A 144,179-nucleotide genomic window follows, 5' to 3' on the forward strand; every position below is an offset into this window, starting at 1 on the left:
AGAGGTCACTTTTCAGCAGCGAATCAGGGTAGGGCGTTGGCAAGGCTGTTGTGTTCCGCACTGCAGAGCAAGGCTCATGACCCATTAGCTGACCTGGCTTCCCTCGCATCCTCGCGCCTTTTTGCAGATGGCCATGGAGGCTGAGAACTTGCCTGAGGGTGTTTGCCCGCCCATCTGACCAATTCTTCTCCTTTTCGCTCAGCAAATGCATGCTTTGCCACCTAAGCATGGCTGCCTCTTGCCTGCCCCAGTGTGATTGGCCTGAGGATGTTAGACGATTGTGCTGTCTAATCTGTTTGCAAGGAACATTTAAGACATCCAAATCGAGATTATGTTGATTTGTGTTGGAGGTCTTTGAGACTTTTGTGAGTGTTTCAGTAGGTTATTATTTGTTCATGACTATGTATATTATGTTCCCTAAATATGATTTTTTAAATGGACTTAATGGTTATTGAAGTGGTGTTAAGGTTGGGGTCGTACGAAATTGGTTTGAGTGTCATGGGTGGTTGCCTTCGTCGATTCTGATTGCTAGATGTAAGCTTACTTGTATAGGTTTGTTTAATCAAGAGAAACAATTGATACTGCAAATAAACTTTGACTTGCTAAGGGTGTATATTAGAATTTTTCGAGAACGGAAGTAGCCTTCAATTTTCTTTCTACGTTCAGAATTTACTTCATGTTTGAGAGAGCAGGTTAGCACACTGTATCGCCAATTTTCCAAATCCATAATGTGGATTTGTTTTCTCCTTTGCCCATTGAGTAAATCGTCCTTGAGTTGCTCCCTCACTTTCTCTCCCCTAATTCTACCCATCCCTCCACTCGCAGTAACCTGGTGGCTCACTCTTACGGGGCATGCGTCACTCTTCATGTTATTGGATCTGGTGGCTCACTCTTACGGGGCATGCGTCACTCTTCATGTTATTGGATCGAGTGTATTACTTAATCCTGCTTGCAACATCTCCAAGGCTTCCAGTGTTCGACTTCATTCCGAGGGAGGCTTGCTGAAGCCTACATTGACGTTTTATAGATGGTTTGTCCAGTACTCTTTTGTTTGCTTGCTTGCTTTATAATTTCCCTTGTGGAGCCAGGGTATGTAAGATCCGTTTGAATATGTTACCTTGAAGCTTCTCTTATGTTTTGACTTTAGGGTTTACGGTTTGTGTATTTTGTGAGTATTGCTTTATTGGCTGGCCTTAGCATATGGTCTTGGTAGGTAACTTGAACTGAGGTTGCCAAGGCCTTGTGAATTCTTATAATGTTCCTCTCTGCAAAGTTCAGTCTTATCTTTTTGGCTACTTGGTGATACTTGTAATAGTCTTCATGATGACATGAAGTGTTCACTTGCACTTTATCTTAATTTCTTAATTTAAAACTTACACTTTATCTTAATTTAAAATTTTATATATCTTTAATTTCTGTGGGGTTTGCTTCAAATGAAAGTATTCCACCATTCCATGCTTTCACCCAAAAAAAGTGGATACTTGTTATTAATCTCTTGATCTTGAATATTGCTTTAGAGATAGAGGGCATCCTTTATTATCTGATCCTATTGAAGGTCATGGATGTAATCCTTGGTTAAGGCATACAAATACCCTTGGGAGTTGATGACTAAACTTTATTGGGAACTAGCAATGTTTGTTTTCATCAGGTCTAGTTGTAAGCATTCTTGAGTAGTAAGAATATTTAACAACTATTGTCGTTTGAACCATGGGGAGGTTTTAATGACCCCGTGTGTACTTAAAACTTGGAACTAAAAGGCAGTAGTAAATTTACGGTTTACTCTCTTGTACTAGAAAAGTTATTGTATTGGTGAATTGAACTTGTATAATCATAAAGTATCATCCAATACTATAAGATGGTGACATCCAGAATATGTGTGGGTGGATTATGACCTACCTTCCAACTTTAATAAAATATGATGGCGGTAATAACAATTCTCCACACTTCTTCTAGCTCAGTGGTGTTTGGCGTGCTGCTCTACAGGCCCTTTGGTTTCAAGCTCCTCTATTCCTTTTGAATTGCTCATTGTTTTAGACTCTTATGCTGCTTAGATCATGAAAAAATAATAATGGTACCCAAGGATCGTGAAACATCGTACCTCTAGAGCTAATTTGACACTTACCTAATTTAAACTTTTTATGTATGATTGTCAAACGGATCATCTTGTAGGCACATGCAATCTTTGGCAATCAATGGTCTAAGATTGCCTCTTCTCTTTGGGAAGTCCCATCATTGGAATTGCCAAAAGTGTGCTACAGAGAACCTTTATTCAAGTTATCCTTGCTAGTATCGAGCTCCCTGCTTTCCATAAAACCATTATTGATCATGATTTTCTCACCATGACAAAAAATGAATCTAGTATCTTCTTCAAGGCTTCTTTCATTGATTGGATACTTCTTCTTCATATTTTTCGGTCTAACCATAATGATTGTTTGGACATGCTTCAAGATTTGTTAGGTTGTTCCCCATGCCTTGGAGAATCTTGATCATCAAGACTTGTGGATCATGAAAGAAGCATTCCTTTGATTGTCCAAAACCTTGAATGAGTTATCTCTTGCTTTGGTGCAAGTCCGAGATTTCCTTCATCAGAGCAATCCCATCCAATTTTTTTATTTGCCCACCCTTGTTATATGATGATCATAAAGCTAGAATAACCATCTTCTTTTTAGTAATTCTCAAAGAATCTACTACCTCTCGCTCTTGCAAGGTTTCCAACCATTTTATGCGGCCGTAGCAACATCCAAGGGAATCATGCCTACCTCTTGTGCAAAGGTCTCTTTCTCTTGTGCACAACCCTTTGCCACAAAATCCTGATTCCATACCAATTGATGCAGACAACATCAACAAGACATAGAATGTTGGCTTGACAATAATCGTCTCCGACGGCATGCTACTACAATTCTCCAAGGAATGTAGCAATGCACAGAGAACCTTGGTGGAACTACCCTTAATGCCGAATGGGATGGTAGAGCTGCCAAGGCAAAGAGGTGAGGAAGATATGCCAGAAGGTGGGTCTCCAAGGGTACTTTGACCTATCGCAAAGCCTATGAATTGGTTTCAACCATCCAGATGATAGCAGGGCCGCCTTGATAGATGCAAACTCCAAAGATATAGAATAGGATCACTGAGGAGATGGCAGTGGAAGCCTTGAAGTTGCTAGCAATGGGAGAGGCAATACAATTTATAGAAAGAACACACACGATAACTTTCACTAAATTTGGGCCCTCATTAACTTTTTCAGACCTTATAAGGCTAGAGCTAGAAGTGCCATTGAGGATCTACCAACAACACTTTTAACTTCTCAAAACTCGCTCCACATAGTATACAAATCTCAATCATGCAATAGCAAAACTGATTGCCCACCACCTCAAAATAGGAACAAAGCACACTATGCACTTAGTATGTCCATGGAAGTTTGGTCAAGTTGCCAACCAAGTAGATGGACACGATAAAGTACACAAGAGGAGGAGCTCTTCATTTTATACAAGTTGTGGAGCTTAGAGATAGAATATCTATGAAATTTATGTTGGAATCAAACAAAGAGCAAAGGATCAAATATGAGGAGGGCTTGGCGCCATTAGTGAAAAGACTTGAGTTCAAAGCTCTATCACATTACCTAGCACCCTGACGGTCATGTCCAGGGACGACACGAGCTAGGAGGGGGGGAATGTTAGCTACCACTCTAACAAAAGCAATTGTTTTCCATTTCTATATGATATCGACCACTTAATTTTGTTGTCTCGACTTGAAATTGTTTATTTTTAGTACACAAGAGCTTTATTTGACTAGTCAGGGCCGAAGCTTCCAGTTTGTAATTGTATCATTTCTTGGCACTTAGATTGCCCAGTTATTGACCCGAGATGACCTAGGAACAAATCCCTGTTAGGAAATAGGGTGTAGCTAAATAGATATTAGAGTAGTTTACTTAATGGAGAGAGATAATTTTCACAAACGAGAGATTATAGAGTAGAAGAGAGAGAGAGAGAGAGAGAGAGAGAGAGAGAGAGAGAGAGAGAGAGCAATATATATGGTTCACCCAATGTGGCTATGTCCACGGGAAAGCAGCCACTCAATGGTTTTAGTACTTCAAACTAGAAGTAGGTTACAAAGGGATTATAACTTTAATGGAACTCCTGCCTTGCTTCACTCTCACCACCTCACACACACCTTGTTTCATCAACTTCACAACGTATTTTGTGTGTAAAAGAGGCCTCCCTTTATAGGCCAAAAGGGTTGTCCTCTCTCATGAGAGATAACTGGGTGTAGCCACCCTTGTGTAGACAAGTCCAGGTTGAACTCTCCCATGCGCCCATGTGTGGCCGCCCTTAAGAAGACAAATCCACCAAGAAATCATCCATTCGCCCATGTGCAACCGTAGACAAGTCCTCCTGCTGGGCATTGAATTCGGCCACCGGCCATAATATTCCGATGGAAAGGGAATATTTCGGCAAGCCATTTTTGGTTTTTCGACGAGTGATTTTTCTTATGCACTATGGCTTCTCCTCATAACGGGGACCTTATGAATGTACAGTTTTGAGACGAAAAGTTACAAGAGGTGAATCAGGCTCCATACTTAACAATCCCCAAACTTTGACCAAAGTATAAAGGTCACTTTTGTAACATATTTTCACAAGTTTTGAAGAGATAAGTCTCTGCTGAAGAAAATGACAGCGAGTTGTGTGTATTTGTGGGCATTATCTACTCTTTTCTCCTGCATAAGTTGGCACATTTTGATTTCAATTGCTTCTACACATTGCCAAGTGAAGACTCTTCATATTGATGTAAGTCTCTTGAGTTTTTTCTCAAGTTGATTTTTGGATGTCTACAATTTGTTTGATGCCTTATCTCAAGATTTAGAGAATAACAAATTATTAGGTGCACATGACAACTCTTTTCATTCCTAGGCCATAAGATACATTAAACGCTAATTTTGGCTTATTAACACTAGTCCTTTAATTGGACACTCAAATGTCCTGAGACACTAAAGTGTCATGTTTTCCTACCAAGTTTTGGCAATTTATTTGTCAAGCTAGAAAGAATTTTTTGACAACTTGCTTCTACCCTAAGTTGGTTATGGTGAAAAGAAAACATTGGATTTTTGTCCATGTCAAAATACAAGCCCTATGGAGAGAATTATGGTAAGTTTTAAGTCATAAATTTTAGTAAAATTTCAAGCTATTTTGCAAAAAAAAAATCATAAATTTCTTATATCTTTTTGTAGAGATGACCCTTTTCATGTTTGTAAAAGCCAAGTGTTAGCACTTAGTGCTAGAAAATAACGGAATTCCCTGCAAGGACCACCTTCCAAGTCACTCACAAGCTATGGACATAATTTCATACTTGAGCACGTGCTGACTAAGAGCATAATTTTGGCCTTCCAAAGGTCCTCTCATGGAATTGGGACTATTTTAGTGTAGTTTGACAGCTACAAATGAATTTTTATGTTGAAACCAAGAAACTACGTGTTTTCTTAGCTCCCTAACTCAATTAAATTGTGTTGCTTGAACTCTATCTTGAATTTATTATTATGCAAAAACTCTTGAAAATCTTGAGTCCTCCACAATAACATCAAATCCAAGGTTTTAGGTGCCCTCTATACTACGTACTTTGATACATTTAGTTGATCTAGGTGGAAATTTTGAAGTTATTTGAGGTTCTAAATACTTATGTCTCAAGAATTAAAATATCAATTTTTTTACATGCGTAGTTTTGAATATTTGACATGATCCAATAATTGTTGCTTACCAAAGCACTCCTACTTGCCACCTTGAATTCTCAATGGAGAGGGTAAGCAATGTATCAATCTCTAAAACTCACAAATACATCAAAAACATATTTTTCTTTGTATACAACGATATGCTTGAAATGGCCATATCAAACACATAGAACTTCCCATTATTTGATATACTCTCAAGTAATTCTTTTGCACATGAAACTTGTAATTATCTATAGCACAATTGTGAAAAAGTCACGATTTTTGACAAGGTCTCTTCAAATTTTCTTGAGCTTATGAAGTTGATTTCTTCGAAGCATCGAATCTCAATCTTACGGGGGTCCACTTGATGAGTATAGTTCTTGATCATGATAGATTCTAAAATGCAAGGTTATATTTTTAAATGACCCTTTAGCTAACATATTTAAGCATATCAAGAAGGTTTTCTTAAATACAACGTTTGATGCAACTAGCAATTAATTTAAATTTGTAAAGAAAGGACACTTAAGTGTTCTTTCTTGGTACCAAACTAGCATAAAAATAGGGATAAGTCCATTATTGGCTTTGTAAGCCATATGTTTTTTATTGATTGTAAAACCCTAGGATTGGTCATCCTAGTCCTAAATATCATCCCTACAAGTTTGGTTACATCTGGATATTGGTCGGGCAATGAAATGGTAGAGATTGACTCGTAGTCCTAGTTTAGACTTTGGTGACTTTGGGGTCATTTGAGAGTCAAGTATTGATTGTTACTTGCATTGATATTGTTTTCCAAGGGCTTGACAAGTTCTTGTTGCATACATGCCCTAGCTAAGTCTACTATGTGCCTTGTATTGACATATTGTGAGGTTCTTGCTATATTTGGAATCACATTACAGCAAAGAGTGGAAACTCGTTTAACAATATGCCCTTGTCCTTATTGGTCTTTTCTTAGTAGACAATCTTCTTCATCGTCTTGATCTTAGCAAGAGAGAAAAGTAAGTATGGCAAGCCTTGGAAATTACTTTCAGAGATAATATCAATAACATCAAGTTTAGTCTCAAGATGCAATTATACGCCATTCATTTAATTTCAATCAAGTGAAACTTTCAAGGAGCATTTAGAAATTATAAGTCTGTTAGTCCAATAGTTAGCCACTCTTAAAGCTTCCCCTAATGACGATGATAAGAAGTCTGTGCTTTTGAACAATCTTGTCAAAAAGAGGAAAAGTTTATATGTCTGTAAGAGAGTTTGGAGGAGATTCTTGGTTGTGCAATCACCTTCTCAACTCTTCAAAATTTTAATTTACAAAAATCTCAATCTCACGATTAGTTAACCACCAATTAAAACAAGACAATAGCAAAGTAATTAACCATTACAAGGCCTAACTACTATGAGACAAGGGGAGCTAGTGCCTTGGAGTCTACCTCCCAACCTCCCACTAAATAGCATGGCTCCTAGCCCTTTGCCCTAGTTGGACTCCCTTTCCACACTACCTAGCCCGGCCTTGCCCTTGTCTAGTCCGGCCTTACCCTTGTCCTGACATTACTTCCCCCTTAAAGAAGAGTTTTCTTCCTCGAAACAAAAGTGGGAAACTTCTTCTTAAGAACACTAATGTTTTCCCAAGTGGCGCCTTCCTCGGGTCGATCTTTCCACTTGATTAAGGCTTGTTGACGTACATGATGACGCGTACGTAAATCATGATAGTCGAGAATGCGTTCAAGTTCATGCGGTAAGGTAGGAGGTTCAACGAAATCAACCAAAATCTGTTGGTCAATGACATTGTCGTCCCCATGTAACTGCTTACATAAACGGCTTACATAAAACATCGGATGAATACGAGAATGTGTAGGTAGCAATAATTTGTAGGCACGATCACCTACTCGCTTGAGTATTTTGAATTAGGTGTTGGCCCAGTTTTCAGACTTTCTGAATGTTCTTGCACATGTAAAAATACTTCCTCCCCTTCCTCAAAGGTAACTTGCCGACGTTTCTCATCAGCGTACTTCTTATAGCGATCCTGCGCTTGTCGGACATTCTGACGAGTGAGTTTCAGCATATCCATGTGGTCTTGGAGAAAATCCTTAACCTGTTGGAGATTTTCGGTTACCAACCCCACCGTAACAGGTGACCTAGGTTGAAAACCATACATGAGCATGAAAGGACTAAATTCAGTTGTGACATGCTTAGCACTATTGTAGGCAAACTCAATAGGTAAATATTCTTCCCAGTATGACTGTTTCTTGCTAACGTATGCTCTTAGCATATCCTCTAGCACTTAGTTAACTCGTTCAGTCTGACCATCTGTTTCTGGATGATCGGTTGTACTAAGTTTTAGTTGTGTACCCAATCGTTTGAACACAACCCTTCAAAAATGATTGTTAAACTTAAGATCACGGTCACTGACAATGTTATTTGGCAAACCATACAACTTATATAGGTTGTCCACAAATAACTTGGTTAGTTCTGGAGTCTTAATCATTGATTTGGTTGGAATAAACTTACATAGTTTAGTCAACCGGTCTAGGACCACCCATACCGAGTCATGACCTCGTACAGTGGTTGGTAAACCTACAATAAAATCCATAGAGATACTTTCCCATTTACCATTAGGAATCTCCAAAGGATATAAGAGTCCTGCTGCTTTCAGGCGCTCTGCTTTGTTAACTTGACATTTTTGGCAATGCAAGACATAAGCTTGACCAAATCCATGTAAACCTGGCCAGTAAAACTCAGTAAAATTATCGTCGTACAAGAGCATAAGTCTATCTAATACCCGGGTGCCTTACACTTGGACTATCATGACATTCATAAAGAATTTGGCGTCGAATGTCTGTGTCCGTCGGTACAAAATCTCCCCTTATGAAATAGGTACCCATTGTCGATGGTGAAATGCTTCCATTGTTGTAGTTCATCACTCGATAGAGGAGAACTATGTGTGGAGGTTAACACTACACTACCATCATTGGAGTGAGAAGGATCCCTCATTTGTACATGGCTTCACACTTTGGAATATGCGTCATCATGCTCATATTTGCCCTTTAGAGAATCCAAAAACTCACTACGAAGTTCCGTGAACAAGAGAGAATTGATGTCTGGCATACGACTTAGAGCGTCAGCCACCACATTGTATCGCCCTATACAATACCGGAGCTTGGCGTCATATTCCTGAAGGATCTCAATCCACCTGGCTTTGTGACCCTTCAAATCCGTTTGTTGTGTAAACCATTTGATGCTTTCATGGTCAAACACAATCTCAAACTGAGCACCATACTAATAATGTCGCCATGTTTTTAAGGCAGACACTATTGCATAGAGTTCGCGTTCATAAGTAGAGTAGTTCTGCTGAGCTGCATCAAGCTTCTTGCTTTCAAATGCAATTGGTCGCTCGTCTTGTAACAGGACTGCTCCAATAGCACGGTCACTAGCATCCGTTTCCCAAACGAATGGTTTCAAAGGATCTACAATAGCTAGTATTGGAGTTATAGCTAATGCATCCTTGAGCATATCAAAACTATGATGTTGAGCGGATCCCCACTGAAAAGCTTTGCCTTTGCCTTTCAGTTGGTCCGTCATGGGAACAACAATATTAGCATAGTTTTTAACGAACCTTCGGTAAAAACCTGCAAATCCTAATTATGTAACTCTTTCAGATTTTTAGGAGAAGACCACTGTCGGATTGTATCCACTTTGGATTGATCCATATGTAGCCCATTAGCTGAAATAAAATGCCCAAGATAGTGAATTTCTTCTTTCAGAAAATCACACTTAGATTCCTTGGCATATAATTGATTTGTTCGTAACAATTCAAACACCTGCCTCAGATGTTGTAAGGTTTTTCTTCAGAAGCACTGTAGATTAGAATGTCATCGAGAAAAACGATGACAAATTTGCCCAAATACGGCTTCAAGACACTATCCATAAGTGTCATGAATTTTGCGGGCGCATTGGTTAAACCAAAAGGCATAACCAAAAACTCGTAGTGTCCAAACCTTGTTCGGAATGCTGTTTTGGGTATATCAGCAAGTCGAATATGGACATGGTGATAACCTAACCGCAAGTCTATTTTCATAAAAATACGAGCATGAGTTTGTCGAATAACTCATCCACGTGTGGCAAAGGGTACTTGTTCTTAACAGTAACCGTATTTAAGCCACGGTAGTCTACGCACATGCGCATAGTGCCGTCTTTTTTCTTCACTAATAGGATAGGAGAAGCCCATGGTGAAGAACTGGGTTGTATGACCCCTTTGCTAAGGTAGTCAGCAAGTTGACATTCCACCTCAGCAGCTTTAGATTAATTCATACGGTAGGGCGGTTTACTGACAGGTTTAATGCCCAACCACATAGATGCTATGTTGCACCGATCGTGTCGGCGGTAATCCTGGTGGCAAATCATTTGGAAAAACATCGTGAAACTCCTTTAATAAATTTTTTAACTCACTAGCAACTTTTGCTTGTTGGGAAGTAGCCATTGGTGGAAAGAGATAAGAGAGAAGCGTGTGGCTTTGAGGAATGTTCAACATATTCAATGTTATGGAGAAAATGAGACAATGAGTAACACAATAAAACTTGATCTATTTCATTATAAAAAACGAGTTGCATAAGCTCAGCTGTACATATCAATGGTGAAGAGAGAAATCCCAAATCCCGAGCAGGTTTTTTCGAGCGATAACTAAACCGAGCAAAAATTAGCAATGTACTATTTCAAAAAGTCCAAACTAGTCAAGGCACTTCTACATATTTCAATATTCATTCACATATGTATTTTTATTTAGTTCTTACACTCTATCCAAGCTTAGATAGAGGTGGTGGATATTAAGTGGACATTAAGTTGAAATAGGCAATGGTAACACGTTGCAAAGGAAACAAAGGATTCATATAATGAACAATTAGGAACTTCTCCTTAGTATTAATGTGGCTGATATTTCTTGTGTCAGAATGTAGTGACAAAGGGATGAGTGTGTATAATGCAGCTCATAGAAGCAAGACCTGTTTCGAACACAAGGGACAAGCCTACTAGAGTGAGGGTCCTCATAAACTAATTTCAAACCCAAGAAGTCACAAGGTACGGAACTAGGAATTGTCACCATGGGCTTGTTCAAAAAAGCATTATGAGGGTATCCTACATGTTTTCATTGCAATTTCTACCCACTATGCCCCTTGCAAGTTTTTGAGTGATGTCATTTGATTATATTCAGTATTTTTTTTCACATGTTTATCCGGTTGATATAGCAAAGACAACAGCTCTTGCCAAGTAGGTGGTAGATCTATTTCAATAAGGGCTGGCAACAAACCCTCCTCCTGGTGTGTCCAAATCCCTACCAAAAGGAGTAGGTAGCTAGGGAGGAACCCACATGCATTCTAAGCTAGGATCCATTGTCATGAATCGTCATGCCACATTGGGTTTACTTGAAAAAATCCTGGGGATGGAGTCGAACCATCATTCTAGGACTGTGAGTCTAACGCATTAGCATTATGTTACCTAGGTGGGGGGGGGGGGGGGGGGGGGGGGGGGGGGGGGGGGACCAAAGCATAGGCCACCCTGAAGTAATGTTAGTTATCTATATTTATCAAAAGTGGATTTCCTTCAGATACGAATAATATCTAAAAGGCCATCATCAAAGCAAACAGGGCAATAGCTTTTGTTAAGGCAAAGCCTGGAGTAACAAAACCGAACAATCGTTTGGCTAATGATAGATTTCACGCCACAGGGATTGTCAAAGGACTAAATACGTTTCGAATACCCACCGTTGCTCCTTTTTTCATTCTCGGGTTCATCCTTGCTATTCTCTTTTTTGAGAAGCAAGAAGGGGCAAAGCCATGAAATTCCCCCCAGTGCTTCCTATTCTCTGGGGTCATTATCGCTCGGCCCAGTATCTTGACCGTTCCCTTCATTTTTGGAACTACTGTCTTCCCCCATATTTGGTCCACTATAGAAGGGGTGGCAACATGTAGTTGAATCTTAATTCATGTACGACTTCGTCCCCTTCTGGAGTGGAGGTTGTCATTCTTGATTTCATGAGTATCCCCTCCTAACTCCTCTTCCCATAATGGCGCCCCTGAAGATGATGGAGGAGGAGGAAAAGATAAATCTTCTGTCGACGTGGAGCCTTTACTGGCGTTTTGCCAGCCCTAAAGACAGGAGGACTCCACTTTTGTCTTGTCTTCCAAATTGTAGGAATTGGAAGAGGAGAAGTAATAAGGGAAACCCATGTACTTTGTGAATACCCCAAACCCATTTCTTATCCCCTGGGAAGGAATCCCTCGCAATAGATACAGGATTCAATATGAACTTTGTGAATACCCCAAACCCATTTCTTATCCCCTGGGAAGGAATCCCTCGCAATAGATACAGGATTCAATATGAACTTTCAAGTCACTATAAAGTAACATTGTACAAGTAAACCTCGAAACAATAAGGGTGCCTAATTTAGGTAGCCGAGTTCACTGGAAACCCGACGGCCAATCATGGAAAGGGTTAGGCTTTTTAAAGCTTCAATTGTTGTCAACGTCCTCTTCTTCTCTCAAGACTCACTCCTCTTGTGAGCCATTCAAATTTCAATAGTCCATATATAGCCCCATAGTGCACACTTTAAGCAAGGCACTATCCATAATACGATCATGTAAGCAAGGGCACTATCCATAATAAGATCAGGGTTAGAAAAATACATTTTTCCTAACCTAAGAAAATGAGGGCAAACTTGAAGTTCTCTAGGGTTTTTAAGTCAAAATTTGAAGCTTTTGCTATTTACAGTAAAACTTGTGTAAATTTCTCCGTTTTTTGCTCAAAATCTAATCGCGAAGTCAGCATTGGACTCTGGTTTTTTTCTAGGGAAAATTACCAAAATACCCTTGTATCTAATTTTGTTGGATTGTTCAAGATTTTCTAATCTTTATTTCTTTTCGACAATTGAGATTCGTTTTTGAGTCCTTATTATGTAATTTGTCATCGCAAAGAAGGTAATTATGTCTAAAAATAATAAAGCAATTCATCTCCAAAGCCTAGAAAACCAACTCAAATTCTAGTCTTAGCATCTTGTACGATATAAGACAATCAGTCTTCTTATAAAAGGCTACAAAAAAATTTATTTTTGGAGAAAATTACTCTCACAACCAGAGGTATTTTGGGAATTTTGAAAAATCTGAAGAGCATTTTGGGAATTTATGACAAAATATTGGGCATATCTTAGGAATTTTTGAAATTTGAGGGGTATTTTGGTAATTTTTACTTTTTTCTAACATTAAAATTTCCAAATCGCTCTCTCTAGCAGTCCACGCCGGCATGGGCAGCTAGACAGAGGTTTGCTTCTAATTTTTTTTGAAAAGCGGCAGTGTAGACGTCTCTTTCACACACTAGCTTGTAGCCTTGCAGCATCACTATGAGAGATGTTGGCATTCATGCGCTTGTCGCTAAATACAAGCTAGTTCCTGGTATCGCTGCTTTCCCCACCACACGTGCGGACAATAGCTGATGTTTAAGGTCTAGCATTGGTCGCATGTGCTCGCAAGTCGCGACCGGGTCCTCTCTCTCTCTCTCTCTCTCTCTCTCTCTCTCTCTCTCTCTCTCTCTCTCTCTCTCTCTCTCTCTCTCTCTCTCTCTCTCTCTCTCTCTCTCTCTCTCTCTCTCTCAAGTCGTACATGATTTGCCTTTGAAAGTTTGAAGTCAAAACACAACGCACAGAGCGTGAAACTACCGAACTGTCCAGATGTCTCTCTTTCTCCCTCCCTCCCTCTCTCTCTCTCTCTCTCTCTCTCTCTCTCTCTCTCTCTCTCTCTCTCTCTCTCTCTCTCTCTAGCAGTCCACGCCGTTGTGGAGTGCTAGAGAGAGTTTTGATTCAGAAGCTTGCTTGAAAGCTGAGGAGGTTACGCTGTGCAGATCGTAAGGTCGTAGATCGATCGATCGATCTCTCTCTCTCTCTCTCTCTCTCTCTCTCTCTCTCTCTCTCTCTCTCTCTCTCTCTCTCTCTCTCTCTCTCTCTCTCTCTCTCTAAGCTATTGGCATTCCCTCTAGTGGCTGCTACATACGTACCAAACTTGTGCTACCAACTTGACAAATAATGGGAATCGTTCATGGATCACCAAAATCTGGAACCAGCGGAAGGCTCGACGGACAAGAGAGCAGAAGCTGTTCCATTAAAGATCATTTGCGGCTATGGACCGACACTGGCAGTAGCCATCTCCGCTTCTGAACGTCCTACTAAGTGACTGGGTCACATTCACATACAGTCCCAAACATGCCCTCCTGGTGGCTCTTATCACATCTACGCTAGCTGACAATCAATAAGTATGTGTGCTCTCTAATATATCTCTCATTTATCATTCTCCCTCTAGGAGTCCACGCTGCCGTGGACAGCTAGGGACAGATTCGATTTAGAAAAAAAGTGTGAATTTGTGAAAGGAGACGATCTCTCTCTTGGGATAGTTTCCTACGACGTTAAAACTCTTTTCTTCTTCTTCTTCTTCTTCTTCTTCTTCTTCTTCTCTCTCTCTCTCTTTCTCTCTCTCTCTCTCTCTCTCTCTCTCTCTCTCTCTCTCTCTCTCTCTCTCTAGGAGTCCACACTGCTGTGAATAGTTAGAGAGTGTTTCGATTTAGAAAAGTGTGAAAGGAGATTAGCAAATCTCTCCATGTCTAAAAATACATTTTTAATTTTTCTCTAACTGGTGAAAAAAAAGGAAAACTTGAAAGTTCTTTTCTAACATTGGATCTCTCTCTCTCTCTCTCTCTCTCTCTCTCTCTCTCTCTCTCTCTCTCTCTCTCTCTCTCTCTCTCTCTCTCTCTCTCTCTATACTAGTCCACGTCGGCGTGGACTGCTAGAGAGAGATTTGACTTAGATTTTTTTTTTGAAAGGGGACTAGCAGATCTCTCTCTCTCTCTACCTACTACCAGTCCACGCCGGCATGGATAGATAGAAAGAGATTTGATTTAGGATTTGCCTTGAAAGGAGTCTAGGATGTCTTTCTCTCTCTTTCTAGAAGCCCATGCCAATGTGGATTGCTAGAGAGAGATTTGATTTAGAAAAAAATATTGTGAATGGCCAATTGGCAACAGTCCTTTGTTTTAGAGTTTTTTCTTCAAGAGACCGAACACTTCCTGAGTATGCCTTTTTAAGGTTGGGTTAAGAACACCTAGCAGTAGAGAGCAAGGGTCCAGGCTGGAGCAAAATGTTTGGTCGACAAAGAAAAACACCTCTGTTGGATCCACAAGAACTTGGGTGGCACCCTCCCCCTCAGAAATGAGAACCTATCAAGTACTTTGTAGCGGAAAAAGTGGAGAATGTAGTTCAAATCTCTCGCTTGCAATAGAACGTGCTTGCAACTTTACACTATGCTAATTTTATTGACTAATTCATTTGCTTCTATTCTTAATAGACTTGCTGCCTCCATCGCTTGTGAACAAGAAGCCTACTCCTCTATAAAAGACCTTATCTATGAATGTTTTACTAATAAAATACACCCTTTTTCAACTCGATTTATATATTTTTTTCCTAAAACCATCTTATAGTTCCTTCTAGAGTTAGATGAAAGCTCTCAATTTTCTATCAGGCTCATCTTAACTCAGCCAAAGGCTTGGTTTGACAATGGGATGGCGGAAAGGATGTGTTGTTTGCAATCCTTTCACAAAAGAAAAAACTTGTCCCCTTTTCGGCCGAACAATTTTTGGTCAATATCCCCCCCCTCCCCGACCCTCACAAAGCAAGAAGATAGTAACCATGTAGTGTGCCAAATGGGCTCCAAAGGCATTCTTGTTTTCACCATAGACCATTGCATTTTTTTGAGATTTTTTCGTCTAGGATAGTTGCCACTTCCGCCTTAACTTGACATTGCAAGGGAGAGATGGAGAGCCAAACACCTCTCTCTTCCATCACAATGTCTAAATCAACTTTAATTCCCAAATCTTCCAGTTTTAATGACAAAGCTGGCAAACTCTCTCTTCCTTCCTAATCCTCTCAAAACTTGGATTGATTGTCGATGTAGAGCCCTTGTCGCAGCAATAGACACGTTGCTATTGTGTAGCAAGATTTTATCCTCTCTCATGTGAAACCTACCTTTCTCTTGAAGTGATGAAGCCTTATGGTCTTTCTTGTGTCTCCTCCATTCGTCTCATTCTCTCCCTACTCCCCTATCTCCAGTAGTGTATACCAATGCCAAAGAATGTGTATTACTTGGGTAATTGCCCTAGGTATTGATCTCGCTCGCTTTTTGGTTTGCTCGGAAGTTTTTGCTCGGTGTTTGGTAAGACTCTGGTGAAGAAGGTACATCCTTCTCTCCTAACAACAACCCATGTGTGCCATGAGATTCAAACATCAAGCTGTTGTACTCATAGCTACGCTTCAGTGATGGTCCTAGGCTATGCAACCATTCCCTACCAAGGACCGTGTCTCCATGTTCATAACCTGAAAATCCAAGGATGTGGAGTAGCCTTGTACTTCCAATGGAACAACTCGGACTTGAGTATCCCAGATTTTGGTATCATGTCCATTCATCATTGCTACCTTGTAACGGTGGGTACTCGGAGTTTGAGGCAATTTGAGTTTTTTCACCAATCCATAATTGATAAAATTGTGAGTAGCACCATCATCTACCAAGATGCACACCTTGTGCCCTTGTAGAGATCCGTGCATACGTACTAACTCATGTGGTTCGAAGGTCTGTTGCCACATGGAAGCTTTGAGACAGCATTCATGCACCACCTCAATGTGTGTTACTTCCACTATAGAGAATCGTGAGGAAGACTCAAGTAAGAGGCATCAGTTGCACTGTGTGCACTGCTTTCTCCTTGCCATGAGCAGCAGATTTTCCTTTAGGACAATCCTTTTTGCCATGACCGCTTCCTAAACATTGAAAACATAATTTCTCTTTCTTAGCTTTATCAAAGTCCTCAGGAGAGAGAGGACCTCTAGAACCCCTGGGTTTTTTAGATGCTTCTGAATTGACTGCTATAAATTTCCTTTTATTGTTCCCGTACTGTGTGCGTGTATTACCATGTGTATTAGTAGGCACGTGATTATGATGTGATTTCTTTTCATTTGGATCATCGTGAGTATGTGCTTTCACTATAGCTTCCTCAAGTGTTTTAGGGTCTTGAGTCTTGACGTGCTTCTTAAGCTCTGGTGTCAGACCACGGATAAACCCACGTACTTGCTGAAAGGTCTCTAGGCCTTCCAACTTGAGGATAACATCCCGATAGTGAGATATATATTCAAGTAATGATGGGTATTGGCGCATGGAACACATGTCCCAAGCCGTCCAATTCCGATTTGCCTCATTTGTAGGCAAGAATTCTTTACGAAACATAGTTTCAAAAGCTGCGCAACTCTATGATATGATATTCTTCTCCTTGAGAGACATCCACCACTTGTAGGCCTTGCCTTCCAGAGTTAAACTTATTTGCAGTTCTCTGACTGCATCTGGAGTACGCCGTAAGGCGTGAATTCCATCCCACTTGCTGAGAAAGATATTCACTGCATCCTTATTGCGATCTCGATCTTCTCCCTTAAAAGTCGGTGGTTTGGTGTTTTTCAACAACTCATCCACCTCTTTTGCAGTCAGAGTGTGCAAAGCATCGGCAGATGGACCTTGTCCATGATCAGAAAGGCCTTGCCCCTGTGTAGCAACTGCTCATGCATGTGCGTGTCAGCAGGACCCTTGGACTGCTGTTGCATTAATTGGATCACTAACGTGGATAATTTAGTGACATTTTTACTCATAGATTAAAAATTTCCTTTCATGACTGATATGCGTGTTTGAAGTGCACGAAATTCTTGAATATCAAGCGGTTCATAAGTGTCATCACCTGCCGTAGTGTCACAGGCACTCTCCATGAGAGCATCCGGCCACGAGCCATCATGGGCAGGATCAATCGTATTTTGCTCGAAATCAAAAGTCATATTGATATCTGAATCCATGGCAACACAGTGCAGTGGAAGGAATAACAAGAAAAATACATGAGGCCCATAAGATGTTCCATAGATGTAGGATGCACCACAACCGGTAAATATCGATAAAGAATCCCGTTGACACAGATAATTAGCCTTGCTAATTTCGTTCGTGCTCCAATTGCTACCGAGGATGTAATCTTGCTCTGGATTCCAAGAAAACAATCCGTTAGTGTAGGTGTGGTTGCCTTGAGCACCACTACTGCACTGGTCTTTGTATCTTGGATAAATTGAAGACGACTTGAATTAATTTATGAAAAGACCGTGTGTAGTATACGCAACAGAATTTTTAGGTTTTTCTTGTTATTTCCCGGCCTGCCTGCGAGCCACGGACTGCCTTTGCCTCACTTGGTATGCCGAGCTTCGCCCGAAGCTTCCCGAAGCTTCACAAGAGGGAGGGGGGGTGCCCTGCTGTGGGTACCGACCCCTAAATTTTCAAGAAATCGAGGTTGGCCACCCACTCTAAGGGTTGGGCGCCCACTGTGTGAAAAAAAAACGCATGCACAATCGATGGCGTCTTCGGAGGCAGCGCGAGGGGCAAGTACTCTCAGCACGCCTTGGTTGTGGCTTGAAAACACTCACCACAGAGACGTAAAGTCTTCAGCAAGCCCGCACGATTCTGTCAAGCCCAAGGAGGGGGGGGGGGGTGGTGGCACAGGTTCAGGTCTCAGCCCTTCTCCCCGCAAGCGATGTTGCCCACCAAACAAGGTCTCGTCGAGGACAGTCAAGGAGAGAGCTCCACGGCCTTTCCCTCATGCACATGCAAAAAGTGCTCCACGCCTTCCCAAAATTAGCTGGCTCTTGATACCAATGTGAGACAAGGGGAACTAGTGCCTTGGAGTCCACCTCCCAACCTCCCACTATATAGCATGGCTCCTAACCCTTTGCCCTAGTTGGACTCCCTTTCCACACTGTCTAGCCCGGCCTTGCCCTTGTCTTGACAACTACCCCATACACACATTGATGCTTACTAATAAGGTGAAACCAACCCTTATGGGTTCAAGAAAACTTTATGGAGAAAGAGGGACCTCAGTTTTTGGCACTAGTATTACTTTTTCGTAAATATTAAATACCCAATATGTAAAGTACGCCATGCACTTTGGGACTAAATTTAAGCCATTAGTTGTGTGATTCTCCTATCTCCTTCTCTAACTTTTTCTATGTGTGCAAAATTTGGTCGCCATCTTCATATCTCCATGTCTTACACCTTTATGTCCACATCTATGTGTTTGTTTGTGAGTGTGAAGCAAGGAGGTATCATATTTTTTACATTGAGAGAGAGAGAGAGAGAGAGAGAGTGGAGAGAAATTGTCTTTAATAAGAGTTTCAAGGAGGTTCTTGGTTTCCCTTATGTCAACAAGTAAATGGGCTTTCAAAGTGGAAGATTTTTTCAGGGGTCAATTGTTGAAAGATACGAGGCAATAGAGGTTTTGTTTTCCATACACGTTTGACTATTTATGAATATGAAACTGGCATGGTGGTCTCGTCTTTCTCAAATTTGGAAAATTTATTTTGTTTTCTTTACTTTTTAGATAGGCCATTGTATAGGACCCTTTGGTGATGGTGTAGGATTTTCTTCGTGTCCTTTGTTTAAATTTTGACTCAGCTTATAGAAAGATTTGAGAACCCATATCCATGTGTTACCTTAGTAGAACCTTGTGCTTCAAGTAGCTTGACTGGAACAAATGTTGTTGATGTTTAGCGTAAGATCCCACTAAGCGAATGTGAATGGATTCTTCGATTCTTTTGCTCCAACATGAGACTTTGGACCCACTTCCGTTCCCTGTGAAAAATTCTTGGGAAGTAAAATTCTTTGACTTTTTGCCTTGTCTTCTTTTATCTCTACATGTCTTCCCCTTCCTTGGTTGATGATTTGTTGACGCCGTTATTGTCCTTGACTTCTCTACATAGACTATGATTTGTGGCTTTGGTACCCATAATTGTCTTTGACCTTCAAAGTAGGTTTGCATCTCCAAGCGGTAGTAGGGAGCTATCCAACCCATGGGCTTGTTTTTCCTTACTACTTGTGAATCTTCAATCCATACCGGATCATCGACTTGAATTGTGTCATCTTGTTGATGTCATTGGTTGTAGGTTCTTTCTTCTTGGGGTAACCACTTCAATCCCTTTGATTGTGGGGAATTGAATAGGATCATCTTTATTAAGCCTTCATAAGTGATTTGCTCATCCAATTGAGCTGTACCTATAGCCTCTAGATTTAAAACCATTCTTGATGATTTATCTATGTTCTTTTGCTCTACAATAGCCTATCTAACTATATTTTGTTGAAGGATAGCAGATGTGATTCCCCCTCTCCCAAAGGGTTCTCCAAGTGAAAAAAAATTATTCACCTCCATTCGAACTATTTTCTATGCTTCCCATTGTTCATGTTGCAAGTCTCCCCTTCCTAGCGGGTTGCCTAAGAAAAAAATCTATGCATCCCTCTTCGGCATTGGTTAAGCAAATTTCCATTGTAACCAATGTGCACAACCAAAGTCACATTTTAGCCATTGCAATACTAGACAAATGTGCAAATCTTTTACATTTTTATTTCTATTCCTTACTCTATATTCAGATAGTAATTTTGAGATTCTATTCACCATAAATCATATGCAAACGTTCTGATAGTGATTTTGAGACTCTGTTCATTATACATCATATGCAAACTCTTAGATTACTCTTCAAAGCCACAATCTTCAATAAAATTTTGACCTACATTAGATGCAAATTTTGAACCGATTTGTGGGCTTGTTCATGCCCTTAGTGATGTATCTACTTACCCTACTCCTATGAAAACTGAAAAATATACAAGTTGTTCAAAACATCAAATCAAACCAATTTCCCTCATCAAATATCCATTTCCTCACCCAAGAGCCTAAGAGTCTATTCCACCAATCCAAATCCTAATCTAAAGGTCTTTGGCCGATAGCCGAATATCTTTAAATCCCCAAACATAGATAAGCAAACCAATGGTCACCTATGTGCAAAAAGGAAGGTTACTCTAGAATAAACTAGAGGAAGTTTTAATAGATAATGCCTATGAGTGAAATTTCTCACTAACTTAAGCGCTACGTCCCCATCAACATCAGCAAATGTAAAATGGGTTTCCACTCTTTGCTCGATCTTATCGCATATATAGCAAGAACCTCACAATAATGTCAATAAGGGAGGTAGTAGATCTATCTAGGGCATGGAGGCAACAAAAACTTGTCAGGTACTTTGAGAACGATATCAATGCAAGAAACAATCAATACCCAATGTTCAAATGGCCCCAGTATCAAAGGATAAACTATGACCATGAGTCAATCTCTACCATTTCATTGACCAAAAAATACCCAAATGCAATCAAATTTGTAGAGATGATATATAAAACTAGGATGGCCAATCCTATGGTCTCAAAATCACGAACAACATGTGATTACAAAAATGAAATTGGACTTTACCCCTATTTTTAGCAGGTCAAAAGCAACATTTAAGGAACCCTACATCTAAGGAATGAAGAGAATTTCCCTACGCAACAAACAATTTGTCATTCCAATAAATATTGAGATAAGGCATCAAACAACTTGTAGGTAGCCACAAACCACCTTAAGAAATAGCGCAAGAGACTTTCATCAATGTGAAGAGCCTTCACCTGGCAATGCATAGAAGCAATCGGAATCAAAATGCGACAAGTATGCAAAAGAAATGAGTAGAGATACGCACAACTCGCTATTGTTCACTTCAACAGAAACTTATCTCATTAAAACTTGTTAAATTAGGCTACAAAGTTGGCATTTATACTTTGATCAAAGTTTGGGGATTTGGTCCTAAGTCATCTCGGCTCAATAATTGGGCAATCTAAGCACCAACAAAGATATGATTATAGGCTAGAAGCTCGTAGCCTTGAGTAATCAAGTAAAACTCATATGCACATCCATAAAAATTTAACATTTACAAGTCAAAACAAAAAAATAAGTGCCCGTATTATGTAGAAATGAAAATTGGCTGCTTTTGTTAGCCTAATAGCTAACATTGACTCATTGTCAATCCATTGAGAGTGTTGATGTGGATCACCTTGGATAAGCTATGGTTCATCATGTGTGATCTTTTCCATACTCCTTCCCACATCATTTAAAGTTGAATTTGGTTCTTGAAAGAAAAAACATGTCGAAGGATTTCTCAGTTTTGTAAGGATAGTCCAAAATTGAGGATGACCTCTTGAAGGTTTTTTCCATAAGGAAATATTTGGACCTTGTAAGGGACTTTTAAATAAAGGAAGGAAAAAAATTGATCAATGAGAGAAGAGTGGCAGCATCACCTATTAGTTAGAAAATGGTACTGGACCTCTATTTTGATGGGGGGGGGGGGGACTACCATGATTGAAAGAGGCCCTTTGAGAGAAAAGGACCCATCCACCCTTATTTACAAAAGCAAATCCATGTACAAAAAAAAAACCAAAGAATTTAAAAAAAAAAAACTTCTCAAAAGTGACATTTTCCCCTCTCAAACTCCACCCCAAACTATCAAAAACAAATTTTCCCTCTAGAAATCCCGTTCCTCTCTCCTTTACACTACTCAATCCTCTCTCTCTCTCTCTCTCTCTCTCTCTCTCTCTCTCTCTCTCTCTCTCTCGCATGCGCACGCGCCAGGTCGAACCCTAAATTTCTCTCTTCCAGTGTCTCCCCCTGGATGAGGGTGTCCCTGCGGGGGAGGGGCGTTAAGGTACAATCCCACCCTACAACAAGCTCTACTCCTCATTGCCCAACTCTTCAGCGCTTCACTGTCCTGCTGACCTTGTGCTCTTCACTGCACTGTTGTGGAATCAACTAGGTCAAATACCCTCAGCTTCACTATCCTGTTGACCTTGTGCTCTTCACTGCACTATTGTGGAATCAACTAGGTCGAATACCCTCAGCTCTGTAGCAACACCGAGTGGAGCACCCTCTGTGGCCCTACTAGGTCAAACACCCTCCAAAGTAATATCATCTCTTCAACAACACTCAATCGAGCACCCTCTATGATCTCGCTAGGTTGAACACCCTCCACCAAGTCGAGCACCGCCAGGTCACAATTCTAAGCCAAAAATAAAAAAATAAGGGTGCTATCTTACCCTTGCAATAGGATGACATCAACGTCGATATCCTGCACCCGCAAGACCTTTCTTGCAATGGTAGCTACTCCAAAGAAGGACCCTATGGACCATCAAGATGCAAGGATTGCATCCCTTGAGGGACCTCATCAAGGAGAATAATCAACTCAAGCAACACTTATGCAAGCTTGAGGAAGCAAAAGAAGTGGAGAGCTAGGCTCTACTTGCGAAAGCACACGAGGTCGAAACCTCGCTCATTGAATATGTCAAAACAACCCAAAAAGAAGTCTAGGTGGAAACACATAAAAAGAGTGACGAAAAAAATTGAGTAGCATTATAAGAAAATCGGCTACAAGAATCCGTAGGCCTCAAGGTCAGAAATGGGGGGTTCCACTCACTATGGTTCACAGATGAGGACACTCTTGAAGAAGCAATCTCCAAGCTCAACGATATTCTCCAACCAATAAATATCAAGCCAGAGACTGTCTCTTGGATCAATGACATGCATAGAAATGTACCACCCGAGCATTGTATCCTCACTTTCAAGGACAAGGAAGAGTGGTGGAAGTTACTACTCCAGTTTCATCTCCTCAAGGGAAAAAAGTTTTGGATTGCTAAAAAATTGACCCCGAATCAACTCAAGGCCAAAGCAAGTGAGCTCAAGAAGGTGCACAAAGCCTGCAAACAAGGTAAATGGGTAGTCTATCGAGGTGGTAAAGTCGTCATCCAAGAGTTAAACTCCCACTTCCCCCCCCCCCCCCCCCCTTCAGATTTTATCCCTTTTCTCTTCCATCACCCTCTCGATGGACCCTGAGGTCCTTACTGATATGTACTTATACTTCATCTCAAAAGCAATCATTGTAATGTTCATGTCTTCGGTCTCATGGGTCATATATAACCTTCATGGATGATAATTCAATCTATCTATCGCTACAAACCCAAGGTATTCATTGTTATGGAGCAAAGATGGCTAGTTTCACCACTCATTGAAAACCCAAACAAGAGATAAAATAGCTTCTACTTCACAAAACCAAGGATCCCAAAGGTTTTTGGGTATTGATGGTTAAGAAGGGCACTTGGGTGTTTATGCATCCCTCTACATTGGGATGAGTGTGTGTGTGACCATAGAGTCTGTAACCTACCTCACCTTCCACCCTCTTGCCCCTCTTATAGACAAACCCCCGAGCTCAATTCAGAGAGTGGCGCCTGGCCTCTAGACACTACATTACTCCCCCCTTGGAAATTTCTTTTGTCCTCAAAAACAAAAGTGGGAATTTTTTTTTTAAGAACACTAATGTTTTTCCAAGTGGAACCTTTCTTATGTCTATCTTTCCACTGGACTAATGCTTGTCGATGCACATGATCACACATACAAAGATTGTGATAGTCAAGAATGTACTCAGGTTCATGCAGCTAGGTTAGAGGTTCAATGAAATCAACCAAAATCTACTGGTCAATGACATTGTTTTCCCTATGCAAGCATTTACGTAGATGACTTACATGAAAACCGGATGAATACGAGAGTGCACAAGTAAAGAGAGTTTGTAAGCCATATCCCCAACTTGCTTGAGTATCCTAAAAGGCCCACAATATCTCGGAGATAATTTAGGTGTTGGACCAATTTTCAGACTTTCTGAATGTTCTGGCACACATAAAAATACATCTTCCCCTTCCACGAAGGTTACTTGCCAACGTTTCTCATCAACATACTTTTTGTATCTATCTTGTGGTTGTTCAACATTTGATAAGCAAGTTTTAGCATATCCATTTGGTCTTAGAGAAAATACTCACCCTAATAAAGTTTCTCAATTGACAACCCCACCATAATTGGTGATCTATGTTGAAAACCAAACAAAAGGATGAAAGAACTAAAACCACTCGTGACATGCTTTGCACTATTATAAGCAAACTGGAGAATAGGGGAGATAATCTTCCCAATCTGACTGTTTGTTCCTAACGTATGCTCTTAGCATATCCTCTACCATTTGATTAATACAATCAGCCTGACCATCCATTTCAAGATGATTTGTAGTACTGATGTTGAGTTGTATACCCAACTGTTTAAACATATCCCTCTAGAAATTATTGTTAAAATTGGGATCACCATCACTCACAATATTGTTGGGCAACCCGTACAACCTATACAGATTGTCAACAATTAACTTAGCTAACTATGAAGTTTCACTTGGATTTGATTGGAATAAATTTGCAAAGTTTAGTCAACCGTTCTACTACTACCCATCCCAAGTCATGATCTTGTATAGTGGTTGGTAAACCCACAATGAAATCCATAGAGATACTTTCCTATTTACCATTGGTAATCTCCAAAGGATGCAAGAGACCTCATGCTTTCGGGTGCTCCACTTTATTAACTTAACTTTTTTGGCAATGCAAGACATAGCCTTGAACATACCTGTATAAACCTGGCAAGTAAAATTATTGTCGTACGAGTGCATAAATTTTCTTTATGCATGGGTGCCCTGTACTGGGAGTGCCATGACATTGAAAAAGAATTTGGCGCCAAATCACGTGCGTTTGTTGGTACACAAACTCTCCCCTTGTGGAGTAGGTACCCATCATCTATGGAAAAATTCTTTCATCTATGCAGCTCATCACTCAAAAGAGGAGAAGTGGGCGTGGAGGAAAAAGGCACAAAGCCAACAGTGGAGTGAGAACGATCCCTCTTTTGCACATGGCTCCACACTTTGGAGTATGTTTTGTCATGCTCGTATTTGCCCTTAAGAGATTCCAAAAACTCACTTCGAAGCTCTATAAAAAGAAGAGAGTTGATCTCATACATATGATTAGGAGCATCAGCTACCACATTGTATCATTCTTTACAATTACCATAGCTTTGCATCATAATCATGAAGAATCTCAGTCCACCTGGCCTTTCAATCCTTCAAATCTATTTTTTGTGTAAACCATTTCATACTTTCATGGTCAAACACGATCTCAAATTGAGCCCCATACAAATACTTTCACCATGTTTTCAAAGCAGACACTGTTGCATAGAGTCCTCTTTCATAAGAAAGATAATTATATGGTGGAGAATCAAGTTTATTGCTTTCAAATGCACTTGGATGTCCCTCCTGCAGAAGGATTGCTCCAATAGCACAATTACTAGCATCCATTTCTAGCACAAATGGTTTTATAGGGTCCACAATAGCTAAAATAGGAGTTGTAGCCAATGCGAACTTGAGAGCGTCGAAACTTTGTTGTTGAGATTCTCCCCACTGAAAGGTTTTCCCCTTGGCTTTTAGTTGGTCCGTCATCTGAAAAGAAATACAAGCCTAGTTTGTAACGTGCCGTCACTGAAAACCTGCAAATCCCAAGAAAATCTGAAGCTCTTTTAGATTTTTGGGAGAAGAACAATATCCTAATGGCATCCACTTTGGATTTATCCATATGGAAGTCGATAGCTAAAATTACATCCCCCAAATAGTGAATTTTCTCCTTGAGAAAATCACACTTGGATTCCTTGGCATATATTTTGCTTTGCTATAACAACTAAAACACCTCCTTTTGATGTTGTAAGTGCTCTTTCTCAGAGGCACTATACACGAGAATGTCATCAAGAAAAGTGATAACAATTGTGCCCAGATATGGTTTCAAGACACTGTCCATAAGTGTAATGAAAGTAGATAGCACATTTGTCAACCCACAAGCATAACCAAAAACTCATAGTGTATTTACCTTGTTTGAAAAGCAAGTTTGGGTATGTGAGCAAGCTTGATGCATACTTGATGATGCCTTGACTGAAAATTTATCTTCACAAAGATACGAGCATGGGTGAGTTTATCAAATAACTCATCCACTCATAGCAATAGATACTTGTCCTTAACAATAACTGCGCTCAGGCATTGATATTCTACGCACATATGCATACTATCGTCTTTCTTCTTCACCAAAAAAAATGAAAGAGGTCCATGGTGAAGAATTGGGTTGTATGAACCCTCTACTGAGGTAGTCATCAAGCTAATGTTCCACCTCAATAGCTTCAAAATGACTCATTCTGTAGGATGGTTTACTTACGGGCTTACTGTCTGCAACTACATCTATGAACCCTCTACTGAGGTAGTCATCAAGCTAATGTTCCACCTCAATAGCTTCAGAATGATTCATTCTGTAGGATGGTTTACTTACAGGCTTGTTGCTTGCAACTACATCTATGACATGTTGCAAAACACGTGTCGACGATAACCCTAGTGGAAAATCATCTAAAAACATATCCTTGTATTCCATTTATAATTCTTTTAACTTACTAGCAACATTTTCTAGTGAGAGAGAAGGAGCCATAGATGGACAAGAAGAGAGAGAGAAATGCGGCGTTGAGGAAATATCACTTAAAACATTATCAACATTTAACAAAAAATGACACAACAAGTAACACAAAAAGAGTTCTTCTATTTCATCTTGAGAAGTGAGCTTTATAAGCTCGGATGTACCAATAAGTGGCGAGGAAGAAACATGCTTCTTCCCCAAAAATAGCACGTGCATTCAAACATTAAACTATTATGCTCATAGCTACATTTTAGTGACGACCCTAACCCATAACCTGTCCTGACTAAAAATCACATCTAGCCGATCCATACTCATGACTTGGAAATTCAAGGATGTGTGATACCCTTCAGTCTTCAACTATACATTCTTGACCTGTGTATCCCACACCTTAACATCATGGCCATTAATAACGACTACCTTGTAGCAGTGGAAACTAGGAGTCTAGAGAAAATTGATCCATTTCAATAACTTATAGTTAATAAAATTGCGTAAAGCACCGTCGTCTACCAAGATTCTCACCTTGTGACCCTGGATAAACCCATGTATGTGCACCAGCTTGTGTGGACCAAAGGTCGGCTACCACATTGAGTTCGTAATACAACACTCATGCACAACTTTGTGTTACTTCCACATCGAAAAAGCAAGAGGAGGACTCGAGAGGTAGTAATCGCACCATGTGCACCACTTTCTCTTTATCTTGGGCAGCAGATTTGTAATTGGGACAAACCTTTTTGCTGTGTCCTCTTTTGAAACAGTTAAACCATAGTCTTTTTCTTCCTTGCTTTCTCAAACTCTTCACTAGAAAGATGACACCTAGGCCCCTTGGCTTCTTGGATGGATCAAATGTAGCTACTATAAATTCTCTTATTATGCCCATGAGATGTTCGTGCATTTGCATGTGCAATGTCAGACACATGAGTGTTATGCAATGCTTTTTCATCAAGATCATCCTGTATGTGTGCTTGCACTGTAGCTTCCCAAGCGTCTTGAGGTCCTGGGTTTTAATACGCTTCTTAAGCTATGGTGTTAACCAACTAATGAACCCATGCACTTGTTGAGAGGTGTCTAGACCCTCTAGCTTGAGAATCACATCACAATAGTGCAAGATATACTCCAACAGTATCTTATGCTAATGCATAGAGCACTTGTCCCATGGAGATCAATTTCTGTCTGCTCCATTTTCGGGCACAAATTCCTTTTTGAACACATCCTCGAAGGCTGCCCAAGTTTGTGGTATGATGTCCTTCTCCTTGAGCGGCATCCACCATTTATAAGCCTTATCCTCTAGTGTTAAACTTGTTTGCGGTGCCTTGACTACATCTGGAGTGCATCTAAAATCGTGAATACCATCTGATTTGTTGAAAAATATATTCACAATATCTTTGTTGCGCTCCTTTTTCTCTCCTCAAAAAATCGGTGGCTTGGTATTCTTCAACAATTCATTTACTTGCGAAGGTGCAACCCGCCCCCCCGATTGGAGCCTTGCTTATGTTGACTAGGGGTGCTCCTGCCCCGGGGGATTCACTATGGATTTCCGTATGGTAACACGTGAGTGTACAAGAGGGGGGTTTTTAGAGGTCAGACATAAGCGTATACAATAGGGGTAGCCCCCCATTATTTCATGCTCGTACCGTATGCATAAGGGAGGGGGGGGGCCTACCCCGTGGGGGGGGGGGGGGGGATATTAAGTGGTTATGCCATTAGACACATACCCTAACAAGCCAATTAAAGAATCTTTCACATGAGGGTGTTGTTCTTGGTATTTCAAAGAGTTAATTCACTCCACTAGCAAACTAAGATAGCTATATCAATGAGAAAATATGGTACCTCCCTGTCCTTTCCCTTAGCTAACATCTTTAAGACTAGTTCAACAAGCTTCTAGATTTGTTGGGGTTAATGCTACCATAAACTTGACTAATCTTCTTCTGTGTAGTCAGTAGGCATCAATATCTTGGACATTCAAATCCTCATTAGCCTCTTCAACATCATCTTCATCAATACCACCGTCTGCATAGCCCGTGTCTCCACATCTGCACCCTCATTTTATTTATTGTTTTCTTCTTACACATCGTCCAAGTCACTCTTCTCTTCTTCTTCTTCTATGCAAACTCAGTAGCAACACCAATGGCATGATCAAGAGCTTCTCCTGCACCCACGATACCAGCTTTACAACCATCATTGTAATCTATAATAAGTTTCCCAATCTTTGCCAATCAGCGGATGCAAGTTGAGGGTGTGTCTCCAAATGCAATGTTGTCTCATGGAGTGCATTGATTGGAGGATATGTCCAACAAGGTTAGGGAGATTGTTTGTCTCTTTGTGGGTGCCTTGGTCGTCATGTATGCCAAACGTGATGCACTTCATAAAGCACAGAACGTGTTTGAGGAGCTTCCTATCGAGGATGTCATCTCTTGAAATGTACCTATTGCGGGGATATGCACAACTTGGGGAGGTCCACGGAATGGAGGCAAGGGTGGCAAGCATGGGGTTTCCCCTATTCCTCGGAGATGCAACCACCATCGCTTGATCGACAACATGGCAAATACCCAAAAAGTTATCTGCAAAGACGCATGTCGGCAATTGTCACAACCGTCACACACACATACACATGTATCGGTGGTAAGAGCGAGCAAGAGCTAGTAGATGTAACTTTGAGTAGTACCCTTTTTGGCATGGGCGACACTGAAAGTAAGAGCTGAGTCGCACCCTGTGCGAATGGGGGGAGTGGGATGAAGCAATTACCCAAGCTTAGTAAAGCCGCTTTCTCTGCCTCGGTTGTAGAAGCCTTGCTACAATTCTGTTAGAGCTATGAGAAAGGGAGGGGATACGCTATATTTCTGCAGACTCTCGCTTCTCCTTGTTTCTCAAACCATCTCGCCCTGCACCCCTCCCACAAATGGAGAATATTGGGAAAGGGTTTTAGAGCCGAGTCGCACACAATGTGAGTAGGGGCAGTGGGGGGAAGAGAGGGATTCAGGTCGCACCCAGCGGTAGAATATCAAAGGTCAAAATTGATAGAAAATATTGGGCCATTTTGATTGGGCGAGATGGTTCGAGAAACAAGGAGAACTTGCACCCCTCCCACAAATGGAGAAACCTTGGGAAAGGGTTTTAGAGCCGAGTCGCACACAGTGTGAGTAGGGGCAGTGGGGGGAAGAGAGGGATTCAGGTCGCACCCAGCGATAGAATATCAAAGGTCGAAATTGATAGAAAATATTGGCCCATTTTGATTAGTTCTCCTCTCCCCGCCCTACGTAGACTGACGCACTGTCGGTGTTTCTCCATCGCTGGACCCCTACTCCCGCGCAAGCACAGTTTCTCTCTTTGAGCCTCTCTCTCTCTCACACACATACACACACGCGTGCGCGCGCACGCATACACACACACACACACAATAAACTTTGTGCTGCGAGTAGCAGCATCGCGATGGAGGACGTGTGTGAGGGCAAGGACTTCAACTTTTCGCTACAGGAGGAGAAGGTCCTAGCCCTTTGGAAGAAGTTGGATGCATTCAAAAGATAGTTGGAGCTGTCTGAGGGCAAGCCCGAGTACATCTTTTATGATGGACCGCCCTTTGAAATAGGTCTCCCACATTATGGACACATTCTAGCTGGGACAATAAAGGATATTGTTACATGGTTTCAAACAGCAAATGGCTGCCATGTGACTCGCCGGTTTGGCTGGGACTGCTATGGACTCTCAGTTGAGTTTGAAATCAACCAAAAGCTTAACATCAAGAGCACCAAGGATGTGCTGAAATGGTTTGATCTTGTGTGGATCTTGTGCGCGGAAACGGTTTGATCAATAAGCCAGTAAATGGATCTGATCAGACCAGTGGGTTTGACTCTACAAGGCCAATTCTGGATGCTAAGGAGAGGGCATCCTCTCTCCAGAAGAGGTGTGCTGATTATGGCAATGGCAGGCAATAGCAGAGAATCGAGGGATCGGATCTAGCTACGACAAACAATGGTCTTGGCAATTGTGTCGAGCATGTCACTGTTATGTACCACACCACTAATGGGACTGGTGTTATGTGTGAGGGCAATGGTCTAGATTGCAACAAGCCTAAGGCTGAATGGCCTCGGATATCCGTTAGCCTTTCCCGGAAAGAGAAGGAGGAGGATTTTCTTCTTTTTAAAGGCTCAAAACTTCCACAGCGGCCTAAGAAACGGCTCAAAGTGGTGGACAAGGCTCTCTTGGTAAGGCATCTTGCCAGTTAGAATATCTCATCAACACTGTTGAGAGTGTGTCTTAACTGTAATTATATCTCCTTGCAGTTTTGCACTCCAGGAAATTGGCTAAGTGATATCTCACGTGGTCGCTACGATGTGAGAGAGAAGAAAAGCACAAAGAAGGTATGTCTTTACAAGTCTTGAGAAGCAATTGCTCTATTTTCCTACTTCTTGCTTTAGTTATATGTTTCTTCTTTGCAGAAACCTCGAGGTCTCAAGGCTATGGACAATGTAGAGTCGAACTCAGAATAGCTTTTGAAATTCAATAAGAGTTTTCAGCACAAAGAAGAGGTTTTATATTGGAGGAATGTATGGTGTCTCAAGCATGACTTTTGGGGTCGCACTCTTTGTAATGTTCGACCTTATGGATGGATGCACCCTCATGTAAAGTTGTGGTTGCATTTGTCCTCTTCTTCATGTACTCATCCTAGTGATCTGTAGAGCTGTCAGCATGTCTAGCCATGTTGATTCCGCTATTCTTGCATGACAGGCAGCTAGAGTCAGTAAGCTGAAGGCTAGGCTACCTATGCCTTCCTTTTAGTGGCACACACAACCAGGGTGCCACTAGGTATATTGAGAAATTGGAGCATTCTCTTGTAAAGTTGAAGACAAAATCAGAGACACCTAGAATGGGTACTGCTCTGATAAATTTTGTTCATGATGTGAAACTAAATTATATATGATGGTTATAATCATACTGGCTTCAAAGCCAACGCATTTTATCAAATTTGTGGCCTTCTTGGTTTTACATAGTTCAAAAAATGAAGATTCATAATCAGTGAAATAAATCTGTAGCTCATAGCTAGTTTGCAAGAGCCTACATGTAGAGATCAAGGACTTATAATGAGTTTTAGGCTTTTGCTATCCCATCGAGTTCTCTGTGATTCTTCCTTTCTTCATGTATGGAGGAAGCTTTACTTATGGGCCATATGTGGTTTTATGTTTTACAATTGGCAAACCTTGTGATGCTTTTCAAAGAGATTGCTACGGAGTAATGGAAAGCGAGTTTGGACAACTATTGTAAGTGATTGAACATTATGCTCAACAAATAGATGTGCTCGGTGCTTGATCAATCTGTTTACTTTTCAGGTTCCTGCTTGATAAAACATCTGGTACACTGAATGCAAGGGGCTTGCTCTGACGAGGTCAAGCAAGGTTCAGATGGTATTGGGGATACAACTGCAGTACATACTGTAGGCTTGGAGGGGCTTTTGCATCGATAAGGTCTTTCTCTATGAGGTATGTTACGTGTTGTTACTGGAAATGGTCGGATGACTTGTTTCTCACTCGGTAAAAGTTTGGATTGAAGACAAGTTTTCTATTGCATTTTGAGGCATGACACACAAGGTACTCATCAGCTGTTTGCACAAAGCTAGCTTCAGTGTTGCTGTGTATCAGTATATTACCCTCTGCAACATAGTTGTCAATACTAGGTCATTGGTATTTGAGGGTAGCAACCTCATTCGTCCCTTTCTCTTATTTGTACATTTGTCAATACTAGGTCATTGGTATTTAAGGGTAGCAACCTCATTCGTCCCTTTCTCTTATTTGTACATTTCCTTTTTCTTTGCTTTTTATTCCTGTGTTATCCCCTCTAGAAAAATTGTCGTCAGCCTACCTCAATGAACAGATGAGGTGGATTCCTTGTGATTCGGTCTTCTTGGCTTGTTGAATCAATGTTGATAGCAGTTGCAATAGAAAGAAGGTAAGGATTATACATTCTGTGCTTCAGTGACACGAATGCAGGTGAAGGTGGGTGATTGGTCTGACGGGGTGGTTGGTAGTGGCTACAACAGGAAGTACAAGATTTTACATCCGCTCTCCAGACTGGAGTATTTTCCATTATTTCAACTAATCTATTCTTGTAAATTAGCTCTCGAGTCTCCATCAATGATGTGATTTAGCATGAGCCTTTGGTGCTAATTGGTGAGTTAGAGAGAGAGAGAGAGAGAGAGAGGGAGGGAGAGAGAGTTTTTGCACACTCTCGCAGTAAGGTTTCTTTTGTTTAGTGGGGATGTGGAAGTATTTTTGCACTGTCGAAGATGTAAATGGCATTTTCTTCCAGTGGTAACTTTTCAAGAGGATTTCCACGAACAGGAATGGTGCGACTAGAAAGGCCTCCTTCTTTGAACTCCAGCTCATCTCCAACGACTCCCCGCCCTAAGGCCATACCTACGGCGCCTTCGCTAGGCAGGCGAGCAAGTCGGAATGGAAAAGTTGACAATGGAGGTTGTTACTTTATCATCGAACTGTGCATTTTGCATGACAGAACTTGCATTATCATTGAGTCAAAAGAAAGAAGGAAAGTACAGTAATAAGATTTGATTAGGTTCAATTTTCATTTTTATGTAGTACATTCCTCTTCAAAGATATCTTTTTCATGTCCTTTCGGGGCCTCCTTTCCATCTCTTAAATCTTAAACTCATGCAAGTCTACGTTGAGTGTCAGGAAGAGTAAGAGTTGTTGTGCGACTTAGGCCCAGGAACTCTGAGGAGCTAAAAAATGATGTTGATTTTACTGATTATGTGGAGTTGATGCCAGAGGTCTTCTTCTCATTCCCTACCTTGTTGCTTCATGGGAAACTTTACCGGCATTAGCTCAAGACAAGTTCTATATTGTGCCAATGCCTTGTCTTAATCGATCTGTCTTTTGCACTAGTCACAGCTGAAGCGACTCAAGCTGAGGAAGAATAATTGGGACTGTGAGACGTTCCAGGTGATGAGACTCTGAATGAAACTGCTTCTCAAAAACGAGTCTATGAAGTAGTGGCAAAGCCTGTGGTTGAGGTCCTTCATTGCCCCCTGCCATTTTCAACCCATTTTGTTCAATAGATAGTGTTATAGACAGGGAAATAGAGTCTTTGGGTGCTTGTTCTTCGTGTCTAAAGATATTTGCTTAGATGTTGGTTTGGCTTGTGATAGTGGCCTGTTTTGCAAGATATTTTGTATGTTATGTTTAAAACTCTATCTGATTGTATATACTTGGCATCCCTCTTCTTTTTGCCTGCAGAGTGTGCTAGAGGGGTATAATGGCACTGTCATGGCATATGGTCAAATAGGCAACAGGTAAAACTTTCTTTCACCCTTGGCAAGCTTGGGGAGGAAGATGATGCCGACCGTGGAATCATGGTTCGAGCCATGGAGGATATTCTTGCAGATACATATTCTGAGCAAGGTTCAGTAACAGTCTCATATCTGCAGGTGACTGCTTTTGGCCTCAGTTTACTCCGTACATGTACATGCTTTGTAATCTCCTTAAACCAAAGATACCTTAAATACATTAGTCTTCTTGAATGTTTGTGTTCCTAGAGAAATGCCTTTCACCTGTTAGTTTTGCAACGATGTATTGTGGTGCGCAGTTGTGCTTCATTTTGAACTTGTTAGGGTGTATAAAATTAATCAATTAGCTTCAAAAGGAGGGCACCTCCCAAGAGCCTAATACTGGTTTATAGTGTACACCTTTTAATGAATCTTTGAGTTGCAAATACTGCTGTTTTGGGCCAATGATTCGCCCCACCCTTGACTGCATGCAGCTCCTATATCTGGCTGAACATACAACTGTCCAGCTCAAGATGAAGTTTCTGTTGTTATGCAACCAAAGGCAAATAACAGACTCGCTGCATTTTCCTAGTTTCTCAGGCACTTCATAGCCCTTAGATGAGACAATCACTACAGTTTTCCTTATGGAAACCATATGGGGGATGCATACGGTTATCAGACTTTGGAATATAGTATGATTCAGATCCCCAAGACATTCTATATGTCGGATACCATACTTGAGGTTGACTATGCTGTAAGGTCAGAGTAATGTGTCCAACTTGTTGAGGCCAACCTGCGCTCAAAAAGGACTTAAAGAGTCTAAAAGATTCTATACAATCTGAGTTGAGCTCTTGTTTAGCTTATATGGATTGTACCTGATGGGGAACAAAAGAACATGCTTCTTGTAACCTTTAAGTATTTTTTGCAGCTTGAAATTGGCCGCCCACTCGCTTGAGAAACTTGCGCTCCTCTTTGGCTATTGTTGAGTCTATATTTCAATTTGTCGTAGACAGAAAGAATGGTAAATGTGTTTGATCATATCTTACACATATTGTACACCAAATAATGTTTGATTATGAAAGTGTGGTAAATTTACCATATGAGTATGAAAAAAACTATGCACAGGCTAATATTGCTAACATCCCTATCCATTGCTGCATGCCCTGTATGGGGTTTTTATCAAGTTAGAGATGTGGACCATGTTCCAGATGTGTCCCTCTAGTATTTATGGTGTTTTTTTCTAGGCCAACATTTAGTATGAGGAGTTTCTTGAGGAAATTTTGGCTCAAGGAGTCAAAATGTGGGGTTTCAATGCAGAGATTGGTTGGAATTCTACCCGAGACTATACATTGGCTGGCAACGGGAGCCACCATGAGACCATAAGCAACAACAAAATGCTGTAATGAAAGTTGTAATGAAAGCCATGTATGCTCCAACCGAGCCATGGCATGCAACCCTAGACCATACATTGGCTGGCAAAGGGAGCCACCATGAGACCATAAGCAACAACGAAAAGCCAAGACTGTCTTGACCCTTGGGGTTGCCACCAAGGATAAAGCCCTTATGGGCCATAGCAGAAAATACATTTTAGTTTGTTAATAGTCCCTTCATTTAGGAGACCTTTAGGAGGAGGACTTGCAAACAAGGAATATTGGCTTTAAACTCGGATATGTGAGTATTGACTATCACAACACTTGGAATATACTTGCAAACAGGGATTATTTGCTTTAAAATCGGATATGTGAGTATTGACTATCAATTTTTTACCTTTAGTTCTTCTAGCTATCCATAAAGCTTTCTTTTCTATGTAGTTACAAATTTTATAGTCTCAATTTCTCACATGGTCATATGGCTTGACAGGGTGTGTTATCTTGAGCTATAGTTTCTTGCCAAGACACTTCTAGCATACCTTGGGTCTGTGTGTCACACATACATAGTGTCTTTATTTGTATATAATTACAAATATGGTCTCAATTTGTCACATGGTCATATGGCTTGATTGGGTGTGTCATCTTGAGCTATAGATTTTTACCTTCAGTTCTTTTACCTTTCAAAGCGATTATGGGTCACATTAGGTTAATATGGGACACTTCAGTTCTTGTAGCTATCCACAAGCTTTCTTTCTATGTAGTTACAAATTTTATAGTCTCAATTTCTCACATGGTCATATGGCTTGACCGGTTGTGTTATCTTGAGCTATAGTTTTTTGCCAAGACACGTCTAGCATACCTTGGGTCTATGTATCACACATACGCAATGTCTTTTTTATGTAGGGCATACCACCACTCTGAAGTTAGATTACTTTGACTCTATTGAGAATGTGTTTGATTTTAATGTGTTAGACAATCCTTATATCTCACGTGGGAGCCCAAGATGAGGTTGACATTTTTTTTGGAAAAAGAAATTATGTGATGAAAATCCCATGTGGGAGCCCAAGAAAAGGGTGTATTGATTTTTTGTTTGGAAGAGGTCTGTGTACAAAGGAGACTGGCTAAATTTTTAGGATTTATATTTATGTGCAAACTCAAAATCAAATACTGATGGTGCTTTTTTAAAAGTTGCATTTTGCTTAAGCATAGACGTGCATTCATATCACATATAATTGTTTTGTTCAAAGGGATTAATCTTTCAATGGGTTTTTTTGTAATGTGTTTTGATTTAATGAGAAGTTTTTATGGTTGTTTAAGAGTATGCATTATTTGTTATTTAGAGAACAATCCATTTCATATGTGTGCCTTAAATCCCATATGGGAAGCCTACTAAGTAGGTGGTTAGTATCATATGTTTTGAGATTGAGATTTGTGTCAGTTTACAAGGCAAATGCTATTTGTTTTTTGACAAATTACATTGAAACGATTGGTTTATTTTAATTTTGTATTCATCATATTTGTTGCTTTTCATGGTTTGTTCTCTTAACATCTATTGCAAATGAAAACACACTACAATGTACACTTCTATTCATTTGCAGTTCAACATGTATTTTTGCAAAAGAATGTGCTTCTAAAATTGTTATGTTACTAGTATACATAAAATAGTGGGTCATTACATTCTGTACGAAATCCGTATGAGGGGGGTTGGCTCATTGCGAGAACGTCCGTATCCTGTCCCTATGTAGGGGGGTAGGCTAGCAAGTAAGATACCGTATATAGGGGGGTTTCTCTAATTTTGATGCACGCAGGTGACATCCCCATTACTAATAGTGAATCCCTCGGGGCTCCTGCCAAGCATGAGTGTCGCAAAAATCCTAGTCTACTCATTAACTTGGCCCTTGGTTGACTATTTCATGAATTGCACAGGCATATCAGACATCCTAATGACATTCACATTCAACTGTGCAAAATTAGATTCTAAAACAGGCAAGCGTGTTTACAATTATCTAAACTCTTAGATATCAAGAAATTTGATGCTATCATCTAACCTTGTTTCCACATGAACACCCTCCATGAGAGTGACCAAGCGCAAGGCAGCATCATGCAGAACTGGGGCAGGGTTCTCAAAATCAAATGTATGTTGCATGCATGTCGTAACATGTTGTGCTAGCAATAGAAAATAAGTCCCTTGTGATAAAAGTTGCCTAGCAAAATCAAGGAGTAATCGGCTATGAGAAACCACAAAAGAAATCGACTAACCTTTTTAAATCAAAATCATCAAATCATAATCAATTTCCGATGTCGATCTCAAACACCGGCAGTCACTATCCGATCAAAAACTTATCGACAAACTCGAAACCTCGTCAAAATTGACCGTGTCGAATCCGGTGATAAAAAAGCCTTGCTATGTAATATGGATGGCCGACTTTGATTTATCACCCGACTTTGTTGAAAAAGAAAGAGAGATTAGATCAACAAATTGCTGCAATGTATAAATTTTTTGCCATGCTCGATGTCGAACACTGGCTCACCTTGCTTGTAAGTTCCCCATCGAACCCCCCTTGATCAATAAGCTATGGGGACGATGTGTCAAATGTGGGCACCCTCCCTTGGAGGGAATTTTTTTGTAAAAAAGAATGGCTCCCCTTTGGTGTCGAATATGAAATCAAACACCACCAAGCGATGGCGGGGAGCTACAACATCATAGAGGAAAGAGGAAAAATTTGTAGTGCTCGAAATCGAGGCCACTGAAGAAGCAAAAAGACACCCCTAGTAGGTAGCGCAAACACGTCAAGATTCTCTATAGGTGTTTCGGTGAAGGTCGCCCCGATGTCCGTTCCCCCACAAGCCCTTGTGCCCATGCCCTAATCTTTGATCGTATTCTCCTCCACAGCTTCAACTCATGCAGCTTTGCTAAAATTAGAACCATGCCCTACTTTTGCCCTTAATAGCTTTGATACCAATGTGAGACTAGGGAGTCTGTAACCTACCTCACCTCCCAGCCTCTTTCCCCTTATATAGGCAAACCCGTGAGCTCGGTTCAGACTGGCCCCTGGCCTCTAGACCCTTGGCATGGAACGTCTTGGACCGTCATTGAAAGAAAAGACTCGTTCATTTCAAGCAAAAGGAGGGTATGGTTGTTATTGTGCAGTATTTCTATACTCTTATCGACATTCGAGTAGGTTGCCTTTCAACTTGCATAAGGAGTTTGCTCAAAATTGTATCTATCTTTGGTCTTTAGTCTTTGATTTGTATATACTTTGAACATCTATCATATTTTTACTAATTCTTGTTTTTACTACCATGCTTGTTGTTGCAAACATCTTTTCCTTCAACCCTACTTGAAGAACAACTAGTTCAATCCCTCTCTGGTACCTTCATTGTTGTGTATGCCCACATTGATGGTGATGTTTGCTAATGTTTCCACAAAGCAACTCACCAGAAAAATGTATTTTTTTTCTATTGCCACAACTATGTGATAACCACTAGGGAAGGATTTGGTAAGCTTGAGGCCATTGATTCCCATACACTTCAAAGTTTGGAATGGAGAATCCCTAATGTATGGTCATTTCTTATCTCCAAGCAAAAGGTGGTGGATGACTTAGCCCTCTTGTGTTCCTTGTGACCTTGGTGATGCTATGAATATGGAAAGCTTCATGCATCACAAGCATAACATAAACTTTGTAAAAGCATTAACCATCCCTAGCCTCAGTCCCAAGGCCTCAAACACCTTCAAAGGTGGAGAGAGCTAGCGGGAAATGAGGGTTGGGAAGAGGAAGAAGAATCATTCATAAGAGAAAGAAATAGTTCCTCACTTATCATCACTCTTCTTGCTAGCATACATAATAGCATAGTAATGAAGATGGAGAAGATGGCAAGCTTAAGCATTGAAGCATGGCTCTTGGTTGGATTTGCATTCCATAGCCAAGAGTGTTGGTGTAGGCTCTCAACTTCTCAACAAGCTTGGAGAAGGAGATGGAGTTCTTGCAGTTTCACCAAGTGAGAATGTGTGAAAAATAAGTGTGTGAGAGAGTGTATACCCCTTGCTTGCTTTGGTCGACCCCTCCTTGTAGCTCGAGTTTGAAGCTCATTGGACCCCTCTTAAGCCTAGCCAATCACATGCATAATGCATTTCAAGCAACATGGGTAGCATTAGGACAAGTGTCCTCCTTACCTCTTTTAGAGAGAGAACTTGAAAATATCTAGATATTTGTTGAATTGAACTAGAAGCTCATTGCCCTCTTTAGCCAAGCCAATAGGATTCATGCACACCATGTGGCTAAGCATAGGGAGAGCTTGACATGTGTCCATGTGCCCCTTGAGAAAGGGGTGCCCTTTGGGTGAGTGGGAGGCTAAGTTAAAGATTCCCCTAATTTTGGGGCTTCCCCCCTCCTTTGTAGGGTCTCTTTTTGACTCAAGCACCTTACCCCCCATGCATGGAAAGATTCTCAAGCACCTTCCTCATCAAGCATGACAAGCACCTCAAGCACCTTAGTCAACAAGAACCTCAAGCACCTTACTTGTCAAGCATGAAAAGCACCTCAAGCACCTTAGTCACCAAGCATGACAAGCACCTCAAGCTTGAGCCGAGTTCCCACCTCAAACACAACCCTAGCTTGCCTAAGGTCTAAGGACTTTCAACACTAACCTTTGGAGGTCTTTAATGAAGCTAACCCTAAGGTCTTTTAAGCTCCATTAGATGCACATTTCTCTTTGATAGATTACCTCCTTTTGGACCCCTATTGAGATGTAACCATCTCTCCTCTTGGTCCCTTGCTGAGGTAAATCTAAAAGCACTTATCGCACATTGCTCTTTGGTAGACCGTCTCCTTTTGGACCCCTATTGAAAGGCAACCATTTCTCCTTTTGGCTCCCTATTGAGATAGGTCTAGAAGCACATATCTATATCTTAACTCTTGTTCCCCTTTTATCTTCCCATATTAAATGATCAGTTTAATATGAGAAAATCATTTGGTAAAGTTAGATATTATATTTTATGACAATTTGAATAAAAAATTCAAAGTTTTTGGGCATATAATGATAGTGTGCATGATTCTACCATTGCAAAGGATGTTGTGCTTCCATGTGTCGATGTTGATGGTGTGGGAACGGGATACCATCAAGCATATGAAGATTCCAAAGCTAAAGGGGGTGAAGATGGTGAGCCAGATTGTCTACCAATGTGGCAAGGGAAACACCTCTGTAGCATGGGGGGAAGTCGCTGAAGGGGAACCAAAGATTTGCAAACGAGCTTGAGCTTGAGGCTACCAAAAGTAAGCATTCAAACTCACTCTTCCTTGGGCTTTCTGAGGGACAACATAGAAGCATTGGCAATGATAGAGATGATAGCATAAGTGAATACCAAAAGTAAGCATTCAAACTCACTCTTCCTTGGGCTTTCTGAGGGACAACATAGAAGCATTGGCAATGATAGAGATGATAGCATAAGTGAATACAAAAATCAATACGATGAAAAGCTGTTGTAGCAGAGATAATGAAGCAACAATCACGGGCCCTTCGAGTAACATGTTGTGCTTAGCAATTCTTTGTTCGATATGCATGTCAACTTTAAAGGTGCCCTTAGAAAAGCACAAAAGTGTGTATTTTGGTACATGCCCCCCCAGATGAGAACTTTAACGATGCCCTTAGAATACAAAGTTAATATTTATTGAGCCATTCTACTGTAGTGATTGTGCTGCAGCTTATGAATTAAGTAAGCATCACTACAATAAACTCTACACGGTCTATGACGTAGAACATACAATTACATCTGCTTCTTTTTAAGTTCAATCTATCTTTTATATTTGTCTTCACGCGTGCTTTGTGTCTAGCAGAGAGGACATATATTCACAATAGTGAAATAATTCGAGGCACAAGCACGACTACAGCTCGACAACGTTGTAAGTTCCATTATCTGCATCCAATTCCCATGCCTATGTGTTTGCTTGGCGCAACACTTAAATGCTACGGGGCAGGGCAAGGCTTTATTTTCTTATAAGTTTTGGGTGCCAACTCTCCACCATACTTTTGTATGGCACTTCTGCATGACGTGCACTGTATTTCTTGCATTTTTCTTCTGTAACACTTCATTGCAAGATGAAATGTTTAACTATTCACATTGCTTTTATGTAGCTTGACTCAAACATTGTTCTCCAGCTTGCACAATTGGACGACACTCTTACATGATTATCAGGTCGGTAGTACAATTTAATTTTTATATTATGTAGATGCTTTTTTATTTTTTGAGTTTATCAATGTTTTCTTAAATTTACTTTAGCTGCATGTTTTCCTCTGTAATACATGCTCAATCTCGATCATCATATCTATATATCAAATAGACCGTACATACTTATTTTCTCATATGTACTACAATACTCGATGCACTCTGTGTTTAATTTATTCTTAGGTGATTGATGTCAATCTATGTAAATCCTTGTTTGGCAATGCAACTTATATATTGTAAGCCAATGTTCTCCTCTGCATAACCGTTCTGTAGCACAAAGATAATCCTTTATCCCAACGTTTTCCTCCTCAGATATGTTCTACACGTTGTACTTGTTTACTTTAGTGCTAGATGCTTGATATTAACATGCACGTCGGCAAGGTTGATTTTAGGCTGCCCAATACATTTTTAATCCTTTATCCCAACGTTTTCCTCCTCAGATATGTTCTACACGTTGTACTTGTTTACTTTAGTGCTAGATGCTTGATATTAATATGCACGTCGGCAAGGTTGATTTTAGGGTGCCCAATACATTTTTGGTATTTTAGTGTGTTTTTTGAAGGGCAACTCAACTTTTAACTACGGGCAAAATGAACCCTGAGTCACCGGTCCGCCACGACTTTAGCTGGACCTAGGCCTACACCAACGCTGAAAAGAGCTCTCTACAGGCACCTCATTTACCGAGTTGATCTCCTACGCCAAGTTGGCATGGCCTGCCGAGGTGTATGGCAGCTCAAGAAGCTTTTGGTCGCCTATTGTGACTTCTCAGGCAGTAGCAAAGGCATCAGGTTAGCACCCAACTTTCGTTGTCAGTTCAGAGTATCCTTTGAAAGATAAAGAAGTTTTGTTCTGTTTGTTTTTTACATGGGTGGATCTTGCTTTAATCAACGGCTCAGCGCACCCAAATGACTGCAGGGCCTGCGCTATATGCACATTTGCACACGTGCATGTGTGCGCGTGCGCGAACGAACACACACACACACACACACACACACACACACACACACACACACACAGCTCTGCGTGTTTGAGTTTTAACTTACTCCCATGCAGTCAAAGTTCCTGTGTTAAAAAATCGTTTAGCATCCCCTGTCTTCTTGAAATGATGACCGAGTTTGGCATTTGTATGCTTCATCAACCCCCCCGACATATTTTTAGCATACTTTTTGATAGTTAAGGGCTGTTTAGAAGCGCAAATATTTTATGATCTCAAAGACCCCCAGGAGGAGCCTTTTTATTTTTTGCTGGAGGCTGTAAAATAGGGTTGTTCTCATATCATGTCACACACATTTGCATTTTCCTTTTGGCGCAAGCTGAGAGATTAGCTTCAAGGTTGACATCCATTTGCATTTAAAGATTGTCGAGAGTGTTCATGTGAATATTTTTGTTTAGAACTTTGAAGAGAAACTTGTCACAATGTTAACATGACTATAAGTTAATGAAAAGGGAGACCCATTTTCGAGCCCGAAAAGATGTCTTGTGACTTGAACAGTTAAAATAATTTCACTTCTCGAGATAAGCGGAGCTAGACACAACAGAGTACATAGCTTGCTGGTAATTGATTGTGTATCGCAAAGAGAATGCTTTGTAGCAACTAAACTGGATGAAGGAATGAAGAGAGGAGAGTAGATAAAGGACACACACACACACACCCAGAGAGAGAGAGAGAGAGAGAGAGAGAGAGAGAGAGAGAGAGAGAGAGAGAGAGACGCCCAAGGGCAATAACTCAATAACTTTGGATAATGAATGAGGGACAGAGGGTCATTAAAATCGACCTAGAGTTGTGTAAAATGGGGGCACCCAAAAGATGTTGATGTGTTTAGCAAGATACCCAAACTCGGGCGGCCGGACCAGGTACAACCTAGACTATGGGTGGCCAGCCGTACATGTATGCCCTAGATGTGTGAAGCAGCGGAGTGGTGTAAGTCTTAACACCCCCTCTCAAACACTGCATGTTGAACAAACGGCATGAAGCCGAAGATGTGAGGCAAGTGATGAAGATGTTTGTTGCGATGTCCATTGAAGGACAATGCTCCGACGAACGTCGCGAGTGTAGCAGCAGTCTAGGGTGTCCCAACCGCCAAGAAATCTCCGTGGTAAAGTGCCGTCACAAGCATTGTAGCAAATTGCTGTACTCCGCCGATACAATGTGAAGGTACGGCGTGAAGGTCCCGAGTTGAGTGTGAAAACAACTCCTTGTCGTAAAAATAGACCTACAAGTGTCCTGCCCAATAGGATCTGTGGTGTCTGTAGTCAAATCGTCTGGAGAAAATGGAGAAGCCCAGGAACTGTCATGAGAATGACCCGAAGCTTGTCAATGCATGAACCTGTAACCCCGTGTGGCCAGGTGGCTAAGCTGTGTAAAACTCCAGGAAGGCCAAATGTAGCAATTTGTGCCGTAAACTCCTCTGAATCAAGGAAAGCTAGACTACGTAGTCTGCATTGTAGAAGCTACCGTAAGCTGCAACAGTCATCGAGAGACCGCACTGACCACCACGGGATGGTGTCCTGTCAGTAGGTAGGGTAATCCAAGATGAGGGGAAAGCCAGACTACACAGTCTACGCTGTGAAGGGCCTCTAAGAAGAGGAAAGGCCAGACCAATCTGTCTGCTTCGTCTTGCCTGTATCTTTTGCCTCCAATCCTCCGGTGTCAACCAAAACAAAATCTGCGCCAACAACGCCACCAAACCGCAACTTGGTGTGACTCTCATGTGAATGAGCTGGGAGTGGCCTACTGCCCAGGTCGGGGGATAAGTTTGTTGTAAGGTTACCGAGGGTGAGTGTAAGCGACTCTCAAGGTAGCAAATTAAATGATCAGGAATGTAGAAGAGCAACTGCACTACCATCGGAGCCAAGCTCCGGGTGACTCCGGATGTTGTCGTGTAATGATGCTTGATCTCCCGCATCTTGCGGGTAAACTCTCCAAGAGAGTCCAAAGAACTGAAGTCCCACTCGAGTCTGTAGATCCAAGCAATGAACCTGTCCGAGAAGAGATCCAAGATCCTCTTCCTAAGTCCATGTAGATGCTCCTGTGTAAGCAAGTGATATGACATGTCGAGGTCAAGTGGTAAGTGTATGTCCACCCAAGATGGTGGTGTCCTCTTTGGGAATGTCGGAATCCCATATGCCATGAGCATGGCCATATCTTGTGTGAACTCCTCTAATCAGTGCATAGGTGTGTCCATAGCAAAACACAAGTCATCACCCCCTCTAGAGTGCGCAACCGCCGAATGATGGCTGGAATGAATGGATCTCCCAAGGCTCGTACGCCCGTAGATGATCAATCATCAAGCCGATGTCGAAGATACCGTCTACTACAGTAGTCACTGAGAGACCGCATGGACCACCATCTGATGGTGTCCTGGCAGGAGGTGACGTCATCCTATGTGAACACAAAGCCATGTGGCTGCTGTCCACCCAAAAACGCAACTGTGAGGTGATGAAAACGCTGCTGTCCAGCGATTTTCAGCGTGGTCGTACGCTCTCGGCATCCGGAGCGGTGCAGAGAAGTATGGGAATGTTTATCTTTGTGTGCACAGCCGTCAGAGGGCTGAAAACAGAGAAAAAACAGCAAGTGTGTATTGTTGAAATCTATAGATCTGAAGAGGAACTACGCCGGCAAGGCACCGGATGCCAGGCTGGGTAGGTGGTGGCAAGATCCGGCTTCCAGAAGCAAAGCGCTACCCTCCTGCTACAAAAATGCAGGTCAATTTGCAGCCCACTTTTGCTGCACTTTTTGGCACTAAAAACCTTCCGTTTGCTGAAAAAACAAAGATCGTCACCCTCAGTACCAGCGTTTTTCAATGCCAGCAAGCTAGCGTTTTTAAGGACAGCATCAGCGTTTTTCAAGGGCTGTGAAGGCGGCATTTATAGTCGAGAAAACCAGCGCTTGGAGATAGCCAGATTGGCATTTCCAATCAGCAGCATAAGCAGTAGCAGCAGATAGCGATTCAAGTCGTCACCGTCGTCCCCATACATTTGCATCATAGTTTTGAAGTTTGCATCAGAGTCTTGTACGAGTTTGTGCACACTGCAACCAATAGTAGACCACTCTGGCCATCGAGAGTGGGGCCTTCAGAGGAGGGTTTTACAACGTCTTGGTGTCGTATTCTCTTCTCTCTCTATCTCTCAGTCTCAACACCTTCACGCACAGTGCCTATTCACTTGGTTTGTGATCACTTGCACTCTCTCATTAAGGGTACGGAAGGCTCTCCCTTCCGTAAGTAAAAGGAACCTTGAGCACAATCGGATCACTCATCCTGAGAAAGAACATCATTCACTTCCGTTGCACCTTACATGTTGCCCCCTTTGATGCCCTGGGTTGTACCACTTTCTCCAATACTAGAAAGTATAAGAGCCTCTAACTGACAACCTATTCAGCGTTCTGTTCCATTTGGGGGAGTTTTTAGGAACATGGTACATTTGTCTAACCTTGATCTAGTGCTACTGTTTTTGCCACCACCATTGCCACCACCTTCCCATGACCACCGCCTCCTGGGTATAATGGTTGGAGCCCATATGGGTATCCCTACTATCCATGGTGTTTTTGGATTCTACAGAGTACCCGCAGTTTCTTCTTGACAAGCTCCACGAGATACTTTTGCGGCATCCTCAACAGAATCTTCCGACGCCACAAAGTTTCCAACAGTTCGTAAGTACATGTTGCCCCCTCTGATGCCATGGGTGGTACCACTTCCTCTGATAGCAAAAAGTATAAGAGCCTCTAACCGACAATCTATTCAGTCTTCTGTTCCATTTGGGAGAGTTTTTAGGAACATGGTACAACTGTCTGACCTTGATCTAGTGCAACTGCCTCTGCCACCGCCTTTGCCACCACCTCCCCACGACCACCGCCTCCTGGGTATAATGGTTGGAGCCCATATGGATATCCCTACTATCCACATCCGGGTTTGCACCAAACCAACCAAAAGATTTCAAGGATGGTGGCTCATGGAACCACAATAATATTTTTGAAAGATAGGAAGAAAGCCTTGCTGTTTCTCCAACAATTTGACAACATTTATGCATTGGGGAACTACACAGAAGAATAAAAAATTTCTTGAGCTGCAGGATTTCTCAAAGATCATGCTATGCGGTGGTGGAGTTCAGTTGCTACCCAACCACATGCTTCAAGGACTTAGCAAGCTTTCAAGACTTTGCACGAAGCTACATGACCTCCCTGTTTGAAGTCGAGATTTTGTTTGAATGATGGGAGAAGCTTGCCACAAAAACCATGGAAGACTACAACCAACAGTTGCTTGATGTCTACCTTCCGATGTCTTTCTTCAAGCTGATTCCCTTGGAGGACAAATGCGATCGATATACTCTTGGACTGCTATCACCATTACATGAATATTGTCATCACCATCACCATTTGAAACAAACAATCGAAGAGGATCTCTCGGCTACACAAACTGCCTACAGACACGTGCGGACAAACCACCTGACCATAGCCGCCATCTGGCAACACCCCCATGTTGGGGCCAACGTCCGAGGATGTAGGCGTGCACCTGTAAGATTGAGCGTCCCATACCACGCGGCCTTACCTCCTTGAGGTGACCTCGCACACTCCTAGCCTTATGGGCTAACCACTACCAGTGGGGGTCGATAACTACAAATGAGGCATTGGCTTCCCTTTTATAAAAGTGGCCGGCCACACTACTGGCCGGGTTCACACATCGTCTGCCCGCCCATCCTGATGGTGTCTTAGACTTGATCCCTCTTCTGTAAGTGGGACATAACATACTTCCCCCCTTAAGAACCATTGATGTTCTCATCAATGAAGTGGGGATACTGAGCTTTCAAAGCTCTAACTGATTCCCAAGTAGCAAACCTTTCAAATTGACCTTTCCATTTAATTAAGTACTCGTCATAAGCTTTTCGGCGCGAATGACGGGTACAATGATCTAGAATAGCCTTTGTTCTTGAAGAATATACTCGGTTTTTATGCCTTGCCATACATTTTCCTCAATGAGCTCAAGCGTGAGCAAGCACGCGAAGATCAACGCATAGCGGCTGAAGAACGAAGGGTAGCTATGGAGCTCGAACGTGAGCAAGCACGCGAGGCTCAATGCATAGCGACTGAAGAAAAGCGGGACCAATGCCTACAAGAGTTGCTCCTACAGGTACTCTCTTCGAAGACCAAGTCACTCAAGGAGGCCGGCGAGTCATCACGTAACACAGGTAGAGGTGATGTAATGTGTAACGGAAGTGAATGTTGAACTTTGCTTAAGATGAGTGCTCTGAACTGTGCTCAAGGGTTCCTTTTACTTATGGAAGGGAGAGCCTTCCGTTCCTTTAGTGAGAGAGTGCAAATGATCACAAACAAAGTGGATAAACACTGTGAATGAAGGTGCTGAGACTGAGAGATAGAGAGAGAAGAATACGACACCAGAATGTTGTCAAACCCTCCTCCAAAGGCCCCACTCTCTATGGCGAGAGCGGTCGACTATCGATGGCACAAATCTCTACAATGCAATGGACTTGCCGATGATGTCGACGATGAGACGGGCTGAAATTTGCAAATCTTGTATCTACTGAATTTTGACTCTATGTCGGTGATGACGGCGATGACAACGATGCGACGACTACGCGCTGAAAACGCAGATGCTAAAATCTTTGAATAGCGGGCCGAATCTGCAAACTCTTGCTGATCTGACCGTGCGGCGAGGATCTGCCGGGGGAAGGTGAGATCTGCGAGGTTTGGGGGCTGCGGTGCGAAATCTATCTACTGAAAACTGAAAATGCTGATGCTAATGGGTGTTCTGTCGCGGACAATTTGCAAAACGCAAGGCTGTCCTGCTGATTCAAAAATGCTAGGGCTGGTCTGATGTTTGATGCAAAAACGCTAGGCTGAATGCTGAGATCTGCTAACGCCAAGGCTGATCTGCACCTACAAAACGCCATGGCTGAATCTTGTAGCAAAAACGCTAGGCTTGATCTGATGAAGAAAACGCTAGGTTGCCTGTTGGGGAGGGGAGTCTTGCTGAGAAGGTGCTCTGTTGGACACTTGGTCCCTGCTGCCTCTTTTACCAGAAAGTGCTAGCGCTAGGTTTTCCTATATACTACTGGCTTGGCCAAATTGCCCTACCGGTTTCCCAATAAAGTCACTTAATAATAATTAGTGAAAAATTGGCTAAAATAGGGAAAATGGGTCTATGCACTGTAAAAATGCTTTTGATGGGTTCTGATGGTAATCTGATGATCATGCTGTGCGCAACCAGAGGAAATGCAACTACTCTAAGTGTCTGGACATGTATGATCTGCGAACAGACTCACAAAGGTGCCATAACACTTCCTAAGCTAACTAACTGAACCCTAGACATGAAGTGTCACGTGACACATCCAGCCCTATGTGTCCGTGGACAAGCTACACCACAACAGGGTTCAGTCAGTCCGATCAAGTTAGATTAGCAGTGATCTGGCACTTTTGTGAGTCTATTCGTAGACCGTGCATGCCCAGTCACTTAGCATAGATGCATATCCTCCGGTTGCACACAGCATGATCATTGGAATTCCCATCAGAATCTATTAGCATCAGTTAGGGGAATTTTCCAGTGCATTTAGCCTATTTTCCTATTTATTGGGATTTTCACTCATTATTTTTAAGTGACTTTCCAACAAAAGTAGGTAGGGCAATTTTGCTATGTTAATATATAAGCAAACCAAAGTTCACACTTTCTGGCAGAAGAGGCAGTAGGAGCTTCTCGCTCAACAGGCAACTTCTCAGCAAGACCAACCCCCGCGCCTACTCTGGCGTTTTCTCCACAGAAGACCTAGCGTTTTTGCATCAGATCAGCCTTGGCAATTTGTGCACAGCAGATCAGCCCCGGCGTCATCACGACACAACAGATCAGCCTAGCGTTTTTGCATTTGCAGAACCCCGGCGACAGAAGGACCAATTTCAGCCCCTGGCGTTTTTGGATTTCAGCAGCAAATTAAGACCGGCATTATTCACCTAAAGTGTAGCAGATTCAGCCCGTAAAGGCCATCAGTTTTCAGCCCTAAGAAACCTCATTTTTCAGCCAAGAAAACGCAGCCAAAACAGTCATTTTCAGCCACCGAAACAGTCCCGAAATTCAGCGATTAGAAGATCTCAGATTTCAGCCATCGTCATCGTCATCGTCGTCGTCGTCATCGGCATAGACCAAGTTGCATAGTCCATTGCATACGCATTGTACACCTTTGTGCAATCAAAGAATAGACCACTCTCGCCGACGAGAGTGGGGCCTTCGGAGGAGGGTTTTACAACCTCTCGGGTGTCGTATCTCTTCTCTCTTCTTCTCTCAGTCTCATTCACTTGCACGCACAATATCCACTCACTTTGTTCGTGATCATAGCACTCTCCATAAGACGGAAAGCTCTCTCTTTCCCTAAGAACTAAAAGGAACCTTGAGCAATAAAGATCACTAATCTTGAGAAAATACAACATTCATTCCGCTGCACCTTACATTGGTATCAGAGCTTTGGAAGTGTTCTGCATTACTCAAGGAAAGAACCACAAGAATTTTTTTGCTTGTTGCGATCGCACGAACCCAAGTTTACTTGGGCGTGGCGATTCCTAATCGTGTTTTGTTGAAGAGTGACAGGAATCCCAAGAAAGAAGGGCTTGTCCAGCCTCCCCTTGTGTCTCTTTTCACTCATTGAGACGGACCGTGCACTTAGCGGCCGGCCAATCGACGTGAGGTGGGAAAAAGCAACCTTGGTGTGAGCGCAAGGCCGCCAAGGGGTGCACCCACGGAAAGGAGTAGAACTCGGGTGAAGAGAACATCCTTCTCAGACGCGGTTTGCAAAAGAAAGGAAACCTCAAGAACCTCAAGAACTCAAGACCCGCAAGAACCCAAGTTCCTCGTGAACTTAAGAACCCAAGACCCCCAAGAACCCAAGTTCTTCGTGAACTTAAGAACCCACAAGAACCCACGATTGCAGAATGGTCATCACTCGAAGCGGAATGGATACTTCGCTTGGAGGTGATGAGCATGAGAGAGGCGAAGAAGAATTTTCCCCACCAGGAGGTTTTTTCGACCCTTCCCCATCTACGACAAAGATTGCACTAACTCCTAAGGAGGAGTTGGACCAAGAAAGAGACGCAGAAAGAAAAGCCTACGAAGAAGATATTGCAGCCATCGACCGTAAGTACCAAGAAAGAAGGGCAGCCATAGAAGCAGAATTTTATCGCGAGAACAAAGCACAAATGCAAGAGTTATTGCGACTCTTTTCTGAAGCTAAGGCACAAATGCAACAGAATCGGGAAAAGGAGACTCTCTCAGTCTCTTCTTCTCCACAACATGACACACAAGATTTGCATGATTGTGTGAAGCATGATGATGATTTGATTGACAATGATTTGCATGATGATTTGAAGCACAATGATAAGCATGATGATTTGGATGCCAATGATTTGCATAATGATTTGGATGACAATGACAAGCATGATGATTTGCATGATCAAGATGTGATTTCTCACAAGCATGATGAATTGCATAAAGATGATGTGATTGTTCACAAGGATGATGTGTTAGTGGATGCTTTTCCTAGCGAAACTAACCTAGTTGTAGATTCGATCAATCACCAAGAATCGATCTTGGCTTTCGAGTCGAGGTCCACAGATCCCCCACAAGACAATTCGATAGATCCCGAAGAAGCGATCTTGGCTCTCGAGCCTTGGTCCAAAGAACCATGACAGGAAGTATTGTGTGTTCGCATGATTGATACGCACGCATTGTTCGAGTGTTTCATTCGTGAAGGTTTCCTGTATTTTAGTCAGCATCGTTATGTGATCCCTTTTACTAGGCATGACATATTGTATGTTGAGCACGTTTCTCTCATGGATGAGCACGAATGTAAGCGGATTGTTCATGAAAAGTTGAAAAGTTTGTATGTACGGAAGTCACATTCCAAGTTTCTTCCTTGGCATGACAGAATTTCCGAAAGAGCACATGATTGTATGAGCACTAAGCATGGGCATTTCCGTTGTGATTTGCCACAGTTGATTGATTTCGATCAAACAGAAAAGATTCGATCGCATTGTTTGCATATGTGTGGTGAACGGGTTGTCACTCCGTCTGTATGTTCATCTACATTGCATACACAGTCTTTAGCAAAGACAAAATTTTTTTCCTTCACTTTACATGGAATAGGTATGTTCATGGTTTTGTGTTGGAGATGGTTTCAAGAATTTTTAGCCATGGAGATTCTTGAAGACGAAAGAAGCAGGACTCTAGACGAAGTTGAAACAAGAAAGGAGATTCAGAAGACTTTGAGTCGCTTTCGACGCGGCCCAAAGAAGCAAGCGTTGCACACCTTTATGAAGTTCAAGTACCGCTCGACCCACACATCAGAGTGGGCCGACGAAGAGTCCCTTCCAGGATTCCGGATGCTGTTGGCGATCTCCCTCGACGCCATACAGTTCGGTACGAGTACCTCACTTTGAAAAGGAGGGGATGTCACGTGACACATCCAACCCTATGTGTCCGTGGACAAGCTACAGCATGATCAGGGTTCAATCAGTCCAACCAAGTCTATATTAGCAGTGATCCAAGTCTATATTAGCAGTGATCTGGCATTTTTGTGAGTCTATTCGTAGACCGTGCATGCCCAGTCACTTAGCATAGATGCATATCCTCCGGTTGCACATAGCATGATCATCAGTATTCCCTTCAGAATCCATCAGATTCAATAAAGGAAATTTTCCAGTGCATTTAGCCTATTTTCTCTATTTATCCATCAGAATCTATTAGCATCAGTTAGGGGAATTTTCCAGTGCATTTAGCCTATTTTCCTATTTATTGGGATTTTCACTTATTATTTTTAAGTGACTTTCCAACAAAAGTAGGTAGGGCAATTTTGCTAAGTTAATATATAAGCAAACCAAAGTTCACACTTTTTGGCAGAAGAGGCAGCAGGAGCTTCCCGCTCAACAGGCAACTTCTCAGCAAGACCAACCCCCGCGACTACTTTGGCGTTTTCTCCACAGAAGACCTAACGTTTTTGCATCAGATCAGCCCCGGCATCATCACGACACAGCAGATCAGCCTAGCGTTTTTGCATTTGCAGAACCCCGGCGACAGAAGGACCAATTTCAGCCCCTGGCGTTTTTGGATTTCAGCAGCAAATTAAGACCGGCATTATTCACCTAAAGTGTAGCAGATTCAGCCCGTAAAGACCATCAGTTTTCAGCCCTAAGAAACCTCATTTTTCAGCCAAGAAAACGCAGCAAAAACAGTCATTTTCAGCCACCGAAAGAGTCCTGAAATTCAGTGATTAGAAGATCTCAGAGTTCAGCCATCGTCGTCGTCGTCACCGTCGTCGTCATCGGCATAGACCAAGTTGCATAGTCCATTGCATACGCATTGTACACCTTTGTGCATCAAAGAATAAACCACTCTCGTCGACTAGAGTGGGGCCTTCGGAGGAGGGTTCTACAACCTCTCGGGTGTCGTATCTCTTCTCTCTCCTTCTCTCAGTCTCATTCACTTGCACGCACAATATCCACTCACTTTGTTCGTGATCATAGCACTCTCCATAAAACGGAAAGCTCTCTCTTTCCCTAAGAACTAAAAGGAACCTTGAGCAATAAAGATCACTAATCTTGAGAAAATACAACATTCATTTCGCTGCACATTACATGAAGTAGCTTGTCTATGTACACATAGGGTTAGGTGTGCATGTGACGTCCCCTCCTTTCCAAAGTGAGGTACTGGTACCGAACTGTATGAGCTTCGAGGGAGATCGCCAACAGCGTTTGGAATCCTGGGAAAGACTCTTCGCCGGCCCACTCTGATATGTGGGTCATGCGATACTTAACTTCATAAAGGTGTGCAACGCTTGCTTCTTTGGGCCGCGCAGAAAGCTACACAATCATCTGTGGCTCCTTCAATGCTTCAACTTCGTCTATAGTCATGCGTCTACCTTCTCAAAGAATCTGCGAGGATGAAAATTCCTGAAACCACTTCCAACACAAAAACATGAACATACCCATTCCATGTAAAGTGTCTGGAAAAATTCTAGTCTGCTTTAAAGACTGTGCATGCAATGTAGATGAACATAAAGACGGAGTGACAAACCGTTCATCAAACACACGCAAACAATGGATTTGAAACTTGTCTTTTTAATCTAAATCTATCAACTGTGACAAATCACAATGGAACTGCCGATGCTTGATGCTCAATCCTTCTTGTGCTCTTTCGGATACTGTGTCATGCCAAGGAAGAGACATGGAATGTGAATTCCTTGGGTGCAAACATTTCATCTTCTCATGAGTAACCCGCATACATCCGTGTTCATTCATGAGTGAATCGTGTTCATCGTACCATATGGCATGCTTATGCAAAGGGATCGCATAAGGACGGTGACTAGAATACAAGAAACCATCACGAATGAAACACTCGAACAATTCATGCTGACTAATCATTCGAACACAGAATACTTCTTGTGGGGGTTCTTGGGACCTCGACTCGAGAGCCAAGATCGGTTCTTTGTGATTGGTCGAATCTGCAATGAGGTTAGCTTCACTAGACAAAGTTTCAACTAAACCATCGTTCCTTGTGAACAATCACATCTTTATCATGCAAATCATCATGCTCGTGAATAATCATATCTTGATCATGCAAATCATCATGCTCGTGAATAATCACATCTTGATCATGCAAATCATGTGTGTCGTGCTTTGGAGAAGACAAGACTGAGAGAGTCTGAAACCGGTTCGTGGGGCGGTAGGCTTTGGCTTTCACCCGAGATTCTTTACTTTACTTTAGACACAGAGAGAGAGAGAGAGAGAGAGAGAGAGAGAGAGAGAGAGAGAGAGAGAGAGAGAGAGAGAGAGAGAGAAAGAAGAAAGAAAGAAAGATTTTTAACGTCTATGTCAGGCCGAAATCGGCCTATGAGACAAATCAAATGTACATGGTGTGTATGTCATCCGTCTATCGGAAAGACAAATGAAACAAAAACTGATACAAAACTGAACTGAGTGTAGGTAGTGGGGTATCTCAGGAGGGATGGAGCTCTATCTCTAGGGATATATGCATGTCTATATGCTCAAGGTAGTACAATCATGAGAATGCATCAAGCTATCTAGCTCCATCCTGTACTAATGGGGGGATGTAAGATGTGGTACATGGGCGGGTCTGGTGCCAAGGCTGCCCGGATGAAAGCTGTCGGGTTGGCCCTCATCCGAGAGAGAGAGAGAGAGAGAGAGAGAGAGAGAGAGAGAGAGAGAGAGAGAGAGAGAGAGAGAGAGAGAGAGTACTTTGCGAAAGGAATCTGCGACGGGAGTTAGCACTTAAGCACACACACGGCTCGGAAGCTAGAATGCTACGAGCAGACGTCGACAACACTTTAGGCCCCAAAATTGGCGCCCTTTTCGGTATTTCTTTATACTTTGAGAGGGTAAATCACAAAGTAGAGTCTTGGGAATTCTTTACCTGTATCCAGCTATATACCACCTGTTTTGGCCAAATTTCGGCAGCATAACAGCCCCAAAACTTGCGCGAAACCAATTCCCCTTCTAGAACTCACTTCCACTAGCATAGACACTTTGATTCTTGCCCAAAAACAGTACATTCAGCACGCTGTATTTACTGGTTTTTGCCATGTTTTCAGCCCTGAACAGTCCCCGAACTGTCCTCTGTTAGTGGGGCACTGTTCCCAATGGGTTTGGCGTCCGTATGGCTGAAAAACAGTAAAATTACAGCGCATACACAGCGCAGAAAACGAACCTGTTTGGTGAGGTTATGACCCTCACTGGTGCTTGCTTTTGGAGTAGCAGTTAGCTACTCCTGTTCCTGCTTAAGGAGGCTCTTGCCTCAGCACAAAAGCATGAAACCACACAGCTGTACATCAGTCAAATGAAGAGCCCTCTTTTGGGGCATCACGTAACTGCATGTAGGGGAGAGAGAGCAGTGTGTAGTGTGCAGGTCATCACTCTTAGCACCACACTGTACATAGAGTGGAAAGAAAGCACTCCATAGCTCTTAATGTAAGGTGCAGCGGAATGAATGTTTGAACTTTGCTCAAGATGAGTGCTCCGAACTGTGCTCAAGGTTCCTTTCTGTTCTTATGGAAGGGAGAGCCTTCCGTTCCTTTAGTGAGAGAGTGCAATGAACACAAACAAAGTCAATGGACACTGTGCGTGAAAGTGTATGAGACTGAGAGATAGAGAAGAGAATACGACACCAGAGACGTTGTAAAACCCTCCTTCGAAGGCCCCATTCTCTATGGCAAGAGCGGTCTACTTATGATTGCACAAATCTCTACAATGCTTGGACTTGCCGACGATGTCGACGATGATGAGGATGACGACGAGACGGTCTGAAATCTGAAAACGCCAAGGGCTGAAGTTTTCAAATCTTCTATCTGCTGAATTCTGACTCTATGTCGATGATGATGTCGATGGCGACGATGCGACGACGACGCGCTAAAAACGTAGATGCTGAAATCTTTGTTTTCCGGGCTGAAACTGTAAACCTTGCGGAAACTGACCGTGCGGCGAGGAACTGTTGTGGGAAGGTGAGATCTGTGAGGTTCGGGACTTGATCTGCGGTGTCTAAGGGCTGAAAACTGAAAATGCTGGTGGTTCTTGATGTTCCGTCGCGAAGATATGAAAAAACGTTGAGGTATGATGCAGATGCAAAAACTCTAGGGCTGAAAATCTGCTTTGCTGCAGCCGGTTGTCCTGCAAATGCAAAACGCTAGGCTGATCTGATGTTTTGCTGTCGTTGGAATCTGCAAGTGCAAAAACGCTGGCTGATCTGGTCCAAAAACGCTAGGTTGTTGCTGTGGAGCAAAAACGCTAGGCCTCTTGGGTTCTGTTGAGAATTTGCCTGTTGAGCAAGGTGCTCCTGCTGCCTCTTCTGCCATAAAGTGCTAGCTTTGGTTTGCTTACATACAAACTTACTCAATTCGCCCTACCTACTTTCCAACAAACGTCACTTAAAAATAATAAGTGAAAAATGTCAAAAATAGGTAAAATAGGTTAAATACACTGGAAAATTCCCCTGAAGGATTTTGATGGATTCTGATGGGAATGCTTATGATCATGCTGTGTGCAACCAGAGGATATGCATCTACACTAAGTGTCTGGACATGCACGGTCTGCGAACAGACTCACAAAAGTGCCAGATCACTTCTAAATCTAGACTGATTGGACTAATTGAACCCTTGTCGTGCTGTAGCTTGTCCACGGACACATAGGGTTGGATGCGTCACGTGACATCCCCTCCTTTTCAAAGTGAGGTACTGGTACCGAACTGTATGGCATCGAGGGAGATCGCCAATAGCATCCGAAATCCTGGAAGGGACTCTTCGCCGGCCCACTATGATGTTGGGTCGTGCGGTACTTGAACTTCATAAAGGTCTGCAACGCTTGCTTCTTTGGGCCGCGCCAAAAGCGACAAAGTCTTGTGTGGCTCCTTCGATGCTTCAACTTTGTCTAGAGGCCTGCTTCTTTCTTCTTCAAGAATCTCCATGGCTGAAAATTCCTGAAACCATTTCCAACACAAAACCATGAACATATCTATTCCATGTAAAGTCATTGGAATAAATCTTGTCTTCCTCAAAGACTGTGCATGCAATGTAGATGAACAAAGAGACGGAGTGCTAAACCGTTCACCACACACACGCAAACAATGAGAGCGAATCTTGTCTTTCTGATCCAAATCAATCAACTCTGGCAATTCACAATGGAAATGCCCATGCTTGGTTCTCATACTTTCATGTGCTCTGTCTACAACTGTGTCATGCCAAGGAAGAGACATGGAATGTGGCTTCCTTGAATGCATCCTTTTCAGCTTTTCATGAAAAATTCGCATACATTCGTGCTCATTCATGAGTGAAACGTGCTCAACGTACAATATGTCATGCCTTGGAAAAGGGATCACATAAAGACGCTGACTAAAATACAGGAAACGATCAGGAATGAAACACTCAAACAATGCGTGTGTATGAATCATGTGAACACATAATACTTCATGTGAGGGTTCTTTGGACCGAGGCTCGACAGCTAAGATCGGTTCTTCGAGATCTATCGAATATTCTTGTGAGGGATTTGTGGACCTCGACTCGAAAGCCATGATCGATTCTTCGTGATTGATCGAATCTGCAACGAGGGTAGCTTCGCTAGAAAAAGCATCCACTAACACATCATCCTTGTGAACAATCACATCATCTTCATGCAAATCATCATGCTTGTCATGGTCATCCAAATCATCATGCTCATCATTATCATTCAAATCATCATGCAAATCGTGTGTGTCATGCTTTGGAGCAGAAGGGAGTGAGAGAGTCTCCGTCTCCTGAATCTCTTGCATCTGTGCCTGCACTTAAGAAAAGAGTCACAAGAACTCTTTCATGTGTTGGTCGCTCTGTTCTTGTCTTGCTTTGTTCTCGCGATCAAATGTTGCTTGTCTTTCTTTGTTCTCGCGATCAAATTCTGCTTCTCTTTCTTTGTTCTCGCGATCCAATTTGGCTTGACTTTCTTTTTCTTCCAAGTCGTACTGACGCTCTATGGCTGCCATTTCTTCTTTGTAGGCCTTTCTGTCTGCTTCTCTTTTTGCTTTTCGTGCTTCGCGGTCTAACTTCATGTCCATCACCATCTTGTTGAAAGCCTCCATAGGAGTTAGTGCAATCCTTGACGTAGATGGATAAGGGGGAGGGTCGGAAAAACCTCCTGGTGGGAAAAATTCTTCTTCGCCTCTCTCATGCTCATCATCTCCAAGCGAAGTATCCATTCCGCTTCGAGTGATGACCATTCTGAAGTCGTGGTTCTTGTGGGCTTTGGTTCTTAAGTTCACAAGGAACTTGGGTTCTTGAGGGTCTTGGGTTCTTAAGTTCACGAGGAACTTGGGTTCTTGGGTTCTTGGGTTCTTGAGGGTTTTCTTTCGTTTGCAATCTGTGTTTGAGAAGGATCTTCTCTCCACCCGAGTTCTGCTCTTTTCTGCGGGGGCACCCCTTGGCGGCCTTGTGCTCACACGAAGGTTGCTTTTTCCCACCTCATGTTGATTGGCCGGCCGCTAAGTGCACGGTCCGCTCACAATGAGTGAAAAGAGGCACAAGGGGAGTCTGGACAAGCCCTTCTTTCTTGGAATTCTTGTCACTCTTCAAAAACACGATTAGGAATCGACATGCCCAAGCGAACTTGGGTTCGTGCAACCGCAACAAGCAAAAAAATTCTTGTGATATTGTGGTTCTTTCCTTGAGTGATACAGAACACTGCCAAAGCTCTGATACCAATGTTAGGTGCAGCGGAATGAAAACTGACCGTGCGGCGAGGAACTGCTGTGGGAAGGTGAGATCTGCGAGGTTCGGGACTTGATCTGCGGTGTCTAAGGGCTGAAAATTGAAAACGTTGCTGTTTCTTGATGTTCCGTCGCGAAGATCTGAAAAAACGCTGAGGTATGATGCAGATGCAAAAACGCTAGGGCTGAAAATCTGCTTTGCTGCAGCCAGTTGTCCTGCAAATGCAAAACGCTAGGGTGATTTGATTTTTTGCCGTCGCCGGAATCTGCAAGTGCAAAAACATTGATTGATCTGACCCAAAAACGCTAGGTGGTTGCTGTGGAGCAAAAACGCTAGGCCTCTTGGGTTCTGCTGAGAAGTTGCATGTTGAGCAAGGTGCTCCTGCTGCCTCTTCTACCAGAAAGTGCTAGCTTTGGTTTGCTTATATACAAACTTACTCAATTTGCCCTACCTACTTTCCAACAAAAGTCACTTAAAAATAATAAGTGAAAATGTCAAAAATAGGTAAAATAGGCTAAATGCACTGGAAAATTCCCCTGAAGGATTCTGATGGGAATGCTTATGATCATGCTGTGTGCAACCAGAGTATATGCATCTACACTAAGTGTCTGGACATGCACGGTCTGCGAACAGACTCACAAAAGTGCCAGATCACTTCTAAATCTAGACTGATTGGACTAACTGAACCCTTGTCGTGTTGTAGCTTGTCCACGGACACATAGGGTTGGATGTGTCACGTGACACTTAACCTGTGACAGAACTCCCAAATGAGCTCTCTCAGCTTAAAAATCAGCGCTACCTTCTTCTGCATGAGGAAAGTGCACAGAAAATGTGCCATTTGGCGCGTTTATAAGCATTTTTCCGTTTCGGGGCTGCCGCCTAAAAATCTCCCGACTGGTTGCCCAGTTGACTTCGAGGCAGAGTTGTAAAATGTTCCCCTTGTCATTCGAAGGTAACGATGCGAACACATTTCACGGCCCAAAATAGCAGTTCCCTAATTTTTAGGAGATGCTTCCGTTGTGCTCCCACTGGTCTTCTAACCATCTATCCTCATTGGGACCGCATCCAAAAGTGCAATGTGGCCCAACTATTGGATACTTTCTGTTGGTAATCCCACCTTGACTTTATGCCTTTATTGAGTTCACTTCCTAGTATCCACCAACTTGCTAAGTGCGACGGGGGAACCTACATGATCTTGAACTGAGTCTAGACATCCTCTTATTATACGAATTCCAGTGCCGACCAACTTCCCGTCTGCGGGTGAAACTACTGTTCACATTGGTCATACAATGTCCGACCATTTGCAACTTCAAAAAGAGGGTCTCAAAAATAAAAAAAACTTCATTGGAAAGAAACCAACAACTAAGGTTAGCATTTGCCACGTCCTCGTGACATAGTTAATAGTCGCCACGTCCTCGTGACATACCCCCCTCTTGAAATCGCAAACATCCTCGATTGCATACCATAAATACATGCCACTGATGATCTTGTGTTGTTAGCACTCTTTTTTCATTGCATATATCCGCAAGAGAGGTCGTAACACATAGATACAAATGACTTAATGAGACCTTCATACCTCTGTCATTTCCATCTATTACACTGAATTTATATGTACATTTGATGTGCTAGCCCTATCATTGCCCCTCCTTTGCACACGTTGGGTTGGGGCATAAGTAGGTTGTAAACCAAAGGCTTCAAGGTAAAGCTGCAATATATTTGGTGACTCTGATTGTTTATGCTCTTCCATCCAATTTGCATCCATAGGCGGATAGTTCTTGAACTTCACCAAATAGCGTCTTGCCACCTGTCGTTTAACTTTTCTGTCCTTATGTGCCAAAACTTGCTTAGGTACCAGGATCTCATCAAGTTCCTCAACTTCTGGTTGGTTCCGTTCAGCATATCTTCTGGCAAATCACCCACGAAGGGTCTTAGAAGACTTATGTGAAACGCATTATGAATCTTCTACGCATCAGGCAATTTCAGCCTGTAAGCCACATTGCTGATCTTGTCAAGCACTTGAAAAGGCCCATAATAATGCATACTGAGCTTAGGAAACAACCGTTCCTTGCCCTTCATCTTCTTTAACCTTGCCTTTTCGAACCTTAACAGAACCCAATCACCAGGTGATAACAACAATCACAACGGTGACGATCAACAACCTTTTTTTGCTTTGCTTGAGTCTTCTCCAAGGCAACTTTAATTTTCTTGTACATTTCATCCATGTTCTCAACATATTGATTTGCCTCAAAAATCTTGTCCTTTGCATGCAAAATGACTTTTTGCCGCCTTCAACAATCTCAAAAGGTGCTTTGCCAATCGACGAATGCACCGCATTATTGTATGCATATTCAAGCATAGGCAAATACTGTTCCCACTTGCTCTTATTATCTGACACATAGCATTTTAGCAGATCCAAGACAATAGAATTAGCCTCTTCTGACTGTCCATCAGTTTGTGGATGAAACGAAGACGAGAACTTGAGCGTAGTGCCCATGTTCTCAAACAATCCTCTCTAGAACAAAGTGGTCATACGAGGATCACGATCACTGATAATCGATTGTGGCATACCAGGGTACTTAAACACATTGTACATGAATAAGCGTGCCATCTGATCAGATTTTATCGTCTTCCTAACAGGGATAAAATGGGCTGTTTGTTGAACCTGCGGATAATGGTCCATATACCATCATTCCCTGTTGGCATTCTTGGAAGATCAAAGATAAAGTCCATAGCAATGCTTTCCCATGGCTTATCCGGAATCGGCAATGGTTGTAACAGCCTTGGTGCCTTTTGCTTGTCAAACTTGACCTTTTGGCAAATCACGCATGCTCGCACAAAGGCATCCACATCTCTCCTCAAGGTAGGCCAATAGAAGAATGTCTACTGCTTCAACTGTCGCATCAATACCACGATGCCCTGCATAACGACTCTCTTCCATGACCTTATGTTGCAATGGCCTAGTGACAAAAAGTCTACCATGCATCATCATAAAACCATCTCTGAGGAGCTAGTGCTCATGATGTTACCTCTCTTGCAACTGTTCAAAGATCCTTGCAAAATCTTCATCAGTAGCATACTGTTCCTTCATGTCATCTAATTGATCATGATAAGGAATTGGCACAACTGAAATTTGTGGCTTCCTTGATAATGCATCAGCCACAACATTCTTCTTGCCTTCCACATGCATAATCTGGAAGTGGAACATAGAAAGAATGTCTGCCCATCGCATATGATTTTCGGATAACTTTGACTGTGTCAAGAAGTATCGCAAGGTCTGATGGTCTGTCTGGACAACAAAGTCAGCACCTAAGAGGTAGTGCTTCCAGCTAGAAAGCGCATGAATTACGGCCAAGAGCTCTTTCTCATAGACTTGCATAGTCCTCTCTGGCCCTTGCAAAATTCGGCTTTCATAAGCTACTACCCGTCTATCTTGCATCAGCACTGCTCCGATGCTACTGCCACACGCGTCACACTGGACCACAAATGACTTCGTGAGATCTGGCAAAACAATTACTGGATCCGAAGTCAACTTTTCCTTTAAGAGACTAAAAGCTGAAATCTCTTTTTGGGTCCATCTGAAAGTGACCTCTTTCTTTTGCAAAGCATGAAGAGGAGATGCTATCTCTGCAAAATTCTTGATAAACCTTCTATAGTAGGAACACAATCCCAAGAAGCTTCTGACATCGCGCACAGTCTTTAAGTCCGGCCATGTCTTAATAGCTTCGACCTTTGCGGGATCCATTCTGACACCATCCTTTGAGACTATGTGGCCAAGAAAGTGGATCTCTTCCGGGAAGAATTCACTTTTCTTAGGATTGACAAGTAGCCTGTGACTGCGCAACTCTTCGAACACAATGGTCAAGTGACACCTATGCTCCTCTTCATTCTTCGAATAGACTATCATGTCATCGAAGAACGTCCCAACAAACTGTTGATGCGAGTGGAAAATCCGGTCCATCATTCTGTTGAACGTGGCAGGAGCATTTGTTAGCCCAAAGGCATCACTAGAAACTCATAAAGACCAAATGTCGTTCTGAACACAGTCTTGTGCACATCCTCTGGCCTTATATGAATCTGATGGTACCCACTCTTAAGGTCTATCTTGCTGAAAATTACATCACCCTCTAAACGATCGAGAATATCATCAATTCTAGGAATAGGAAACCTATTCTTGATGGTATTCTTATTCAACGCACGAAAATAAATACACATGTATCATGAGCCATCCTTTTTCTGCACTAGGAGCACTGCGGAGCAAAAGGGTGAAGAACTAGGCTGAATCAGCCCCTTCTCTAATAACTCCTCAACCTCGCCTATAATCTCTTTCTGCTGCGCCGCACTAACCTTGTAGGGAGGTCTATTTGGTGGGCTACACCCTGGCACTAAATCTATTTGATGATCCTCAGGTCTCTCTGGTGGTAATTGCGACGGTAATGAATAAGAAAAAGTCACTAAACTCTTGCAAAAATGCCGACCTTTCTGTTGGGTTAAAGGCCTAAATAACCCCTTTTTGTACATTTTTATACTTTGTCTAGGTTTGGACACATTTTTTAAAGGTCACTTATAATAAAAGTGGGAAAACCCAAAACTCACTTATTGAGTTTTCCCCAAAAATGTGAGCTCTCTCTCTCTCTCTCTCTCTCTCTCTCTCTCTCTCTCTCTCTCTTCGTTTTGCTAGCGCTTCCCTTTTGCAGCACAGTGCCTCCGCTTCAAGCCTCAAGGCCTGCACATCTTCGCGTGCTCTATCACTTGCACACACCGCCGCGCGCTCATCAACTGGTATCAGAGCCCAATTAGGGTTTGCTCCCAAACCTGCAAACGCTGATTTTCAGCCAAGGAGGTCAACTTTCACGCGAGATTTTGCAATGTTATCGTCAAAGGACTCGTCCCCGGATACTAGAGAGCTCCCGGCAAGTCAAATTGACCTAAAACAGACTGAAATTAGGTAAAAACCAGCAAATTACAGGTTATGACAGCAAAATATAGGTTTTGCAAATGATATATTAAGGTGCGGGAACACTTTTGCTAAGTCCCCGCTACCTGAAAACACTGAAATTGCCGAAAAACAGGTCCTAAAACAAGTGTTTTCAGCAAATTTCAGATTTACGCAGGTTTTTGCAAGTCTTTTTATGATGCGACTACATTGGGGGAAGTGCAAATTGAAGCAATCTCGGCACGTTTGACAAAGTTTGGCTATGTATGACCATTTGTGGCTCAATATCATACAATTTGATGCTACAAATTGGGGCTTTTGCTCTTACATGCTTCTAAAGGCTGTGCATTAGCCTTATGTATGTTCTGTGAGGTTAAAAACAACTAAAATTGTTGTTTTTGAGCATAAATTCGCTCGTTGAAATTTCCTGCTCGTAAATTTTAGAAATTGTTTTTGGTGCCTAAATCGACCTATTTTGCCCCAAATTGCTCTTGCGACCATTTGGAGGTGTAGTGCACACCTCAGTGAGGCTATACCCCGGTTTTTGTGCATTTTGCCCAAAAAATTCAGCGTATTAGCCCTCTTATTCGTGCAACTATGGCTTTATCTTCTTCGGATGTGAAGAATCTCTTCGAGATTAGGAGGTTCGATGGAACAGGTTTCGATCTTTGGAAAGACAGGATCCAGGGAATCCTATTTTTTAAGGATTGTGAAGGGGCACTTGAACAGGTAAAGCCATAGAATATGACAGATGAAGCATGGGTTAACCTGAACAGGAAGGCTGTTACATACATTAAAATGGCCATGACCGATGAGACAGTCATTGATGTGAAAGGTCTCACAAGTGCTTTTGATGTGTGGGAGAAGTTAAAGGGAATGTATGAGAATACAACGCCTGTCAACCAAGTGCATTTGATGCGAAAACTTGTTGGCATGCAACTAGATGAGTCCAAGAGCGCTGCAGAGCACTTGTCGTTGTTCGCAGGTACTTTGTTGCAGTTACAGGATTCAGGCTTGTCCCCTTTTGATGATAAGCTGAAAGCTATCTTCTTGCCTATGACCTTATCTGAGTCATGGGAAACATTGATGGTTTCATTGTCCAATAACCCCAATTTGACCTTTGATGGTGTTAGGGTTCTATCTTGAATGAGGAAATCATGAGGAAAGCAAGTGGAGAGAAGGCAGCTCTGCCAACATGGTTAGAGGCAGGACAGAAAAGAAGAATGCTTATGCACAAAGGAGTAAGAGTAAGAGTAAGGAAAGGGGAAATGCCAGCCAAGGCAAAGGTGACGTGACTGCTATCAGTGTGGCAGGAAAGGTTACAAGAAACCCGATTGCAGGTACTACAAAGCTGAGTTAGAACGGAAAAAGAATGGCGGAGACAAAAAGAAAGAGAAGAAGGAAGTCAAGACATATGCACATGATAGCTCAAAGGACAAAGAGAAGGCCAATGTGGCTTCTAGTGTTGTGATTGAGGAGCTGTCAGATGTAGAGGACATCTTGTGTGCCACTTTGTCAGATGATGATGCTTATGACATTGATGCCTCTCTTAATGTTCATTCATAGGACATGCAGATCACCAAGAGTGATCTTATGGATGCTTTGTTGACTGTCAATGATGCATTATCCCAGACTTGGATAGTTGATTCCTGTGCTTCATTTCATGTGATCCCTATCAAGGAGTGTTTCTCTACTTTTAATGTAGATAAGCGTGGTCATGTATACCTTGGAAACAATCATGCATGTTCCATTGAGGGCATTGGCCCTGTGCATCTCTCCATAGATGACACAAATGAGCTTGTCTTGCATTATGTTAGATATGTGCCGGGAATCAAGAAGAGTCTGCTTTCTGTTGGTCAGATGGATATGCATGGTTACAGCATCTTGTTTGAGAGAGGATCATGGAAAATGACTAAAGGCTCAAGGCTGATTGTAAAAGGCACAAAGAAAGGGACACTTTACTGCATGCATAGAAAGGCCATGTTGGGCAAGTTATTGCGTTGGCTGAAATTAACTCTCACATGGAGTTATGGCACAAGAGGCTTGGCCATATGAGCCAAAAGGGCCTTTCTAAGCTTTGTACTTTGAACAAGCTTGATGCTAAAGGCACAAAGCTTGACTTTTGTAATGAATGTCAATATGGCAAACAAGTAAAGCGTTCTTATTACTCCGGTGTCTCTCGTAAACCTTGTGTGCTTGATCTTGTACATTCTGATGTATGTAGCATGCCTACTAAGTCTATGGGAGGTGCATGCTATTTTGTCACCTTTGTTGATGATCATTCTAGGAAAATTCGGGTTTATTTGCTTAAAACTAAGAATGAAGCCTTTGCTGCGTTTAAGAAATTTCATGCAATGGTGACCACCCAAACAGGTAGAAAGCTGAAATGCTTGCGTACGGACAATGGGGGGGAGTTCACAAGTGCTGAATTTAACAAATTTTGTGAAAATTTGGGCATTAAGAGGGAGCTTACTGTGCCATACATCCCCTCTTCTAATGGTGTGGCTGAAAGATTCAATAGGACACTTTGTGAAAGGGTGAGATGCATGCTGTCCACAACTAATCTCTCTCATGGATTTTGGGGAGAAGCTTTGAAAACTGCAGTGCATATATGCAATCGATCCCTCACATGTCTTTGAAAGGTGACATCCCTTAAGAGGTTTGGTTTGGGAGGTCTCCTTTGTTGATGATCATTCTAGAAGAATTTGGGTTTATTTGCTTAAATCTAAGGATGAAGCCTTTGCTGCGTTTAAGAGATTTCATGCATTTGTGACCACCTAAACGGGGTGAAAGCTAAAATGCTTGCGTACGGACAATGGGGGGGAGTTCACAAGTGCTGAATTTAACAAATTTGTGAAAATTTGGGCATTAAGAGGGAGCTTACTGTGCCGTACATCCCCTCTTCTAATGGTGTGGCTGAAAGATTCAATAGGACACTTTGTGAGAGGGTGAGATGCATGCTGTCCACAGCTAATATCTCTCATGGATTTTGGGGAGAAGCTTTGAAAACTGCAGTGCATATATGCAATCGATCCCCTCACATGTCTTTGAAAGGTGACATCCCTGAAAAGGTTTTGTTTGGCAAGCCTGCTTCATATGATCACTGACGCATTTTTGGTTGCGAGGCTTCTGTGCATGTCAGACCCGAGTTGAGGAGTAAACTAGATGCTAGGTCCATTAAAGGCCTTTTCATGGGATATGGTGAAGGCGAAATGGGTTATAGGATTTGGTTACCTCAGCTCAAAAGGGTTGTACGCAGTCGGGATGTTGTTTTTAATGAGGCAGGCTGCCTCAAAACAATTGTGCCTCAAAGCATGACCATAGAAGGGTCAAATTCCAACATGACTAGCCACCTGTTAGGCCTATTTTTGATCCTTAGGATGCACCACATATGGCTGAAAATGTAGATGATCCAGTGGTGTTTGAGCCAGATGATGTTGGACAGCAAATTGAGGCTCCTGAAGGGCATTTGCAGCCACGAAACAATGCTGAAAATGGTGCTGAAAATGATGTACAATAGCCCATTGTTGATGATTTTATTATGCCACCTGATGTAGACCCATTACCGGATAATGTGGATCATTGGGTGAGGTGGTCTACTCGTCCAAGACGGAGTGTGAGTAGATATGATCCCTCTTTGCATTACATTATGTTGACAGATGAGGGAGAGCCTCTTACGTATAAAGAGGCAAAGACATGTGAGTCAAGCAGTAAGTGGGAGCTTGCAATGCAAGAGGAAATGAAATCCTTGTATGCAAATGATACTTGGGATCTTGTGCCATTGCCTAAAGGGAGAAAGGCTCTTCCTAACAAATGGGTGTACAAGATTAAGATTGTGGATGAAAAACCCAAGCACAAGGCAAGATTGGTTGCAAAAGGATATGCACAGAAAGAAGGAATTGATTTTCAAGAAATCTTTTCTCCCGTTGTAAAGCTTACAACTTTACGTGTCCTTTTTGCTGTCGTTGCGGTGTTTGATTTGGAATTGAATCAAATGGATGTAAAGACAGTGTTTTTGCATGGTGACATTGAAGAGGATATATACATGAAACAACCTGAAGGTTTTGTAGTTCCTACACGTGAGGAACTTGTATGCAAACTGAAAAGGGCTTTGTATGGTTTGAGACAATCATCACGGCAGTGGTATAAGAAGTTTGACACTTTTATGTTGTCTCAAGGCTTTAAACGCAGCCATGGAGATCATTGTCTGTATACGAAAAGGAATGAAGATGGTAATCCCATCATACTTGTTCTCTATGTTGATGACATGCTGCTTGCCGGGAGACATAAGACTAGTCTTGATGCTTTGAAACGTAAGCTAAATTCAACATTTGCTATGAAGGATTTGGGTGATGCAGAGCATATTTTGGGCATGCGTATTAAAAGAGATAGAAAGCTGAAATTACTGTTTTTATCTCAAGAAAGGTACATTGCAAAAGTACTTGACAGGTTTAATATGGCTGATGCTAAGCCTCTTGGAGTACCTTTACCTCCATACATTAAGCTTAGCAAAGCAGATTGCCCAAAGGATGAGGTGGCATTGTAAGCAATGAAGGGAATCCCTTATGCATTAGCTTGTGGTTCTCTTATGTATGCTATGGTTGCCACTCGTCCCGACATTGCTTATGCAGTGGGAGTTATTAGTCGATACATGTCGAATCCTGGCAAAGCGCATTGGGAAGCTGTCAAATGCATTCTGAGATATTTGAAAGGTACACAATCAAAGTGTATCTGTTATGGCAAAAGTGACTTAAAGTTGCAGGGATATTGTGATGCAGACATGGCAGGTGACATGGATACTAGGAAATCTACCAGTGGATATGTATTTGCCATTGCTGGTGGTGCAGTCTCTTGGTGTTCTAGGTTACAGAAAATTGTGGCATTGAGTACTACTGAGGCTGAATATATTTCAGCCACAGAGGCTTCAAAAGAGGCCATTTGGTTGGGCAGACTTGCAAAAGAACTTGGCATGCCTGCTCATACACCCGTGTTGGGTTGTGATAGCCAGAGTGCTGTCTATTTAGCCAAAAATGCCATGTTTCATGCGCATACCAAACACATAGATGTGCGGTACCACTTCATACGACAGGTATTGGAGGATGGTCTAGCGAGCTTGACTAAGATCCATACACAGGATAACCCTGCAGATGTTCTCACCAAAAGTCTTGCTAAGGCTCAACATGAGCATTACATACAGCTGGTGGGAGTTGGTTAACTTAAAGGCGTCATTTATGCCTTAAAGTGAGAGGTTGTTGGGTTAAAGGCCTAAATAACCCCTTTTTGTACATTTTTATATTTTGTCCAGGTTCTTATTCAGGTTCAATAAGAACCTGGACACATTTTTTAAAGGTCACTTATAATAAAAGTCGGAAAACCCAAAACTCACTTATTGAGTTTTCCCCAAAAACGTGAGCTCTCTCTCTCTCCCTCTTCGTTCTGTTAGCGCTTCCCTAACTTTACCCCATGCTTTGCATAACTCACTGGCATATGTACTCGGCCTATCACCACCATATCTAGCACCAAACTTGCTGTGGGTTTAGGCTTCTTGCCTTTCTGGTCCTCTTTATCATCTGAGTCAGCTGGTCTTTTCCTTTGTGGACAATCGATAGCAAAGTGACCAAGCTGCTCGCATATAAAGCATTTATTTTCAGCCATTAGGACCTTCTTGTCCTCGAGCGACTTGCGCACAAAAGGCTTCCTTTTCTGTTTCTTTGCGTGCCCTCGAGAAGTCCCGATTGAATCCTTGTCTTTAGTGGCCTTTTCTGGCCTCTGTGACGCTTCAAGAGCCGTTTTCACAAAGGGCTTCTTTGCTGAATTTTTCTTTTGCTGCCCTCCTTTCTCGTTGCTCGGAAACCCACTGTCCTCTCCTTTCAACAAGGGAAGACCAGTGTTAGCAACTTCCATGAGCTGGGGTGAGGGTAGCCACTCTGTTCTTGGTACAGTAGCCTTTAAGCCCTTTAAGCAGCCCACAACAGTACTTCTCTATCTGCTCTGTCAATGGCACAAATCTGTAGGAGGTCATTGAGAGTAACGCTTTACAAAACCTCCGATTATACTCCAGCAAGCTCTTGCATGTAGCCGAAGTAAGCTGGCGCCAATCTGTCATGACGTCGGCTTCAAATTCATTTGACAACCAAGCAGATGCAAACATTTGCTTGAAGTAAACCCAAGTGGCGGGTGCCTGTCTTTGCATTAACAATGTCGTCCACCATGTAAGCGCATTGTCCTTCAAGAAAGTGGAAGCTTCCTGACCTTAGAGGCCTCGGTAAAATTCCCTCCTGCATAAGCTGTATCAAACTATTGCAGGAAAGTGAGAGCCTTTGCTTTATTCTCGAAGCCACTGAAAGTGATGAACTTTACAGCTACACCACCTCCTTTGTAAGCTTTCGGCTTTTTCAATGCCCCCAAGTTGTCATAAGGAATGATTTGCAACATGGGCATTGTAGTAGGCATCATTGACACATCTTGGCCATTAACATTTTGCGTCAAAGGTGCCATATCTGGCTGCTGTCCAGAAAAACCAGCCATGCCAAAATGACCCTGTGGCACCCCAAACTGGCCCTGGTTGCATTGAAAACCTTGCTGTATGCCGACCATACATGGGTTTGGCATCATGCCTTGCATACCCCAAAACACTGTTCTTGGCATGTATGGTTGACTTCTAGGCGCATAACCAGCCATACTCTAGAACGCAGATCCACCCTCAAAATACCCAGGTTGTACTGTGGGTGGTGGAAAAACTGGATGCATTGCCTGGTAACGAGTTCCCTGTCCATTCAAGACAACGTGCGGGCTCTGAAAGGTGGCAGGCTGAACTGGCCTAGCCTGTGAAATAGGCATTCTAGCCACCTGTTTAAGGACGGGAGGAACTTGTTTTAGAGCCCCTGACTCCGCAACATGCGAGTGTTCCCTATCCTGCTGAGGTGCATGAAGTACTCGGGCTTGAGCTTCAACAAGCTCTGTTCGCGGTGTAGGTTGCCTATTTTGCTGTAGCACTGGTGGCACTTGCAAGAACTCCATAAACCTTGGATTTTGCACCAGTTGCGAAAAGACATTCACCGAGGCAACTAAATGAGTCTTGAACGCATCATCCTCAAGTTGCCTAGTCATAAAGCCCTGTACTACTGGAGGGACATTCACATCAACGGGAGGTACAAATTGACGTGGCCGTGAGCTCTCACAATCTCAAACACCATAGGAACTTCCTGTCTCTCCTTCGAAGAGGAACCCTATTTCATAATGCCCTTCCCTTTGTCGGCCATAGTGTAATCCTGCGTTCCTGTACTCTATGTCTTTACCCAAAACAATCGAGGCTCACTCTTTGAGGAAAAAGTGATTGATGTTGTCACGGGACACATCCAACCCTATGTGTCCGTGGACAAGCTACATCATGATCGGGGTCCAGTCAGTCCAGTCAGTTTAGATTAGAAGTGATCTGGCACTTTTGTGAGTCTATTTGTAGATCGTGCATGCCCAATCACTTAGTGTAGATGCATATCCTTTGGTTGCACACAGCATGATCATAAGCATTCCGATCAGAATCCTTCAGGAGCGTTTTTGGGAATCCATGACCTAGCGTTTTCAGCAGATACCACCTCAGCTTGCAGCGTTTTTCAGCCATGAAGTACCTGCAAGATTCAGCCGTAAAGAAGTAGCAGATTCAGCCCGTAAAGACCATCAGTTTTCAGCCCTAAACCTGCAGATTTTCAGCAACAAAGACCCACCGAAACAGCCCCAAAATCAGCGTTTTTGGACAAGTCGCAGTTTTCAGCCCATAGTGTTTTTGGACAGCAGTAGAAAGATTGCAGATTTCAGCTCTTAGGTCGACTTCGTCATCACCGTCGTCATCGTCGACATAGCCTAGACTTGCATTAGTCTCATGCATTCCATTTGTACCAGATTGTGCAATCATAAGTAGACCACTCTCGCCGACGAGAGTGGGGCCTTCGGAGGAGGGTTTTACAATGTCTCTGGTGTCGTATCTCTCTTCTGTCTCTATCTCTTCGTCTCATACACTTGCATGCACAGTGTCCATTCACTTTGTTTGTGATTATAGCATTCTCTCATTAAGAACGGAAGGCTCTCCCTTCCATAAGAACAAAAGGAACCTTGAGCACAGTTCGGAGCACTCATCTTGAGCAAAGCGCAAACATTCATTCCGCTGCACCTAACATTGGTATCAGAGCTTTAGCAGTGTTCTGTATCACTGAAGGAAAGAACCACAAGAATCACAAGAATTTTTTTTTGCTTGTTGATCGCTTAGGCATGTCGATTTCTAGTCGTGTTTTTGAAGAGTGACAGGAATCCCAGGACAGAAGGGCTTGTCCAGCCTCCCCTTGTGCCTCTTTTCACTCATTGAGAGCGGACCGTGCACTTAGCGGCCGGCCAATCGATGTGAGGTGGGAAAAAGCAACCTTGGTGTGAGCGCAAGGCCGCTAAGGGGTGCGCTCGCAGAAAAGAGTAGAACTCGGGTGAAGAGAAGATCCTTCTCTAACACAGATTGCAAGCGAAAGAAAACCTCAAGAACCTCAAGATCCTCAAGAACCCAAGACCCGCAAGAACCCAAGTTCCTGAACTTAAGAACCAAGACCACAAGACACCCACAAGAACCCACGACTTCAGTGGATGGTCATCACTCGAAGCGGAATGGATACTTCGCTTGGAGGTGATGAGTATGAGAGAGGCGAAGAAGAATTTTCCCCACCAGGAGGTTTTTCCGATCCTCCCCCTTCCCCATCTACGTCAAGGATTGCGCTAACTCCTATGGAGGAGTTGGACCAAGAAAGAGAAGCAGAAAGAAAGGCCTACGAAGAAGAAATGGCAGCCATAGATCGTGAATACGAAGAAAACATGGTAGCCATAGAACGTAAGTACGACTTGGAAGAAAAAGAAGTATGACTTGAACGTAAGTACGACTTGGAAGAAAAAGAAGTATGACTTGCCAAATTTGATCGCGAGACCAAAGCAAGAATGCAAGAAATGTTGCGACTCTTTTCCCAAATGCTGAAGAGATTCAGGAAAAGGAGACTCTCTCAGTCTCTTCTTCTCCCAAGCATGACACACAGGATTTGAATGACACATAATTTACGTGATGATTTGAATGATAATGATGAGCATGATGATTTGGATGACAATGATAAGCATGATGATTTGGATGTTAATGATGAGCATGATGATTTGCATGATCGAGATGTGATTTCCCACGAGCATGATGATTTGCATGATCAAGATGTGATTTCTGACGAGCATGATGATTTGCATGATCAAGATGTGATTTCTCACAGCATGATGATTTGCATGAAGATGACGTGATTGTTCACAAGGATGATGAGTTTGTTGATGCTTTTTCTAGCGAAGCTAACCTCGTTGTAGATTCGATCAATCACTAAGAACCGATCTTGGCTTTCGAGTCGATTGCCAAAGAACCCCCACAGGACGATTCGATCATTCAGGAAGCACCGATCTTGGCTCTCGAGCCTAGGTCCAAAGAACCCTCACAGGAAGTATTATGTGTTCGCATGATTGATACGCACGCATTGCACGATTGCACGAGTGTTTCATTCGTGAACGTTTCCTGTATTTTAGTCAGCGTCTTTATGTGATCCCTTTTCCTAGGCATGACATATTGTACGTTGAGCACGTTTCACTCATGGGTGAAACGTGTGAGCACGAATGTATGCGGATTGTTCATGAAAAGCTGAAAAGTATGCATTCAAGGAAGTCACATTACATTTCTCTTCCTTGGCATGACACATTTGTAGAAAGAGCACATGAAAGTATGAGCACGAAGCATGGGCATTTCCGTTGTGAATTGCCACAATTGATTGCTCTAGATCATAAGAGAAAGATTCGATCTCATTGTTTGCGTTTGTGGTGAACGGTTTGACACTCCGTCTCTTTGTTCATCTACATTGCATGCATAGTCTTTTAGGAAGACAAGATTTTTTCCACTCACTTTACATGGAATAGGTATGTTCATGGTTTTGTGTTGGAAATGGTTTCAGGAATTTTCAGCCATGGAGATTCTTGAACAAGAAAGAACCATGACTATGAACGAAGTTGAAGCATTGAAGGATCCACAGAGGACTTTGTGTCGCTTTCGGTGCGGCCCAAAGAAGAAGGCATTGCATACCTTTATGAAGTTCAAGTACCGCGTGACCCACACATCAGAGTGGGCCAGCGAAGAGTCCCTTCCAAGATTCCGGATGCTATTGGCGATCTCTCTTGACGCCATACAGTTCGGTACCAGTACCTCACTTTGAAAAGTAGGGGATGTCACGTGACACATCGAACCCTATGTGTGTAGACAAGCTACAGCATGATCAGGGTTCAGTCAGTCCAGTCAGTTTAGATTAGAAGTGATCTGACACTTTTGTGAGTCTATTCGTAGATCGTGCATGCCCAATCACTTAGTGTAGATGCATATGCTCTGGTTGCACACAACATGATCATAAGCATTCTCATCAGAATCCATCAGAATCCTTTAGGGGAGTTTTCTAGTGCATTTAGCCTATTTTACCTATTTTTGACATTTTTCACTTATTATTTTTAAGTGACTTTTGTTGGAAAGTAGGTATGGCAAATTGAGTAAGTTAGTATAGAAGCAAACCTAGACTAGCACTAAATGGCAGAAGAGGCAACAGGAGCCAAGCTCAGCAGGCAACTTCTCCAACAAGAACTTGGCGGTACTTCCCTCCAAACAAGAACCTCCCCTAGCGATTTCTCCAACAAGCCTTACCTAGCGTTTTGCATCATCATCCATCGCCAGAAGAAGTTCCAGACACAGGTAGCATTTTTGGGAATCCATGACCTAGCGTTTTCAACAAATACCACCTCAGCCTGCAGCGTTTTTCAGCCATCAAGTACCTGCAAGATTCAACCCTAAAGAAGTAGCAGATTCAGCCCGTAAAGACCATTAGTTTTGAGCCTTAAGAACCTCAGTTTTCGGCCCTAAACCTGCAAATTTTTCAGCGACAAAGACCCACCGAAACAGCCCCCTAAATCAGCATTTTTGGACTAGTCGCAGATTTCAGCCCATAGCGTTTTTGGACAGCAGTAGAAAGATTGCAGATTTCAGCCCTTAGGTCGACTTCGTCATCATCGTCGACATAGCCTAGACATCTCTCAGTCTCATACACTTGCACACAGAGTGTCCATTCACTCTGTTTGTGATCATAGCATTCTCTCATTAAGAACAGAAGGCTCTCCCTTCCATAAGAACAAAAGAAACCTTGAGCACAATTCGGAGTACTCATCTTGAGCAAAGCGCAAACATTCATTCCGCTGCACCTAACAGATGTCCCGGCAACAGAACCTTGGAACCGGCCCGTGGGGCAGTAGGCTTTGGCTTTCACCCGAGATTCTTTACTTTACTTTAGACACACACACAGAGAGAGAGAGAGAGAGAGAGAGAGAGAGAGAGAGAGAGAGAGAGAGAGAGAGAGAGAGAGAGAGAGAGAGAGAGAGAGAGAGAGAGAGTACTTTGCGAAAGGAACCTGGGACGGGGATTAGCACTTACGCACACACATGGCTTGGAAGCTAGAATGCTCCGAGCAGACGCCGACAACCTATAGGCCCCAAAATTGGCGCCCCTTTAGGTATTTTTTTTACTTTGAGAGGGTAAATTACAAAGTAGAGTTTTGGGAATTCTTTACCTGTATCCAGCTATATACTATCTGTTTTGGCCAAATTTTGGCATCATAACAGCCCAAAAACTTGCGCGAAACCAATTCCCCTACTAGAACTCACTTCCACTGGCATAAACCCTTTGATTCCTGCCCAAAAACAGTAAATTCAGCACGCTGTATTTACTGGTAAAACGTACCTATTTGGTGAGGTTATGACCCTCACCGGTGTTTGCTTTTGGAGTAGCAGTTAGCTACTCCTGTTCCTGCCCAAGGAGGCTCTTGTCTCAACACAAAAGCATGAAACCACACAGCTGTACATCAGTCAACTGAAGAGCCCTCTTGTGGGGTATCACATAACTGCACGTAGGGGAGAGAGAGAGCAGTGTGTAGTGTGCAGGTCATCACTCCTAGCACCACACTGTACATAGAGTGGAAAGAAAGCACTCCATAGCTCTTAACCTGTGTGACAGAACTCCCAAATGATCTCTCCCAGTTTAAAAATCAGCACTACCTTCTTTTGCATGAGGAAAGTGCACATAAATGTGCCACTTGGCGCGTTTATAAGCATTTTCCCGTTTCAGGTTTGCCGCCTAAAAATCTGCCGACTGGTTGCCCAGTTGACTTCGCGGCAGAGTTGTAAAATGTTCCCCTTGTCATGCCGAACGTAATGACACGAACACATTTCACGGCTCAAAATAGCAGCCCTTGGGCTCCCTCTGTTCTTCTGACCATCTATCCTCATTGGGACCGCATCCAAAAGTGCAATGTGGCCCAACTATCGGATACTTTTTGTTCGTAATCCCACCTTGACCTTATGCCTTTATTGAGTTCACTTCCTAGTATCCACCAACTTGCTAAGTGCGACGGGGGGACCTACATGATCTTGAATTGAGTCTAGACATCCTCTTATTATACGAATTCCAGTGCCGACCAACTTCCCGTCTGCGTGTGAAATTACCGTTCACATTGGTCATACAATATGCGACCATTTGCAACTTCAAAAAGAGGGTCTCAAAAATAAAACAAAATTTATTGGAAAGAAACCGACAACTAAGGTTAGCAATTGCCACGTCCTCGTGACATAGTTAACAGTTGCCACGTCCTCGTGACAGAGTCTCCTTCTCCCGATTCTTTTCAATCTGCTCTTGCACATTAGAAAATAGTAGGACCAACTCTTGCATGTGTTGGTCTCTCTGTGCTCATCTATCTTCGCGCTCGCGATCCAATTCGGCTTTTCTTACTTCGGCCGCCAAGAGTTCTTGGTCGCGGTCACGCTCATGCTCTATGGCTGCCATTCTTTCTTTGTGTTCACGATCCAATTTGGCCTGTCTTGCTTCGTGTTGTCTCATCATGTCCATCATCGTCTTGACAAAAAGCCTCCATAGGATTTGGTACAATCTTGGCGTAGATGGGGAAGGGGGAGGGTTGGAAAAACCTCCTGGTGGGGAAAATTTTTCCTCACCACCCTCATGCTCATCACCTTCCCATGCGAAGTATCCATTCTGCACACTGCCAAAGCTCTGATAACAATGTTAGGTGTAGCGGAAGTGAATGCTGAACTTTGCTCAAGATGAGTGCTCTAAAGTGTGCTCAAGGGTTCCTTTTACTTCCGGAAGGGAGAGCCTTCCGTTCCTTTAGTGAGAGAGTGCAAATGATCACAAACAAAGTGGATAAACACTGTGAATGAAGGTGCTGAGACTGAGAGATAGAGAGAGAAGAATACGACACCATAATGTTGTCAAACCCTCCTCTGAAGGCCCCACTCTCTATGGCGAGAGCGGTTTACTATTGATTGCATAAATCTCTACAATGCAATGGACTTGCCGACGATGATGAGGACGATGACGAGACGGGCTGAAATTTGAAACGCTAAGGGCTGAAATCTGCAAATCTTCTATCTGCTGAATTCTGACTCTATGTCGGTGACGATGGCGATGACAACGATGTGACAACGACGCGCTGAAAACGCAGATGCTGAAATCTGTGAATAGCGGGCTGAATCTGCAAACTCTTGCTGAACTGATCGTGCGGCGAGGATCTGTCGCGGGAAGGTGAGATCGGCAAGGTTTGGGGGCTGCCGTGCGGAATCTATCTGCTGAAAACTGAAAACGCTGATGCTAACGGGTGTTCTGATGAGTGCGCAGCAATGTGTGCAAGTGATAGAGTACGAGAAGATGTGCAAGGCTTGAGGCTTGGAGAGGAGGCGATGATGTGCAGAGATGGGGGCGTGAGAAATCGAAAATGGGAGAGAGAGAGAGAGAGAGAGAGAGAGAGAGAGAGACTTCACGTTTCGTAAGGGGAATTTTTGAGAGTCAAGATTGGGCTCTCATTTCCTTTATTAAAGTATACGACCATTTTTTTAAGTTAGTGGCCAAGCTCAATGTGAACTTGGCCAAAGGTTAGTAACCGGTAAAAAATATACACAAAAGGGGTCATTTGGGCCGGCCATTTTGGACTTTAACCCAACAACCTCCCACTTAAAGGCATAAATGGCGCCTTTAAGCTATGTGACTCCCACCATCTGTATGCATAGCTGATGTTGTGCTTTGGGTAAGCACTTAGTGAGAGCATCTGCTGGATTTTGTGATGTATGGACCTTAACCAATGTAATAAGGCCATCCTCAAGCACTTCTCGAATGAAGTGATACTGCACATCAATGTGCTTTGTGCGTGCATGAAACATGGCATTCTTTGCCAGACATATGGCTCTCAGGCTATCACAACCAAGCATAGGTGCCTTGTTAGGCAAACCAAAATCACTGCATAGATGTGCTAACCAAATGGCTTCTTTGGAAGCCTCAGTGGCTGAAATATATTCAGCCTCTGTAGTAGACAATGCAACTATCTTTTGCAATCTAGAACACCATGAAACAACACCTCCTGCAAGAGTAAACACATAACCACTTGTGAGTTTCCGTGTATCCACATCACCAGCCATGTCAGAGTCACAAAATCCCTTCAACTCCAATGGTCCTTTACCATAGTAGAGGCATTTGGTTTTAGTCCCTTTCAAGTACCTCATAATGGACTTCACTGCATCCCAATGCAACCTGCTTGGATTAGCCATAAACCGGCTCACAACTCCCACTGCATGGGCTATGTCAGGCCTAGTAGCAACCATAGCATACATAAGTGAACCACAAGCTGAAGCATAAGGCACACTTTGCATGTCATTGGCTTCTTCCTTTGACTTGGGACAATCATCCTTGGAGATTTTGACATATGGCTGTAATGGCATGCCAAGAGGCTTTGCTTCAGCCATGTTAAATCTGTCCAGCACCTTTTCAATGTACTTTTGTTGTGACAAATACAATATGCGCTGGTCCCTTTGACTTCTAACCCTCATTCCAAGTATAAGTTCAGTTGCCCCAAGGTCTTTCATTGAAAATGCAGATTTCTACTGCTCTTTAAGAACATCAACGGTGCTTCTTTTCTTTGCAGCTATTAACATATCATCCACATAGAGCACAAGAATGATAGGGCTGCCATTCTCATCACGTTCGATATACAAACAATGGTCTGCATGGCTGCTTTTGTAACCATGTTTGAGCATGAAGCGGTCAAACTTCTTGTACCATTGTCTATATGATTGTTTCAGCCCATACAAGCTTCTATTGAGCATACATACCAAATGTTCCTTGCCAGGAATAACAAAACCCTTGGGTTGCTTCATGTAAAGCTCTTCCTCCACATCACCATGCAAGAAAGCGGTATGTACATCCATTTGGTCCAATTCCAAATCAAGGGAAGCCACTATGGCAAACAATACACGCAAAGTGGTCACCTTTACTACAAAAGAGAACACTTTCTGAAAGTCTATGCCCTTGGTTTGAACATATCCCTTTGCAACCAGCCTTGCCTTATACTTGGGTATAATCCTCAACCAACCCTCCCTTCTCTCCCCCCCCCTTTATCCCAAACTCCCTTCTCCCTATCCTGTAATCTAATTTGAGTGTTCTGCACGCTTGGTCGTTATTAATATTGCAAGTCTTGATTTTATACACCCATTTTTTAGGAATAGCCTTTCTTCCTTTGGGCAATTTCACCAAATCCCAAGTATGATTAGCATGCAAAGCTTTAATCTCTTCCTGCATAGCAAGCTCCCACTTGTCGCTGTGCTCACATGTCTTTGCCTCTTTATACGTAAGGGGCTCTCCCTCATTTGTCAACATAATGTAATGCAAAGAGGGATCATATCTACTCACAGTCCGTCTTGGACAAGTAGACCGCCTCACCCAATGATCCACATTATCCGGTAATGGGTCTACATCAGGTGGCATGATAAAATCATCAACAATGGGCTGCTGTTGTAACAGACTTGGACACTCCAAGTCAAGAATCAACCGCAACAGCACCAAATAACCACTTCAAAACAATTCACAGATCACAATAGATTTGCACTGACCCGGCGGAGTTCCGTGCCTAGAGATATTGGCCCCAAAGATTGGCACCCCTTTCGGTATTTCTTTTTATATTAATCAGATCAAAGTACAAGAGAGTGGCTAGGGTTTCACTCTCAGACTCTGCGTCCAGATGCTCTGAGAAGTGAGACCCTCACCACGTATTTGAAGGTTACAAGGGATACCCAAAAGCAGAGCCCCAAAAGCTTTCCAGTGAAAAGCATAAGAGCTCAAAAGCTCTTCTCTTTTTTTTATTTATAAAAAAAAGCATTCTCTTCCTTTCTCTTACGCAGAGTAAAAAGCAAGATTCGCCTCGCTCATCATTAAATAAATAAATAAATATTTATTTATTTATTTATTATTATTATTTTTAAAGCCTTCGCGATTTTCAAAAATTAGGGTTTGCAGGTTTTTTTAGGGTTTCTGGCAGAAATTAGGGTTTTTGTTGTCCGCCACGTCATCACTTTGTGACAGCTGTACATCACTTTCAGCACCATTTTCAGCATTGTTTCGTGGCTGCAAATGCCCTTCAGGAGCCTCAATTTGCTGCCCAACATCATCTGGCTCAAACACTGGATCATCTACATTTTCAGCCATATGTGGTGCATCCTGAGAGTTCAGAGTAGGCCTAACAGGTGGCTGGTCATGTTGAAATTTGACCCTTTTATGGTCATGCTTTGAGGCACAATTGTTTTGAAGCAGCCTTGCCTCATTAAAAACAACATCCCGGCTGCGTACAACCCTTTTGAGCTGAGGTAATCAAATCCTGTAACCCATTTCACCTTCTTCACCATATCCCATGAAGAGGCCTTTAATGGACTTGGCATCTAGTTTGCTTCTCAACTCAGGTCTAATATGTACAAAAGCTTCGCAACCAAAAATGCGTAAGTGATCATATGAAGCAGGCTTGCCAGACCAAACCTCTTCAGGCATGTCACCTTTCAAAGACATGTGAGGGATCGATTGCATATATGCACTGCAGTTTTCAAAGCTTCTCCCCAAAATCCATGAGAGAGATTAGCTGTGGACATCATGCATCTCACCCTCTCACAAAGTGTCCTATTGAATCTTTCAGCCACACCATTAGAAGAGGGGATGTATGGCACAGTAAGCTCCCTCTTAATGCCCAAATTTTCACAAAATTTGTTAAATTCAGCACTTGTGAACTCCCCCCCATTGTCCGTACGCAAGCATTTCAGCTTTCTACCTGTTTGGGTGGTCACCATTGCATGAAATTTCTTAAACGCAGCAAAGGCTTCATTCTTAGTTTTAAGCAAATAAACCCGAATTTTCCTAGAATGATCATCAACAAAGGTGACAAAATAGCATGCACCTCCCATAGACTTAGTAGGCATGCTACATACATTAGAATGTACAAGATCAAGCACACAAGGTTTACGAGAGACACTGGAGTAATAAGAACGCTTTACTTGCTTGCCATATTGACATTCATTACAAAAGTCAAGCTTTGTGCCTTTAGCATCAAGCTTGTTCAAAGTACAAAGCTTAGAAAGGCCCTTTTGGCTCATATGGCCAAGCCTCTTGTGCCATAACTCCATGTGAGAGTTAATTTCAGCCAACGCAATAACTTGCCCAACATGGCCTTTCTATGCATGCAGTAAAGTGTCCCTTTCTTTGTGCCTTTTACAATCAGCCTTGAGCCTTTAGTCATTTTCCATGATCCTCTCTCAAACAAGATGCTGTAACCATGCATATCCATCTGACCAACAGAAAGCAGACTCTTCTTGATTCCCGGCACATATCTAACATCATGCAAGACAAGCTTATTTGTGCCATCTATGGAGAGATGCACAGTGCCAATACCCTCAACGGAATATGCATGATTGTTTCCAAGGCATACATGGCCATGCTTGCCTGCATCAAAAGTAGAGAAACACTCCTTGATAGGAGTCAGATTAAATGAAGCACCGGAATCAACTATCCAAGTCTGGGATAATGCATCATTGACAGTCAACAAAGCATCAATAAGATCACTCTTGGTGATCTGCATGTCCTGTGAATGAACATGAAGAGAGGCATCAATGTCATAAGCATCATCATCTGACAAAGTGGCACACAAGATGTCCTCTACATCTGACAGCTCCTCAATCACTGAAGGTATATTGTTCATTGTGTCAATAAGTTTTGCATGCTCATTCTTTGGCAAGACACAGTCACAACACAAGCATTAGCATGATTGTCTATCAATTGGTATTCCCTTCAATTGTACCCGCACTAAGAAAGAGTGAAAGACAAGGTAATTTGAATATACTTGGTAAAGTTCAAAATTTCAAGTATTGTTTGTCTTTGCATGCTCATTCTTTGGCAAGACACAATCACAACACAAGCATTAGCACGATTGTCCATCAAGCATTGGTATTTCCTTCAATTATACCTGCATTGAAGGAAAGAAAGGGTGAAAAGCAAGGTAATGTGGAGATACTTGGTAAAGTTCAAGAATTGTCTGGCTTTGGATACCAAGTGTTTGGAGGAGGGTGACATGGCAAATTACCCTCGGTTGTTGGTTCTGTAGGCTTTTGGTCTAGATTCTGTCATTCCAAAATTTCACGCAATTTCAATTATTGAGCTGCATGCAATGCGTGCTGCATAGAGAGGAGCCACTCCACTTAGCGACAGGATTGCTAGAGTCGATAGTTTTAGGTCGAAAAGTCAAGTTTAGATCACATTTTTTAGAAGCACTCTTTGAAAACTTTGGCACTCTTATCACATTTTTCATTTGCATTCCATCCATAATACGTGAGAAAGCATAGTTTTTTTCCAGTCAGTAGAAAAGAGAAAAGATGTATTTGTGAAATTGTGGTTGCCTAACTCATGGTGAATGCTGAAACCGGCCTGTTCAATCCAAAAAGGGCGGTAGACTTTACTTTAAACCTTGATTTAGCTTTCACCCATTATTAGTCGTCTATTTTACCTGTACTTTCAAGACACAACAAAGGGGAGAGGGATACAGGCTGCTAGATTGCACCTGTATGAGTAGACAGACACCATATTGGCCCCTAACTTAGGCGCCCCTTTCGGTATTTCTTTATTGTTCAAAAGAGGGAATAAACGCTGTGGTTCCTACAAGCTGCCCCGCACAAACTCGGCTGAATTTCCACTGTTCCAGCCCGATTTCGGCAGCATAACTGTACTAGAACCCTTCACGGTCAGTATTCCCACGCATTGACTGACTTTCCCGACGCCTACGGGCACTTTGCAAAACCTGGCGAGAATCTGCAGCACGCTGAATTCTCTGTTTTCAGCCCTGAAAATGCGCCAGATCGCCTGTACAGCGGTCCCCTTGCGTCCCCGAACCTCCTGGGGGTATTAGGGTCCGTTTAGGGCCAAAACCCTAAACCTGCAAAAATACACAGCAGGCTGTAATTCACTGTTTCGGGCTCCGTTCCGCGTGCCGGTCGCATCCCTAGCAAGTCCTCGAGCTCCCGCACCTGTAGGGCTACTTGCCCTTTGAATCGGACGAGATTTCTGGCGTGAAACCTCTCCGAATTCACCTGTACCTGCGGGGGGATTAGCCGCTAGCTAATCCAGTACCTGTGCAAGAGGCTCTTGCCTCGGCAATCGCGCATGAACCCACACAACTGTACATGGTCAAATGAAAAGCCCACTAGAGGGGCATAACATACTGCCAAAGGGGAGAGAGAGGGCAGTGCGTAGCGTGCAGGGCATCACTCCTGGCACCGCACTGTGCATAAGAGGGAAAGCAAGCACTCCATAGCTCTTAACCTGTGACAGAGACTTGCAAAATGAGCCTCCCAGCTATAAATCACGTTTTTGCCTTCTCTATAAGTAGTAAACTGGCCTCAGAGTGCCAAGTGTCACTCATTTGTGCATTTTCCCGCTTTAGACCCTCGGGTCTAAAAATATCTCACCTGCAGCCTCTGTTGACTTGGCCACAGAGTAACAAAATGATCCCCATGTCAAACTGCACGTAATGACGCGAAGACATTTTCAGGTCCCAAAATAGCAGTTCCCTAAATTTTAGGAGATGCTGCCATTATATCTTTCTAGGTCATCCGACCCTCTTTGTACACTGTGGCCACATCCAAAACTGAAATGTAGCCTCTGTAGCAAAGGATTCCACTTTGGCTAGTCAATGACCCCACTTGGCTAACCATAGTCCTTGTCCAACCTTAGTGCTCTCTTGCCCTCAGGCCTGGACTCCCTCTGGACAGTTCCACACTAGCTATGCAATGCAGGGCAGTTAGATTTCCCGAGGGGTGTTTCCAAAAAGTGAAAGTAAATAGATAATAAGAAAGAAATCAACAAAAAGGATAGATAGTAGTCACACGCTGGTGACATACCCCCCTCTTGAAATCTCAAACGTCCTCGTTTGCATCTATGTCGTCCATGCTTACTGTCAACACTGATGTATTCAACACATGTCGACACATATACGACACATACATGCTCATTGTCAACCCTGGTGTATTCAACACCTCGTCGACTCATGTATTGCCTGCGTGTGAACCCTGTCCCAATGACATAGTGGTAGCTGCACACTCTGCCATTGCTTTGAGTCACTAACTTTCCAATGACAAAATGGTAGCTGCACATTTTGCCACTGTCTTATAGTACACGTTGGATCCCGTAACACTTTCGAGCATACCCAAACCGACAGTTTAAGAATGCAGTTACACATGTACTCCTGAATAGAAGCAATCATTGTATCCTTGACAAACTGACAAGAAATACTCACTTCTATAGCACTAACCAAACTTTTGGACATTGCATAAGAGCAATTGCCAAACTGACAATCTGTACAGCTCTAACATTCATGTAACAGGTATTTGATTTGAGCTCACTTTAAATACCATGTACATCATTTGTTTCAGAAGCCATTGTCACACTGACAATCGATTTAGCTTTGAAACTCAAGGGGTCAAGGTAGGTTGCAAATCGAAGGCTTCCAGGTAAAGTGATAACACAGTTGGTGACTCTGCAAGTTCACCTTCTTCCATCCACTTAGCATCCATTGGTGGATAGTTTCTGAACTTTACCAAGTAACGCCTGGCAACCTTGCCTTTCACTTTCCTTTCTTTGTGTGCCAAAATCTGTTCAGGGAGCAAGATCTCGTCAAGTTCCTCGACTTCCGGCTGATCTTCAGCTGGCATATCTTCTGGCACATCACCCACATAGGGTCTGAGAAGACTCACATGAAACGCATTGTGAATCTTCCAACTGTCAGGCAATTTCAGCCTATATGCAACATCACTGATTATGTCGCATACTTGAAAAGGCCCATAGTAACGCATGCTGAGCTTTGGAAAGAGTCTTTCCTTGCCCTTCATCTTCTTTAACCTTGCCTTTTCAAACCGTAGAAGCACCCAATCACCAAGTGAATATACCACTTCACGACGGTGACGATCAGCTGCTTTCTTTTGCTTTGCCTGAGTCCTTTCTAAGGCCACTTTGACCTTCTTGTACATTTCATCCATGTCTTGAACATACTTATCTGCTTCAAATATCTTGTCCTTTGTATGCAGTATGGGAGGAACTTTCTTGCCACCTTCAACTATCTCAAAAGGTGCCTTGCCAGTTGATGAATGCACTGTATTATTGTATGCATACTCCACCAATGGCAAATACTGCTCCCACTTTCCTTTATGCTCTGACACATAGCACTTCAGCAGATCTAGGACAGTAGAATTTGCCTCTTCTGACTGCCCATCTGTTTGAGGATGAAATGACGAAGAGAATTTGAGCGTGGTACCCATATTCTCAAACAAGCCTCTCCAGAACAAACTTGTCATGCGTGGATCACGGTCGCTAACAATCGACTGTGGCATGCCATGATACTTGAAAATATTGCTCATAAACAAGCGTGCCATCTGATCTGGCTTTATCTTCTTCCTGACAGGAATAAAATGAGCCTGTTTGCTGAATCTGCAAATAATGGTCCAAATACCATCATTTCCTGTCTGCGTTCTTGGAAGATCAAAGATAAAATCCATAGCAATACTTTCCCATGGTTTATCTGGAATAGGTAGTGGTTGCAATAACCCTGGTGCCTTTTGCCTGTCAAACTTGACCTTTTGGCATATTAGGCATTCTCGCACAAAGGCATCCACATCCCTTCTCAATGTAGGCCAATAGAAGAATGTCTCAACCGCTTTAACTGTAGCATCGATACCACGATGCCCTGCATACGGTGGGACATGACTCTCTTCCATAACTTTGCGTCGCAATGGCTTTGTGACACACAATCTGCCATGCATCATCATGAACCCGTCTTTAAGAAGATAGTGTTCATGACGTTGTCCATCCATTAGTTGCTCGAAGACCCTTGCAAAATCTTCATCATTTGCATACTGTTCTCTCATATCATCAAGTTCATGATGATAAGGAATCGACACAGCTGAAATTTGTGGCTTCCTTGACAAGGCATCGGCCACAACGTTCTTCTTGCCTTCCACATGCACAATCTGAAAATGGAACATGGACAAGATATTTGCCCATCGCATATGCTTTTCAGATAACTTTGTCTGTGTCAAGAAGTATCGCAAGGTCTGATGGTCCGTTTGGACAACGAAATCTGCACCTAGCAGGTAGTGTTTCCAACTTAAGAGCGCATGAATCACAGCCAGTAACTCTTTCTCATAGACCTGCATGGTCATCTCTGGCCCTTGCAAAATTCTGCTCTCATAGGCTACTACCCTGCCATCTTGCATTAGCACAGCACCAATGCTACTACCGCAGGCATCACACTGGACCACAAATGACTTCCTAAGATCTGGCAACACAATGACTGGATCTGAAGTCATCTTTTCCTTTAAGAGATTAAAAGCTGAAATCTCTTTCTGTGTCCATCTGAAGGTGACTGCCTTCTTTTGAAGAGCATGTAAAGGTGAAGCAATCTCAGCGAAATTTCGGATAAACCTTCTGTAATAGGAGCATAGTCCCAAAAAGCTTCGGACATCATGCACCGTCTTCAAATTTGGCCATGACTTGATCGCTTCAACTTTTGCAGGATCCATTCTGACACCATCCTTTGAGACAATGTGTCCCAGAAAGTGAATCTCTTCCAGAAAAAACTCACTTTTCTTTGCATTGATGAGCAACCTATGACTGCGTAGCTCTTTGAACACAATGGCCAAGTGATGCCTATGCTCCTCTTCATTCTTTGAGTAGACTATCATGTCATCAAAGAATGTACCAACAAACTGCTGGTGTGGACGGAAAATTCTGTCCATCATCCTATTGAACGTAGCAGGAGCATTTGTGAGACCAAAGGGCATCACTAAAAATTCGTAAAGGCCAAACGTCGTTCTAAAAGCAGTCTTGTGCACATCCTCTGATCTAATGCGGATCTGATGATACCCACTCTTTAGATCTATCCTGCTAAACATAGCTGCTCCTTCTAATTTGTCCATAATATCATCAATTCTAGGTATAGGGAACCTATTCTTGATGGTATTCTTGTTCAGTGCACGGTAGTCGATGCACATACGCCATGAGCCATCTTTTTTCTGCACCAACAATACTGGAGAACAGAATGGAGATGAACTGGGCTGAATCAGCCCTTTTTCTAACAGCTCCTGTACTTGGCCCATTATCTCTTTCTGCTGAGCCGCACTAACCCTGTACGGAGGCTTATTTGGTGGGCTACAGCCTGGCACCAAATCTATCGCATGGTCCTCGGGTCTCTCTGGCGGTAATTGAGATGGTAATGAATCGGAGAAACAGTCACTATACTGTTGTAAAAACATTGACCTTTCTTTATCTAGCACAGATAAATTTGATTCATCACAATCTGACACTTCACGTGCAAAAATCAAGTACGCAGAAAGATGCTTTTTCATTACAGAAGTAATAGCAGAAGCTGATACAGTAGGAATAGACTCCCCTTTAAGCTTTACATCCAGAATGTGAGTCTTTCCCCTGCTCTGTACAGTGATCTTTTTGTTGTAGGCATCCATGATTCCCTGTACACGAAACAACCAAGGAATACCTAACAACACATCACATCCGTCCAGTGGCATGATGTAAAATTCTTCAGCATCTACATAGGACTGGATATGTAGACGCAACTTTCCAATGATGGGTGTCACAGCCTCTGTATGGCCAGGACATGCCAAACCTGCCTCTGCTGTATACCCCATCTCTTCAGGTCTGATTCCCAACTTTGAAGCCAATTCTGGGGAAATAAAGTTGGCTTTGGCACCTGGATCAAAGAAGATAAGCACTGTTTGATCCCTGACCTTTCCCCATGCTCTGCAAAGCTCACTTGCATCCGAATTTGGCTTATCGCCCACCATATCTGGCACTAGACCAGCCATGGGCTTCTTTCCTTTCTTGTCTTCCTTGTCTTCAGAATCAGCTGGCCTTTTCTTTGTAGGACAGTTGTAAGCAATGTGGCCAGGCTGCTCACATATAAAGCATTTGTTCTCTGTCCTCAGGACCTTCTTTTGCTCTTCTGACTTGCGAGGAAAACGTCTTTTCCATTTCTTTGCTGGTCCTTTTTCTGATTCAGCCGTAGCTTTGTCTTTCCCTGCGTTGGCCGACTCCTGAGTCCCTTTAGGAGCCTCATTGGGAACGTGCTTCTTGGCTGAATTTTTCTTGCCTGATCCTGCCTTGACGCCAGTGTTAAATTCACAATCTTCTCCCTTGAGCAAACCATTGCCAGTGTTTGCTACCTCGATGAGCTGCGTCAAAGTAGTGACTTTTGTCTTCGTACAGTACTTTCTCAATCCTTTAGGTAGGCCACAACAGTATTTTTCAATCTGTTCTGTCAATGGCACAAACCTATAGGAAGTTACTGGAAGTAGAGCTTTCCAAAACTTCCGATTGTAATCATCCAGATTTCTGCAAGTGGCAGCATTAAGCTGGTGCCATTCTGTCATGACATCTGCTTCGAAATCATCAGATAACCATGCTGCTGCAAAAATCTGCTTGAAGTAAATCCATGTGGACGGAGCTTGCCCTTGAAGCAATAAAGTTGTCCACCATTGTCCCGCATTCCCTGTCAAGAAAGTGGCTGCCTTGCGGACCTTTGAAGCCTCTGTAAAGTTTCCCCCTGCATAGGCCTTGTCAAACTGCTGGAGGAATGAAAGAGCCTTCTTCCTGTCATCAAACCCTGTAAAGGTCGTGAATGACACACCTTTGCCACCTTCTTTGTACGGAGTTGGCCTCTCCAGCGGCGTTAAATTGTCATATGGAAGTGACTGAAACATGGGAACACTATTAGGGTTCATCTGTGTTCCTTGGCCGCTATTAACTTGACCTGGAAATGCCATATTTGGCTGCTGATTTGTAATTCCAGCCATACCAAAATTTGCTTGTGGCATCCCAAATTGTCCCTGAGTGCTTTGAAACCCTGGTTGCATACCCATGACACTGTACATGGGGTTAGGCATCATCGTTTGAGCACCCGCAAACACTGTTCCTGGCGTATAAAACTGATTTCCAGGTGCATGACCAGCCATGCTCTGAAATACCGATCCACCCCCAAAATAGCCAGGGTGTACTGAAGGTGGTGGGAAGACCTGTTGCATAGCCTGTAAGTTGCTTCCCTGCCCATTAGAACCAGCTATAGGCTGTTGAAAGGTGGCGGGCTGAATTGGTACAGCTTGAAAAACTGGCATCTCAACCACCTGTTCTTGCACCTTAGGCATACGTTGTGGAGACTGCATGTTCTCCGTCAAGTGTACAGGTGTTTCCATTGACTGTGCGGTATGAATCACCTGTGTTCGAGCCTTAACAGGCTTTTGAATATGATCCAGTGACCCAACTTGCTGAGACGGAACCGGAGGTTGCAGAAAGGCTAAAAACCTCGGATTCTGCATTACTTGTGTGAACATAGCCACAGCAGTAGCCAACTGGGTCCTGAATATATCATCATCAGTCTGTGGTGGTCTTGAGGACTCACCCACTTCATGTGTCTGTTGACCCTGTGAAGAGGAAACCTCTTCAGTCACATCATCTGGTCTGTCAGCCATAATTACAATTCCCTGTGTCTCGTCTATGATCCCCTGTGTCTTCAAGCCGAAAACTGACCAAGGCTCACTTCTATGGGAAAAAGTGATTTAATCCCGTCGATGGAACCATGAAACCGGCCTGTTCAATCCAAAAAGGGCGGTAGACTTTACTTTAAACCTTGATTTAGCTTTCACCCATTATTAGTCGTCTATTTTACCTGTACTTTCAAGACACAACAAAGGGGAGAGGGATACAGGCTGCTAGATTGCACCTGTATGAGTAGACAGACACCATATTGGCCCCTAACTTAGGCGCCCCTTTCGGTATTTCTTTATTGTTCAAAAGAGGGAATAAACGCTGTGGTTCCTACAAGCTGCCCCGCACAAACTCGGCTGAATTTCCACTGTTCCAGCCCGATTTCGGCAGCATAACTGTACTAGAACCCTTCACGGTCAGTATTCCCACGCATTGACTGACTTTCCCGACGCCTACGGGCACTTTGCAAAACCTGGCGAGAATCTGCAGCACGCTGAATTCTCTGTTTTCAGCCCTGAAAATGCGCCAGATCGCCTGTACAGCGGTCCCCTTGCGTCCCCGAACCTCCTGGGGGTATTAGGGTCCGTTTAGGGCCAAAACCCTAAACCTGCAAAAATACACAGCAGGCTGTAATTCACTGTTTCGGGCTCCGTTCCGCGTGCCGGTCGCATCCCTAGCAAGTCCTCGAGCTCCCGCACCTGTAGGGCTACTTGCCCTTTGAATCGGACGAGATTTCTGGCGTGAAACCTCTCCGAATTCACCTGTACCTGCGGGGGGATTAGCCGCTAGCTAATCCAGTACCTGTGCAAGAGGCTCTTGCCTCGGCAATCGCGCATGAACCCACACAACTGTACATGGTCAAATGAAAAGCCCACTAGAGGGGCATAACATACTGCCAAAGGGGAGAGAGAGGGCAGTGCGTAGCGTGCAGGGCATCACTCCTGGCACCGCACTGTGCATAAGAGGGAAAGCAAGCACTCCATAGCTCTTAACCTGTGACAGAGACTTGCAAAATGAGCCTCCCAGCTATAAATCACGTTTTTGCCTTCTCTATAAGTAGTAAACTGGCCTCAGAGTGCCAAGTGTCACTCATTTGTGCATTTTCCCGCTTTAGACCCTCGGGTCTAAAAATATCTCACCTGCAGCCTCTGTTGACTTGGCCACAGAGTAACAAAATGATCCCCATGTCAAACTGCACGTAATGACGCGAAGACATTTTCAGGTCCCAAAATAGCAGTTCCCTAAATTTTAGGAGATGCTGCCATTATATCTTTCTAGGTCATCCGACCCTCTTTGTACACTGTGGCCACATCCAAAACTGAAATGTAGCCTCTGTAGCAAAGGATTCCACTTTGGCTAGTCAATGACCCCACTTGGCTAACCATAGTCCTTGTCCAACCTTAGTGCTCTCTTGCCCTCAGGCCTGGACTCCCTCTGGACAGTTCCACACTAGCTATGCAATGCAGGGCAGTTAGATTTCCCGAGGGGTGTTTCCAAAAAGTGAAAGTAAATAGATAATAAGAAAGAAATCAACAAAAAGGATAGATAGTAGTCACACGCTGGTGACAAATGCACACCATTTTTTGTGTTTAGTTTAACGTTGTTTCAGGGAAATCCCCCAAAGAAGATTCTTGAAGTGGACGAACCCAAGATAGTATGGACAAAATTGAAGATATGGAACCGAAGCAGTTTTTCTTGCCTTGCTTTGGCACGGCTCAGGCAAGTGCTGCAGTCCTCTTTGAAGTTCAAGTATCCCAGACCCTATGTCGCAAAGTGGGATGGCAAAGTTTCTTCACAGATCCCCCAAAGTTGTTGGCGGACTACACGGAAGCCATTCAACTCGGTACCAGTATCTAACCTTGAAAAGGAGGGATGTCACATGCACATCTAACGCTATGTGCATGTGGACAAGCTCACTCTTACTTCTAGGACAACCCTCACCATGGTGAAGATGATGAGAAAAGATACGAGTAGCTCCCTTTTCTGTGGGCAAACCCAATAAGGTACCAAAGTGGCCATTGGAGACATTGCGAGATGTTGCTACTTGAGATTTTTCACCAGATTTGCGTGAGGCGGGTACTACGAGACGGTCTAGACGACTTCAGAATGTTGAGACAGATGGAACTTTATTACATGTTAAATATTCCTTGATGTCCTTAGTGGCAAAGAAGAGACAACCTCTTACAATTGATGAGGCCGTTTCACAACCAAAGTGGAAGGAGACCATGGAGGCAGAGCTTAATTTCATTGAGAGGAATAACATATGGGAGTTGGTTCCATGGCACCAAAGCGAAAGGTCATTGGCGTCAATTGGGTCTAGAAGACGAAGGTCTTTGGATAATGTCACAAACGGAAGCGCATAGCAATATAGAATACATTCGGATAAATAGGATTTATCACTTATTACTGAAGCTAGAGGATATAGAGAGAAATAAAGAGAGAGAGAGAGAGAGAGAGAGAGAGAGAGAGAGATAGAGAGTGAGAAGATCGACACAGTACTGGGGACCAGAAGATGGGCTTGTACCCCCCCGTAATAGTATCTTTATTACTGAGGAGAAGTCTTTACAAGCACTTGAACCGAATGTATTACCACGTTCGTTCTAGAATAAAACTTGATGGTTCCTAGAAGCCTCAGCTTCCGATTCCGTTCCTTATTCCAAATCCTCGAGAACTAAGGTTCTCGCCTCTGGATCTCACCTTCCAGACTCGGGGCATGGCATCCCTGCAACTATCTTTTCCCACTTTGTTTCCAGAGTCCTCTTCCCGCAGAACAACTCTGCTTTCTTGAACACGAAGTCCTTACTTGGGAATTCCAACTTCCGGATCACAACTCGAGAGACTACCTCTCTCCGATCCTTGGATGTACTTCCCAAACTTGGGACGAAACCCTTGGGCTGATCTGGCTCTAGTTCCTCAGAGTGCTTACTCCTGCAGAGGCTCATGCCTTCCTCTGCTCCTACTCCCTCAGTAAGAGGAAGTACACCTGCAAACAAATACTTAGAGATCATAACATGAAAATCGTTACCATCAAAGTCTCGACACTCGAAACGCAACTCGGTTCTCGAAAAGCAATTCCCCAGAAGAGATCTCTACAGAGAAAATCCTCTCTTCCAATCCTACACACAAGAGAGGTGTGTTCTCGGGTTCCTTCTCGTAAATCAGCCCCGTCTATGACGTTTATGGGCTGAAAACAGAGAAAAACAGCAACTTGTCGCGATGGAAACACGTTGCGTAGGCACTTCTTCGCGAGGGAACTCGCGCACTGGGTCTTGGCGACATTTGGTACACTTGGGGCAGCCATGGGCACCACCGGCAACGTCCTTTTTGCGGCTGAAATCTGCAGCAGCATCTCCTTTTTGCGAAAACTGGCCTCTCTTTGGGAGAGGACGTGAGAGCATTGGCTGCTCGCATAGAGATCGCGGCCGTTTTTCGTTTTTTTTCTTTCGCTGTTCCGCCAGAGAAAGAGAGAGAGAAAAATGCTGGCTGATCTGTTGCCTTATTTATCGATGGCTGCCCACTTGTTAAGTGGACGGCCGGCTTACTTGAAAAATAGTCTGAATCTGCCCAAAAACTCAATAAACCTTATAAGTTAAAAACAATGCTTTCACAGCACTTTCTAGGCGTCCCTGGATGCTATCACATGCATAGTTGCAGTGCAGACATAGACTTCCTCGCGGGAAAGCATCTGCTTTCCCAAAAAGCAATCCCGCTTTCTCAAAAAGCATCTATTTTTTCCTCTGAACCCATCTTCATTCAAGTGCTTGCTTTTCCTTGTGCACAGTTCTAACACAGTTCGGAATTTCCTCTCAACTATGGATATCCCCTTTCCGATGCACCCATCACCCACCTTGTGACGCATCAGGAATACCCATCACCTAGTCCTTTCCTACCCAACTTATGGTACAATCCCCTTCACGATGCTCTATGTCACCCATCCTATGATGCATCAAGGATGTTCATTTCCGGATGGTCGGATACTTCTTACTGATGCTCCCTGTCACCCATCCGTTGTGACGCATCAGAAGTAACCGTTCCTGGTGGCCTTACGATATTCCCGTTCAAAGTGCTCCTATCATTACTTTGAATGACGCACTAGGGATACTTTGTACTCGGTTTCCTCCAGTGAGAAAAACCCTCTCACTTAAATTTCAATAATTCATTTAGAATTATTTTTCCTGGTGTTCCTTTAGAATTATTTTTATGTCAGATAAAGCCAATTTAGCAACAGATAAGCACAAGGCACGGGTTGTTGCCAAGGGCTTTCGAGAGGAATAACACATGGGAGTTGGTTCCACGGGCACCAAAGCGAAAGGTCATTGGCATCAATTGGGTCTACAAGACGAAGGTCTTTGGAAAAGCACAAGGCACGGGTCGTTGCCAAGGGCTTTTCTCAAAGGAGAGGACGTGTGAACGATAAGGCGACTTTTGCACCGACTGGGCGTGCTTCAGATGGATGTAAAGTCGGCCTTTCTCAAGGACTTAGAGATGGAGGTGTATGTGGAGCAACCTCGAGGATTCTGACAAAGTTTACAGGTTGTCGAAGGCTCTTTATGGTGTAGTGTCTTAGGAATGAGGAATATCTAGTACTGGGAGGTCAAAGGCTAAGAGAGCTAGGAGAAGAGAAGCCACAAGGCTTTGCTTCTTTCCTTGCGTCTTCGAATGCAACTTTGCATTGTTGATGATTCCTTTTAGTTAGTTGAGAGAGAGAGAGAGAGAGAGAGAGAGAGAGAAGAATACCCAAGCTCTTTGTTCTGGAGTTGGCATAGATGACCGTCACCTTGGGCTCCTCGATGTTGCTCTTGCTTTGCCTAGATGCGGGAGATGAGAGGAGCGAGGAAATCCGCTCTTGCCTCAAATGAGGACAGGTGGAGTAACATTATCTTTTATGAAAAGCATAACTTATCCCAATTAATTAATGGGTTAAAACCTCTTTATGCCTAAAATGATATCACACCGTGCAAATTTAATCACTCTTGAGAGGTAGGAGCATCCATGCCTTCAAGAAACCCTTGCAATGGAACATTGGTAGTCTGAAGACATGCACGCTTCACAAAAGATTCAATGCTGACATCTTTGAGAACTCCTTGATTCAAATAGCACGATCACCCTTTTACCTTTTATGAGTTCCTTCTTGCTTAGCTTCTTGCTCTACCAAAGCGTTAAACTGAGGGGTAGAGCTAGAAGACGAAGCTTTTGGGACCGTCCATAAAGAAAATTTATGAGAGAGAGAGAGAGAGAGAGAGAGAGAGAGAGAGAGTAGCGTGAATTTGGGTGCCCTGCCTAATACTGACCCAAACTTTCAATTTCAGATCTTTGTGTGATGTTCCTCAAATTTAAGTGCTATTGCTTTCAAGATTTGTGTCGCCTACTCGTGTAGTATGTGCAACTTTCTATCCTATGATGGTGTGATGTTCCTCAAATCTAAGTGCTATTGCTTTCAAGATTTGTGCCGCCTATTCATGTATTGTGTGCAACTTTTTTTCTTGTACAGAACGTTCATGGAAACAGAACTACCTGTCTTTAAAGAAAAGAATCCACAACTGGAAGTAGAGACATTGCTGAATCGTGGGCAGCATCCATACCTGAAAGGGTTCTATGGTCTCTCTCTCTGCCCCCCCCCCCCCTCTCCCCCAAAAAAAATTTGTATGTGGAGTAACGAATTACAATGTGATTTGATGTTGTGTTTTGCAGTAAATAAGAAAGACCGTGTTGTTGGTGTTAAGAATCTGGAGAGCAAGGAAATATTGTTGCAAGCCACCAGGTTGAGGAGCTGCTTGGGGCGTAAGGTCAACAAACTAAAGACGCGTGTGTTAACTCACTACCCCAGTGTACAAGGAACATGGCAGCCTGAGCTTGAATAGCTGAGGATCTCTCTCTGAAACCATTGATGGATCAAATCCAGAGGGCTATGATTGAAATAATCAGGCCTTACACTTCTGTCCCTTGTAAAGCAGTTTTAGATATTTGTTTGGAATGAATCCACTGTAGAAGCTTGCCGTGGAGCTTTGTTGGAATTTAACAGGAGCAATGTAACAAGAGCGCTTATTGTTGAAGGCTTGATGTGCAAGAATAGGTTAGTTTTGAAGGGCACATTTAGTCTTTTATCTTCATTTTGTGCCTATTTTTTTTTACTCTACATAAGGGCTCGGTAAAGCATCGAAGTCTTGGGAGCAATTGTTGATCGCTAGATTAAACTTGCGGATATGTGCCACATGGCAAGTTACTGATGGCAAATTTTGTTTTCATATTTCTTGTGTTTAAGTAAGCAATGTCTTTTGTATATGTAGGCCATTGTGACAGAGAGTTGACATGTGTTTTCCTGTTTCTATAACGAGGGGCATTGAGTAGTGGGGTAACACAATCTTCTCATCCTCTTTTTGCCTTCTATCGAATATTGACCGTCATATATTTTGTGAAGTTGTGCATGCCTTGTCTTTCGGCTTTTGCGCGATGCTCTCGACAAATATTCGACACAAGTACTTAGTCATGGCTTATTTTGCCAACAAAGTCCCAAGGATAGAAGGTCTTGGGTCCAAATGCAGAACAAAAATGCATGATTGCCATGTTTTGGGCACGTGAGAGGGATCTGTAGGAGAGCTTTACATCAGCTTTCTTGTCATCATTTTTCTTGTAAGATGATAAATACAGCAAGAGCTGTTCTTTGAGCAGTGATGAGCATTTATGAGGCACCGCAGTCTTTAAGCAAGAGTCTTGTGAATTTGCATTGGCATGAGAGTTGCATGTAGGGTTAGATTGAATAATACACGAAGAAAAGAAAAAAAGCCGAAATGCAATGAACATTGCTATGCATGCAAGGGAAACAATATTCACGTTCAAGGAGGCTTGAGGGCTTGAATTCACAGTCTTCTTGTAATAGATAGAAATAAAACCATACAACCCATATCTCAAACTACAAACATGTGTTGAGTTATAGCTATAGCTTATCCTTCACAACAAGATTGTGCGAGTTCAAGTCCCTTTGGACTCTTTTGACCAAGAACAGACCTTTGTTCCTTTGAGTTTCTAGCCATCTTGTTCTTGAACACTCCAGTAATTCCTCTTTTTGGGTAAACCATACAAGAGGAAGACCCTATTGCAACACACACTATCATTGCGGGTTAGTTGAGTGGTGAGCCCTTCATTTATGGTACGTGGCCCATTGACCATGATACGCGACTATGATATGGAAGGGAAATCTAGCCCACATCTAGCCATCAAAGATTGAAATTGGCACCATTCAAGCTCAATGTGAACTCAGATACACTGTGCAAGGTAGACTTACTCATTACAAATATAACAATGGCTAGACATAGTCATGTTGTAAGTACTTTTGTCACCACACTTTTCACAAATTAAGAAATGGTTCACACTTACATAATAGAAAGTTCACACATAACATCAATTGAACAAATTCATGCTTGGAGAATGTCTACGATAGGACTTGATGTCCATCTACCTTTTCAGGGCATTTTTTTCCATCGTATTCATCAATCCATCTTTACAAGGGTTTCTTTAAATATCCCCCTTCTAGGTATCTTCCAATGGAGAGAGATTATGTTAAGATGCCCATCTAATTGCGAAAATACAGCCAAGCTATAGCATTGAAAGCGAGAAAATAATATGTAAAATAGGAGACTCTTCCAGCCCATGTGCTTCCAAACTTGCTGCTTTCTTATAATGGTTGGCAAAGATGCCAAAACTCGTTTTCTTATTTTGTATGCCAAAGATGTCGCTAAGTTACAAAAATTGAATATTGTAATTTTTTATGGTCTCTGTCTTGAGAAGGGCAAAATCAGCTTACTACTTTCAAGTACTTGTCTTTTAAAAGAATATGGCGCCCTAACGTTGTGTTGCACATTCGCCATGAAGCATCAAATGTGACCTTTGTGTTTAGAAAAAAACATTTTAATTTATTTGGATTGCATCTATTAACAAGGCCGTCACTAATGCGTAGACGGCAACACTGCCTGCTTTGAGAGAGAGAGAGAGAGAGAGAGAGAGAGAGAGAGAGGCAAAGCCTTTTCTACGGAAGCTATTTTTATTACGAAACCTAAACTTTTGGCCGTGCGATTCAAGCTGTGGGCAATGGCTTAGATCATGCCAAGTGGCTAGTTCTACAATCAAGAAACAAGAAAACCTCCTTTGGCAAAGCCATTTCTACGAAAGCTATTTTTATTGCAAAACCTTAACTTCTGGCTGTGCGAGTCAAGCCATGGGCAATGACCCAGTGACCCAGTTCTACAATGAAGAAACAAGAAAACCTCCTTTGGCTCACCAAGTAAAAATAACCTACAAAAGCTTACAATAAAGCCTAAAAAAAACGTGTGCAACCTGCAAGCGTAGAGTGCCAACAAAACACTAGGACCCTATGTTTTATGGCGGCGTCATCAAAAACTCTCTCCCCTACGATAAACTGGTCTGCGTAGGAGAGAGCGCATGCAGAGGAAAAAAATACAACGCAAGATGGCTTCGCCCGGGCTCGAACCGGAGACTTTCAGTGTGTTAGACTGATGTGATAACCAACTACACCACGAAACCTTGATGAGCATTAAGTTGGTAACGTAAAATATAAACAACTTCTAAAACAGGGATTTGCCATAGCAAGCTGCCATTTTTGGCCGGTAGCTCGCAAACCATCACGTGTCCCTCTCTTTTTTCCCCAGTTGAGCTGAAGATCCTTCTTTAAGTAAAACTAGGATGGCCTACTGCCGACGGCGGTCTCTCTCCCTCTTTATCGTGCACAAAGGCTCGTTTTGGACTTTAGCCTTCAGCTCGCAGCTCTCGACACATGTAAAGGGCACTCTCACTGCCATTATAGAATACATATACATATAGATTGCATATAGAACACTTCATGAAACTCGTTAAGGGCACAGTGACATGGTGGAGTTGGTGTCGGTTTGCTGACCTCATTGGGCTTGTCCCTGCATGGCACCTGCGAAAGCTGACTAGACCTGCAAGCGGTGTGTCATTTAGCAACCGACAACAAGCGGGGGCAAGACTAAGCTTCAACAAGGACTCTCCTGCATGCGAATCTGAAACCTATGTAAACGTGTGCCCAAAGAACACGATTTAAAGTCTTTGATCTCCATTAAGTGCATCTTCTTCTCCTACAAAACACAAGTCATTCCAATCCAATCTTTCCAACTATCTTTGGCACTCAACGCCTAAACATGGCAATAAATTATGCGGTTAAGATTGTCCATCCTATATGCTTGTGGGTGTGTGTGTGTGAGATTGATTGAGAGAGACAGAGAGAGAGAGAGGGGGATGAGTTTGGCTGGAGAGGGAAGCATAAATGGAAACAATGAATACATGCACCCTAAACGTCTGCAACGAGAGAGAGAGAGAGAGTTCCCAAATTGTGTAGAAAACCTGCCATGGAAGGGGTTAGCCATTGACACATGCATGAGAACTGGATTCTGCGAACTCTTCACTTGAAACAGGCTTAGGAGACGGAGGGGTCGTCTCAGATTGATGGTCCCTCAAAGCTCCTGACTCCAAAGACGAATGCTTCTCTCAATGAAAATTCAAGGCATCTTTCACAACCAATAGATGCAGCTTGTAGGTGCATAAAAATCCATGTTCGTTTTTCAGCCCAAGGAACCTCTCAGAACCAGAAGCCAGACTTTAAAACCAAAATTTTATCATCATCCTTGGAGGCCAAATATGACCTATAGGTAATTGTGATGTGCTATGTGTAGCTGATACGTGATTCTTGAAGCTCAAGGCCCGTGATGATGAGTGTCACAACGGAGAGCCCACACTCTGGCTGTGGCTGAGAGAGAAGTATGCAGGTCTACATCATGGCTGAAAACGCAAGGGAAGCAAGTTTGGATGTGAGCAAACGCTGAGCACTCTAGTAGTGTGTGATGCTCTGACTCTTAACTTGCACTGATCAGAATGTGCATAGTCGATAAGACTCTCGTGCATTGCCCCAATGCCCGGACCAGAAGATGAAACAACTACAACTTCCAAAATGATGACAAGGGTGCATGTGAAAACCGCTAAATTCACTTCCTCATTATCATGCAATGGTAGCATCAAGAAGGAGAAAAATGAAATGTTATATTAAACGTCTTCAGAAGGCCAAAATGACAGACCAAACTCATACAATCTTGGGGGGTGGAGAGAGAGAGAGAGAGAGAGAGGACACCGTACTAGGAACCAGAAGACGAAACAACTACTTCCAATACGACAAAACGAAGCACGAGAAACCTGTTAAATTCACTTCTTCATTATCATGCATTGGTAGCATCTTCAGATCCAAAAAATTTGTACAGCATATCATACAACAGGCAACGGCAAAACGCCTATCATTATCATGTATCTCCTCCTTTGACTCCATGCTTGCTTCCACTACCTTCCGCAAAGCTAACAGCAGCAAGGGATGAAGATGGCCAACCAGGCACCGACAACAGGACCTTACCTGTCTCTTGCCTTAAGTCTGTCTTGAGACACTTTGTAACAGTGTGTATATTCCGCTTTCGTTGGAATTTACCAAAGACAGCTTCGAGTAACATGCTTTGATATGCTTGGAAAGACACCTCCTTGTGAGCGCAATACTGCTTGACAAGACTCGACAATTTGGGCAGTAGATAAATCAGCCCTCTTGAAAGCAAAAAGAGGAATGAAAGAAGTAAATACACATCATCATGCAGTTTTCCTTTCTGGAACAAACTTGTTGAGAGCTGCCGGTCCCCTCGATTCAAAGGCGCCACTTTGTCAACCTTCTCAAACTGGTATATGACAGGTTGCAGACCTGCAAGTATATGGTGTGGTGATGACATGAAAAGCTCATTATTACATTTTACTTTCCTGAGGTACAATTGAAATTTGAAAGATGCCACTAGGTATCGAACCTGGGTCTTTATACACCGACACATTTACCTTGACCACATACATCTTCAATATTGAGCTCTTTTTTCAATAATGAACTCTTTTTTCCCTTAATGGGATCAATCAATTCATTGATTGCAAAACAAGGGTATACCTGAATAATGCTTATAGAACTTGGAGATGCCTTCGAATGTCCTCTTCCCTTGATAGCGGACCTTCGTTGTTTTATTGTGAAAGAAAAGGATAGGAAAACTGTTCACACCGTAGTTTGAGAAGGCACTGAAATTGGAGATACCATATTAGTAGGCTATTTTACAAAGCCAGCTCAAGATTAAGCGATCTTTGTGAAGCTGAAGTAGAGAACATGGCATGCAAAGTTCACCCGAACACGTGAAATATAGGAGAAGAGGATTATGCACTTCAAGCTATTTGAGCTGAAATAAATCCTTTCTTCTCATTGCAAAAAACAACAGAATACTTGCTAATGATTCAAAAAACACGAACTTTCTTACACTTTTGTGAGTTGGCTCGAGATGTGCGCACTCTCCTTCCCAGGACTACAAACCCCACAAGCTGCACCTCAATTTCCTCTTTCCTAGAGGACTGCACTCCTCATAACAACAAAGTCCTAGATGTCTACCCCTAACATACTCCACTTGATTACATTAACCGTAATTTGAGGCTTGCATCTAGTAGCACACACCTACAGGTTGTAAACATAATAACCTCAGTTTTCAGAAAGACAATAGTCCACGCTAAGTCTCTATGTCTAGTCACAACTAACTTAACTAATGGATGGTTTCGCCAAAAGTAAATGATCCATCAGAAAAATGGTGGCCAAAAGAAGCAGTATTTATTTGGTATAGCCAACGAAAGAAGGATCTCGTATGAGTTAAACTGCAAATCACACTGCCATTTCACATGTGCAACAACATCATCCAGGAACCAAATAATTTTGTAGCGCTTGATGAAGTATTAACCTGCAAGAGCCTCAGAAAGTTTGTCCTCATACCATCCAAAATGAATGACTAAAACCTAATATAAACAAATGCTGAGACATAGAAAGTAAAACATGATGTCAATTACCCTGATGACACAAAATCTCTCAGATTACACGAGCACCCCAGCCATGAAATACGTTGTTATACACACCACAGGGTACATCTTGGTGCTGGGCCCCGGAGAATGCGTAGTTAAGAAAGCCAGTACCCAATCATAATGATCAGTCTTGATCCCCAAAAATTCCTTACCTATAGCATCAACCTGCAGAATCAGTCCAGCTCGGTATCGTTGCATGCTTACAATGGCCTTGCACATAATCTAGCAGCCCTGTGACACCTGACACTATAGTTCTGTATGATTATCTCCTTAAGCAAAAGAGCTGACTGTCCCTTAAGCCAGCCTTACCCTACAAATCCACGTCTGCATTTCCTCACAGTACCACTCCAATGCTTTGTACAATTATTAAACTCTTTGCACGAGCTTTCAAGGCAAACCCCCAAGAAGAGCCCCCAAGAACTGTAGACTTTCCTTAACCAAAGAAAATGTCACAAATCTCGTATATAGCACAAAATTGCGAATGTTGCAATTAGTAAGCTTAAGACTCTAGACTGACGCCACACTTTTGAGGAGAAACTTTTCCGTACGCTCAACATCATGACATCTCTTTAACGAGCAAGATATGATAACGGTCCACATTCAATTTACACATGTAGCATAGCAAATGACTCACTTGAAAAAACCGTCCATACAAAGATATGTAGACCAAACTTAAAAGCCTAAATTCAACTTCATAGGAAGGTGCCAGTTAGATAATATAACAGTCAGCTCCATCGTGCCAATCATTGACTATATAGAAAAACATCAGTGAGTGCAACATCTCCTCAGATGCCAACCCATGTCAAACAATTACGTTCAGATGCATTCACATGCAACTGTAAACAATTTATTCAGCATAAGATGAAAAAATGGCATATATGTAAACAACTAATTGTTCATAAAACGGATACCTTCGCTGAAGTACAGACTCTTCCACTGCGAAATGATAAACTGACGGGAAACTCGATGAAAGAGAATTGAACAACGGCAACAAGGCCCTTGAAAAAGGGCACCATCTTGCATAAACAAGGACAGCTGCATACATGGTCTCTCGTGAATTCAAAACATGCAAGTATCTCTCTAGATCTGTCCCATTTACCTGAAAATAAAAGATGTTAAAGCGATGAGACACATGCATTGTGCGCGCAAAGGACTCGTATGCTGTGTGGCTGCCTCATGGTATAAAAATATCCCTTACACAACATATTCCTCTCAGATCCAGGTTCCATACTATCGACACTTACAGAAAATAAGCAGATTAATTTCAGCAAGCTTCTTCTTAGAACACGGGTATCTACTCTAAATATTCAGCAATTAAATGTTCCAGAAACTTTTGTTTAAGAGTTTTGTTGCCTCCTGTTTTTAAGTGAGGGCTGCTCTGTGGCTATGCTGATATAGCTAATTAACCTTGCCCATGTTCCATGCCATGGGTATGCTTGGCAGTATATGCTGGCCGTGTAATATCTGTCATTAATCTTGCTTATTAGTGGCCAAGTGGTTAGGATGCTGTTGTTGGGTGGCCTTAAATCCTTTTCTTATATCAAGGGGTCAAGGATCAGGGTGGGCCAGTTTTGGAGCCCATATGTTTACCTAGAGATTCAAATTTCACCTTTCAAGGAAAAGTGTATCCCCCCTCCCCCAAAAAATCAAACCAAAAAATGGTATACCATCTTAGTATATACTGTCAGCATTTCTGCCTCAAAACAACACACACATCTACTTTCTTCACTATAGCCATGGTGGAGCAGATCGGAAAGTTCTTATGGAGGCGGTGTCGGAGACCTACGACCTTGGTCTAGGTGGCATTGCAAATTTAATTATTTTTATAAATGTTACAACCTACAAGGCTTGGGCATATATCCATTTAAGCATAAAGATGGAGCACTTCATATCACTCAGATATGGATTTCATTAGTACAAAATCAATCGGGCACGAAGCTAAAGTGCCGACGGACAAATAAAGATAGAGAGTATGTCTATAATGACATCCACAGTCTTTGTGATACAAATGGCACTAGGAGAGAGCTTACTGCTCCTCATACACCTACCCAAAATGGAGTTGTTGAGAGAATGAATTGCACGATTCAAGAGCATGTTATCTCGTACTAAGTTGTTATATGTTTTATTGGTTGAAGCTCTTAAAGCTACAATTCATTTGATAATCGATCACCACATAAAGACACTTGGTGGTGGCCTTCCATAAGAAACATGGAGTGGACGAAGCCATCATATGATCATTTGGGAAGCTTTGATTATGAGGCATTTGTTCATGTACCCAAGGAACTTACAAAGAAGCTACAACCAAAGACTGTAAAGTGCATTTTCATTGGTTATGGAGAAAATGGTGAGATGACTTGTTGCTTGTGGGATTTAATCTCTCACAAGATCATTCGTAGCAATAATGTGATATTCGAGAAAATGTACAAGAACCCTACCAATGAGGTTGAGGTGAGGAAGGTTGCGTTTAGAGATATTGCACCACTTGTTCATTTATCCATGTGCCACAAGATTAAGAAAGTAGTGTGCAAAGTGATGCTCCCAATAGCTCTCACCATACAAAAGGTAGTGGTTGTACATCGAGTAGTGATGAACCACCAATGGGATAGCTAAATTCTCATGCACCTAGTGGCGGCCACTGCCCTTTGACTAGAAATCTGGTTCCGTGGCCACTGTGGTCGCTACCCCGTGTGCCATGAGTCATGACGATCTCCTCAGTCAAATCTTTTTACCGTAATATTTGTCCACTTGCCTTTGCCTTTGTCTCTTTGTGAGATCCTACTTTTGTCTTTGGCTTCAAACTCCCAAGCCAAACAAATGGTCATGTCACATCTATAACATTGGTTGTCGGACCTCGTGGGTGCCAAGGTAGCTAACTGAGTACTGGTTCTGCCATCCTTGTCAAGCTTGTCTTTGCCTCTGTCCTCTAGCGAACTCTACCGTTTGCTTTTGACTTCACAATCTCGAGCCAAACAAATAGTCATTTTCCTTGAGAACTATGGTTGAGCATAGGCTGCTCACCGGATGTTGGCTGATCCGGTTACCATAGACGATGGTTGTTCTAAGTCGTTGTCATTGCACATACTAAAATTACGAGATCTAGATATTATGGGTTCCTTCTTGCACTCCAAGGGTCACAAGGGGAAAACTCCTCCAATGTCCTCTCTTGGGCTATTCGTCCTCTAGCCGTGCCGAAATGGGAGATTCTGGAGGGCCTTTACATGCTTGGGCACCAAGGTCCTCTCCTTCAAAGCTGCTCCTCAAAACTCTCCCAAGCCAACTCAAGACAATGTGTCCTATGTACTTTGCTCCTAGCGTTTTTAAAATGCTGATCCGTCAAGGGGCCTTGTTATCGACAAGTCGCACTTGGGACTGCTTCTCAAAACGCATTTGGGCAGTGGGTGGGGAATGTTGTCGGACCCAGCATTTTAAAACGGCTTGCAACATTGAGAAGGTCAACCTGACTTTCTAAGCCGCTTGAGAGGTCTGTGCCAAGCCTAAATTACATTATGTTGACAGATTGTGGTGAGCTCTCCTACTATGATGAGGCCATGTTACGATATGACAAGCTTAAGTGGGAGAAAGCCATGCAATCAGAGATGGATTCATTTTCATTGCATAAGTCTCAGCCTTGGGACTTAGTACCTTTGCTATGATGAGGCTATGTTACGACATGACAAGCTTAAGTGGGAGAAAGCCATGCAATCGAAGATAAATTCGTTGTATAAAACTCAGCCTTGGGACTTTTGGTACATTTGTCTAAACAAAAAAAAAACCCTTGCAATGCTGATTATAACATACACACTCCCAGCATGCATCTCTACTGGAATGTCCCTTTTGCCCCGACACAAAGTGCGCCTGCTTATGCGGAAACAAATCTCGAAAACTGCATACCTCAAAAACTCCTCGCTTTGGGAAGACCTTTGTCTGTAACTCATAATCATGATCTGTGGGGCACCAATTATTTTCAACAACTCCTTCTAGCCTCGGCCTTTCACAGATGGTGGATATGGAGGTCAAGGGCGAGCCAAAGCATACTGGCCACCCAAGAAGCAGGAATGCAAGGCACGACCGCACTCTGAGAGCCCAAATCTCCATCAGAAGCTTTGCAATGCACGAAGTTGGCGCAACAGATCTCCAAAAAACCTGCGTCTGTGGGGGTCTCTGCACTCAAGGAACGGCAGAAACCCGGCTATGCTTAGAATTCCACAAACTTAATGCGTTCAAAAGCCTTCGCCATGGGCTCACAAAAGGCTAGTTTCCTGCAATGGGCTACCTTGAATTTGCACCGAGTCCTCACTTGAAAAATTGATGCGATGCTAGCACGCCATTAAACCTGCACTGCTGGAGGGTAACTGTGTCTAGATACCACTCAAAGGGAATCATTAGAGAGTAAAGGCTGGACAATTATTGAGGAGGCAAACAGTACAACACACCCACGTGGTACGTTCGAATCCAGATTCCAACGTCCGATTGCCTAATATCGTAAAGGGCAATGGAAGTGGAGAAATTCTGCACGTCTTTGTCATGACCAAGTGTGCTAGTAGGTGCAACTCTGTTCAGTTGTGTGCATGCAAATGGGCACCCAGTTTGTAGCTAAAGACACTAGATTAACTTGCATAGTGGGTGAAAGACCACTGTGTAAATCAGCCTTCCCACCTGTAAGTTTTGGAATTTACTAGAAATTTAAATGTAAGCTTTTTTTTTCGGCACTAGCTTAGGGGCAAAGTGTTGTGATCAACCTCTCTTCCCATCAAGTTTATCTGTAAGTACAAACCACCTCTTCTTTACACACATCCATTTTCGTTGGTCGCTTTTGGTGGTCCAAGTGTTTGATATCCAGTTGCAAAGTGTGCTTTTGGTGGAAGTGCCAATCTTTCACAAGCGGTTGCAATCCTCTATCCACTTAGCTTGCTTGGGCAATTTTTACTCTCTTTAGGAGAGGTTTTTTACCATGGCCTTCACTTTCTATAGTTTGCCCATATGGCTAGTTATGTCCAATTTTTACAATTTCTTGTTTGTTGCCTATGGGTGTGCTTTGTAGTCAATGACGTATTTGCCCACAGAATCAACACCATTTGGGTGTTCAGAGGAATCTTTCAAACAATAGAAATCAAACTTTTTCTTTTCGAAAAACAAAAGTCATTCTCTCTTTTCGTACACATAATTATAGTAGTGTAGCACCATTCACACTATGAAAAGGAATGTGCTCTTTGTGTGTGTGTGTGTGTGTGTGTGTGTGTGTGTGTGTGAGAGAGAGAGAGAGAGAGAGAGAGAGAGAGAGAGAGACCAATTCATGCCCCATATTATATTATCAACACCATTACCTTTGGACATTTTTTACATTTTAACACTTTTAATTATTCTCAAGAGACAATTATGGAGAACTAGTGTGATAAAAGTCCACCGTAGTAATTCAAGAAAAAAGGCAACCACTTTCTATTTTTGTTGCATACACACCATAATTTTATAAAAGGAGCGAGACCTTATATCATTGTATCATGACTGTGCACTTTTTTGGCAACAATCACGTTTTTTATACTCCATGGGTCTCATCGAATCTATAGAGACAATGTTAACACAGAGGATTATACTCCAGACGAAGTTTTAAGGCTTTGTTAGCCATTAGAAAATAGTATGGATGTCGTTCATAGTTAATCGTATAACTTTTACCAGTTTTTATGGATAGTCCAAACAAACAGTCCATCCAAGAGTAGTTCGTTTACACATAAATTGTTCCTGAAATCATAAGAATCGAAAGAACTATACATGGGTAAGTAATTTTGGATTAACCCGCAACCTAAAACCAGTTGAGTCAAAGACTACAATAGATGTGAGCAGGAATCCAATCTATAGACAAGGAAAGACCACCTAACACCTATCAACCTAACAAGGAATTATCGACAATGGGTCAATTAAAGCCAATAGACAAAAAATTTCTAAAGCAAGCGTCCTGGTCTCCCATCTATCTGAGAGAACCTTGTGTTTAGGACGTGTGTTTTATTGTATTAAACTTATACTTATACACAAGCAAACATAAAAGTTCAAAAAACACTTGGCTTTAGACAAAGGACATAGATTAGCACAAAAATGACTCATTCTCAGACTCATTTTTGTACATCAAAGTGAGAATAAAGTATCATTCGAGTGCATTTATACATGAGATAGTAATATATATATGTGTATATATATATATTAAAGTAGAGGAAGCCAAGTTCTTCAATGTCGGACAACAGCTAAGCCAAAAAGCTCCCAAGTAAAGACATAATTCTCACCTGCATTCATATAAACAAGACAACAGATTCGTTAGCCTTGAATACATATTACATGTTTCAATGAACCTATCAATTGTTATCCGTGTCCTACTTAAAAACTTTTTAACTTAAACCTACCGTCCTTTTAGAGTATCAAATAGTGCAAAGTATTTAGAAGACTAACATTCGATGAAGGAGTAAGTACATAACTAGAAGAAGTGTATATCCATATTTTTTGATAGTGATCAAAAGGTCACAACCCCTTCCAATCCAAGTGTTAAAAGTTATTCATTTTGATTAGAAGGTGGCCACCCCTTCCGATCCAAGTTTCAGAAAGATCCCTTATATAATCCAAAAAAAAGCGTATATCCATAAGTTTTGAAGGTGACCAGAAGGTCACCACCCCTTTCGATCCAAGTGTCAAAAAGATCCCCCATTTTTTTGTATTCAAAACATGATGTGATCAGGTAAGTTATGCAACTTTCTTACTGCAAACAAATATTTTTTTTTTACTGTTATGCGGATCAGAAGGCCATCATCTCCTTCTGATTCAAGTAATTAAATTAAGTCTATTCAAGTTTGTTTTGAGTGATCAGTCCTTATGATCTTGGATTATCCACTTTATAACCTTCAAGACATATGTCAGAATGCCTGGATGTTAAATTTTTTTTTCATGTAAAGTCTCGACAAGAGTCATTAGTATACTTCTCAAAAGTCTTAAGTGATGCTAATTGAATGGTCCAAAAGGCAACAAAGAGCTAGTAGGTTGGCAAAAACTAAGTTGGTTATCAATTGTTAGCAATTGTAGACCTAAACAATAAATAATCTATAGTGATCTTCAATCTACAGTAATAAACAATTCAGTCAACAATTACAAAAAAACACTTATACTCGGTTTAGTATTAACAAGACTGTATGTCATAGTAAGAGGAACAAGCCAAGGTGTCAATCAATCACAATCCCATCTATGTTACACTATAGCCATACTGAATTCTTTTAGTGTCAATTTGTCTTCTAGACCAATCAACAAATTTTATAGATGTGGGAGTTCCCAGGCTTGAAATATATCAGTACAAAACCACTCAGTAGCCATTAGTAATAGAAACCAACAACACTTCCCCAGTATGTGTTCCATCTAGAGAAACTAGTATAAAAAACCCCCCAAGAGCAGTAAAAAAGCTCTTAATACAGCAATACAAAAACTCCCAATAGCCAATAGTAATAGAAACCATCAGCATTTCCCAATTTTTAGACCATATCCAACCACATATGTGCTCCATCTCACAACAAATACTTAAGACAGGCTATCCATATATCAAATTGGGCAGCCAGAAACAGTCTTAGCACTACACTAAATTGTATTAAGCCCAATATGAACTATAAGTGCTACTGCACTCCTACAAATGCCCAAGTCAGGATTCAGATTTGTGCCAGGTTCAACATGCAACACTATGTTGGGTTATAGGCTAGTGGCCCGTGGCCGCGAGCACCGCCCATTATTGTTTGGTTATAATGTCTAATAAGGAGTTAAGAGGGTTACTCTCAATAGCTCCATCGAACACCTTCGTGTTCTTCTCATCCCCTTCCCCTTGTCTCCTTCCCTCTCTTGCACTCCGCATCCTACAACCTACAAGTGGTATCAGAGCTCAGGGCACCCGATCCCGAGCCTCGGCTAATCCACACGTGTAGCCCTCCCCAGTCGAGGAGGAAACAAGAGAGCTTGGAAGTTCTGCATAGGAAATCATGCATCTCAATAGGGGAATCTACGGGAATCAAGAGCGAGCAAAGCTATGAAGCTCAGCAAATAAGAAAGACTTCGAGTAGGCAACAGGGTAATCTAACACACATTGAGAGAGAGAGAGAGGGAGAGAGAGAGATAACAGGGCTTCGACACCTTTTCCTGGACATCAGAGACTCCCGTTCGACGGCGGGAGGCGATCTTGACATCGGCCTTTCGTTGTTCGGACACGATTTTGATACAATGTTTGCGCTTTGGCACCAACTTCCATTACAGGCAGATTTTGACTTCCATACCACCACCAACACTAGAATTCCCGCGGACGAGCGTTTTCCTGCAGAAGACTGTGCTTGCAACGCACACGGTTGAGGTGCCTCTACCATAGAGGAGTGACACTCGACATCGGCACCGAGTGCACCGATCATACTTTACGACACGGTTTTTGGCTATGAATCTCTTGGCGGCTATTCAACTAGCACATTATCGTGAGTGGGTGGAAATCGACACATATCTACACCGACATACAGGTACACAGGGGGTTTTTTGAGCCCACCTACACCAGTTTTCCAGACACTTACAGGCATATCGCCTTTTAGGCGTTTTTGATAGTCATTGCGACAGCAGTTTCTCTACGAACAGATGCAATGACAAATGCATGTTTTGTAATGGAATTGATATTTTACTATTTATTGAAGCTAGCATGTGGAAAAGTCTTGATTGAGCTAGGCCTATGCAAACGGATAAATATATTTTATGTACATTTTATTATTCAAGTGCTCTTTTATGAGCTTTGGCCATTTATGACTGGCCGGCCACTTTGACCATTCAAGAAATCTATAAATCAAATACATGCAAGAGGGAAATGTTCACTCTTGCATGGGGGGAGATTGCACCAAGTGTCTGCGTTATTCTTCTCCTCTCCTCTCTTCTCTCTCGTTGTGTTGGACGTAGCACTCCACTCTCGGAGGTGCATCCGCACGTGCTCTTATGTTGTATCTCGCTCTCTATCTCTCTCTGTTCGTGTGCAACTGGGATTATGCATTGAGCGATTTGTCAGGTATGTAAATCTGTCATTTTATGCCTTCTAGTACGTTGTTTTTGGTATTCTGTAGGCCACCGTGTTGTCCGTTTGTAGTAGTGGTATCAGAGCGCAGATTACGCTCTTGGTGATATGCAAAGTCTTGGCATGGGCATCAAATCATGAGCATCGCTCCCATCAAAGTCATCTAAATCTTCATGATCAAGAAGCTAAGTTGTTTCTTTCTTCTTGTTCTTCTTTCTTTATTTTATTTTTATCACGCAATTACATAGAGGAGAGGAATTTTTTTTTGGTATTGTAGGAATAAGATAGTTACACATTAATATTGAGAATTAATACAGTTACAAAATGTAAGAATCTTTGTTGATTTGGAGAGACCTATTGTCTAAATATGAGGGAGTAGAAAATTAGAATCTGGATATAGGGAGATAGGTACATAATCGTCTGTAAATAATTGACCAAGGATGGTGTGCATCTTGTGAGCTACACTAACAAAATCCCCATTGTCCATCCAGTTAAGAGCAACAACAGATCTGCTATTTCATAGCCTACCCAAGACATGGTAGTACATTCATGTGGGGAGAATAGAAATCTCATAAGTCAACTCACTAATTGACAACCATTAATCGAAAAAAAAACCTAATATGAGCTTTTGACTGTCCGACCATAAGGCTTGCTTGACATGCTATCTAACAATAAGGTAACAGACAACGGCTGCACTGCTTATCCCAACTCAAGACTGGCTTTACCTTCACATTCTGCATAAGTAGTTGCAACTCCCTAAGGGTGAGCATCACTAGGTTGGCGAATACTTCAAATTTCAACCTCATTAAAACTCTGAAAGCTCAACGGCGCTAATCCTCTCACACAGTACATGCAAGTGTCTACCAGCCAACAACAACAACAACACACACACACACACACACACACAACTCCCTAAGGATGAGCATCACTAGGTTAACGAATACTTCAAATTTCAACCTCATAAAAACTCTGAAAGCTCAACGGGGCTAATCCTCTCACACAGTACATGCAAGTGTCTACCATCCAACAACACACACACACACACACACACACACATGTGATCAGCTGCTAAGCCTCACCCGTAGGCCAACTCCCAACTAGATGTCCCGCAAATCTCCTACCGCCATGCAACTCACCAACTATGACCTGCAGTTTCCTTACTTCGCATGAATTTGCCCCTCCGGATTAGACCCTTAATCGGACACCTTAGATCAACTCGGCCATTAACTAATACATGCTTTCCTCTGGTTGTGTTGGATGGCTGCATGCATAGAACCAAGGCCGTCACCCCAGGGCTGCATGAGCCAACTTGCACTCCTCGTGAGGCTCACACTAAACTCCAGCTCAAGCCCACACACTCATTGTGCGTTCCTCCTTTGAGTAAACTTTGCGGTGCAATTTTTTTATACTACTCACGATGCATGCATTATTGCAATTTTTTAATACTACTCACGATGCATGCATTATTGCAACCACACCAATTTTGCTTTTTAATTATTTTCCCCATGTCAGATTCTCTAGATGTCTATCTCTCTTCCTCTATGGCCGCCACAGACAGACACTGCCAGCCAACTTTTTATCTCTTTGTCCCTCGTTGTTACATTACACATGCACACATGCCCAGTCCAACCGCCACTAACCTGCATGCAAGCTCTCCGCTCTCTGCCACTACTTTGCAGTGGCCGAACTGGTGCCAACTAGCTCTCAATCTCTCTCTCTCTCTCTCTCTCTCTCTCTCTCTCTCTCTCTCTCTCTCTCTCTCTCTCTCTCTCTCTCTCTCTCTCTCTCTCTCTCTCTCTCTCTCTCTCTCTCTCTCCCCCTCATCAACAGCTAATGACATCCACATTTTCTTTGTGCCTTACCATGCACACAACTCCCCCCCCCCCATATCCACCGTGCGACACTGAGAGTCTTTGCTCTCTCTCTCTCTCTCTCTCTCTCTCTCTCTCTCTCTCTCTCTCTCTCTCTCTCTCTCTCTCTCTCTCTCTCTCTCTCTCTCTCTCTCTCTCTCTCTCTCTCTCTCTCTCTCTCTCTCTCTCTCTCTCTCTCTCTCTCTCTCTCTTCTCTCAGTGCTACTCAAATAAACATGCAAATTGTCTCTTTTATCTTGTGGCCCCCTAGCCTGCCTTCATGCAAGAGAACTCTCCTTGATTCTCCCCTCAATGTTGTTTCTCCACACCTGCTGGTGGCTCCTCAAGAGCTCCAGACATACTAATGCCCCCTTAACATGAGAATGCCCTCTTGTTTACTTGACCTCCCTTGCTCTCCTAGTGACAAGCCCTCGCCTCTCCCGATTTGAGTGATGAATGTATGCACGCCCTTCCTCCCTCCTCCGTCCTCTTGCTATCAGAGCTTTGGCAAACCCCTTCTGCATCGCTATGAGAGCATCAACCTCTTCGTGTCCCACCTACAAGCTGCAAGCTCCCCTCGATTGCCCCCCTCAGTGTTGCCCCTTCCTCTATTCCTTTTTCCAAGCTCGAGGCTGTCACAGACCTCTGATCCCTCGCTTCCCATGCTCCCCCTTCATCTTCTCTCGTGCATCTTCCTTTCATGGTAGTGACTCCACTTGGAAGGACATGCTCGCCATGATTGCAGGTGATTCAAAGAAAAACTCTGCATCACCTTTTTTATTTTTCAAACAAGGGGGTGATTCCCACCCAAAGAAAGCCTCTCAAGACCATGACGACATCATTGCGACAACTACCATTCATTTCCTTCTCTACCTCATACTGACCGCAGTCGGTGAAGGCAAGCTTCAACTATGGATGGCTTGGACAACGAAAAATTGGCATAACATGTAGTCAGACACCAAATTAATGACCAGTGGAAATTCCTCGATCGACAACAATTGCTTGGCAACTGCCACACTACAGCTGACAACCCACTTGGTCATGGCGGTTTTCACAGAGGGCATGCAGCTCCTTCAACTACAACAAAATGACCCCCTACTCTCTCTCTCTCTCTCTCTTTCTCTCTCCCAGTACGACTACCTACAGAGATGGACTTTGACGACACTCTTCAGCGACTCATGCAATACTTTCTCCTACAACGCCTGCTGCCGAGCATCCTCTGGCATCAACAATGACGTTGATGACCCTTTTTTTTATAGTCTTTTATTGTACTTCATTTTATTTTGTACCCAGATATTATAGTAGATCCATAAGATCTTGATCCCATGGCCTTTTGAAGACTAGTAATATAACATTTCATTTCATTTTGCTCTCACTCTTTTCCCTCCCAGTACCGCCACTTATAGCAGCGAACATTGATGAAATTCTTCAGCGAGGAGTGCAATACTTTCTCCAACAATGTCGAGCAGGAGTGATGATGATATGATGGTTTACTCTGATGATTTTAGACTTTTCGTTTTAGTCTTTCACTTTACTTGATTTTAGTTTAATTTTTTGTACCCAGGCATTGGAATAGATACACAAGGATTGTATAACTGCTTTCATATGTAATTTTGGCATTTTGCAAGCCTTGTGTCCACAAGTGAATTACGCTTGAATATAATAACATTTTGTTGAATCCAACTCAATAATGCATAAGATTATCCTCCCTTTCACTATTGTCTCTTATTCTTTACTTGTAGTGACCGTCAGGTGGAATCAGCATCCAATGAATTTTTTTGTTTTCATAGGGTTTGTTCCAACCTCTCCTTATTTCCAAGATCCAAATGTGTCAAAACCATAGCAAAATAAATACATAGATTTTTTGTGATTTTCATGCATCATGTCCTTCCTCCTCTAAGAGTCCTTGAGCCTTACCACCAAGTGCATATGAAGAGAGAGGTGGAGCAAAATTTGAAAAGCGGCCCGCATTAACCCTCCCCTTGAAGCTAGTGGTATTTATGTCTCTAGCTCTGTACTTGATTCTTCTTCAGTTGAGGTGGAGGAGTCTCCCTCCTCAGGGATTTCCATCATAGGTGCTTGATCAAACCTCAAAAAATACTGCTTCAGCCTCCATCCATTGACACGTGTTTTGTGGAGCCTACATTCTGCATCCATCAATCGATAACTGCCATTTTTGTAGCGCTTTCTAATGATAAATGGCCCCTCCCATCTGGGTGAAAACTTTTATCATTCCTAGTGTCAAACCTATTATCATACCTTAGGACCAACATATCTTTCTTGAGACCTTTCCCCCTAAGTCCCTTGTTGAAGGTAAGTCGACGTTGCTCTACCTATGCTGCGTAATAGTTGATAGCATCTTCTTTGTCTAGTTGAAGCCTCTCTAGATCAAGAATGTGGTTGCGAAGATGAGCATTAGGGCATTCCATCTGCCTCGCTAGCACCTTGAGACTAGCCAATTGTACTTCAATGAGTAAAATGGCCTCTTTACTACCATTAAGCAAGTAATATGGTGTGAACCTAAGGGATGTACAAAATGAAGTGCGATAAGCCCAAAGTGCAGCCATAAGATGCTTGTCCCAATCACTTTTGTGATTGTTTACATGTTTAGTGATCATACTATTTACCTTTTCCACCAAACCATTACATTGTGGGTAGTAGGGAGTTGAGTGTCGTTCGTTAGATACCCAACTTCTCCATCAGCTCTCCTACGGTCTCCTCTAAAACCTCGTCCCCTGTCAGAAATTATTTCAAGAGGAGTGACAAAATGGCAAAAAATGTTTTCAAATACAAACTTAGCCACGTCCTTAGCTGTAATCCAAGTGGTAGCATTGCTTCAGCCCACCTGGTCATGTAGTCCACACCCATGATGATAGACAATTTACCTGATTGGCTCCTTGGCAAAGGCCCAATGGAATCAATTTCCCATTTCTCAAATGCTCCATAAGAGATAATAGGATTTTGTGGCTCGTATATGAGTCTCCTATCACCAGTGAATTACTCCTAGCTGTCTGAGCTTTTGCACTACAGGTTTACTTTCCTCCTTGGGCTTAATGTGACATTGAACTACTGTGATGCCAGTGATTTTATCATATTCATCAATGAACAATGTGGTAAAATTACTTAGCATCAAAATAAAATCTTCACGCTCCTTCCCACACAACTCACTAGAGAGCATTTGATGTACCTCACTTGCTTCTACTAGAGGTTGTATCCCTGGTGTCTCCCCTTGGTTTGATGATGATGCATTAGGTTGCTCCATCCTCTTAGGGTCCTTGAGAATGACACCCATCACATCAATGCTACCGTCACTTTCTTCAGTCACTGTTGGCTCCTCCTGTGAAGTTGTTGAAGAGTCACTACTAGAAAACTCATCCATAGAGGTCGCGTTGCCGACCTTTCTTCATGTCATAAAGTATTGGATTTCCTTTGGCATCCTTCATCCGGATTATGTCGGTGTGCCAGTCTTGCTTAGTTCTCATAGCCATAAGCCAAGGCCTCCCTAGAATGATAGGATAGCCCTCCCCCTTGTGTGGCATGACAAAAATATCCATTTCTAACTCGGTGTTGAACGCCTTTATCCTGACTGCATTTATAACACCAACACATTGAGCTTTTACATTATTTGCCATTTTGGCATGGCATGGTGCTGGCCTAGTCACCTCTAAACCCAAACGGTGCATCATTTTTTCACTCATGATGCATATTTGCGCGCCACTATCAATGTAGATATTGAAGATGTGTTGCCCTTTGATGTGAGCATCCATCAATGGTAGTATGTCATCTAGATTCCTCCCAAAGATAGCCCCAACTATCTCTGGCTTTGGTCGTCTCATGCTAACCATCTTTGTCCATTGTCTCCTCACCCTAGGTGCTAGGTGGCGTAATTGGGGGCATGTGATTTTTGGGCCCTGTATAGAAACATCTTGAACCAAATCATAACATTCACCCAAAGAGAAATCTACAATGTAAATTTTACGTCGTGACTTGGACGGCTTTTTACTAGATTCCCCTTTAATTTTCATCTTTTCTTCTTTTTGGGAAGATTCACATGCTTAGCGCGCTTTACCCCCATGGCATCTACCCTATTAACCTTGGTCTTACCTTTTGCCACTCCCTTGATATCCTCCTCCACTTTCTCCTTTCCCTTACCTTCAAGACTAATGACACTTACTACCCGGTTACAGAGACTGGTGGTGGGGGTAAGGGTGGAATGAGAGGTTGTGGTGGTGGTGGATGTGGTTGAATAGGTGGTTGTAGTATTTGCACAGGTGGTGCTTATTGTGATGCCCTCGGTGGTGGTGGTCTTGCTCTCAGTGTGAAACCTGGTTTTGTATGGCTCCTCTATTGAAATCCTGCCTCCTTGGGTGTGGGTAGTAATACATGCCATGGCCATCTTCCCCACAATTAAAGCAGTGGTATTCTTAGTTTGTCTTCATTGTCCTCCTTCTTGCTCTTGATTGCGGTTGTGTGCATGCCCTTGTTGCACCAAATGCACAGATAGATTCTCAAGCTGAGTAGTGATGCGACTCAATAGATCTTGCTGCTCTTCTGATGCCTCTTGTGGTTGGGTTCTCTGAGCGGCTGTTGCAGTTATTGGGGTTAGTCAGACTGAGCTTGATTCCTCTGACTCGTTGACTCTTGCTTGCATGTGCAACTTCTTGTCTTTAAGGTGGGCTACTTCCACTGCCAACTCATACGTTACAAGGAATCTCCTCTTCACCTTCTCTTTTAGCGGGTGACCACAGGCCAGCAATGAAATGATCCTTCTTCAAGAAATTAGGCGCTCCTTCACCTTCCTCCAATGAGGCAACCTATCACTCCCACAAATCCACAAACTTGGATTCGTAAGTGGCATACTCTAGCAGACCTCCCTGCTTTAACTCTGTCTAGCAGCTGCCATAACTTTTCTAAGGTTGTGCCTCTACCAAACCTCTTCACAAAGGTAGCACGTAGTAAGTCCATGCATCCTTGGTAGCTTGGGGTAAAGCATTGTATCAAGGCTTGGCCTCTACTTTCATGAATAGAGGAAAGATTTGTAGCCGTGAGGCGTCGTCGTCCTTGTTGGAAACCACACAAGCGATGTCAAAGTTATCGAGAAAATCAGTGGGGTGATTTCTTCTCCCGTCTTGCCACTGAATGTGGGAAAAGAGACACTTGTCATGGTAGTAAATCAATGAGCAGACAATCACATTTAGAATAATAATAATTTGGAATGACTTAGTGATTCATAAAGGTTTATACATGGGTGGAAAACTTGAGTAGGAGCTAAGAAGAGCACAAGGCTAGAATAGAATAAAGATGCTTACATCAAAAGAGTGGTAGTAATCAAGAATGGACAAGATGATGGGACCTGGGGATCTAAGAATTTCATCAAGCATCTCTGTTTCGAATAGGAAAATAATCTTTTGCTGGTAGAATATTTTCCTACCAATGTACACGTGTTGCATGTAAACAAAAAAGGAAAGAATTTTGGCCTATTGTTATTATCCATGTTGGGTGTAGGGCAAGAACTTTACCACTAGAGTTGTATACCTTAAGTGTTGACAAAGTGACACCTTCACCACATGCCTCTACCTCTTGTTGAAGTCCACATAATACTCCATATTGGGTTCAAAACAAACTGGGCGAGAAGAGTCTACCTCAATCGGCTTTCCATTTTGCATGCGGCGGTGATGCTTGGGTGGTCGTACTTCACTTGAACTCTCTAGGCCTAGAGAGATTGTAGGACCACTTACTTCCACCAAATGTTTTAGGCTTTGTGGCTTGGACTTTGTGGTTGATGTAGTTGACGACTCTTCTCTGACCGTTGGAGAGAAAACACTTGGAGCTACACAAAATCTGACTGATATGAGAGTGCTGATGCGGTTCTCAAAAGCAAAACTCAATGTTCTTTTTTCACCTTCTCTATCAGCACTCATTGACATAATGCTTTGGTTGACAACGGTGATGACATTTTGTAGCCCTCCCTCTTGATGCTCTTGATTTGCGATTACCACAAGCAATGCGAGATAGGGAGCTTACGTCTTGGATATCGACGACGCTACAACCTGGTAGTAGCACTTCAATGAAGGCCTTGAGTGCTTCTACAGTCCTCCAATTTGAAAAATCTTGTAGCCACTCGTCCTTGATTGATGGCATGCATCGCTAATATTTGTTGATTGAAGGTCTTTGCAAAGCCCTCCTCCGTGGGGACACCAAATGAGAGGCGAAAGTGTAAAACAGATCGGGTGGCCTCTACACCAAGACTATGAACGATGGCCTCATCATGGGAGGTACACAATAGGGGCACCACCTAGCAAGATATGCGGCTAGGACGCATACATATACACAATCAAACATGCCATGGAAAAAAATTTCAAGAAAACCACACCCAAGTGTGTGATGGGGTGGTTGGAAAACAAGATGAGAGGAATGGTGAGTGAGTGAGAGTGGGCTTGCTACTCGTGCATGTAATAAGGATGATAATGAGGTAAGGGAAACATGCAAGTATGCTCACTTCTCATACGAGAGGTGGGGAATCCTCACACCTTAAGATGCAAGTAGCAAGATGATAAAGTAATGAGAGGGAGAGAGAGAGAGAGTGTGTGTATGGTGGCGAATCTGCACACCTCAACATAAGCAAAATGGAAAGAAATAAGCATAAACCATACTCACCATGAAGTATATCCCGAACGATACAAGGTATGGCACCAAGAGAGAGTGTGTTAATTGCTTGGAAAAGATGAATATGATAAGTAGCATAGGGCAAGAAGATGAGAAGGGGACAAGACCGTAGGATGCATAATGGATGGATGGGAGTTAATGGCGAGGAATATCATGAGTGTAGCCATTATTCTTCTTCTTGAGATCGTGACTTCAATCCTTCATTACAAGTGTGTGGAGACATGGTGCTCATTTTGTGCATCATGATGGTGATGGTGATGGTATTGTGATTATGTGATTAGGGCTCATGCTACTAGCATGTAGCACAAGGGTGTGTATGTGTAGGTGTGTGGGTATGTGGGTATGGGATAGTGTGCATATGGGGTAGTGTGTGTGTATGTGTAGTGTGTTTACAAAAGAGGAGGCCTCCTTTTATAGGCCAAGAGAGTGATTAGGGAAGAGATTATGAGCAAAAGGAGTTATTACAAAGTAACCTCAGTTAGAGGCATTATCCCAATGAGAGATCTGTGTGTGTCTTGCTTATCGACCAATTTTCTCCTAATCGCCTTCATCATGGCGAGCTTTGTCTCTATGCCACTGTCCATAGCTTGAGTCCAAGAGCTTCCTTATAATATTTGAGAGAATCTTGATAAAATAACAAAAAATACAACAATAATGGAGAGAAACCTATAAGAAATTGTGTGTGGGGAGTTGGATAATCATGGCTTCTTCTCATGTGAACAGATAGGCTCCAAAATTTTGGCCAAATCTTCCAAACCGTAGCTGCAAAAATCATTTTTTTTAAAAAGGGACAGAAAGATTAGCTCAATGGCTACAACTTTCTTGTTGAAAACCTTTTCCAATTTGGAATGAAAAAATAGAGAAAATTCCCACAAAAAATATGTGTCCGTCTTTTCCTTTCAAAAGTCTTTCAGGTGACCCCCTCTTGACTCCATGTGCAAGCCTCGTGGACACAAGTGAATAATTCACTTGTGTCCACAAGTGAATTATGCTTGAATTTAATAACATTTTGTTAACTCCAACTCAATAACGCATAAGATTCTCCTTCCTGCCACTATTGACTCTTATTCTTCACTTGTAGTGACCGTCAGGTGGATCAACATCCAGTGAATTTTTCGTTTTCATAGGGTTTGTTCCTACCTCTTCTTATTTCCAAGATCCAAATGTGTCAAAACCATAGCTATGTACAAAATAAATACATAAATTTTTTGTGATTTTCATGCATCAGGTCCTTCCTCCTCTTAGGGTCCTTGAAGGCTTGCCACCAACTGCATACCAAGAGAGAGGTGGAGCAAAATTTGAAAAGCGGCCCTCAGCGGTCGTTCTCAAGATCGCTGGCAAGGTCGTAGCAAGAGTCACAACAGAGACATGTGAAATGTTGAGTGTTACTACCGCCATAAAAAGGGGCAAATGAAGAAAGATTTCCGCACAATGCAGCATGATAAGGGCAAAGAGAAAGCAAAGTCTGACAAACCTAAAAGCAACGTGAAAATTGAAGAGCTTAATGTGGTTGAGTCTCCAATCATTGAGACAGTTTTTGACGTGCCAAATGATGTGTTGATTTTCACATTGGATTTGAGTCCTGATGCACTGTCAGCTCTTGACAAGTGTTATGCGTAGAATTGGATTGTGACTCAAGTGTTAGCTTTCACGTGACTCCTCACAAGGAGTGGTTTTCTACATACACTACCACACATGGCAATGAAGCTAGGCAATTCTTACGAGCTTGATATATGTGGTGTACACAGTGTCAAGTTTTCTATGTGTAATGGCACTGATTTTATGTTGCATAATGTCAAACATGTACCCAAATTGACAAAGAGTTTGATGTCAGTTGGACAACTGGATGATTTGGGTTACACTACCATATTTGCTCATGGTTCTTGGATTATCAAGAAGGGAAATTTGGTCATGCTTAAATGCCAAAAGTCTGGCTCATTGTACTCACTTTATATCTCTTCTGTGAAAGAGAATTCTATTTGTGTAGTCGAGTTGCCATCTATAGAGTTGTGGCATAGCTGGCTAGGACATATGAGTCAAAAGGAAATGAAAGTCTTACAGCATCCTGGTTATATCCCTGTGTTAGATTACTCTAACTTATATTTGTGTGAGCATTGCATGTATGTCAAACAGACTAGGTTGACATGAGCACCTTTGGACAAGGAGTCAGGGAGTCCTCTAGATCTCATTCATAGCAACTTGTACGGACCTATGCCAGTCAAGTCTCTAGGGGGAGTGTTATACTTCCTAACATTCATAGATGACTCACCTAGAAAGTGTGGGTTTATCTCTTGAAGCAAAAGAGCGACGTCTTTAGTGTCTTTGAGAAGTTCTTAGCATTAGTAGAGAACTAATTGGGTAGAAAGATTAAAGATTTGTGTAGTGACAATGGAGGCGAGTACATCTCCTTTGAGTTCAAGGACTTTTGCAGTAAACAAGGCATTATAAGATAGTTTACCATGCCTTACACACCCACCCAAAATTGTGTGGCTGAGAGAATGATAAGAACCATTCAGGAACGGGTCATTTCTATGTTGTCAATGGCCAACTCACCTCAAGAATTTTTGGGAGAAGCTGTTACAATGGCTGCTTATTTGATCAACTGGTCACCTAGTACACCCTTAAAGTACAAGGTTCCATAGGAGATGTGGATAGGCAAAGAGCCAATTATGATAGATTATGTGTATTTGGGTGTGAGGCATTCTCACATGTGCCAAAAGAGCTTGGACAAAAGATGGACCCCTAATCACAGAAATGCATCTTCATTGGATATGGCGTGGACGGAGAGATGGGATATTGTTTTTGGCAGCTGGAATCTAAGAAGGTTATACACAGCTCACAGGTGATATTGAACGAGTCTAAGATGCATAGAAAGCCAGTGAAAGACATTGAGTATCGCAAAGTATGATTTGAGGATGTTGCCTCAACACTAGTTACACATAATGTTGGACGTGCTAGTGATGCACCTTCCACTAGTACAAACACACATGTTCCTCCAAAGAGAGCGAAATCCAGCAGTTCGACACTTTGAAGGTCTACTCGTATATCTCGTGCACCTGAGCGTTTTGAGCTAGGATTGGACTACTTGCTAGTCACTGATTGCGGTGAACCCACTTGCTACAAAGAGGCCATTCAAATGGATGAGTGAAGTGGGAGGAGGCTATGCAATCAGAGTATAACTCGATCTTAGCAAATGAAACTTGGGAAATGGGAATTAATAGAGTTACTTGAACTGCCATGCAAATGGGTGTACAAGAAGAAGTATATCATAGATAATCCCGAGCCTAAGTATAATGCAAGATTGATTGCAAAAGGGTTCAAGCAAATGAAAGGCATGGATTTCGATGAAATTTTTTCTCCAGTGGTCAAAATGACTACCTTGCGTCTTGTGCTTGGTCTAGTAGCCATTGAGGACATGAAATTGGTCCAAATGGATGTGAAGACAATGTTTCTTCGTGGGGATCTTGAAGAGGATGTCTACATGAAACAACCAGAAGGTTTTGCGATAAAGCTTGAGAAGCCAACACGGGCAAAACTGGTGTGTAGACTCAAGAAAGCTTTGTATGGATTAAAGCAAGGCTCACAACAATGTTACATCAAGTTGGATAAGTACATTCAGTCCCAGGGTACACAAAGAGGTTGAACAATAGTTCCCTCATCATTCTGATTTTGTACATGGATGGTATGCTCATAGCCGGGAATTCAAAAGATGAGATTGCACTTCTCAAGGATGCCTTAAGCAAGCAGTTTGCTATGAAAGATTTGGGCAATGCACATCATTTTCTTGGTATGTGTATCAAGAGAGATGGCAAACGTGGTATCCTTGAACTTTTACAGGAAGAGTATATTTGCAACATTTTAACATGCAAGGGAGGAAAGCGTTGAGTACCCCAATGGATGCATACAGTAAGCATGATTGTCCCAAATCGGACATTAAAAAGGTAGAGATGGCAAAGGTGTCGTATTCTTCAGCAGTTGGCAGACCCATGTTCTCCATGGTTAGCACATGGCCAGACATTGCATATGCAGTGGGAGTGGTCAACAGGTTTATGGAAAATCCAGGCAGGAAGCATTGCCCGAAGCAGTGAGAGATACATGAGGGGCTCAACAAGCAAGTGCTTACTCTTTGGGAACAATGATGCATCCATAGTTGGATACACTAATTTGGATTATACAAGTTGTGTGGACACTAGGCGATCCACATGTGTTTACGTTATCTTGTTTGTTGGAGCAACAGTTTCTTGGAGATCATGTATCCAAAATTGCACTTCGTCTTCCACCACTGAGGCAGAGTATGTTGTAGTTTCCAGTTCTAGTAAGGAAGTTGTGTGGTTATCTCGTCTAGTGGGAGACCTTGGTGTACATTAGACTCCAGTGCTACATTGTGACAGGAGTGAGACTGCGTTAGCAAAGAACCTCGCATTTCACTCCTAAACACATAGAGGTCAGGTATCATGTGGTACGGGATATTTTGGCTAGCAAATGCACTGAGTTAGTCAAAGTTCACACGGATGAAAACCCAGTGGATGCTCTAACAAAGGGCTTAGCCTCAGAGGGGTTCGCACATTGCATAGAAATGATGGGCGTAGGGTGAAGCTACACTCACGCCTCACGTATGTATAGTTGTACATAATAGCCCCTACATTCTTTAGCCATTTAGGCCATGTTGGCCTTCAAGTGGGAGATTGTTGGGTTATAGGCCAGTGCTCGTGGCTGAGCACCCGCCTATTATTCTTTGGTTATAATGTTTAGTAAGGAGTTGAGAGGGTTACTCTCAATAGCTCCACCAAACGCCTCTATGTTCTCCTCATCCCCTTCCCCTTCTCTCCTTCCCTCTCTTGCACTCTACATACCGCAACCTACACACTAGGACAATAGGAAAATCTCAGCATTCTTTCATCTAGATGAACAATAAAGATATTAGCCATAAGTTATGTAACCAAATAATTACTCAATCTTGTCAAAAAGCTAGAAATAAAGTAGAAAGGCCTTATCCCCTAATGGGGTAAGTGTAATCAAGGCTAGCTGAGGGAGTAAACCTAGATTCTCCAGGATTCAAAGTGCAATCAAAAGATTCTGAAAGTAATTACTTCAGAGCACTACAATATTTAGTTTACAGTACGAAAAATCCAATCATTTAAACCATCATCAGATGCTACCACCCAACTACCAAGTTATATAGGTTATGTCCGAGGGAACCCAATTGCATACATGCTTGGCCCTTCATATCAACAATTTGGCCAAAACATAACTCAAAAATTTTCATAAAGCAACCAATAGCCTTGCTTGTTGTGAAACATTAATGAGAGAGGCACTTTATATACACGAAAAGAAAGAGGAACTTTACCCTTGAAACATCAGCATGTAGTATCTCCAAACTTTAATGTGGGTCAAAGAGCTGGAAAAAAATGAGCAGTAAATAATTCCTTGGAATTGGGGATGAAGGGGCTTCTACAATATAGTACAACAACACAGGATGAAATTAAGGATGCTACAGAGCACTATCAAGCACTGCAGATGGTATTTACAGATTGATCTAACAGAGCACCATTATTGCAATTCATCTATAGGGATTTTTAATATTGATTTAGGTCATATTGCCCATGCGCCTCAGAGGTTCCAAAGTATTTTTATTACATTAAGTAATCAAAAAATTGCGAGAGATTGTTGCAATAAAACAACCATTAATCACAACATGATTATAAAACCAGGTGCTTCATTGAAGAATGTCAGGTTAAGCCACTTAATCTCTTTTTTTAAATAAATCCCATGCAAAACCAACATAGGTTTCAATCAGATCATTTAACATAGTAAAAAAAAAACCACTAACAGTTTGGCACCAACAATTTATAACACATGTAGATGCTACTGCCACACTTCCAAGCTTTATTGGCTAAGCTACCAAAGGATAAAAGATTCAAAGCCACAATGAGAGAGCACCTGAGACACATTAGGTCCTAATATCCATGATGCATAAAACTCAGATCAGCCCAGGTAGTATCACTACAACCCTTAAATCTCATTCAGACAATCAGAGCCATGTAATGCAAGGCTAAGTGAGGGTATAGAAAATCCTCACCTTGGTTAAGTAGGCAACCCGCTAGTGGAGTCTACCTCAACCACTTTGAGATCAGCGCAACAAGTAGCATCATCATGATGGAGTCGAGTTGGGCAACAATAGAGCCATCCTTGATTAGTGCTCCATATCCCAAGAATCACGCATTCTTGCAGGCCTCAAAGGGGCATAACTATAAAAACTTCTGGGACAGCTTATTAGGCCAAGCAAAAAGTCAACACAGTGACGAGGGCAGAGAGAGGAGAGGAGAATTAAAACGTGACGCCGGGACATTGCTCGAGTACACCGAAAGCAGAGGGGTTCGGCCTTGACGTGGTGCACACGCATAAACCCACGAGGGGTTTGGTACAAAAAAAGTAAAAAGTTACTTTTATATGCATACTGCCTTAACCAGGGCCAGTTTCCCACCCAAAGATTATGAAATCAGCAAAATACACTACCATAAGGGAGTGTGTGTATGGTGGTAGGTACAAAAAATCATCCACCAGACAATGTAACCATCAGACCCAATAGGCAAAACTTGACTTTGAAAAAAGCTGAATAGTATAACCCTCTAGTAGATATCCTTAAAGGGGGAGGAACCAAATGAATACTTTAACAAAGTAACCCTCCAGTAGCACAAACCTTCCCAAGGTTGTGATATAAAGCCATATACTCATCATCTCCATCATGCCCTAAAAGAGTCAAATACTCCCATTGAGACCAAAGTAGGGAGAAAACTCTAGGTAATTACCACATACAATATAACCATCAACGACCATATTACCCTATTGAGGACAGAGCCAATATCTAAACATGTTGTTTACCCACGAAACCAAAGGAGAGCCATGCCATCCATCTACTCAAACATTATGTGTAGTCATAACTAGGTAGGCCACCAAAGAGCTATACTTAAGCCGAGATTGTATAAGAAGGGTTTCAGCCCCATGAGAGAGCTTTAGATTAAAAGCATCAAGTGAAAGGTCCTTCACAAGATAGGGCAAAGTCATAAAAATTTTGAGACAGAAATTTTTGGGTCTAGGATAGGCCAGTAGTAAGCCACATATGAAGGTGACATGAGTGTGTGTGTGTGTGTGTGTGTGTGTCCAATTCATGACCCATATTATATTATCAACACCGTTACCTTTGGACATATTTGACATTTTAACACATTTAATTATTCTCAAGAGACAATTATGGAGAACTAATGTGATAAAAGTCCACCTTAGTGGTTCAAGAAAAAAGACAACCACTTTCTATTTTTGTTGCATACACACTATAATTTTATAAAAGGAGCAAGGTTGTTATTTCATTTTATCATGACTGTGCATTTTCTTGGAAACAATCACGTTTTTTATACTCCACAAGAAAACTAGCACTCCAAGACCACCCGAAGCATTTGACCTCAACTTTTGCCTCTGTTTCAAAGCCAATAGACCAATTAAGACCTCCAACAAAACAAGGCTCTAGAGAATTTGTTTTTGACTTCTTCTATGCTATATTTTGCTATCAATCCTCTTCCACACTCTCATTATTTCTCAATTTTTGTTTACTTATCTATCCATAATATCTCCCTTATTGCAAAGTGTAATCAATTGGAAAAATGAGGCAAAACACTTAATGAATTGTGATTGAGGACGATGGTTGGTATCCAATATAGTGTCTCGTGTGAAAGGATTAGATGTGTGAGAGGGGTGTGTATGCATGCATGCGAGGAAGAAGAAGAGGAAGAGAGACAAGATGGGTGGAGCTCACACAACAAGAATACATTGTGCTCTTTATTCTTCAAATAAGATAAAGAATAGGTTCATTAGGTGTGTTAGTAAGTTGCGGTTAAATGTCTAGCTAGAGGGGCCTTTACCCAAACAACCTCCCACTTAAAGACCAATGTGGCCCTAGGTGATCAAAACAAAGTAATAAGTACAAAACCTGTACAAAAGTGAAGCATGATAGTGGATTCACTCCACACCCATCAAGTCAATACAATGCACAAACTGCTACGAAGCTAAGCTCTTCATAAGAACATCTACGGGGTTGTTGTTGGTGGGAACCTTGACAAGGTCTATCCTCTTGTTTTCCAATACTTTTTGAATGAAGTGATATCTCACTCGAGTGTGTTTTGTTTTGGAATGAAACACGAGATTCCTTGCTAAAGTAATGGCACTCTAACTTTCACAATGTAGCATTGGAGTTTTTTGACCTTGATCCAAGTCTCCCACTAAACGTGCCAACCATAATGCTTCCTTGCTACTATCAACATATTCATCCTCTATAGTGGAAGAGAACATGCAATCTCAAAAACATGAACTCCAAGAAATAGCCCCTCCAATAAATATGAAGACATAGCCAAATGTGGACCTCATGTTGTCTACATTACCTACATAATTTGCATCCATGTATTCAACAACGGATGCATCACTGTTATCGATATGTGAACACTTTCTTGTTGTACCTTTCAAGTATTTGAGGATGTCCTATTGCTTCCCAACGTTTTTAAAAAAGATTTTCCATGTAAAAACTCACCACTTCCATTGCAAATGCAATGTCTAGCCTTGCCACAATCACTTGGATCCTTGCCTCAAGCCATAAAGGGATTTTTTGAGCTAACACACAAATTCTTCTCTACTTGGCACTTCAAATCCTTTAGACTGTTGCATGTAAACATCCTCTTGGAGATCTCATTCCATCTCCTCATCCATTTGGACCAATTCCCAATCATCGATGGATACTAAGCCAAGCACCATGCGTAAAGTAGTCATCTTGACTCCATACGAGAATACCTCTTCAAAATCAACACCTTTTTGTTGCTTGAATCCCTTGGCAACTAGTTTGACCTTATACTTAGGCTTAGGATCTCCTTATGGAAACTCTTGCTTGTAAACCCTTTTGCAAGGTAATACTTTCTTACCAGAAGGCAATTTCATCAATTACCAAGTCTCATTCTTCACAAGTGAGTCATACTAAGGTTGCATAGATTGCTCCCACTATAGCTTATCATCCATCTGCATGGCCACTTGGAAAGACTATTCTCCGCAATCAGTGAAAATGGCTTGATCCACACCCGTTCTTGTTGACTTTACAGCAACATCCAGAAGTAATTTTTCAATATTCAACCTATTTAATAGGCTATCTGTGCATCTTTGACTCATCAAAGATGGGGTCCCTACTGTTCTAGCACAACATGGGAGATGCCTAGTCAGAGTACTCACTGAGGAGGACTCTGATGAGCTTCGCAAAAGACCGATGTTGGATATCATAGGATAGGATCTTGATTCTAGCATCTCAGCATTTCATTTCATCCCATTTCACTTTAGATCAGTTCAGTTTGAGGTTTTTAGTCTTTTACACATACAATGTATCAAATTCACCATTTGCAAAGAGTCTCTCTCTCACACAGTTCATGTAGCGCAAAAACCCTCTCTCTCTCTCTCTCTCTCTCTCCCAGGTGGCCTCAAATTTTAGTGGACATGGGGCCAGTTGCCAGCATAGAGTCTCTCTCTCACACAGTTCATGTATCGGATATTGCTTCTCTCTTGGTGCTGCTTTGCTAATTGCATCTAGAGAGAGACTCGGTCAATTTAGTAAATTCAGGCAAAATGGTAAAGTCGAGGTGCACCGCAAGATCGACGGTCCATGATGCCCGCACTTTGAGACTTAGGCGTGGGCCATTGATCCCCTTCTGCCATGCCCGTGTGAGATAGTGCTGAGGATGGATCCCCTCACCACTCCACATTCAATTTTGTGTGTTACTTAGTCCTCAGCCTAGACCATTGGATAAAGCTTGTGGATTAGTGCCACATGACAAGCTAATGATAATAACCTTTTTGGCTTTCTAAAAGAAACCCTTAGTGTTGTGTTTGGTTAGGGAGACTTTCATTGTTTTTCAGTGGATGATGGAGACTTACCTTTCATTTCACATCTGACATGTCTTTACTTTTCTTGCATTCTATTGTTTTAGAATGCTAAAGTGAAGCTTTACCTTGCATAATTTGAATAAATTTTACACACACACACACACATGTTTATTTTTTTGCATTCTATTGTTTTAGAATGCTAAAGTGAAGCTTCACCTTGCATAATTCTAATAAATTTTACACACACACATATACATATATTAATTAGTTCTTTTTATTTCACCTTTCATTTCACAACTTCACATGGCTTTACATTTCTTGCATTCTATAGCTTGATTCCAATCAATGTTAACGTTCGAGAAAGTCTCTTTTATTAAGCGGATGCTGGTCAAGTTTCCTCCTCACAAAGAAGAAAACCGGAAATGCTAGCAAATTTTTTGAGATTTGTAGAATTTTTGGACGACTTTCTCACATATTTTATCGATTTTTCTTCCGTTTACCATGGTTTGCAGATCTTCAATCGGCTCAAGACTAAGCTGTGACAATCCTTTCCCAAACTCTGATACCATTTTAATTCAACCTAAGAATTTCATCACTTTCTTATTGTTTTTGAAACCGTCGTGACCCTTTCACTTGTTTTTCTAGGTCTTTTACATGCCCTCTTTTCTTTTCCCCAAAGGAGTCAACCCCCTTTCCCTTTCACACTCTAGCCTTTTAGTTTTCTAAATGGGTGCCATAGAGCCCCTTCCCATGCATAGCAAGTTGCACGTCGAGCTTGTCTACCCTGGGCCGCAAAATCCTACTTGTTGACTCGATTCTTGACCTCATCTTGCGTAAATACCGTCACCTCCCAACTTGTCCGCACCTGCCAATCAAGACTACCGAAATGGCAAAAAATTATTGGACTTCCTCGGAATGGTAGTCGTTGCCAACTTCGACTGCTTGTATCTTTTGGATATGTCAACGAGCCGTAAATTCCCATGGCGTTCACTTGCCGCATATTTTACATACAAAACTTGGCAAGGCCGCAAAAACCTCAATTGGCACTCTCCTCAATACAATAACGTGGGCACACAACTTGCCCCTGAAAAGTTTTTAAATGGCCATAACTTTCTCCCTAGAGCTCTGATCAACGACCCTAGAAGATCGGCATGCTTCACAACTCAAGCTCCACACGCCTACCTACCTGTTTTGGCTTGGGCTACATGGTCCATACTTGCCTTGTCTATCGGGGATCTTTAAGACCTTCTAACTTTAAACTAGCATATCTCGCACATCGTGGCTCTGTTTGATGATCTATCTGGATGGGATTCTCGAGCATCTTGGAGACCACATTCTAGAGTACCAACTCAACATCTCAGACACTCTGACTGTCATCCCAATTAGCCCGCCTTGGAGGCCTCTCTGACCCAAAAAACCACTTTAAGCATACATTTCTGCTAACCCTTGCTTGCCCAAGCCTTTTATACCTGATTTAATGTTGGGTTCCACATCTGTAGGCATCCATAGCCTTGCATAAACTGCTTAATGGCTCAAACCAATTTTGGTTGCACCAACGTGTTGAGCCATTAGAGCTTGTTCATAGTGGCGTTTGCGGTCCTATGCCGACCAAATCTCTAGGGGGGGCTAGTTACTTTATAGCTTTCATTGACAATTCTACTAGGAAAGTGTGGGTTATCCCTTTGAAACATGAAGATGAGGTTTTCTCTACATTCTAGAAGTTCCTTAGACTAGTTGAAAATCACTCAAGAAAGAAGCTTAAAAGCTTGCCGACTGACAAGAGCGGGGAGTATGCAACAAAAAAGAGATGCTAGACTTTTGTGAAAAGAAAGTATGCAACAAAAGAGATGAGAGACTTCTGTGTAAAGAGAGTATACAGCAAAAGAGATGGTAGGGTTGTATGCAAAGAGAGGGATTTGGCGGTAGTTTATTGTGTCATACACACCTGCCCAAAAATGGAGTTGATGAGCGTATGAACTATACTATAGAAGAACGTGTTCTAACTATGTTTTCTATGAAAACCTTACACAATTTTTTTTGAGAAGAAGCTATTTTAAAGACAATTCATATTATCAAGCAGTCTTCTAGCACACCATTGGATTACAAGATTCTAGAGGGTGTGTGGCCAGGGTAAGAAGCCGCATTTTAAGTGTCTTTGGTTGCGAGGCATATGCTCATGTGCCAAAAGAGTTTAAATCAAACCTTGATCCAAAGTCACATCAATGCATCTTCATTGGTTATGGTGTAGATGGAGAGATGGGTAATCTTCTCTGGCACCCAAAATCTTGTAAGATAATCAAGATTTTTAATCGCCATGCTCTCCAAAAAAGAGAGGATATCCTGACATTTGGCGTTGGGCCTCCATCGAATCGGTTTCAAAAGTGAAACACATTTTTTTCTTTCTTAAAAAGATTTACACAATAATGTTTTCAATCTATTCTACAACAAAATAAACATATTCACATCAAATGATCTATGATAGTCAACAAGAGGCAGGATAACAGGGTTTGGTGATGCAAGAATTTCTCCTACTCTTTGGGCACCAAACATGAACACCATACGTTGTTGAAAATGAGTCTTTCTACTAATTACAACATTTATTCTAACGTGTGGAGTGAAATGGAAGGAAAAAACCTCTATTCATGTGGTCTATGCATGAACTAGTGCTTAAAACAAAACAAAAATATAGACATCCAAACTAAGGTCGTACCTAATGAGAGACAAAATAAAAAGATTTATTGAAGTGTTTATCTCAGCCAACCAAAGGGGACCTAAAATTCTACGAATCACACATTAAAATTGCAACTTAGTACTAACAATGATGTGTACCTTTTACTTTGCAATGGGAATGAAAGGATCATACAAATTCTAGTGATTCATGCAAACTCCTTGACTATTCTAGAGGTTGAACCTACACAAAAACATACACAAACCGTTCTCCGTGAGGGCACCAAAATTGAGGCGCGGTCAACAAGAGAGGCAACCTCTAAACACCCATTAAGGGTCCCGTGCTGCTCAATTGGGGCTCTGGTAACCACAAGCAAAAGAACAACAACAACAAACCCACAGCCAAACAAGTGAAGGGGCACCAGCTAGTTATAGAGCAAACTAGGACGCAAAAGAGGAAAATCCCTTAGCAATACAAGCGAGAAGGAAGGGTACACTATCACTAATATAAATGCTACAAATACGCACAACAAACACACACACACACACACACACACACAGAGTTTTGGACAAGGATTAAGCCTCAATTTAAATGATTGACGTGGGTGTATAAACAGCTTGGAGGAGAGTCAAGAGACACAATTAAGTTTGATGATGTTGCAATCTACACATTATCTTAGGGTTATGGGAACCCTCTCACCATACAATCATCTTATAATGTTTTCCCAAGCAACAAAAACAAACACAAAAGCTCTTGAGTCACATACAAGCAAATACTACAAAAGAATCTTAAAAGGAAAACGCGTCATCTTAAACCAAATGAGATGAGGTTGCCAAGCGTGAATTGGACAGACTCAAGAGAGTTTTGAACCATGGTTGCATATCAAGCAAAGAATTTTTCCCAAGCTCAACTATTGCCAACCAAGCATCGTCAAAACACCACATTATGCATATATCTTGACCACTGTAGTTCTGAGCACAACTCTAACATCATCTCAATTGACCAACCACTTTCAAAAATCTTTTGAAAGCTGATAACATTGAGCTAGTGGTATCTTGTTTGAGTTTCCTCCTTTGGATGCACAACATCATGAAATCCACCCCCTCTGAACCTACACATCCTTCGACATGTGCCAACCATTATCCAAAACAACAAGCATACACATAGATTCATCCAATCCTTACCTCAATATAAGCATGCTTTGAAAAATTTCCCACTGTGGCCTCATTATGGCTTAATGAGAGCATGCCCATCTAGGATAAAAGAGAATGCAACCACCATAACATAATCCAATGAGTCCCCAGTGTCATGGCACATAGGAATTCCACATCCCAAGCCGTATGCAGCGTGATATTCTCCTTGGTCAAATGGAATAAGAAGGAATTGCCCAAATAATGGAGCAACCAACATAATATTCACATGAGCATAGATTGCTTGTATTAGTCAACATGAAACATCTCTGGTGCAGGTATGCTATTCATGTATCCAACAACAAGCAACCACGATGTGTACCCAAAAGTACCCATCCATATTAAACCTGATTTTCAAGATCTCTAGAATCTCCTGGATCAAATACCATTGAGAGTACATAGCACTTGTGACATCCACAATATACTAGATCTTCACCTGAAGCATAGTGCAATATCTGCATCCCATAAAATTTTGGCAACTTTAGCTCATTATCAACAAGCAATAAAGAGCACTAACTCGCTTTTACTGGCATCCAGAACATCACTGACATAAGCATCACTAGGAATGTATGTTGTCCAAGGAAATGAAGAAAATTGTGCACCCCTTGCAATACCCATGATGATTTAGCATCATCACACCCTCTAACTTCATAGTCATCACGAGCTTTTGAATAATTTGTACTTGTAGCATCAAAGGAATTTTTACTTGGGATTCCAGCTTTATCATGGAAAGGAGCTTCAAATTGTAAATTTTCATCCATAACACCCTCCGTTGGCCTATTTGTAGAGCCTTGAAAATATTTATCTTCTATCCAAAAGCTAGAAATTACATCCTCTTGCAACTCATGAGAAAGCATACAAGGAAGAACACCTTGGATATCTTGCACTTCAGCCATTTCAATAATTCCAGACACATTAATTACTTCATCCTCCAGGTAATCTTCATATGTTTCTTCATCATCTTTTGCTTTATATGCATCTATGTGACCAAAAATTTCCTTGACACTCTATAAAGCTTCTTCTTGCACCCCCTTTGAATAGGTGCATACATTAGAAAGCCCTTCCAGATTGTTAAGTTCATCTCGATTAGGCCTTGCTAAGAATTCATCAATAATGGCATCCTCTTCTTGCTCTGTGACACCAACACCTGTGAACATGTTCTCAGCAATAATCATAAACTCATTTGTATTCTCATGTACATCCTGTATTATCTCCACAATTTTGTGTGTTTCATTAGTTACCATACACATAGCTTTATAGATGCAATTGTCTTCAGCAAACATGTTGTTCTATTTGGCCTTGCATGCTTCCATGGTGTTGAAAGATCCACGAATACTAGGTAAAGGTTTATTTAGAATTCCTTGAGAACAACCCATGGAGAGGTCACTATCATATAAAACACTTGTAGCACAATCTACATCTTCACTAGAGCCACTAATGGACATAGTTTCCATGCAAGCATTCTTTGAAAAATTGCCATCAATTTCAGTTTTGGCATCAAATGTATTATTCTCATGTGCTACATTTCCCAAAACATAATCTTCAAGACTAAATCTTCTACTTCCAAGGCTGCATCTGCTTTAGCTTTACTTCTTGCCCAAATTTCTTCCCAAAATTCATCATAGCTAAGTACCTGTGCAGCTAATCTCCATCACCGTTACTGAAAGTAATCTGGGTCTTCTGAATAATGTGCTTCATTCCCAAGTCCATAATCCTTGAACTTGCCTGAATGAAACCATCTACAAAATAGTCCCATTGTGTGGGATAGGTTCCTGCCAGGTCTCGAACTTGATCTCTAAACTCGAAACCTACAAGTTCATCAAAAGCTACAACCATTTGATATTGTGGAACTCCTCGACTCTTCATCTTTCCTTCATAGCATGTAAGAAAACCTTTTGGATTGTGCCCTTGAAAAATCCATACTATTTCCATATCGCATCAAGTGCCATCTCCACCGATTCATCAATTTTCTCTTTTGTCTTCATAGCTTCCACATCGAGCAGACATCCTTGGACCAATTCAAGCATCTTTGAAAAATCTTGAGATACTAGATTTTCATCAAACTCTGTGGAAGTTAATGTCTTCATAAGATTCATCATCTGCTCTAAATTCTCCATCTACACCTCCTACCCCGGCTTGCTTCGCATCGAGTTCACCAAAGATGTTGGGGGATATTGGTTCGTGAAGTGAGCCAGCTTAGCATGGGGCCTCTAGCTGTGAGAGATGGAAGAGAGAGAAAAAGTAGACACAGATAGCTGAATGCCAATAAGAACCCAAAATGAGTACTATATCATTAGAATTGGAACAAATTGTACATGATGTGGTCTAATCGACCTCTTATAATCATCTAGATGATCAAAAACCCTGAGTAAATTCATTATCTCCAACAATAAAGTCAAGTTGGAACCACTTCTTTGATTCGAATCAAATCATAATCTTGGAGTCTTCCGATACATGTCCAAGCCCTCATAGCAGCTATGTACTCGAGTCCCTCAATGAACACAGATTGGATTCGGCATCACACAATGAAAATGATTTAAATATTGGACGATTTGACACTTCTTTTTCCAAAGTCTTTGAGGACATAATACCCCTTAGCTCCAAACCTAAAAAAGTAAATAGATAATATCAATCCAATCCCTTCTTCCTCTTCTTGTTCTTTACTTGCTTCCTACTCCCTACAAGCCTTTGAGAGAGTTGATCTTCCTTTGATTTGGAAGAGAGTATAAGGTGACTCTTGCTGTTGTGGATTCCCCCATCATACCCTCTCCCATGCTATTTTCTTCCTTGATCGATTTTCTCTACTCCCTTCTTTCCTTTCTCCTCAAATCCCCTCTTTGCTTCTCCTTTTCAACTTGATTCACAAAGTCAAGAGAAAGAGAGAACCGTTATTGCTTTTGCTCCCTCCGTTGTCTTCTTTTGTACCAGGTCGAGAGCGAGAAATCCATTGCTTCTCTATCCGACCCGATCCCATCCCTTCGTTTCCTTTCCTCTGCTTTAGGTTGGGATCAAGCAAGAGAGAGATAGATAGATAGATAGATTCATTATCGTCCACTGAGGTCACATATGACCCATGGGACCAAAGATGCATACAAAATCATTTTCCTCTCTGGAAGAGGAGGGTGGAAAGTGCATCCTCTTCTCGTGGGAGAGGGCGGTGTCCACTACCTACGATGGAGAGGTCTTACCAGTAGCCGTCTCCTAGACGGACTTACAAACAGAAGAGAAACTACTAATTATGTGGTATCATTAGGGACTATCTTGGTAGATCAAAAGTCCTCAATGATTGCATGTCCTCCACAGTAGACTACCCATTTCCCAGCTGCTCTGGCTTCACAAACCCTGGTAAGCTCTTCTCTCTTACACTGGAGTTGCAAAGGAGTCAAGTCCTCTGCAAACCAAACCTCGATGTCTTTGAGATTCTTTGATTGATACAACATAGTATCACGGGCTACTTTGGACTTGACTGTTATGATTCCATGAGAGCTACCATTTTTGGTGACACGTGAGGCTATGGACTAAACCTGTGATGTGTCGAGCATTGTATCCCGCTTGACTGTTGGCATTAAACTAGCAAGCTGACGTACTGAAGCGTGAAAATTACCTAATGTGTACCACTCTTGAGGCAATCCTCCAATTTGCAGGTTGAGCGATGCAACATCTCGGTGTTTGAACTCGTTGTATTTCCATGTTAACATGAGTTTTGATTTGGGATGGAAGACTTGTGGGGTGATCTCTTGAACCTATGCTTGGACCGCGTTTAAGGCCTTTGCCTCCATCTCTCCTTTGGTGGTGTAGTGCTTTTGCTCGAGGTTCATGAGAAGTGATTCAATTGTATCTAGGGGTTGTCAAAGAAGGAGGTTCTCCTCTTGTAATGCCTCGATTTGTGCTTGCAGGGCATCCCAATCTGAGGCTCCTACGCTGGGCATTTTCTTTGGGGTATGCAATAGAGATACAAAGGATGTTCTCCCAGCCAAGATGATGGGGCTGGAGAAGGGTGTACTTGGAGGCAGTGCTCTGTTCAATGCTGAATTGGGGGTGCCAGATGGGCAACTGTGTGTTGACATGGGAACAAGCCCTTGCTCAACCTTAAGGGTTTTTTGAATGGCATGTCATGCAGCTAGCGTCGAAAAGAGCGAGGAGGAGGCAGACTGGATTGTCAGGCGAGCAGAAGGAGGCAGCAACAAGTAGCCCCGACCTCTATGGCTTGTGGTGCCTAATGTAGCACAATTTGCAGGTTGATGGGTGGATGACTAACGCGCTAGGGTAGCTGATGAGCAGAGATGGGATGTGGTGCCTACTGTAGCACAGCTTTGGCTAGTTCCAGCTTGACCTGAGGGTGATGAGGAACGCCCATCCACGTGTCCTCATTGCGTGAGTAAACTTGCAGACTAGGGTTAGGGTTTGGAGAGTTGTCACGCTCAACCTGCGAGAGAGAGAGAGAGAGAGAGAGAGAGAGAGAGAGAGAGAGAGAGAGAGAGAGAGAGAGAGAGAGAGAGAGAGAGAGAGAGAGAGAGAGAGAGAGAGAGACATAAAATCTAATATCTAGCTAACCCAAATGATTTTCTCATATTAAACTGGTCATTTAATGTGGGAGAATAAACGAGAAAAAGAGTTAGAATATAGACATGTGCTTTTAGATTTATCTCAGCACGGGACCAAAGGTAATGGGTCCAAATGGGAGATGGTGTAGCAAAGAGCAATGCCAACTAATGGAGCTTAAAAGACCTTAGGGTTAGCTTCATTAAAGACCTTTAAAGGTTAATGTTAAAAGTCCTTAGACCTAGGACCTTAGGCAAGCTAGGGCTGAGAACCCGACCAAAGCTTGAGGTGCTTGTCGTACTTGCTAACTAAAGTGCTTGAGGTGCTTGCCGTGCTTGCTGACTAAGGTTGTTGAGGTGCTTGTCATGCTCGATGATTAAGGTGCGTAAGGTACTTGGGGGCCAAGGTGCTTGAGGGGCTTGAAGTCATAGCATGCCTACAAAGGAGAAGGCAAGCCATGCAAGTAGGGGATGAGAGAGAATGACCTTCCCCTCACCCAAGGGACACCCCTTCCTCAAAGAGGCATATGGGACACATGTCAAGCTCCTAGCTAGGCTGCCGCCATAGTGTGCCTAAAGCCTATTGGATGGCCTTGAGAGACGTCCAATGAGCATTTATCTAGGTATTATCAAGCCCTCTCTCTCAAAGCGAGGAGAACACTTGTCCAAAGACTAATTTAGTTTAATTAAACAATTATCTAGGTATTATCAAGCCCTCTCTCTCAAAGGGGTAAGGAGGACACTTGTCCAAAGACTACCCATGTTGCTTGAAATGAGTTGTGCATGTGATTGGCTAGGCTTAGAGGGGTCCAATGAGCTTCAAACTTGAGCTACAAGGAGGGGCCGACCAAAGCAAGCAAGGGGGGTGCTTGGGGGGTATACTCCCTCTCACACACACTCATTTTCTCTCATTGTCAATTTGTGAAAGTGCAAGAGTTCATATCCTTCTCCAAGCTTGAGAAGTTGAGAGCCTACACCAACACTCTTGTCTATGGAATCCAAATCCAACCAAGAGACATGCGTCAACGCTATGCTACCATCTTCTTCATCTCCATTACTATGCTACTATGCTATGCTTAGCTACAAGAGTAATACAAGTGAGGAGTCTATTTCTTTCTTGTATGATACTTCTTCTTCCTCTTTCCTCCCTCACTCCCTGCTAGGTATCTCCACCTTTGAAGGTGTTTGAGGTCTTGGGATTGAGGCCGGGAATACGTTGATGCTTTTGCAAGTTAATTAAGGGAATATTTTTGGTGTATAAATTCTACCATCTTTATTCCACCAACGAGGCCTCAAGGAACACAATCTTGTATTGTACCAAGTCTCTCTATATGGGGGGAAATATAATACAAAAGCCTTTTGGAGGGGGGATCGGCTCCACATAAATCTGGTCCTCAACAGTTGTCAATTTCTCTAACCCTTTGTCGCTCTCTTTTACAAGTATTGTTCATGCCAAGCTAATTAGGTGTAATGTTAATTTTTCTACCATTGATCCATTACTCTTCTTATGCTCTTTAAGAATTCTCTTAAAGGAAATGCTCACTATCATAATTCCAATCTCCGCTACAGTCAATGTTATAGCCATATTCCATTACATTGGTATCAGAGCTATTGGTTTCTCTTTTGCTGCTTAAGAAGAGAGGTCCTTAAGTTTTCCATGAAAGGTTGGACGTAGTCATTACAAGGGGGTAAGTGGGAAAGTGGAAAATTTGCTTGAATTTGAATTCTATGGTGGTGGTAAAAAAAGGGACTACACACTAGAGAGCAGACCATTTGTTGTAAATGCTACATTGAGAAGCTCTTTTAGGGATTGAAGATGATTTGCATGATTCTTATCTCTTCAACATCCAAATGGTACCAATGCGGAGTGAGCAGGTTATACCATTGCTCACCATTGGTTTGCTGCAAATAGAAAGACAACCATCAAGTATCAAACAATCTTGCAACTTAGTGTTGATAGTAGGACAATTGTATAAGCAAGGACATGATGACATACTCAGGTTATGCATCAAGCCATGTGAAAAAGAGATATTTATGCACGAAGATCATGTACAAGTTACGGGCATTCATAATGCCAAAACGCGAACATATCAGAGACTAATGCTACTTGGAGTGTATTGGACTCACATGCAGAAAAGCGTACACGACTATGTTAGCTCATGTGATTTTTGCACAATCAACAAGCCAATCGAGCATGCTATACTCTTCAAGATAGCAACAGCCCCCAAGTGGGCAAAGTACATTGTGGAGTACTTAGAGCAAGGTGTTTTACCAAAGAACTTGAGCAAAGCCAGATTACGATCGATTCATCAAGAAGCCACAAACCATGCTATCATTGAAAACCACATTTATCACAAAGGAATAGATGACAACTTAAGAATTTGTGTTGTAGAGCATGAGTACCTACCCATTCTTGAGCAAGCTCACGCCGGCCGGGTTGGAGGATACTTTTTGGCTAGCAAAACCGTGAAAGTGATACTTCTAGTAGGGATTTGGTGGCCTATTTTATTGATGGATGCTCAATATTACGTGAAACAATGTAACTCTTGCCAACGTACTAAAGTACTGGTGAGATGGGATGACATGCCGCTATGACTAATAACAGGAGCATATGCTTTTGACAAACGGGGAATAGACTTTGTAGGGACTATCTTGCCACCGGCATATAGATTGCATGCTCAATACATTATGGTGGCAACATATTATTTGACCAAATGGGTTGAGGTTAAGGCAACACAAAAAAATGATGCTAGAACCACAAGACAATTCTTATACGAGAACATTTTCATGCGGTATGGCCTCTCGATAGAAATTGTGAGTGATCGAGGCACTCATTTCCTCAATGACATGGTTGATTATCTGTTGCATGAATTTATTGTACTTCATTCTAAATTAATTCCATATCACCCTCAAGCCAATGGATAGTTCGAGAGCATATCAAATTACAATTCCAGTGTCAAAGAGCTCTCAACAACCTCAGAGAGTTGGATTTAGAAGAAACCAAAGCAAAAGCCACAAAGTACAAGGAATCAAACCACGAACTACAAAGAAAGATTGAAGAACTCAAATGTATGCAATTGGAGTTACAAAGCTGAGTTCAAAAGGAAAAGACAAATGCTTCTCATTACTATCAAGAAGCTCAAGACTTTAACAAAGCCAACACCAATCTACAAATCAAGCAACAACAACTGGAAGAAGAGCTTGACAAAGAAAGTGGCAAAAGAGTGTTAAGCTAGGGGAGTCTTGCGGGGTTGTCAAGAAAACACTCACTCAGCTCCTGGCAATGCAAGACACCCCAGCCCCTGCTTCTACCTCATCAGATTTGGCCTCAACTTTACAAGAGCTCAAGGATATTAAGGAGGCTTTAGCTCAGGAGAAATATGACCAGCAAATCATGACCGCAGGGCATAAAGAAATTCAAAGGAAAAAGGATGATGAGATCATAATGCTCAAAGACAAATTGGCTAAAGCATAGGAAGAGCTGGCAGCCTAGAGCACAATACATGCCCTTGAACTACAATAGAAAGATATGACCATTAGTGCCATAAGGGCTCAAAAGTATTTGGAGACTGGTAAGGAGCAAGTAAGCATGGACCTTCCCACTGAAGATCTGCCAAGCACGTCTACAGAGGCAAGGTTACATGATTTTGATGACACAAAAGATAAAATAGATGCCAGGGAGGAGATTCAAGAATTTCAAAGATGCATCTCAGAAGTGCGCGACCCATCACACAAAGAGTACATGCAATATGAACTCAAGGTAGTGGAGTCTGTGGCACTTCTGATGATCACCCTTGATGAAGTTGTCAAAAACCATGGGCATGAAATGATATCCCTTTCACTGATGAAGCAAGAAGCACTTTTATGGAAGCAAAAGATGTTGCTGACACTAGAGCCCAATTATCAAGGGGATTACAAGCATGTACCCATAAGCACAAAACATGCATTGACTATCCTTGAGAATCAACTATTATGGAGGAAGAAGTGGTTTGAGAAGCCCAATTGATGAAACATACTATAGAAACATGCCTCAACATCTCATGATAGACCCTACCTTCTACCCTTTCAATAGGCAGAGGTCTTGGGATAACTTTTATACCTGGCAAAGCAAAAGATCGATGGTGGTGAACTACCCAATTCTCACAAAGATAGCAGGTAACTTCCCTCCGACAAAAAAGGTACATGGTTAGCATTCTACAAGGAGGCACTGGTTAGATAAAGGATGTTCCACATTTGACATTTGACATGTCAAATGCTGGTGAAAGCTGAAAAATAATCATCACTTGCATCACAAACTTTGAAGAAATAGAACTCGTGGAACATCCTTGCCAGGTATTCCTAGAAGGGGGGAAAGGGCTATGCTAGAACCTGGAAATAGAAATTTTGAGCCGGAATATCATCATAGGGTTGTATGCCCTATCATGTTCTTCCCCTCTCACTACATGCAAGCATGAGAAGAGGCATTCGTGACCGGGTTCTTTGAACTCCATCCATCTTCAACCCCATGACAAAAAGAATCTGCCTTCTCACCATATTGCTTACTAGAGCACTTTGAGTAACAATCCTTTCAGAGAGTTGGAAGAAAAAGTCGAAATTGAAGCAAGGGTAAAAAAGTTCAAGCTACTGACTTGTACTCTTGAGAAGTGTACCCTAAGTTACTTGAAGAATGATACATTCAGCTCCATGCAGCAATTGCCCAAGCAAAGCAAAGACACTGTGAAAGCGACCAAAACAGTTTGCACAAGGGCATGCAAAGACTGGGAAGGGGGGAATGTTCGCATCCAAGCCAGACAGGCGCCCCTCGAGTCGACCCTTTCTCCCATAATCCCCAAAATTTTGATGTATCTTCATTATTTTTTTGGAAATCCTTGTAATTATTTGATAATCTCTTATTATAAATGGGCAATCTCTGACAAGTTGAGTTGGAGCTAGGTCTTTGGGTGAGCTCAACGGAGAGAGCTTTGAAGCGAGCTTTTTTGTTTCGTTTTGGAGTGACGCCCTCCCGACCTTCCCTTCCTCCTCTTGTCACCCATCTGCTTCTTGAAGAGTGCGTGTGCACAGATGCATGTGTGCACAATGCGGTGTGCGTGCGGAAAGGAGAGAGTACACAATGTGTGGGTGGAGCAAGACTCTCAAATGAGCTGTCCCTTATTCTTTGTATGTGTAGAATAAGGTATCAGTGGGCGGGCGCCCATAGCGTGGGCGATCGAGCAAGGCACATATGCTTATACCCCAACAACCTCCTACTTAAGGTGAATGTGCTGATCAGTGGATCCTACTAGCCAAACTACTAGTGTGTACAAGAAAACAAGTGAGAGACTATCTCAACCTACGCCCACTGACTCGCTCGCTTCTGTCTCGTCGAGAAGCCATCGCATGCGCATCGCCAAAGCTCGGCTATAACGGCTTGAGCTTGGTAGCGATGGATCTGGCTCAACGGCGTTAGATCTGAGCTTAGGCATGTATATTCAGCTTGTATAGAGATTGTGTAGCAAGCCAATGTTGAATATTGCAGAGAAACAACAGGAACAAGAAGTGTTGCAACTCGTTTTTTCTATTTTTGGATCTGATACCAATTGAAGAGTGCGTGTGCACATATGCATACATGCGCCGTAGTGCGGTGTGCATGCGGGAAGGAGAGAGTACACAATGTGTGGGTGGAGCAAGACTCTCAAATGAGCTGCCCATTATTCTTTGTATATGTACACAAGAATAAGGTATTAGTGGGTGGGCGCCCATAGCCTAGGCGGTCGGGCAAGGCACATACGCCTATACCCCAAAACTTACTCCTCTTCCTTTGCTTCTCCTCCTCAGCTTCCTCCTTCAACATCCTCCACCTCATCTCTCCATATACTCCTTTAACCACCCACTCTCGTACATCACCTTGTCTAGCAATCGCCCTTCCTTCCTCAAGAAATCCCCTCTTCTTCCTCTCTCTTTCCCAATCACTATATAACCTCTGTGTGTGTGTGTGTGTGTGTGTGTGTGTGTGTGTGGGCATACAACCCTCCTCATTGGATAGATCGTTAAGGTCTCTTGGGATAGTTTCCTACGACGTTAAAATTCTCTTCTTCTTCTTCTCCTTCTCTCTCTCTCTCTCTCTCTCTCTCTCTCTCTCTCTCTCTCTCTCTCTCTCTCTTCTCTCACTTTTTATCCCACCATTTTCTTCCCTTTTGTACGAGAGTGGGAGAAGTGAGAGAGATAAAAAGAGCCCCCACGCTCTTTTTATCTCTCTCACTTCTCCCACTCTCGTACAAAAGGGAAGAAAATGGTGGGATAAAAAGTGAGAGAAGAGAGAGAGAGAGAGAGAGAGAGAGAGAGAGAGAGAGAGAGAGAGAGAGAGAGAGGCAGTGC

At 42.4% G+C, this 144,179-nt stretch overlaps 3 protein-coding genes, 1 non-coding gene and 2 pseudogenes across 5 annotated transcripts; 4 read left to right on the forward strand and 2 right to left on the reverse strand.

Annotated features, from left to right (window-relative positions):
- The first annotated feature begins 30,758 nt into the window (after window positions 1-30,758).
- On the forward strand, window positions 30,759-31,469 carry LOC147419267 (uncharacterized; annotated as a pseudogene).
- Window positions 31,470-31,524: 55 nt separating this feature from the next.
- Window positions 31,525-32,358, forward strand: LOC147419268 (uncharacterized). The gene is made up of 5 exons (XM_086505600.1): window positions 31,525-31,601; window positions 31,708-31,720; window positions 31,836-31,850; window positions 32,194-32,237; window positions 32,307-32,358. Exons 1-5 carry the CDS (start codon window positions 31,525-31,527, stop codon window positions 32,356-32,358), a joined length of 201 nt encoding a protein of 66 aa, XP_086361726.1.
- Window positions 32,359-42,437: 10,079 nt separating this feature from the next.
- LOC147419269 (mitochondrial ribosomal protein L51/S25/CI-B8 family protein) lies at window positions 42,438-96,102 on the forward strand. Its single transcript, XM_086505646.1, has 3 exons — window positions 42,438-42,636; window positions 95,504-95,610; window positions 95,704-96,102. The coding sequence occupies exons 1-3, from the start codon at window positions 42,557-42,559 to the stop codon at window positions 95,871-95,873; spliced, it is 357 nt and encodes a 118-aa protein (XP_086361772.1). The 5' UTR covers window positions 42,438-42,556; the 3' UTR covers window positions 95,874-96,102.
- On the forward strand, window positions 50,799-92,375 carry LOC147419270 (uncharacterized; annotated as a pseudogene).
- Window positions 96,103-98,476: 2,374 nt separating the features above from the next.
- Window positions 98,477-98,550, reverse strand: TRNAV-AAC (transfer RNA valine (anticodon AAC)). Its single transcript has one exon. It is a non-coding gene; the product is annotated as a tRNA-Val (tRNA).
- Window positions 98,551-100,227: 1,677 nt separating this feature from the next.
- LOC147419272 (5'-adenylylsulfate reductase-like 4) lies at window positions 100,228-106,380 on the reverse strand. 2 transcript variants are annotated; one of them, XM_086505391.1, is made up of 5 exons: window positions 106,223-106,380; window positions 105,841-106,110; window positions 102,861-103,048; window positions 101,006-101,130; window positions 100,228-100,774 (listed from the first exon to the last, which is right to left on the reverse strand). In XM_086505391.1, the coding sequence occupies exons 2-5, from the start codon at window positions 106,042-106,044 to the stop codon at window positions 100,335-100,337; spliced, it is 957 nt and encodes a 318-aa protein (XP_086361517.1). In that variant the 5' UTR covers window positions 106,045-106,110; window positions 106,223-106,380; the 3' UTR covers window positions 100,228-100,334. The 2 variants fall into 2 exon arrangements, with proteins under 2 accessions (XP_086361517.1, XP_086361516.1); XM_086505390.1 differs by having other exon boundaries at window positions 105,841-106,360.
- Between the last annotated feature and the right edge of the window lie 37,799 nt (window positions 106,381-144,179).

The sequence above is a fragment of the Adiantum capillus-veneris genome, chromosome 29 (genome assembly GCF_014529385.1).
Source record: "Adiantum capillus-veneris isolate H3 chromosome 29, ASM1452938v2, whole genome shotgun sequence".
NCBI classification, from domain to species: Eukaryota; Viridiplantae; Streptophyta; class Polypodiopsida; order Polypodiales; family Pteridaceae; genus Adiantum; species Adiantum capillus-veneris.

Coding starts and splice junctions, on each gene's coding strand:
- LOC147419269 (XM_086505646.1), top strand. CDS start 42,557: ATGGCCTGCCGAGGTGTATGGCAGCTCAAGAAGCTTTTGGTCGCCTAT. Junction 42,637..95,503: donor GGCAGTAGCAAAGGCATCAG/GTTAGCACCCAA, acceptor TTTCTTGTACAG/AACGTTCATGGAAACAGAAC. Junction 95,611..95,703: donor ATACCTGAAAGGGTTCTATG/GTCTCTCTCTCT, acceptor TGTGTTTTGCAG/TAAATAAGAAAGACCGTGTT.
- LOC147419268 (XM_086505600.1), top strand. CDS start 31,525: ATGTATGGTGTCTCAAGCATGACTTTTGGGGTCGCACTCTTTGTAATG. Junction 32,238..32,306: donor AGCGAGTTTGGACAACTATT/GTAAGTGATTGA, acceptor TTTACTTTTCAG/GTTCCTGCTTGATAAAACAT.
- LOC147419272 (XM_086505391.1), bottom strand. CDS start 106,044: ATGGAGATTTGGGCTCTCAGAGTGCGGTCGTGCCTTGCATTCCTGCTT. Junction 101,131..102,860: donor GAGTCTGTACTTCAGCGAAG/GTATCCGTTTTA, acceptor CTCCAATTTCAG/TGCCTTCTCAAACTACGGTG. Junction 100,775..101,005: donor GTTCTATAAGCATTATTCAG/GTATACCCTTGT, acceptor ATATACTTGCAG/GTCTGCAACCTGTCATATAC.